Consider the following 144,179-nt stretch of genomic DNA (forward strand, 5'->3'; position numbering starts at 1 on the left):
TGGGAAACAGTATCAGTTAAGTCTTGGAAATTAATATGGAAAGCCAAGTGCTATCCAAAAATCCAGTCTTTTCTCTGGAAGGCCATGAATCAAGCTACTGCTACAGGGGACAATTTCCTAAGGAGACAAATCAAAGTAGATCCTACCTGCAGAAGATGCGGATCGGCTGTGGAATCCATTGATCACTTGCTCTTTGATTGTATTCAGTCCCGGGCGATTTGGTTTGGCTTAGGGTTATCCGGTTTTGTGGATTTGCTAGAGCAAAAATCTCTGATAGAGCTCCTCAATAATTGTGGTAAGTTCCCTTTTCCCAACTTGATGGTGAATGTGGAAACTTTCAGTTTGTTTTCCTTTACCTGTTGGTTTCTTTGGCTGGCAAGAAACGCGTATTATTTTGAGGGTGAAGTGGAAAGTCCAGAATGTATTGTGAACAGAGTAAGGAAGGCTTACCAGGAGTTTTGGAGCGTGACGAATTCAGTGATTGCAACACCGGAGGATGTGAGTAGGGTATGGATTCCTCCTCCGCTGGAATTTGTGAAGATCAACTCTGATTTTTCCTTTTCGGAAGGAGAAATCACTACCGGTATGGGGTTTATACTCAGGGATATCAATGGATCATGCCTCTCTGCTGTTTCGATTCCTTCTGAGACGTCTTCTATTCTATTGGGAGAGGCGATGGCCCTCAGAGAAGCTGTTTGGTGGGCGTTGAACGAAGACCTGGTAAATGTTATCTTCGAATCGGACTCACTTACTCTGGTTCACTACTTTGAGGATCCTTTCCTTCCGGCTCAATTGGATGCTCGTCAGGTGGTTGAGGATATTCGCCGGGTTTTGGTTCGTTTTGTTTCTAGATGGGCTAATACTGTAGCCGATGATCTAGCTAGGAGGGCCCAGTCTGTGGCAAGTAGGACTGTATGGCCTAATTCCATTCCTTGGCTTCTTGAAGCTTGTAATCAGGATGCCTCGGCTTTTTCTTGCCGCTCTTCTAATTGAAAGTTTGATTACCAAAAAAAAAAAAAAAAGTTGGCGTTTGTTGTACTGACCTTGATAGGTGATCTGTTTGCTGTTTTATAAGTACTCTGGAAGCTGCTTTCAAGGGTATAGACTGATAATTAATTTCCTGCTGCAAATTATTACAATGGAGGTGTTGATGACTTTTGTACCTTCAAGTAAATATGTTTCTCCAATATGGAAAGCTAACATTTACTTCTAATAATTTATCAACTCATATACTCTTGATGATGGAGTCATGGACCTTTCGGGCAATTGACTAAATGGCATCAAAATTTCTAATCATATACACTCTTCCAGTTTTATTCTTGTTGTCTACTGAAAAATAATTGAGATTGTACTTTTCTGCCTACATGCTTCAAACTCTAATATAATGCAAGTTATTGTTCCATTGATTGAAAATGAAGGTGTTGTCATTGTTGGCAACTTAAGTAAGAATATTGAGATGTTTGAGTGGTTCATTAGTTGGGGTAAAATCAAGTTGGTCAACCCAAGTATTGGAGCTGGTTCAACCAATGGTTCTTTGATATGGGCTTTTGATATAGTACAACAACACACAATGGGCTTTGATATGGTACAACAACACACAAAAAGGTAGGTTTCTTTTGCAATCATTTTTAGATTTAAAAGAAAGAGGGCTTTTTGTGAGAGAGAAAACTCGTCTTCTACAGAGCCAAAAATTAGAGAGTGTGGGAGAAAGATGAAGATTTGAGAGAAACAAGAAGATGTTGTTGAAACAGTTTTGAATATTTTTCCTCTATATCTTCTATTGCTGAAATTTTGAAAGAAGAAGAAGCCTCTGTTTGGAGGTCTGCGTTTTGAACAAGAAGAAGAAGACGTTGTGCTAGGCATTTTGTTTAATTGGTTCTTCTTTTACTGAACAAGAGAGAAAATGAAAAGAGAAAGAAGATGAAGATGCAGCCAGGTATTCAAAATATCTTCTTCTTTTTTTCTTTCAGAAAACAAGTGGTTTATGGTTGAGTTCTATTTCTGAAAAAAAAAAAAAAGAAAAAGGGAGAAAGAAAGAAGTGAAAGAAAAACAAAGAATGAGAAAAAAAGAAGAAAAATTAAGAGAAGATATTGTTGCTGCCTGATTTTTAAGAAAAAGAAAAGAGGGGAAAATGTTTGTTGTTACTTGCATTCAAGAAAGAAAAATGGTTGTTATTATCCTGTGTCTGGAAAAAATATGCAGCAAGGCTATGTTTGAAACAGAGAACAGAGAACAGAGGTGCAGCAAGTTTGTTTTTTTTTTTTAAAAAAAAGAAAACTGAAAAAGATTGAAAAGAGAAGAAGAATTGGAGACAAAAAAAAAGAAAAGAAAAAGTAAGTCTTGTTACCATGCATTTTACACAAGTTGAGGTAACTTGTATTCACAAGTTCTTGTCTATTATTTTCTAGGCTATGTTTACTGATGAAAAACCTAGATCATGAATGTAATTTGGGGAACTTGAATTATTGTTTTACATTGTAACCTAGCAAATTGGAGCTTGTCTAGGGAGTTGGGGTTGGTGCCCTTGTCTAAATTGCATTTTAGACTAAAGCAGGGATTGGTGTTCTTGGGCTGTTGTAGCAGTCAAAATATCTAGGAGTGTATTGAAGAATATACGAAAACCTAGGTAAGGTATTATTGTGAAATCTAGCCCTATCCTAACCCTGACCCTGACCCGGAAACCTTGTTGTTTATAGGTCCAAAGACCCGAAGTAAAGGAAGAAGCCAACGATGGGCCATCTCAGTGGAAGGCATGGTGTTTGACCCAGAACCCATAGAAGTTGATGATGGTGTTCCATACTTGGATGTTTGTTCAGAACTAGAAAGGAAACTACACCTTGTTGAAGATGAGTCAAGTTGATGGACTTGGAGTATAGTTAGACATGATTCGAAAGCATTTCTCCATACTAGGTAAGTCATATGTTGTGTTGGGAGAAGCTCATTAGGTTTGGACTTGAGTTGGGCTTTTAGTTCCCTGTCTTGGCCTTGCTGACTGGCTTGGTCGACTAGGTGGTTGATTGGGCCAATCGACCAACAGAGCCAAAAATCCGAGAAAATATTCTGTTTAGGGTTTTTAGCTCTTTATTTAAGTGAACTTCGTATTTCTTAGTATTCTCTACCTCCAAAACTCTCAAAGAACGTGGGGAAGACTCTCTCAAAGCCTTTCCTTGGTGAATTCGAAGAACTTTTGCAAGATCTCAAGCCTCTCATCTCCGATTCTTCAATCAAAGGTTAGTGATCTCTTCTGTGTTGTGATTTATTCTTACTACGTCTTAATCTCTGTGATTAGACTCTGAAGATGATGCTGCATTCTCTGTTAGCAACCATCACTTCATTGATCTCCTTCCATTCTCAAGGTTTTATGACATTTACATTGATCTTCGCCATGATCCTTGTAAAACCCTCATAAAACTATGATCACTCTCTAGATTCGATTTCTTAAGCATGATAGATCTGTTTTGCATGATGTTTTCATGTATGATCTTGCTTGTCATCTACTAGAATGAGATCTAATCTTCTTTAGTTTTCCTTTGGATTCATAGTATATTTTCATCGAAAACTAGGATTTTAACAAATTAGAAAGTCATGATTTCAAATTAGTAAGTAGTGTTTTTTATCATTGTTAGTGGCTAATCTATACTACTATAGTGTTAGAATACTGTTCTAGAGGTTTCCTCCTAGTTTCGTAGAGTTTTGGATCTTGTAGATTGAGTTTCGGATCAAAATTCACATTTTTGCTTCGTACTGACTTAGGTGGTCGATTGGTTGATTGAATGGACCAAGCTACCACCCAATTGACCAAGCAAGTTAGTAGCTCTATTTTTCACTCGATTTGATTCGTTTGATCTTCGATCTTTTAGGCCTCCTTCCTAATGTTGTATCTATGATTGTTTAGGGTTTATTTGCTAAGTTTGGAACCTCTCTTTTTGATCTTTGGATATTCATTGAAGCTATTTAAGGTAAGGATAGTTATTTCCATAATTACATAGATTGCGTGAATCTTAGTTTCTATTATTGGATTCTCTTAAATTCACTACCATAAATGTATTTTCTTATTATTCTATTACTGATGTAAGTATGTTGATTACAGTAGCATCATGTTCATGTATTCTTTTGATTATGAATACTTATTCTTATCAGTTACATATGCTATTGGTCATGTTTATGTGAATCTTTCTATATGCTAAGATATCGATTATGTATGTTGTGACTGATTTGAGAATGTGATTGAATATGCATGATTTGGGATTGGGAAGTGTCCTTTCGACATTTCTGTCCTTGGACATCAGTGGGAATAGTATGGCATGTGTTCCAATGGTGCCCTTTGACACTTTCCCGAATTATTGATTTTCATACGTAGGATTGGTCTAGTAGTGTTTGGTTAGGAATACCCCATTATATCAGACCCGATTCGGAAGGGTATTGAGACCGAACGACCCGTGGTAGCAATGGGGATTCATGGGCGCTCAAGACCGGTAACCAATCCGTGAGAGGACATGAATCACATTGTGGTTACTTGTGAGAGGCCATTTATTGGTAGGGTTGCAAATAGTAGACTTGGGCTCATGGGCGCTCAAGACCGGTAACCAATCCGTGAGGGGACATGAGAGCTTCCCGTCTGTTATTTGTGGATGACCAATAGAGTTGATGAGTCCGTAGTCAAGGACTATGTTGACTCTAGTGTAAAGAATACCGAAAAGGATTGCCAAGGGCAAGGAATGGACATATCTGGATCTGAGTTGATATGACTAAGTAGATGACTTGCATTGGACTAGGTTTTACCTTGACATGCGCCAATACTTTGACCAATGGTGATGTGAGTTATAGCCCAGCCATGGATTGTCCCGAGGGATGCCGAACCCACTACCAAACGACATTGTGTGATTGAGACCTTCCCAAAGAAGTATGGTGCTATGACTTAAAGCATGTTTGCCTATAGAGACCAGCATACATAGAGTTAGATTCATACATTCATTGTTTGTTTCATATCACATTGCATCATGTTATGTTCTGCAATCATGTTATTTATGTTGTTGTGGATTAACTTGCCTTGCTGAGTTCTTTTGAACTCACTCCTTTTTGTACAATCTCTTTTGTTAGACTACTCTACAAGTACTGAATACTATAAAGGGCAATATGAGGAAGCGCAAGCTGAAGAAGCGTACTATACGCAAGGTGCTGGCAACTATGAAGATCACGTTGATGATTCCTCGTGTGATCATGTTACGTACCATGATTAGCTCCTCTGTGGAGTGGGAACATCTATGCATGGTTGATGAAGTCTATGTTTATGAAGACGTTCTTTATAAAGTAGCAAACATTTAGTTTAGTTTGATTATCATTTCTTTCCTTTCCTTGAGAATAGTTGTATTTTCCTTTGATTTATGAGCTACATTCCGTTGTAACTGTGGAGTGAGATTCCGCCTCGCTCTACTCTTTTTTTGATTATATCTACATTTGGTATCATTTCCGCACTCTGATTACATTGTCATTTCTTTCCTTATTGGATCTCTTGTTTATATTATTACACATTGATTATAATCTGTTCATGATTACATTATTGCATATGTGGGAGGATGATTTCCTCGATACTTGTTCTTCGGGGCTGTGGATCACACACTCGAGTATGCCAGATAGGGTACCGGCTGGGTGAGTGTGACAATTATGCCGTGGACGTAGGTAGTTTGGCTGAACCATGTAAACTTTGGTGCATTGTGTCTTTGGTTTATCTTTTTTGTTGTACATATTGGAGTGCCTTGATTGCAGAGTGGTGGTACACTGTTTGGTAGACCCAGCCACATTGTGGTGTGTGGTGGACGTGTCCTTGTGCCATTGATAGCTAGGAGATTGTTCTAATCAATCTTGTTTTGAGATTAAAGAAACTTCACATCAAAGCAAATTTTTTGAAGACACTGATTCACCCCCCTCAATGTCAACCTGGGAATAACACAAGTTTATGTGGTGGTAGAGATGTCATAGATGACTGATGTACCATCATGTTCTCAATGCCTAATACTTCCCCTTTATATACAATATTCATCGTCTTGAATTTATCAAACATTAAATTTGCTAACCCAAGTTTCATCTCTTCAGGACCACATGACCCTTCAGGTAAACAAAAGGATTATCAAACAAATGAATACAATGGGCTTTGTGATAAATAAAAGCCTCCAATTGATGATGACAAGCTGCTGGAGAAGAAACGAAGATCAGGTACAAAGCTAATTTATTATTGCAGTAGCATCCGGTAATGTGTTCTATGTTCCCCTCTCCCTTTAATGCCAACCACCCCCCCCCCCCCCCAAAAAAAAAAAAAAAATCCAAAACTTAGGTATTGTAGACTGCAGTTCTCCAAAGTGCCAATTGTGGCCAAAGATTGATGCAATGGTTAAGTTGCGCTATTGCAACCATCAGGTTGTAAGTCCAAAACTTGGAGATAGCCTATCCAAGACGTGGGGACAAAGCTACATACATTTTCCCAACCCAGAACCTGCTGTAGCGGGAGCCTCCTGCATTTGGATGCTCCTTATATCATTTGCAGACGAATAATTTTCTGATGATACCAGCATTTTTCTGTTATTTTTTCAGGGAACAAGTTGATCCAGTAGTTAAGTGCAATGCCCTGGGTGTTAAAAGGAAGTCATGGCTAGAGAATGTAAATCTAGTCAAGCGAACAAGGATGGATCAAACAAATTCAGGTCAAATCTATTGCCACCCAAACTTTACATGGTTCTGCAATTTTGTTTTCTATTGCCAATGATAGCTTTGTTGAATTGATCGGATGAGCTGATGCTTAGGTTTTCCTCACTGATTCACACTGTTTAGGTAATAACGCGTTCTTTTGCGGTATTTTCATGTTCTCAAGAGAGAGAACATAGCCCATCCAGTGTCACCTCAGCTAAACAATTCACTTGCAGCTACATGTTGAAGCGGTCCAGATCGAGAAGATGAGATGGTCACGACCACTCTTTGTAAAAGAGCAAGATGATGCGTTATTCTCCTTCCTTTTTGTTGCTAAGGAAGTGCAAAATTATTGGTCTCATCTACACACTCAACAGAGGCAAGTTTCTGTAAAATCGTTTGGCGGTGTTGAGAGCCTGTTCAGATCTGAAGTAGAAGCAGAATGTGAAATAGCTGTATATCCTTGAACCAGACCATGTATATAGATAGATAACTTGCTGCATCACTTGGTAACAAAAAAATTTAAAAGTAACTAGTCATTTAATGTCCCCAAAACTATTACTTGGTTCCAATTAAGATGCTTACAATAATTTTTTAATTCAAGGTTATGAAAATCCTCTGTCCGACCTTAATGTCACATTTATTGCTTGAAGCAAATTTGTGTCTCTTTCTATAGTCACTCTGGTTCAGGGAGAAGCTTTATTTCTGAGGACCTTCGTTCAGTTGGTTGTCTGTCTTCTTGGCTCTGAAAAGACATCAAACAATCAGTCCAAAGCACATCCATTGATTGGCTACTTTGTGGATGGCTCTCTTGGGAAGTGCTTGAGTAATATGTTTGATTTTCTGATGAAAGCTTTTCAAAGGCCTTAAACCTCAAATCCTCAGTAGTAGTGCTGCTGCGCTTTACAACAGGTGCTTGAACTGCAATTTTGCCTTGAAGCATGCTCACCACAGCAGACATAGCAGGCCTGAGAGAAGGAGATGGATTTGTGCATAAAAGAGCTAGATTTAACATCCTCAGTGCCTCTTCTTTTTGGTAGTCTGACCCAAGGATTGGATCCACGAGTTCTATCAGATTTCCTTGCTCTTGTAAGACATAAGCCTGTGAGATCGAAGAGAAATGTATTCATCAAGATAAAGCTACGTAGACAACCATGCAGGTGCAGCAGCATTCTTCTTCTTTCCATTAAAAAATAAATTTGATCGAGGTTACTTAATTACCCAATCAAGAAGGTAAACAAAATCCTCTCTTGGCCTGTAACTTGTGTTGCTTTTTCCACTGACAATCTCCAGCACTACAACTCCAAAGCTGTAAACGTCTGCTTTGTCCGTCAAGTAACCCCTCATCGCATATTCGGGGGCCATATATCCTCTACAAAATAAGAATTTTTATGATATTAATATTATATTTAATATGAAATTAGAAACTATCTCACTACAATGTTTGCATATCAAATCAATTGTGTGCATTTGGCATCATTGCATTTAGTAGGCGCTTTTAACTCAAAAAGTTGCCCCGGTCTTACATTTTGTTACTTCTTGCATAGTTCTAGATTTTGTTATTTTTTTAAATGAAATAAGACTATTTCAGACCATAGGTTTCTGTATTTGTTTAATTTAATTAAAATAATTTTAATTTCACATTGTCTTGATCTTACATCAAACTAAGTTTTACATTTGTCTAACATTTATTCAGATTAGCTCATCGGGTCATTTGACCATTTACTGTTTCAAATATAACTTTCATATTTTCGCAAATCAATTTTGAAGGATTTGGTTACAGTCATGTTTTATGTCATAGATTCTTTATTATTTAGATTTATTAGCTTGTACTATATTTTCACGTTCGTATTTGCAGAGCACATGTTTAACTTGATTTACTTTTATTTCCTCTATTAATTGAATTTAATTATGCTAGATAAATTGTAAATTTTGCACTAATCCAAGAATGATTAGGTTTTCAGCTTGTTTCCTTTTTTCTTGCTTTCATTTGATATGATATGCAATGTTAAGAAAAATGTTCACCAATTATGACCTGTCTAAATGGATGGACCAAGTACATAAGCCCTTCTATCTCCATGATCTAATCCATCAATTTTGATTATTTATTTAGTTTTTTGTCAGAAAAGCTTAATATGGTATAGGCTTTAAAAAATGAACTTAAACCTCATGAATTCTAGCCGGAAAAAAAGAAAAGAAAAAGAACAAATCCCTCACATGCATAGTTGTCAAGGTGACTACAGATGATCACATTTATATGTGAAATATTAGGACATAAAGCATGCATTTTACACACTTTGAGTGGAGCTATCTTTGGTTTTATGTTGTTTTTGCAGATTTTATGAATTTTTAGGATTTAAGCGAATATTCAGAGTTTTGGGTATGAAACATGCAATTTTTACACGTCTAGAAGTCCGTTCAAATTCACAAGTGCGAAAGTGGGCTTGATTTGGAGCATGATGGGCTAAATATGCGATTATGGGCCAACTCCAGAATATCTTATAAGATTAGATTAGGGTTTATATTTTATTTTTCTTTATTGTAATTGAAAGAATCTATGGGGCTCACAGGTAGTCAAATATTAGGATTTTCTATTTTTCTAGCAGATTTCATTTTTTTAAAATTTTATTTATTTCTCTAATTAGTTTTCTCTCTCTCTTCCCACTTTCTATTCTTTTCATTATTTTATTTTATTATTTTTCCTTAATTAACCTAAAATCACTTTTCTATATATATTTTCCCCCTTCTTTCCTTCATCCACTTTTTCTCCACGTGAAATCAAGTTTTTTTATTTTATTTAATTCTCCACACATTCTCTCTCTCTCTCTCTCTCTCTCTCTCTCTCTCTCTCTCTCTCTCTCTCTCTCTCTCTCTCTCTCCCTTAGAATTTCTAACCAATTTAGCTCTTTTTCTATTTTACTCTCATTATTATTATTATTATTATTATTATTATTTTATTTTTTTTTTATTTTTTATTTCCTTGTTTGTAAATTATTCTCCTTCTTCTATAAATCTTACCTCCCCTCTTAGGTCTAGTGGACACTTTATTTTTTCTTTAGTTTATTTTAGTGTTGCACTTTCTATTCTCTTTAGCTTGCTCTAGGTTTTCTTTAGTTTTTTGATTAATTTGTGGGTTCTAATTCTAGATTGAATGTTTAGGTTTTAATGTTTTGCAAGGACGATTGAAGTTGTGTAATTTATTTTATGCAAGTGTATTTTCTTTATTTTTATCAATGCAAGTTCAAGTTCAAGTTCAAGTTTTAAGTTTGGGGATTCGTTTTCTCTCTGGGTCTAGCAATTGTAGATCTAGATTATTCTAGATCTGGTTGTTAGGGTTGGTTGAGATTCGAATCGTTTGTTCAAGTTTTTTTTGGAGATTCAAAGATGCAAGTAAGTAACATTCTTCAATAATCTTCTCTGCTCCCTCCATTCCCGCTTCTATCTACCTTTCCATATTCTTAATTTAGGATTTAATTTCAGCATTTATTTATTGTTCTCCCTTCCCCTTGGGTTCTTGATCAAAGATGCCTATAGTCGTGCCTCTCTTTGGTTAAGGTTTCCCTTTTGCTTTTATTGCTTTGTATTTACATTCTACACTTTTCTTTTCTTTTTTTCTCTTTAATATCCTTTCCCCCGATCGGTGGACTGTGAGCTACGGCAAAGGGTCCACAGTCAAAGTCATTATAATTATACTCCCCTTCCCTCAATCCAGAGCTGACACTTGGATCACTTCCTTTTTATTGTTATGGTTTGCATTTTTTTCTTCTTCCCTTTTATTTATGCGTTGGTTTTGTTTGCTTTATTTTTCGTCTTAATTCGATTGCATTAGATGTATGGATTAGGATCGTTGGTTTAGTTTAATTAATTAGTTACAAAATTGAATCATTTCACTCTCGCATTACTATTAAGAAATTGAATTCTATGTGGTATATCTCCATGAGATCGACCTGTTAGCTACACGATACTGTGCGCTTGCGGTTATTTTATTTTGCAAACAAGTTTTTGGCGTCGTTGCCAGGGAGATATTTGTCCATCTTATTTTTCTCATTCTTAGGTAAATCGAAGTGTTTTTCTTTTTTAAAAAAATAAATGATATTACTCTTAACTTGAGTAGAAATAAAAATGTATAGTAGTCCCCACTCTACTGTAGAATCCCTAGGATTCGATTGTAGGTGGCTCCGAAAACTATACGGATTCCCTTGCTGTCAAACCTATACAGCGCTCAGCTATACGGCAACCTTACGGCTTTGGAATCATTGTTTCAATCTTTGTAGTGGGGAAATCCATTACTTCCCCTTTTGTTTTTGGTTTATTTTATTTTATTTTCTTCTTTAGTTCCTTTATTAATAATAAAATAAAATAAAATAAAAACTCATCTTTCGTAAGAGCCTTCAATTGCATTAGGAGGTTACTGCATATGTGTCTGGACTCGCGATTCCACCATTCAACTTGTCCAATTATCTACCTTGACCATGGGAGACATATCTCCACCTAAGAGTCTTAGGGATAGATTTTATCCAACTCAATCTGCACAACCCTCCTGTATATGTTTACCTGACTGACGTGAGGGGTAACAATTTTGAACTTAAACCTAATTATCTGTCTATGTTACCCCAATTTTCATGGGTTAGCTGATCAAGATGCATATTTGTTCCTTAGGGAGTTTGAGGAGGTTTGTGTCCTTATGAAGGTACAACAACTCACTGATGATACCGTAAGACTACGGTTTATACCATTTGCCTTAAAGGACCAATCTAAAAAGTGGCTTTATAGCCTACCTTTGGATAGCATTACCACATGGGAATAATTCACTGTCCTATTATTGAAGAAATTCTTTCCTTTTTCTATGATGAATAAAATAAGAAATAACATTCTTCAATTTCGTCAAAAACCCAATGAGTCTTTTGCTAAGGTAATGGAGAGGTTCCAAAGCCTCCTCCAAGAATGCCCTCACCATGGTTTAGAATTATGGCATTTATGCCTAATGCGTCCATAAATTGTTAAGCCTTCGGATCTCCTAACAATGGCCTGCAAAACAAGGTTAGACGTGGCCCTACCGCTGGGGTCAAGAGGCCACCTCTGAAGCTTAAGTCAGTTGCTGAACTGATCACAAAAAGGCTCTAGTTAATTGCAGAGCATAAACTTGAATGATAATAGTAGGGAAACGATTCAGATACCTCTTTCGTGAACCAATCACCTATTTATATAGGATTTATCCTTGATTCTTGATCGTCGGATGAATTCGTGATCTTTGCGGGTTATCGTCCAATTGTAGGGTTTTTCCCTGAATACTCGGTGGGTGATAGCAGTTACCGAACTTCTCACAATTCGCTCACAGTCCTAACGATAGTTGCTTCCTACTAGGAAGCTTCGTCTTCCGCCAGATTCGGGAGGGAGTTCATGGCCGGTAACTTCCAAAGTAGCGCTCTCCTAATTGTTTTTTATTAGGTTAGAATGGCCCCTGATTATGGTCTAACCAGGGCATAAGATGTGAACCCGGTCCAGATACGTTCGGTGCAATTTTCCTCATATCATTTGCCCCGCAGACTGAGCGTTTGAGCAACGCCTTTGGATGCTTGGTCTGGTTTTGGATTCTTCCCGAATATGAGTAAAGACAAAAAATCTTTTCACATTAGGATATTCTCGCATTTAATGCTTCGACATTTACTTCCAAGCAAGGTGTCGTCGAACCGTTCCAACACCTTGCTCCCTGTGTATAGTTGGCCACGTGGCGATCGGGGAGGAGCGGATATTACGCCCTGTCGTTCGAACCGTCATGTCTCAGACTTATTTCATAATTGCAAATATTTTTGAATCGTTGTTGAATATAGACCGTCGAAGATTTTTCATCTGGGTCGTATGTGCATTTTGCATGATCCAAAGCACAATCCTACCCATTGGTCAAATTCAATCTTGTGCGTTCATTTGAATTTTGAATCTATAAAAGGCCTTTCTTGCCTCATTTATTCTTTTCACTTCTCTGCTCTCTTGCGTTAGAAAACACTCTTTCTTTCAAGTTCTTCAACTTGTGCTTTTGCAAGTCTCCGGTTTCGGCCTACACGATTCAAGCTCTGTCTTTCCAGTTTTGTCAAGATCACAAGTAAGTTTACTTTTATTACTTTTGCTACATCTTTCTGCTTTCTCTTTTGCATTTGTATGGTCTATTCTGCTTCTGTTATTCCGTCCATCTCTTTCTGCCAAAAATGGGTAGTGGTAAGACTTCAAAAGAGGGCGATTCTATAGACCGCTTAATAGAGGGTGAAGAATCTGCCGAAAAGGGAACTCCTATGGCTTTTGTCGAATTCTCCGGTGATCAGGACCATAGGGTGATCGAACACTGGTTACAATCTGCCCCGTCTAGCCCTAGAGACCCGCCTGACAATGCCCCTATCATAAAAAGGTCTTCCTTAAAGAAGAGGAAAGATCCTAAGAAAATGACAACAGAGAGTTACCGTCCATCTAAAAGACCTTCCATCAATCCCTCAGATATCATTTCTGAGGTTCGTTCAGCAGACCTCAAAAATATTTATTTCGATTATTCAATTCCGCGCTCTTGCGTTCTTCGTGCCCCGAACTCGAATGAAAGGGTTAACTCCAATCCTCCAGGGGAGTTCTCTCTTTACCTTGATTCTTTCAAGAGTGGGGTTTGACTTCCTTTCTTCTCTCCTGTAATCGCCGAAATTCTCGACCATTGGAATATTTGTCTTGGTATGCTCCTCCCGAACAACTGGAGGCATATAATTGGTTATCTAGGGCTCTACCATGAACTCTAGTTGACCCCTTCTTTAGATGTTTTTTGTCATTTTTATACTCTGAGTAAGTTGAATCCTCCCGGGTGGGTATTCCTTTCCAAGCGCCCGAAGACCAATCTAAATTGGCAAGGGGGAATCCTCACAGAGGGGACCTGCCCTTCTAATAATAAGGGATGGTGGGAAAAGTTTGTTTTCTGTAGGGTTCCCGAATCCAATCTAAAATTCTCGATGAGATAGAGCACCCCAGACTCCTTCACCTAGATCAATCTTTCTTCTTTCCTGCCCGACCGTGAAAAAGAAGCGGTTCGGGCCATCAAAGCCATTTCCTGGCATTCAGAAATCCATGTGTATGCCATGGAGTACAAAGCGATTCTCCGCTACTGGGGCCTGAGCCATGGTGAGCACCCGAAGCTTTAATTTTTCTTCATTGCGTACTATTTTATTAGACCTGAGATAATTATGGTCTTCTATTGATCTTGCAGTGCCTCTTGAGTTCAATCATAACGCCGTTAAGTTGCTGGCCCAGCAGAGTTTTGCCACTGCTGAATAGAGAGTTCCTTGAAAGAGAAAAACCAGGGAGGCTCCCGGGAATGTCCCTTCCCCGAAGGCAACGTCATCGGCGGCTGCTCCAAAGGGGGTAACTCCTTCCCTGAAGGAGCTTATGAGGAGCAGGCAGGACCATGCTACCAAAGGAAAAGAGATGGTGGAGGTTGAAGAGTCCACCCATGATGATACTGCTCTCGTCAAGAGGAGACGGGAGGTGACTGATGATGCTGCTTCTAAGAGAAGCAAAGTTGAGGGGGCCATTTGCGTCCCCAACTGGAAAGTAAATCTTTTTGACCCGATCTTGATGGATATGGACGCTTCCCTTGATTGGGCCTTGAATGCTTGGACGCCAAGCAATGGTAAAGCTTTGAAAGCGGTGCCCGATGATGAGTTGGTGAATTCCAACATTAGGTATATCTCGAACATCAATCTTTTCTTTTGGCCAATTTTGTTATGCGTTATTGACTCATTTTCGAATGCTTATTTGCCGCAGAGTTCTTGTAGAGAATATCCATCGTGAGATGGAAGCAAACTTGAGGATTGGCAGACTGAGCGCTCAAGCAAAACGCAGCGACGATATCGCTGAAAAAAGTCAAGGGGAGGTCTCGAAGCTGAAGGAGGAGACTGCCCGACTGTGCTCTTCTACTAGGGAACTTGTGGTGGCCAGATCTCGAATGGAAGAGATGGATAGAGAACTGGGTCAGCTGAGGAATACTGTCTTGACCTCAAAATCCAAGATCCAGAACTTGATTCGGGAGAAGCATGAGCTAGAGGAAAGACTGAGGGCTACCATTGATCCCGAAGGTCTCACAAATCTGAAGTTGGAGGTTCGAAAAGCCTGCATTCATAAGTATCTAAATAGCCAGCCATTCGGCAATCTGCTCAATCGGCATAATGTGATAGCTTATCGTGATGGCATCAACGATGTCTGGAAGAGTATTCTAGCAGTGGATCCTTCCTACCTGATTGATGAGCACAAAGATCTCATCTATGAAGAGATCTTCAAGCATTTGCGGCAGCCTACTCCAAGTTGTGTTGTTGAAAAAAAGAATCCACCACTTACCGATCCATGCATTGAAGGATACTTGAGCGACGAGCCTCCGATGACTCTCGAGGGGGAAGGTGCGGCTGAGAACAACGCCCAACCGAACGCCTAGACTCAAGCTTCTGAAAGTCGAACTCCCGAAGCTGCTGCAGATCAAACCTCTGATCCTCCTGCGAATTTATGATGTTTTCAAGAATTCTAATGATGTCTCTTTTTTATTTTTTTTGTAAGGGTAGAACCTCCCTTTTTGGGTCTTTGATCTAAATGACAGTCTTCTTCTTCTTGATACTACTTGTTGTACTCGGCTTAGCCGTAGATTTTTAAGATTCTCGTTTGGGTGCGCCTTTCTAAAACTCGTTCGGCTAAAGCTGAAGTCTTTTGAATTCACATTCTTTATTTCTTCATATGGTCCCCTATTCAAAAATTAGAGGCTTTGGCGATCGGGAAACTCGCATCAAGGTAGTCCCGCTCCTTGATGTAACGTTCGTGCATTTTTGCGGTTGATCCCGATCCCTTGATTTTTGGTCCTTCTACTGCCACAATCTTCGTTGAGAAGTGCAACCGTCACTTAGCTTTAATTGCTTCAACTGATGGTTCAATACCCAAGCCAGCCGTCTTCATAACCAGCGCCGAAATTACCACGTGTACGGATGTGACAAGTTTAAACTCTTGTTTCAAAATTTGAAAGGTTGCTCAATCACCGCCGTTCATCTTCGTAGACTTCGAACCGTCACTGATTTGTTGCCGTCGATCCCCTTAGCACGGTCTTTTCGTTCTTCCACTTCACACTTATTTAAACCCTTCTCTATTCCTTCTTCACCCATTTCTTCACTTCAAGCTTTTCTGTTGTACGAAGTTTAAAAGCCACCTTTCTCTGATATTGGAAACCTGAACGCTTTATAGAAGAATTTCGTAAGTTTTCTTGCTTCATCGTCTGGAATCTTGAAGAGATAAATTGTCGAAGAAGTTAGCTTTCATGCTTTTGAATTTCTGTTTTCCTTCCTCTGTCTGTTTTCCTGATTTTTTTAGATAGGGTTTTAGACTACCTTAGCCCTTCTTGAGTTCCTTAGAACTTAGGTATCTTTACGCCTAGTTATCTCCCTCTAATTTTGATTTGGATAACACTGTTATTTTTGTTCTAGTGTCTTCAGAATAGTCTCCTTCTAAAATGCCAGCCTCTTCTACATCAAAGAGGCCCTCACAGTCTTCTGAAGAAATTTACAGACCTTCGTGGAAGTTGAAAAGGTCTGATCACGTGACAGACGATTTTGATAGAGCGTTGGAATGGTGCACTCTTGCCCAAACGCCAGCTCAAAGCAGATCCTTCGATTCTATTCCTGACGATGCGTTTGTGAAGTTGCTTGTGATGTAAGTCTCATAATGCTAAAATCACTTTCTTCTCTCTCTCTCTATATATATATATATATATATATATATATATATATATATATATATATATATATATATATTTCTAACTCTTGAATGACTCTCTTGATGTTGCAGGAGCACTATGGATAATTTCCACAAACAGGCGGAGGCAACCTACCGGATTGGGAGGATGCATTCTGATCTTTCCAAGCTTCGAGCATAATCTGCTGCTAAGAACCGGGAGATTGCGCGGCTTCGGGACAGGCTTTGGGAAGAGGTCAAGGTATGGAACATAAAGATTGTGCATCTTTACCAAGATTTGGATGTTGCTAAGAAGAGTATCCGTGGCTTTGAGCGGAGGATCGTGAGTGTTTTGGGGAATTGAAGTTAAGGTTGATGAGCTACAAAATCAAATAGTTCCTCCCAATCTCAATTGTATCCTTGCCGAAACCTGGAAGGCTTGTATCTGCAAATATTTGGACAGTAAGCCTTTTTTCAAGCTGATGAACATTTTCAACAATCATGCTTATCGGGATGCCGAGAAGGAGGTGTTTCAATCAATTCTAAGGAGGGACCTAAACTTTGACACGGCTCCTCATCAGAAACATTGTTATCCTGATGTCTTCATTAGACTGCAGCTTCCTCCTCCCGATTGGGCTAAAGAAGTCGTAGATTTGCCCGATCCTGATTTGGATATAACGCTCTTTCTTGATGATTCACCTCCTGTGACTCCGATTATAATAGAGCTCTCAGAAGAAGAGGAAGAAGATGACACCCCAAATGTCAATCCTGAAGGCAAAGGCGTCAATCCTTCTTCCACAACGATCCAGGAAGGAGGCCAAGTCTAGGGCTCATCATCCAGCTCGTCCTTCTCTCTTACCTTTAGTTGGTGGGAGCTTACGGAACTCTTCTCAGCAACTGAAGATGAAGTTCTTCTTCTGCCCGAAGGGTTCGGATCCTAGAAAAGCTAGACGAAGGGTATGGAAATGTTAATCCTAGTTATTAGTCAAGCCTGCCTGCCGAAGGGTTCGGATCCTAGAAAAGCTAGACCAAGGGTATGGAAATGTTCATCCCAGTCGTTGGTCAAGCTCTTGTTCCTCCTGAAGAACTGTTCTTTCTTCATAATATTATCTTTGCCTGAACGTAGGATCTTTAACGACATTCGTCTTTGCATCAGAAGCTCCTCATACCGATCGGAGAGACCGCTTATGACATTCGTCTTTGCATCAGAAGTAATATGTAAAATATCCTTAGTATTGTAAAGGTTGGACCCTGCTGGTCCTTTTATAAATGAAAAAGAACTTATAAAGTATCTTTTATTTGTCTTGAAATTGCTTGATCATGATTGTTGTATTTCAATTTCGTCGAGCTTTATTATTGTTCAATGTGATATCAATTAAGGGAGAATTTTTTTAAGTGTTAGGCATCTTTCGGTGGCCTCCCAAAGCCTTTCCTTAGAAAACTTCCTTGAATTATTAGTCGTTGAAAGGACTCATTCAGTATTACCCGATGCCTATTACCTATAAAACAAATTTTACAAGTGTTCGAAAGACCCATTCGGTTTTACCCGATGCCTTAAACCTAGTAAATTCCTTAGAATTTTTGTAGGCTTTTGAAGGACCCATTCGGTGCTACCCGATGCCTTTTACCTACAGAACGAATTTTGTAGGCTTTCTAAGGTTCTGTTCGGTATTGACCGATGCCCTTGACCTTAAAAAATTCCTTAGAATATTTTTTGAGGCTTTTGAAGGACCCCACTTGGTTTTACCCGATGCCTTAGACCTAGTAAAAACCTTAGAATTTTTCTAGGCTTTTGAAGGACCCACTCGGTGCTACCCAAAGCCTTTGACCTAAAAACTCCAGGGAAATTTTTGAGGCTTTTGAAGGACCCACTCGGTTTTACCCGAAGCCTTTTGATTTTAGATATTGTATATCCACAGAATTCCCTATATGTATATGTATTCCCCAATCAAAAGATTTGGTGGCGAAAAAATTGAGAATTGCATAAAATATCCGTAGATCTTCCTACATCAAAATTGATCAGATTAAGAAAAATATTTGTTCAAATGCTTTGCGTTCCACGATCGGTCAAGCTCTCGGTCAGCTGCTAAGTCCTTTAGCTTGTATGCTCCCGAACCCATTTGCTTAACGATCATGTATGGTCCTTCCCATGTTGGATCCAGCTTTCGTTGATGACGTGGGTCTGATGCCAGGGTGTTCCTTAGAACCAAATCACCGGCTCGGAATTGACGATGCTTTACTCGAGCATTGTAGTGAGATGCTATATTCCCGTGATATTGTTGGATTCGGATGATCGCTTTTTCCTGAACCTCGTTTAATAACTCAAGGTTATCTAACAAACCTTGCTCGTTCGCCTTTTCCTCGAATTCTCTTTCTCGAAGAGTTCCTGCCATTATTTCTACTAGAGCTAATGCTTCTGAGCCGTAAGTTAATTTGAATGGCGTCTCTCCAGTGGGTGTTAGGATGGTAGTTCGGCACGCCCAAAGGACATTTGGCAATTCTTCTTGTGAAACCCAGCCCTAACCTAACCCTAACCCTGACCCGGAAACCCGGTTGTTTTTTTGTCCGAAGACCCGGAGTAAAGGAAGAAGCCAACTACGGGCCATCTCAGTAGAAGACATGGTGTTTGACTCTGAACCCATGGATGTTGATGATGGATTTCCATACTTGGAGGTCTGTGCAGATTTAGAAAGGAAGCTGCACCTGTCTGAAGATGAGATTAGTTGAAGGACTTGGAGAATTAATTGACTTGGTTCGAAGGCATTTCTACACACTAGGTATGTCATTTGATATGTGTGCAAAAGCCCTTGAGGTTTAGTACCCATTTGATCCTTCAATTCCCTGTTTGAACCTTACTGACCTGATTGGTTGACTAGGTCAGTAGACCAATCAATCGACCAATGGTGTATTAAATCTGAGAAAATCCAATTTTAGGGTTTTTCACTCTCTATTTAAACCTACTTCTAGTTTCTTAGTTACGGCTGCCTCCTAAACACCTAGAGAATGTGGGAAGACCTTTCCAAAACTCTTTTCGGTGATTTCAAAGATTCCCCTGCAGATCTGAAGCCTCTCATCTCTGATCTGCCAATTCAAGGTTTGTATTTCTTCTGTATTATAGATTATTCTTTCTCCAATCTTGTTCTTGATTGAGATCAGGAAGAAGATGCTGCATTCTTCCAACCATCTATTCCATGATCTCATTCTATTCTTTGAGATCCATGATCATCGTCATGATCTTAACCCTAACCCTGAATATTTTCTTGAAACCCTGACCCTTGTAAGATCTTTTGGAACCCTTGGGTAACCTCCCATGTGAGGGTAACCACAAGAGTTATATTTATGTTAATCTAGAATCTTTTCCAATGATTTTCTTGTTAGCTAATTGCCAAGCAGTTATTCCCTTTCATCTCTTAACCCTAGCCTTTTCATGAGAGCCATAAGATTGAAAACCTAACTTCTTGGTTCAAATAAAGAACCCATATTTTGACATTGACTTGATGATTTGACCTTCCTATATAGTTCTAATACGTTCTAGGAAGTTCCCCTTCAAATTTCGGATCAATTGGAATTCAAACAAAGAAGTTATGACTGATTTAGTTTTTACAATCCCGTATTGACTCGGTTGGTTGACTGATTGGTCGATTGGGTCAGTAGACCAACCAATCGACCAATGAAGGCAATAGCTTCATTTTTCACTCAGTTTGATTTGTTTGCTCTCTGATCTTGTAGGCATCTTTCCTAATGTTATCTATGATTGTTAGGGGTTTATTTGCTAAGTTTGAAGCCTCTCTCTTTGATCTTTGGATTATCTTCGGCGATAATCAAGGTAAGGATAGTTATTTCATAATAACATAGATCGCATACTCTCTGGTTTCTACTTTAAGAAACTCTAAGTTTATTTACTGTTCTTGTATTTTATACTTCTGATGTACTACTGTAAGTACAGTAGCACTCCACTTATGTTTTCTTTTTCATTATTCAAGCTTATATGAATTGCTTATTACTATATTGTTTAATGATTAGACCATGCATTTATGTTCTCTTTTATATGATGAAGTGTTGATTGGATATGACATGACTGATCTGAGAATGTGTTTGATTAGGTATGGTTTGGGATTGAGAGGTGTCCTTTTGACACTTCTGTCCTTGGACATTATCGGAAATAGTATGGGATGTTTCCGGGGTTGCCCATTGACGCTTTCCCAAATCATTGATTATCATACCTAGGACTGTCTAGTAGTGTCTGGCTAAGATGTACCCATTATATCAGACCCGAATCAGAAGGGTATTGAGACCGAATGACCCGTGGCAACAATGGGGATTCACGGGTGCTCAAGACCGGTAACCAACCTGTTAGAGGACGGGAATCACATTGTGGGGGCCATTTATTGGAGGGTTGCATATGGATAGACTTGGGCTCATGGGCGCTCAAGACCGGTAACCAACCCGTGAGAGGACATGAGAGCTTCCCGTTTACCATATGTGGATAACCAATAGGGTTGATGAGTCCGTAATCAGGGACTATTAAGACACTAGTGGAAAGGGTATCTGGAAGGATAGCCAGGGGCGAGGAATGGATGTATCTGGACCTGAGTTGATGTCATCAGTTCTTTGGCCTCGAGAAAGTTGTCCCAATCTTTGATTGATATTTGCCAATTCTCGATCAATATGCAATAGTCGTCCATCATCTAGGCAAATGGTTCCGCGATCCGAATGTCTAGAGGTTGAGGAATGCATGCGAACCCCCTTGGCAATCTTGTTGATCCGGTTCGGATACCTTGTAGCTTGTCATACCGGTCATCTCTCCTGGGTAGTTCTCCGATTCTCAGTCCTTGGGCTCGCCTCTGAGCATTTTGGCCAAAATTTTGGCCTACGGCTGGTTGTCTATCCCTTTCGATGGAAAGCGCTCAAATGAAAGGTATTCGCTCATCCGCTTCTCTCACATGTCTCCTGGCCTCCACTTGATCAGGAGCCTGAGGGGCCACTAACTGTTTGACTAATGTGTGGATCATCTCCTACATCTCTAGAAATTGGACCTACATTTGATCTATTTGTTGCTGAAGAGGACGGATGGTTTTCTTGTTCGTTACCATCAATTCCTCCGTCTCCCCGAACTTCTGGGGGTTGGCTTCCTTCAAGAATATCCGATGGATTATTCCCTCTAGGAGGCTGGATGTTTGCTATTCGTTGAGCCGCCGCAGCCATTGCCGATCTAGTTACCATGACTTCCTGAAGCGTTTCCCACAGACGGTGCCAAATGATGCGTCCAGAAATTGTTAAGCCTTCGGATCTCTTGACAATGGCCTGCAAAACAAGGTTAGACATGGCCCGACCGCTAGGGTCGGGAGGCCACCTCCGAAGCTTAAGTTAGTTGCTGAACTGATCACAAAAAGGCTTTGGTTAATTGTAGAGCATAAACTTGAATGATAATAGTAGGGAACCAATTCAGATACCTCTTGGGTGAACCAATCACCTGTTTATATAGGATTTATCCTTGATTCTTGATCGTCGGATGAATTCGTGATATTTTCGGGTTATCGTCCAATTGTAGGGTTTTTCCCTGAATACTTGGGGATGATAGCAGTTATCGAACTTCTCACGATTCCCTCACTGTCTTGACAATAGTTGCTTCCTACTAGGAAGCTTCGTCTTTCGCCAGATTCGGGAGGGAGTTCATGGCTGGTAACTTCCAAAGCAGCGCTCTCCTGATTGTTTTTGATTAGGTTAGAATGGCCCCTAATTATGGTCTAACCAGGGTGAAAGATGTGAACTCGGTCCAGATATGTTCGGTGCAATTTTCCTCATATCAATGCCAAATAATTTATGAGGGTATCGAGTATCAAACCAAGCAACTTTTGGAATCTATGTGCTCCACAGGATTTACATCGTTCACTGATGATTCCAAAGCTTGGGAATTTCTTTTAGACCTAGCAGATAGAACTAGAGAATCGGATTCAACTCAAGAATCTGAAAGGACTAGTAGGGGATATTTTGTTGATCGCCAAGTTCATAAGGATGCACAAATAGATAGTCTTTTGAAAAAGCTAGAGACTTTGGTAGTAAAAGTTTCACCACCACAACCAAATCAATCACATTTTGTTGACAAATCTATTGCTATATGTGCATGGTGTCAGTCTCCTACACATGTAATTAAGGAATGCCCCAGCTATTTGGGAGGCCAACACGAAAATGTTAGTGCGATGTTTCCAAACCCGTACAGTAACACGTACAATCCTGGGTTGAAGAATCATACTAACTTTTCATGGTCTCAAGGGCAAAACCAAAATAGATTAAGCAATTATTTCACACAAAATCAATTTGGTGCTCCTCAAAACAAAGTGCACAATTTTTTTCATAATCAAAATGTCCAGTTCCCTCAAGCCCCAAATTTAGCTAGGCCTATCAATCCACCTGTTGTGCCTCATATGCCTCTCACTGCACAAAATCAATCAACACTTGGTTTCAACAGAGGTAATAATCCAGAGTTTTCTCGTCTCTCTACCTTAGGAAAGAATATGCAAGTACTTTCTAGCACCTTCATGACTTCTATGCATAATATGGAAAGACAAATTTCCACTCTTGCAAGTGCTTTGTCTGAGCGAGAAAAGGGTAAAATGCCTAGCCAACCTGAGTTAAATCCTAGGATTTAGATTCAACAAAAGACCATCAAATTTACCAAATCAAGTCAACCAAGTTGAATCCTCCCCTTCTTCTTTAGCCTCAATAAATTATTTGTCTACATTGCAAAGTGGGAAAAGGTATTTAACAGGTGAGTCACATATTATTGAAAAGAGCAAGATTAGTGACCACTGTGATGAGGAGAATGTTCAAGTATCTCATAATAAGGGTTTGTCTAAGAAGCCCATAGAAGTTGAGGATGAGCCAATTACTGTAGCGGTACCTAAGTTTGCTGAACCACTAGTTGAAACTATGAGAAAAGAGAAAATTTCAAATGAGAGTCCTTATGTTCCTAAGGCCCCTTATCCCAACCATCTAGTTAATAAGAAGAAGACTGCAACTATGGAGAAAATTTTTGATGTCTTCAAAAAGGTAGAAGTGAATACCCCTCCTTTAGATGCCATATCCCAGATCCCCACCTATGCAAAAGTGTTGAAAGATTTATGCACTCACAAAAGAATCACTAGTGTTCCCAAAAAGGTGTTCTTGATAAGTAACATCAGTTCCATAATTACTCAACCTGTAGCAGCCAAGTATAAGGATCCAGGGAGCCCTACCATAGCTTGTGTCATAGGCAATACACACATTGAACATGCTTTACTTGATCTTGGTGCAAGTGTGAATCTTTTGCCTTATCATGTTTATAAGCAACTAGGATTGGGAGAATTGAAAGGGAGAATTGAAAGGGATGGTTGAAAATGTTTTACTGAAGGTGGGAGAATTTATTTTTCCAGTTGATTTCATTGTGTTAGATACTAAACTTTTTTCAATCAAAGATGAAATCCCAATAATTCTAGGAAGACCGTTTTTGGCTACTAGTAATGCAGTAATCAATTGTCGAAATGGTTTCTTACAGTTGTATTTCGGAAATTGAACTGTGAAGCTTAATATATTCAGGATAGGGAAACAACCACAAATTAAAGAAGGAATCAATATGCTTGAGGAGTCTTTGGATTTTCCTAATGATTTGATTACCGACTTTGAGATTCATTTTGATCATGAATTTCAAGAATGTATGGATATGATAGAAGATGATAGTGAAACTTTCTTTTCTGAAGTCTCGAGTTTTCACATACCTTTGGAGCGTATTAAACCCCCCATCGATCTCCATCTCCATTCCCAAACCCTCAATAATTGAATCCCCTAAGCTAGAATTGAAAGAGTTGCATTCTGCTTTGAAGTATGCTTTCTTGGGACAAGATAATTCTATTCTTGTCATTGTTGTCTCTGATTTAACTTTTGATCAAGCAGAAGAGTTGATTATACTGTTGAATGATAACAGAGAAGCATTGAGTTGATTTATCACTACTATCAAAGTCTTTAGGGATGACTTTTCTATTCATGGTTTTTCTTATTTGGAGTGTCTTCCCCATCATACATTGATATTGAAGATAAGACTAAAGCTTCCCATGATAAGCACATCTTGACTGAAAGGTATACCCCTCATTTGTCTTCCTTGTTTATTTTTTCATACATGCATTGAGGACATTGCATTACTTAAGTGTGTGTGTGTGGGGGGGGGGGGATACCTTCTTTGCAAATTTTAACATTGGCTTTTGGTTAGTGTACATACTCTTTCAATTGCTATGATGTGTGAAATGAGAGTGATTTTGGTACCCATCGTGAACACATAAAAACCCTGTTGAGAGGAATGTAACTTGTATGTATGTTGAGATGATAATTTCCTCAAAAAAATAAGAGGCCCTTAACTTTAGGCGTTGGACCATTATGGGTTTTGTGGCTCCTTGTTTCTTTGGCTAGAAGTTGAGATCAATTTTTTGTATGGCATGACAAAAGTTCAAAAAGAAGTGAAAAGAAAAGAAAAGAAAAAAAAAAAAAAAAAAAAAAAAAAAAAAAAAAAGTGTAGAAAGTAAAAGTTGAATTCCTTGGAACTAGACATGGCACTCCGACTCAAGAATCGAGGTGACTTGATCGAAATTCTTAGAAATGAGATTATTGAAAAGAATTCTCGTATCACTGTCTATGTGGGCATATGCAAGCAAAGCTACAAAGTAACTTGGGTTTCTGGTGCTTGCTCCACCATGTCATTCAAGCCAATCGTAATGGAGTAAAGTAGAGTTCACTACTCAAAAGAAAGAAGGAAGAAAAAAAAAAAAAAAAAAAAAAAAAGAGAGAAATAAATGCAAGTGTCATCAATGCCTTGATAGAAATGTTTGGTCAAAAATACTTCAAAACCTTAGTCCTTGGTCCTCTTACTCTATTAGTGGTTTTGCTTAAAGGAGATGTGTACTTGAAAGATATAAGGTGAGTCTTTGATTGAGATATATGCATAGTCTCAATAATTAATATAGGGTAATAAAGTTCAAGTGTGGGGGATCTTAAATCAATGGTGAGAAAAGTTGTCATAGCTATTGATTTTGTATAAGTACTTACCAATTGTTAGAGTTGGAATTTGCAATGTTTTATTTTGAGCTGAATTGGAATTTTGGATGTATATTCTCTGCAAACATCCATGAGACAAAACTCGTCCTCTAGGGGTAACCTAGTGGTTTAAAAGCTTGTTGCACATGCTAAGTGTAACCGTGATTCCTACGAAAGAGAGTTAGGGTTTATTTTGTTGCATTAATTAGTTTCTTACCTGCATTTGTATTTTTATTTTATTTTTGATTGAGGACAAACTTAGTCTAAGTGTGGGGGAATCTGATGAGCACATTTATGTGTGAAATCTTTGGGCATAAAGCCTGCATTTTACACACTTTGAGTGGAGCTACCTTCAGTTTTATGTTGTTTTTGCAGATTTTATAAATTTTTAGGACTTAAGTGAATATTTGGAGTTTTGGGTATGTAACATGCGATTTTTACACGTCAAGAGCTCCGTTCAAATTCTCAGGTGCGAAAGTGGGTTTGATTTGGAGCATGATGGGCTAAAGATGCGATTATGGGCCAACTCCAGAATATCTTATAAAATTAGATTAGGGTTTTTATTTTATTTTTCTTTATTGTAATTGAAAGAATGTATGGGGCCCACAAGTAGTCAAATATTAGGATTTTCTATTTTTCTAGAAGATCTAATTTTTTTTAGATTTTATTTATTTTTCTAATTAGTTTTCTCTCTCTCTTCCCACTTTCTATTCTTTTCACTATTTTATTTTATTATTTTTCCTTAATTAACCTAATTCACTTTTCTTTCTATATATATATTTCCTCTTTCCTTCTTCCACTTTTCTTTCTTTCTTCCACTTTTTCTCCACGTGAAATCAAGTTTTTTTTTTTTATTTAATTCCCCACACATTCGCTCTCTCTCTCTCTCTCTCTCTCTCTCTCTCTCTCATTTTACTCTTATTATTATTATTATTATTATTATTATTATTATTATTATTATTATTATTATTATTATTATTATTATTATTATTATTATTTTATTTCCTTGTTTGTAAATTATTCTCCTTCTTCTATAAATATTACCTCCCCTCTTAGGTCTAGTGGACACTTTATTTTCTCTTTAGTTTATTTTAGTCTTGCGCTTTCTATCCTCTTTAGCTTGCTCTAGGTTTTCTCTAGTTCTTTGATTAATTTGTGGGTTCTAATTCTAGATTGAATGTTTAGGTTTTAATGTTTTGCAAAGAAGATGAAGTTGTGTAATTTATTTTATGCAAGTGTATTTCCTTTATTTTTATCAATGCAAGTTAAAGTTAAAGTTTCAAGTTTGAGGATTCGTTTTCTCTCTGGGTCTAGAAATTGCAGATCTAGATTATTCAAGATCTGGTTGTTAGGGTTGGTTGAGATTCGAATCGTTTGTTCAAGTTTTTTTTTGGAGATTCAAAGATGCAAGTAACATTCTTCAATTATCTTCTCTACCCCCTCCATTCCCGCTTCTATCTACCCCTCCATATTTTAATTTATGATTTAATTTCAACATTTATTTATTGTTCTCCCTTCCCCTTGGGTCCTTGATTAAAGATGCTACAGTCATGCCTCTCTTTGGTTAAGGTTTCCCTTTTGCTTTTATTGCTTTGTTTATTGCTTTGTTATTTACTTTCTACACTTTTCTTTTCTTTTCTCTCTTTAATATCCTTTCCCTCAATCGGTGGACTGTAAGCTACGGCAAAGGGTCCATGGTCAAAGTCATTATAATTATACTCCCCTTCCCTCGATCCAAAGCTGACACTTGGATCACTTCCCTTTTATTTTTATGGTTTGCATTTTTTTTCAACATTTTATTTATGCGTTGGTTATGTCTGCTTTATTTTTCGTCTTAATTTGATTGCATTAGATGTATGGATTAGGATCGTTAGTTTAGTTTAATTAATTAGTTAACAAAATTGAATCATTCCACTCTCGCATTACTATTAAGAAATTGAATTCTAGGTGGCATATCTCCCTGAGATTGACCCGTTAGTTACACGCTACTGTGCGCTTGCGGTTATTTTATTTTGCAAACAACTACCAAGGTGTTGAAGAGGAAGCTTAGGTGGGCATTAAAAAAAATGATATGTGTTAATGACTAAAATAGTCATTCTACCCTGACCGGTCCGACCAGCGAGTTCAATACAGTTGTCTCGACCATAGTGTTAATGGACGGTCCGACCATCATGTTAAGGGTGCCCGATCAAGGTAAACTTTTATCACCTGTCAACTACCTAGAAGGATAAATCAGGTAAATAACTCTTCCTAGAGTTACTTTCCTAACACAACTCTTCTTAGAGTTATATTCGGAGTCTAACTCTGATATCTAAAGCTATATAAGCACCTCAGGCAGGCTTTATGTAGTAAGTATTCATATTCTGTGTGATCAATTACTTGAATTCTCTATTGAGTAGTTGAGATCATATCATTGGTATTGACTTGCTCGTTAGAGACGTACCTCAACCCCCAAGGACGAGCATGTGTTTTGCAGGAACGTGACTGGGAAGGACGAGCAGGATTTCGTATCAACAATTGGCGCCATCTGTGGGAATCTTGATCAAAAGCCATTGTGCAAATCAGATCAGGAATGCTAAACCAACACTACTATATCTTTGATTGACGAATTCATCTGTGATTCACGGGTATTATTTAATCTCTTCTTATGAGTGATCCAACTGTATGGTATGTTTCTCATTCACCCTCCTCTTTCATTGCTACAAATAAATTTTCTTAGCGTTGAGGTATGCATTGTCGATATGAAAATCACTGAAAATTTGGTTGGTTTCCTTTAATCACACAATTAAGAAATAACATGCGTGGAAAAGACAAATTGCAAAACCAGAAACTGTTTGATCCCATCGTGGTTTTTTGATATTGTAACTGCCATCATTAAAGTTACTTTAGTTTTTATATATTCCAATTTAGGCAAAGTCACGAGCAAGGTCTACCTTATTTCTTTTGGTATCCCAATGTCATGAATACTTCACCGATAATGATGGTCTGACAAAAACAGAAGAAAACAGAGAACCAAATACCTTGAATGTCCTTGGTTCTCTTCTTCTTTGAACTTTAGGAGGAGAGTCCTTATTATATCCTTTTCTCACCATGCCATACTTGTCGAAACAAAAGCAACCATAAACAAATTTCCTTATTTTATTTAATATACTCTTTCAAAATTGATGGACCAATAAAGTAAAAGAAAGGCCTGCACCGTTTGTCAAGCAAAGTGAAGTGGAGTCCATGGAAGGGAATGATCATATGATTTGCCTCATATGTAAAACATCCTACCATTTGGGTTCAACTCCTACCGGCGGCAAATGTAATATCCCTATCCCTATATATAAAAAGTGCCTTTGTACCAAAAAAGCTTCTATGGAGGCTGCCTCACTACTTCTAAAACATCCTTTCTTTTGGGCATGACAAGGAAGCATGTAATTTAATCATAACCCTAGTGGTAGTTTTCTCTAACTTCCCTACTGGAGTTGCTTTTCATTGTGTTCGTCTCTTTTTGAATTTCAAAACAAGAACAGCAGCAGGCAAAGGTGAAGGTCTGGCTATCAGAATCGACCTTCGAACCATGGTTCCTCGTGTCGGCGATATATCATCGACACGGGGCGGTATTTAGACCTGTCGCTGGGGGGCGACACGACACCCCCCATCGACACCGATTTTTCAAAATATTGACGATAAATCGTCAAAATATCGCCATATATCATTAAAAGTTCGATATATCACGATAAATTCTGAAAATATTGAGAGATTTTAAAATTTTCACATTAACTTCTCTCTCTCCTTATTAAAATATCTCTGCTAGGGGTACAAGTTTGGCCCTGGCAGCCCTGACCCGCCCTAAGCCCGAATAGGGCTTGGGCTAAAGATTTTGGCCCTAAGGGCGGGTTAGGGCCAAAGTATTTTGGCCCTGAACTAGGGCCAAGGGCGGGCTTGGGATTACTCTCTGGCCCGCCCAGCCCATTCCGGCCCGTCCCTGATCTTGGCCCTGATTCTAGCCCTAATTTTGGCCCTGATTCTGCCCTCGATTCTGGCCCTGATTCTGACCTTGATCTTGGCCATGATTCTGGCCCTGATTTTGGCCCTGATCTTGGCTTTGATATTGGCCCTAATCTTGGCCTTGATTTAGGCCGATGATTTTGGTCCTGATTTGAGTCTGGACCCTCCACCCATATGGAGATGAATTAATTATAATCCACATGGGTGAATATTTGACACGTGTCAAATTTTAAAAACATGATCATGTTTTGAAAAAAATTAATAAAAATAAATTATATATTCATTACCAATGTAGTAAGCATCCGCCTGATTTTGGCCCGATCTTGACTCTAATTTTGGCTCTAGTCTTAATGTTAATTTGACCCTGATCATGTATTAGATTTTTACCCTAATCTTCACAATAACATTGATATAATAACTATAAGTCTCGACTTTGACCTTCGGTCATTTTGATCATATTAGACTATGAGTTCACTTTTTATATTATTTTTAAGATAATTTTTATTTTTCGAACTAAGCCATTTTTAGTTTAAAAAAATCATTGATTTTTTTTTTTGGGACTAAGGCGAGATAATACATTATAAATAATAAAAGCTAGTATATAGAGAATTAATATCTAACAAATCTAGACCCCAACTTCTCATCATGAATATTGACATCTTTCTTTTGCCTCCAATGTGATATTTCAGAAGAAGGGGGAACAAGATATTAAGGATAGATAGCTATATTTGTAACTAAAATATAATTTTCTTTAACTACGAAAAGAATTTGAATACTAAATTATTGTTGATTTACTTGTGAACAAAGTTTTGAATATGAATTTTTTTTTTTACGATTTTTTTTAAATGTTTTTTTTGAATAAGGATATCAATGGGAGGGGTTTTCAATTTCCATCACCAAAGTAATAGGAGAGGTTTTCAATTTCCATCGTCAAAGCAATGAGAGACTTTCAGAGATCAATATAGAATTATGGAGTATGAATTTATTTATGTTTAAAGCAACATTATCAACTTATTGATTATTTTATCATTTTGTATGAGCTTGAATCATCTTATATTTCTATGAATTTTATTTTTAGTTTACTTATGATACTTTTATTTTTATTATATTATATATTTTTTATGAATTTACATTTGATATTTTAAGTCCAAGGATAGGACCAATTAAGGCTTGGGCCAAGATAGGGTCAATCAAGGCCAGGAACAAGGCTAATCAGGGTTAGGGTCAATTAGGACTAGGGACAGGGCCAATCAAGGCTAGGGATAGGGCCAACCAGGGCTAATCAGGGTTAGGGCCAATTAGGGCCAGGGACAGGGACAATCAGGGCTAATCAGGGCCAATTAGGGCTAGGGATAGGGCCAATCAGGTCTAATCAGGGTCAAGGCCAATCAGGGCCAGGGTCAGGGCCAATTAGGGCCAACCAGGGCCAACCCATCCCGACCTAGGCCAATTAGGGCGGGAATGGGCTTGGCTTGGCCCTGTAGGGCTTAGGGCCAAGGACAATAATTCTTGGCCCTAAACTAGGGTTAGGGCGGGAATGGGCTCGAATTAGAACATATAGGGCTGGGCTTGGGATTGCAAAAGCCCGGCCTAGCCCGGCCCAGTTGCAGCCCTAATCTCTGCCACCCTGGAATCTGGGATCTCTTTTTATTTCCTTTCTTTCATTTAAAATTCCTTTATGGCTTTCTCGCATGAACTAGTCTCTCTCATTTAACTATTTTAGTATTTCTTTCCTTTCTCTTTCTCTGCGGAACGCAAGCTGCCGGAAACCATGGCAGACGGACCTCTCATCCCTGCGATCTCTGATGACTAGTCTCTCTCGGTCTCTCCCACTACAGATCTCTCTTTGGACACTCTCATGAGTCACGACTCTCTCCCGCTCTCTTTTCTCTGATCTCTCATCTCTCTCGGTTTCTCCCACAGTCCCACTGCACTACAGATCTCTCTCTACAGCGCTGATGCAGATCAATTATACTTCTGGATCCGACTGAGCCTCCTCTCGTATCCGGGACGATGAGTCCTGCAAGAAAGGTTAGATGCGGGCCGGCTGGTGTGCCGGGCAGCCGCCTCCGATGGCTAAGTCAGATAATGAGCAGAGCAAGGACTCGTGCAAAAGCTACACAAGATTATGCTCCAAGTGTATTGGTCGCTTACCGGAGGGGTTGATCCGTGCCTTTATAGTATGAATGTTACCTTTTATGTATTTGGTAAGTCGGCCAGACAAGGGCTGATGTTTCTCCTCAGATCGTGCTCCCTTGTTGTTAGTCCCATTCAATCAGCTATTGAGTTGACCTTCTATAACAAAGACGATTGCCATATCTGTGGCGTACGTTACGCTTTTGGTTATAGATGATCGGCATCCTTCCCGATTAACCGTCATGTGGAGCCCCATTCGGCCCGGACCCGATCACGTTTCGTCCTGTTAGAACCGGGTGTAACCCGACTAATATGACGATGCGTATTATTCGGGTTATACCCGTTTGGTGCCCATCTTTCCGTATCATAAGCCCCCTATCCCGATCGTTGCTTGTGGGGTTCGGGATAGTTAGGTGGTTGGAATGAGTTGTGCCTCGGGAGATTCCACGAGCTCCCTTTCCTCGGGATATTCCAAGAATACCCTTTAATGGGCGCATTAAATGCTTGCGCACTAAAGTGATCAGCCGTTTTTTGTAACGGCTGTCCTCAGGACTTCGCCCAACCTGGGATTGACACGTCAGGTGGCTAGGCGTAGGCTCATAATGAGAGCCTCGGGGGAGGCGAACCGTCTTCACTTTGTAACCGTTGATCATTAAGAGTCGTAACCGTCTGATCAAGAGGTATAACGCCTCTTCTGGCAATATAAATAGGAACCTTCCTCTTCGTTTTCTTCCTACTGCTTTCTTTGCTCTCGGCTAAGCAACGCTCCCGACTGACTTCTGAAGTTCCTCAAGCCTTTCTTGCTTTTAATCAGTAAGTTTTCTTTTCTTATGGCCCCGAGGAGATATAAGGCCCCGAAGAAGCCGAAAGTAAGTTTGAGAGGGTTTAGGCACCAAAATAAGGTCCCCGTTCCCATCTATCGTGATAGGCGTCGTCGGGCCGAAGGTTATACGAGTGAGGGTGATAGTGATCAAACCAAGAGGTATAATCTGACCGGGGATCGCCTAAAAGAACTCCATGAGCAATCCTCTGATGAGGAGAAATCCAAATCTAACAGCTGCTCCATCCTAGATGACGATCTTCGGGTCTATAATGAGATCCAGGAGATGTTCCGCAAGGACAAAGAGAAACAAGCGATGCAAGCCCTGACTACGCCCCTTGTACCCGACGAAGTAGAAGGGGAGGTAGAGGCCGGGGTAGAGGCCGAGGAAGAGGCCGAAGTTGAGGCTGAAGTAGAAGCCATTCCTAGTTCAAATTCAAACCCAGCCCCTGCATCTGATTCTGCTACTCCTTCTGCCCAGAGTGCCCTAAGACCTGAGTCTACGGCCACTTCCCGAGATCCCCCTGCTGTGTCTTCCCAAGCTTTCCTTCGGACGGATATCCCGTCTACTTCCCGGGTATCTAGATCGAAAGCTCCCCCTCGACCGCCCTTTCAACTTCCTAGCGGTTTTCGGGGGGCCATTCCCCGTAAACCCGATTGTAAGAAACTCGACTCCGCAGCCTTAGAAATGCTTCGAGCCGAACCCTTAACTCCCTGGCACATTAATTTCGTCCAGAACTCCTCGGGACCTGAATTCTATCTCTGCTCCCTGTTTCCCGAGGATCTGGATAGATTTTTGGGTAGTTTTGGTATTCCTGAGGGATATCAGGTTATTATCCCGACTGATAGCCAAAGAGTGAACAGTCCTCCCGAGGGATTCTATCCCTTGTATTATGATGCCTTTATCGGGGGGTTGCGTCTCCCGTTGCATGATCTTTTCATAGATGTGCTTGACCATTATAAGCTCAGCCCTTCTAATTTGAGCCCGAACAGTTGGAGGATTATGATCGGGTTCGTCGGTTTTTGTAAGTCAATAGGGGTGTTCCCGACTTTCGGCTTATTCCACCATTATTACTCCCTTCATCCTCACAGCCAACGCGGTTGGTTTTTCCTATCCAAGAGAATTTCCCTTCCAAGGGAACTTTATCTTAAAGGATTCCCTCCCGTCTACCACCAAGAAATGGCGGGAATTTTACCTCTTCTTTAAACCACCTTCTCCCGAGCCCTTCCGTACTCAATTCCAAGAAGTCCCCAAGGGGAAGATTGACCGACTGAATATTCCTGTCGCCCTTCATCCCGAGGAGGAAAACTATATTGACATAATAAACTCGGTGGACGATGACGAGCTCGCAGGCTGGGTACTCCATGAGTCAGTCGTCTTCACATGGGTTTTTCCCGAGTAAGTCTCTTTTATTGTTTCGTGCATCTATGTTGTGCTGACCTGATCGTGTTCTTTGTTTTTCAGTGAGCCAAAATATCTCCGAGGATGATCTTCTGGCAATGGCGCTCGGGAACATGGACGAGGCAAGGAGACGGAAACCTGTGCCTTCCAGCAAACCTCCTTCGGGAGTACTCAAAAAAGCCTTAGCACCAGTTCCTGCGGTTGCAAAGACGATTCCCCCCTCCAACCGATCATCTCTCGAGAAGAATCTGAAGAAGAAGGCTCCTTCCTCGGGAGCTGAGAAGCGTAAAGCGGGAGGCCTGCCTCGTCTCCAAAAAAGGGTTCGTATCGATGAACCCACTCGGGAGGTCGCCCCCTCTTCTTCAGCCGGTGATTTCAGTTTTAACACTGTTTTCAGTGATTCCGAATACGCCGAACAGTGGCTGAATGAAGTCACGAATGATGCTGATACAACGTATCTGCGCAATCTCCCGAATAGGGAATTTTTTAATGAAGGATTCAGGTACCTATCTTTTCCTCCCTTTGTCTCCCGAATCATTACTATCATTCTTCTTATCCGGGAATCTTTCTTCAGATATGTTGCTGGTGCCGTCCACATTTTTTCTGAGTCTCTTCGTAGGGCTCGGGACCAGGCTAACCAGTTAGCGCTGGCCGAACAGCTCCACGGGGAGTCGAACGTTCGGGCCCGCACTGCTATCTCGGAAAAAGAAGAGGCGGAGAAGAAACTGAAAGACGCCGAAGATAAAGCGGCCAAGCTGAAGAAGGAAAGGGATGTCCTTTCCAAGAGCAAAAGCAAGTACAAAGGGAAGGTCAGTGACCTGGAAGAGAAAGTCGGGAAGGTGTCTGAGGATTTGAGGGCGTCTGAAGCCCTCTTATTGGCGGAGAAGAATGAGAATGCCCAGCTGAGAGACAAGTTGAAGGAGCTGGAGTCCTCGGGTCCTGGAGCCTCAAGACGAGGTGTGCTGGAGGAATACTTCACGACTCCAGAGTTCAAGAGTCTCACTTTGGCTGTTGCTACTCCTGCCTTTAAGAGAGGTATGCGAGTTGCCTTTAAGAAGGCTCTGGAGCAGACAGATCTTCCCCGCCCCCGAGAGCTGGAGAAGCTGCTGGATCCTCGGATATATGATGAGCTCAAACGCCCTCGTCCCGAAGGTCTTCCCGAGCTTGAGGATTTCCCTTTTCCCGATGCTGTGGACTATATTGATCCTCTTCCCCAACCCTCTCCTGAAGACGAAGTAAGAGAAGAAGGTGAAGATGAAGAAACAATAGCTCGGGAAGAAGATAATGAGCTGCCAGAAGAGCATGATCGGGGCGAGGAAGAGATCCAAGGTTCCCCTGCCAATACTGTAGGCATGCTGGAGTCCTTAGAGGGCGCGACTGAACCAGCTGCTGGAGAAGACCTTCCCGGGAGCCCTTCTATGAAAATTGATTAAGGCTTGATGCTGAATATTGTAATCTTTTATGAATGAATCAAGTTTTTTCTTCATTTTTGTTGCACATAAGCTACCGAACAATTTCCCCCTGTGGATTATCGAGATAAGCCCGAGTGATTTGTATTTTTTAAGAAAAGATAAGTTCCTTTAAAAAGGAGTAATTAAACAAACGGGAGTTAACCCGAGTGAATGGTATCTTTAAGAAAAGATGCAATTTCCCTCAAAAAAGGAATTATCAATCAAACGGGAGTTAACCCGAGTGAATGGTATCTTTAAGAAAAGATGCAATTTCCCTCAAAAAAGGAATTATTAATCAAACGGGAGTTAACCCGAGTGAATGGTATCTTTAAGAAAGGATGTAGTTTCCCTAAAAAAAGGAATTATTAAACAAACGGGAGTTAACCCGAGTGAATGGTATCTTTAAGAAAAGATGCAAGTTCCTTTAAAAAGGAGTAATTAATCAAACGGGAATGAGCCCGAGTGAATGGTATCTTTAAGAAAAGATGCAAGTCCTTTAAAAAAAGGAATTATTGATCAAACGAGAATGAACCCGAGTGAATGGTATCTTTAAGAAAAGATGCAAGTTCCTTTAAAAAGGAGTAAATAATCAAACGGGAGTGAACCCGAATTTATTGTATCTTCCTTAGAAAGATTTGATCTGGTAAAGTGGTTATTGGTAGAACTTCCTCAAATTTGTGGAATGCCATGAACGATCAATCGGTTTTCCGTCTTCTATTCTCTTCAGTCGATATGATCCCGACCTTGTTTCTTTTTCTACCAGGTAAGGTCCTTCCCATGTTGGAGCTAGCTTTCCTTGATTTCTTGGGTCTGAAGCCCCTGTACGTCTTAAAACCAGATCTCCCGATCTATATCTTCGGTTCATAACCCGAGAGTTGTAGTGTTGTGCCGCTCTCCTTTGATACAATAGATTCTTCAGTTGTGCTTTTGTCCGGGATTCCGCAAAAGATCTAAATTCTCCCTGAGCCCTTGATCATTTTGTTGTTCATTAAACGTATCATAACGCAATGATCCAGCCAATACTTCCACGGGAGCTAGGGCTTCAGTCCCATAAGCTAAACAAAAAGGGGTTTCGCCAGTTGGGGTTCGCACCGTAGTTCGGTATGACCAGAGGACACTGGGAGTTCCTCGACCCACATTGCCCGATTATCTTCCAACCTTTTTTGATCCCATCGGGAGTGTCCCGTTGGTGACCTCAACTTGCCCATTGCTCGGGGGTAGGCAACGGCGAATCGATGTTCTATATGGTACCTCATACAAAAGGATTTGAACCCGCACCTTCAAATTGTTTGCCATTGTCCGTCACTAGTATCCGGGGTATCCCGAACCTATATATTATCTTCTCTTGAAAAAACTTTTCCATCTGTTTCTCCGTGATGGAAGATAATGGCTCACTCACCCACTTTGTAAAGTAATCTATTGCAACCACCATGTACTCCCGATTCTTAGGAGCTTTGGTAGTTTCCCGACAAGGTCCATTCCCCACATCGCAAATGACGTCGGGTTGGAGACGGATATCATGGGGACCGCTGTAACTTTGGGACATTAGCGTGTTTCGCATCGTTGCACTTGGACATATTCAATCGCGTCCTTTTGTCTTTAGGCCGATATTCCCGACCTTAATACTTTTTGTGCAACGCCTTCCGCCCATATGTCACCACATATGCCTTCGTGTTTCAGCTAGGCGTAACTGCTCGGATGGCCCAACACATCTCAAGAGAGGATTCGTGAAGGACCTCCTATGGTGTTCCCGACCTGGTGAATTGTTCACTCTTTTGCTTCCTTTGGATCGTCGAGAATGTCATCCCGAATATCGCAATCGAGGTGTGGTCCTCGGTTCCTTGCTGATCTCAAAGGTCTCTACTTCTTGGATACTCGGGCTATTTAATTCTTCAATGTAAACCGCCGAGTCCAAGTTTTTGTAACTTGCCATTGAATGGAGAGTTCATCTCATTTTCATTCTCCTTTCTTGGTATCCGTCGGTATGTTACCCGCTCAAAAAGGTTTGAAACTTCCAACCTTGACCAAATATTTAGCCATTCTTTCATCCTTTGCTTCATACTCCCCCCTGATTTGGTTGACAACCAATTGAGAATCACTTCTTACTTCCAGTTCCCAACCCGAGGGCTCCCACTCGCAGCTCCTATGACACCTCATACTCTTCATTGTTTGAGGTGGGAATTTGAATCTTATTGCATAGCGATAGTGAAGTTCTCGGACTACGAGGGTCAAGCCTGCTCCGATCCCAAACCTTCGAACCATCAACATGTAGAATCCACAACTCGGATACTCCATCCTCCTTTTTTTTTGGTATGTGTTTCGACAACAAAGTCGCCAAACCGGCTTTTATGGTTCCTCGCCTAAACTCAATCTGGTACTCGCTAAGTTCCACAACCACCCGACCATCCTCCCTCTCATCAGGTCTTTGGAGTTTTTCTTTAATGGGAAGTTAGTCGGACTATTATCTGCGCGTAGGCCTTAGTTTTCGTGATACGAACAACCCTTATCATGTCGTACCGTTTTCAGCATCTATAAGCACATGGCTCACATAGTAGATTGGATTCTGAACGGTATCACCCCGAACCAAAACCCGACCTCCGTTGCGAGTTGCCATGATCTGAGCCTCCCGACTAGTGTTGTCCGAGATTTCACAAGATATCAAGCTCGTTGGCATTCCTGTCCAAGTCTGTTCAGCTCGTAGTCTTCAAGGCTTTGAAGAACGTGTTACACTTTTCCCCGGCTTTGGATATGAACCGATTCAAACGCCACCCTCGTTAAACCTGTTTCTTTTATGGTAACTTGTGGTGTCATTTCGATCTTTGAATCTTTTCTGGATTAGCCTCGATTCCTTTTGGGAAACCATGAACCCAAGAAATTTCGAGAAACCAACCTTTGGTTCAGCTTCTTGTCCCGAGAACATCAAATGTCTCTTCCAAGTCAGCCAAATGTCCCGAACAAGCTTTTACAAGCATGTCGTCTACATATACCTCCATGTTCCGCCGATTTGCCTTTGAAAAATCCTATTGCGCTCTCGATAGTTGCGATTTTTTAACAACGGCATTATTCGGTAGTAATAACTCTCCCGATCAGTCATAAAGGAAGTGTGTTTCTCGTCCTCCCGACTCATCAAGATCCGGTTATATCCCGAGTATGCGTCCATGAAACTAAGGACTTCGTGACCAGCAGTGGCATCGATCGAAGATTAATCCTCGGGGAGAGGGTAGCAATCCTTAGGGCGAGGCTTTGTTCGGGTCGGTGTAGTCGGTACACATTCTCCATTTCCCGTTTGCTTTCTTAACCATAACTACATTGGCAAGCCGGTCGGGCATTCGATTGGTTCTATGAAACCCGACCTCTCCAATTTTTCAACTCGACCCCGATTGCCTCATGCTTTTCAATCGCAAAATTTCTTCGTCTTTGGATGACCGGGGTTGCATCCTTCTGTATCCAGAGTTTGTGCTCTGCTACCCGTCTGTCTATCCCGGGCATATCATTTGCTGACCATGCGAAGATATCCGCATTATCACACAAGAACCGGGTAAGTTCCTTCTTGAAATCGTCTGGCTGCTCTGAGCCAATAAACGTTCCTCGGTCAGGAAAGGATTGACTAAGTTGGATCCTTTCCAGCTTTTCCACGGGTTCCGCCCGTTGCATGCTTTCTTCATCATGATCATCCCGAACCTCGACGTTCATGGCCGTTCCCGAGCTTTCTGGCTTACGTTTTTCCTTCAAGTAGTTTGTATAACATTGTCGGGAAGCCGATTGATCTGAGCAACATTCCCCGACTCCTGATTCGGTTGGGAACTTTAACTTCATATGCCTGGGAGACACCACTGCTTCAAGTGCGTTCAATGTTGGTCGTCCCAGAATGACGTTATATGCCGACAGCTCCCTGACCACCATGAAGTTCACCCGAACCAAAGTATCTCGGGGTGACTTTCCAACTTTGAGATCCAGATGGATCGTTCCTTCTGCCACTGTAGATGATCCTGCGAAACCGTATAGTGGCGTTGATGATGGTGTTAACAGATCATCAGCCAACTTCAATCTTCTGAAGGCATCATATGAGATGAGGTCGACAAAGGATCCTGTGTCTACCAGAACTCGGTGAACCTCCCGGTTTGCTATTTTGACTTTGATGATAATCGCGTCATCATGTGGTGACGTGACACCATCTAAGTCCGCGTCCGTAAAAGTTATGGGCTCGGGACATACCGGATTTTGCCTTTTCTTAGGCAAATGAACAGCCCCCACGAACCGAGCCTTTTGCTTTGCCTTTCTGATTGACTCCACAGTTGGTCCCCCCATAATGACGTACACCGGTGTTTCTTCCCGATCAACCTTCTCCTTTCCCTTGTTCGCCTTTTTGACAAGCTCCTTTGGACTTGGGGATCGGCCTCTTTTCTTTGGCGCAGGTGAATATACTCGGCTCTTACCCGACTGCCTTACATATTGACCCAACTTTCCCTGTTGAATCAATTTCTCTATTTCAAACTTCAGATTCCGACAAGCATCCGTATGGTGACCGTAATCTTGGTGGAACCGGCAATATTTTGTCATATCCCGGTCCTCTGGAGGTGCACGTATCTTCCCGGGCCATTTCAACTCCTTTTTATCCCGAATATTCATCAATTTCGACGGCCGAGTTTAAAGGAGTATAGTTTACTTGTTCACGCTTCCGTTTACTTTTTGGCCTCTGATGTTTGTCACTCGGGGATGGTTTTTCCACGTCCCGATCTGATCTTCTGTCCCGATCAGCCTTAACTCGGGCATCTATTACTTCATAAACACCGGCTTGCTTTTAACACCTGCGTACAAGATTCCGTCGTTCTTGGCTTGTCCGTCGGAAGACTTCCAGAGCCTTTGGTGAGTAATGCCACTCCAAAGCGCCTCGATGCTACTTGATCATCGAGCTCCTCGATCTCGATGGCAACTCGTCGAATCTTTTCGGATAATCCCGAATAGACTCATTTCGGCCTTGCCGTATGCCAAAGAGCTGTCGACGTCTTTTTACTCCCGATCGCGCTTTGGAATCGGCTATGAATTTCTGGGCCAACTCCCGGAAATTATTTATTGACGCCGGTCGCAGCGCTAAACCATTTAATAGCCGGGCCCTTGAGTGCGCCGGAAAAGTTCCAAAGTAATTCATCCTCCCGACCTAGCACATCATCACCGATTTAAAGTAGCCGATATGCTCCTTTGGGTTTGTTTTCCTTCAAAAGGGGTGAAGGTTGGCATGATGAAATTTCTAGGGAGAGGCATGTTCATGATTTCATCCGAGAAAGGCTCCCGATCTACTACGTCAAGATCCTCGCATGATCCCGATCTTCCAGCTTCGTTCGACCTCGGCCACTCGCCTCGCAGCCGGTTTTCCCTTGTTCCATCCTCATCGGATTCGACACGTTCCCCCTTGATCAGGGGTTGTGCCCTTCCTTGGGATGGTGCCCAAGAGGTCGAAATTCTCGACCTTGAAGGTGGGGGTTGGCTTTCCCCCTCACCCTCCTTACCCATGATCTCCTCGACCTTTCCGACGGTCCCAAGGGGCAGATCCCGCTTAGACGGCACGAATGCGCCAAAGCCTGACCTGCCCATTAGGGTGGTTTGGCGCTTGCTACGATCGGTTGTGTTTCCCTTGTCCCAGATCGTCCGGGTCGCCTTGGATGTCGGCCCTCGTCCGTCCCGAGGCTTATTAGCCTCCGGCCGGGACGCCGGCCTTGTTCGACCCCAATTTGATGCACCAAACCACGTAATCCCCTTGCATTCGAGCATACCTTTGCGTATCTCGTCCTATCTCCATAATGGCCCGTCCCGGGGACCTCGCTGTTCCTTCTTCATTCGGATCTCCCGGACCATGTTGTTTGTACATGTTGTCCTCATGAACCGCGTTAATCATTTCTTCGGAATGACCCGATCATCCCCGGACTTCTTGTCACGCCGTAGTTCGCGCCCATGACTTTGAAGCTTTGTCGCCCCGCGCGCCAACGATGCTCAATTATACTCTAGATCCGCCGAGCCTCCTCTCGTATCCGGCGATGAGCCCGCAGAAAGGTTAGATGCGGGCCGGCTGGTGGCCGCGCCGCCTCCGATGGCTAAGTCGATAATGAGCGGCAAGGACTCGTGCAAAAGCTACACAAGATTATGCCCAAGTGTATTGGTCGCACCGGAGGGGTTGATCCGTGCCTTTATAGTATGAATGTTACCTTTATGTATTTGGTAAGTCGGCCGACAAGGGCTGATGTTTCTCCTCGATCGTGCCCCTTGTTGTTAGTCCCATTCAATCAGCTATTGAGTTGACCTTCTATAACAAAGCGATTGCCATATCGTGGCCTTCGCTTTTGGTTATAGATGATCGGCACCTTCCCGATTAACCGCATGTGGGCCCCATTCGCCCGGACCCGATCACGTTCGTCTGTTAGAACCGGGTGTAACCCGACTAATATGACGATGCGTATTATTCGGGTTATACCCGTTTGGTGCCCATCTTTCCGTATCAAGCGCTTTTGGACTCTCCCCCACTGTAGATCTCATCATCGATTTTGTTTGATTTTTTCTCAAAAAATTGATCGAAATATCGCCTATATCGCCGATGTCGCCTGTGTCGCGGAGCACCGACACGGCGACACCCGGCGACATTTCGGACCATGCTTGGAACTGCCTACTCTTGTGTTAGTGTTTGGCAACATTATCTTGTTGAGATCATCGTTAATGATCGAGGTAACAAAATTACACCGTCCTATGTTGCCTTCACCGATTCAGACCGCTTAAATCAGAGATGCAGCCAAGAACTAGTGGTGATGAATGCAATTAACACCGACTTTGATGCGAAGCATATGACTGGTCGGAGGTTCTCAAATTCATCGATCCAAAGTGACATTAACCTATGGCCCTTCGAGGTTATCGTTGGGCCTGGTGACAGGCCGAAATTGGAATATCTTGCAGGAAACCCTTGGCAATTCATCATGGAATAGAAATCTGCGTTATTGAAATTGGAAACCCTAGGAGTTGGATTTCTTGACGAGCTCAAGCTGTAGATATCAGCTCGGGTGAGATTCAACGGCCTTGGTGTTAATGCCACTGACCGCCTCGATGCATTCAATTTCCTGACAGAGACATGAAGGTTTCCATTGTCGCCGATCTCCGCCTCTGTTTCCAAGAAATCACGGCCATCTAAAGACATGATCAACCTTGAAAGATATGATTGATGCGGCTGTCTCAGGAAACTGTTCCATTATGAGCATCTTCGCACCACGGTACTTGAAGAGAAAAAGCAGAAGAGTGTACCAAATGATACACTCCAGCACCACCGCCTTAACCATTAAAGTGCCTGAATATTCATCGTACATGGCGATGAGGAGAGGAATTCCCATGATCAAAGTGTTTGGGAGAGTAGAGAGTGAGAAGATTGTAATCATCCACTTGAGGCTACCTGTTCTGGTGAAGAACGCCGTCGTAACAGTCACCGCCTACTTCAATGATTCTTAGCATCAGGCCACCAAAGATGCCAGATTTATCGCAGGATCTCGTTATTGCTTCAACCAATCTTGGTGGATTCTTCACAGTGGCTTCTTTTAATATTTGCACCGTTGAATCCAACCCATCTTGGGTCAAGAGACAAGATGTGCCAGCTTCCCCTTTAAGTCCATCTCTAGCGCCAAAGTTACTTTATTCTTAACGTTCAGGCTAAGCCGATTCTGAACAAGCTTAGAATATTGCATTATTGAATCCAAGCCTAATCCACATGGACAACTGACCCCACAACTGGATGCCTTCGCGTGTATGCCATCTACAAAATGGATCGTCTCAATGGTGTTCATGTGCTGCTCCTCACGGCTCAACCCAAATCTAGGTCAACTTCACGTTACATCGTTGCGATGTTTTCCTTCCAGCACAGGCCATGGCAAATGAGTCATTCTCAGCCTGATCAGTTGAGCAGGGGAGGTTCTCGGTAATTGCAAGAGAAGGGAAGCTTATATGAAGGAGTGATATTTGTGTCGTTCAAGATGGTGGTGTTTAGATTGGCCGAGGTTCTTGTTCAGAACCCATAGGCCATTCGATCCCATCTTGGCAGCCCTTCAATTTTCTTAACATTCAAACGAAATCCAAGTAGATATCATATTAGATTTGATCGACCATATCAAATGTCCGATTGATCAGTACCATGGACTGCCTGCTTCCAATGGCCAGCATATCCTACATTAGTGTGCACTTAGAGAAGGCTGCTCTTGCCATCCAGATATATTATATGCTTGAACTATTATCCAACCCGAACTCTTTGTAGAGGGAAGATTCAAATGGACTTTATTTTTCTTAGCACTTTTTTCTCATCTACAACGAAACCTTGATTACGGCCGGCGATGCTACAATACCTAGAAGGTGCGAACCACCGGGATAGATGTCGCAACTACCATCGCAGAGCAAGTTATCACAAGATAAGATCAATTCTATGATCTCCATCACTATTTTCTCAGATCTATATATCATTGTTTGCTCTTTTCTAGAAGTTAGTGACTTTTCAGGAGTGCCATACGGCGGAACAACCTATCCTTCTTAAGAAAGCTCCAATCACATGAGCATCGTCACTTTAACTTGCCACAATACTTCTGGTAATAGCCACCACAGAAAAGCTCTTCTTATTGCAACAAGTATATGAGAACCACTTCAACATGCCAACCTGATTGATATCAAGGAGCTGTCGCCATAAGTGTCACCACCCCTATACTCATAGAGGAGCAACTTCTTATTCACAACAGATCGGCAACAGTTCTCTCTAGATAGTTCCTTTATTCAACAGTGTTATTCCCAGATTGACACTGAGAGGGGGGTGAATCAGTGTCTTCAGAAATTCACTTCAATGTGAAGCTTCTTTAATCTCGAAACAAGATTAATTAGAACATTCTCGTAGCTATCAACTGCACAAGGACACGTCCACCACACACCACTATGTGGCTGGGTCTACAAGACAGTGTACCACCACTCTGCAATCAAGGCACTCCAATATGTGCAACAAAGAAAAATAAACAAAAAACGCAATGCACCAGAGTTTACGTGGTTCGGCCAAATTGCCTACATCCACGGAGTAATACCCTACCTAGGGTTTCGTATATTACACAATACACTCCTAGATATTTTGATTGCTACAACAGTCCAGGAACACCAATCCCTGTTATAGTCTAAAATGCAATTCAGACAAGGGCACCAACCCCAACCCCCTAGACAAGCTCCAACTTGCTAGGTCACAATGTAAACCAATAATTCAAGTTCCCCAAATTACATTCATGATCTAGGTTCTTCATCATTAAACATAACCTAGAAAATAATAGACAATAACTTGTGAATACGGGTTACCTCAACTTGTGTAAGATGCATGGTAACAATACTTGTTTCTCTTTTTCTTCAACTCTTTTTTTTTTTTTTTTTTTCAATCTTTTTCAGTTTTCTCTCTTTAAAGAAACCATACAACCATGTTCCCTTCTTTTCTTCTGCTGCTTCTTCTTCCTTCTCTTTCACTTTCTTTCTTGTTCAGCAAACAAAAGACTTCCTTCAACAGCAACTTCTTATTGTTCAAAAACGCTGTGTTATGAAAAAGTACAACGCAAGTGTACGAGAGGAGTTCAAGAAGATGAAGAAAAACTTATTCCCAAGCTTCAGATCTCCAAAGCCAACCAATGTCTTCTGGTTCGACCTCCACGCTCTTCCCAAGCTCCTCAAAACTTCCTTTTTCTTCTGCTGGAGTTTGCTCTCCTTTTATAGATTAATTAAACTTAGAGTTTGAATCAAACGCAGAGTTCCTATCTGACTTAAACAAGGAGTGTTTTGACGTACAAATCGGACTAACTTAGAGATCTCCAATGAATAATCCCACCGTTGGATTTGAAGATCAAGAAGTCGTGAAGCTCTCCTCCAAAAATCGGCTCAATCTGACACTGGATGACCATCCGATGAAGAGGTTGATCAAAACTGGACAGAGACCCTCAAAAACTGGATTCTTGAGTTTTCTTTATTTGAATTGGATTCTTTCTCTCGAAACCTTTTTATGTGTTGCTGTACCATATCAAAGCCCACTTAAGTTGCCAACAATGACAACACCTTCATTTTAGGCCAATGGAACAACAGTCTCCCCCTTTGGGATTTTTGGCAACTCAACCTCCTTTTCTCTTTTCTCTTCCCCTTTGACAACAAGTACAAAGGGTGCTTTGTGCTCCCCCTACCATAGAGCTCCCCCTTCATAGACTCTTCCATAGGAGTGCCCACCGCACCTTCCTATCCTATGGAGAGATGATGTTCTATGTATTTTCTCACTTACTCCCCCTTGGAGCCACAACCCCAAGCTTTACTCTTAATCTCTCAAAACTATGTTTGGACAGTGGTTTTGTGAAGATATCAGCCATTTGATTTTCTGTGGGAACAAACTCCAAGCTCACTTCACCTTTTATCACTTTTTCTTTCAAAAATTGATATCTTATATCAATATGCTTGGTCCTAGAATGTTGCACTGGATTCTTGGAGATATTGATAGCACTCATGTTATCACACTTGATAGCTATAGCTTTATCACATTTGATGCCAAAATCAGAAATTTGTCTCTTCATCCAAATCACTTGAGTACAGCTGGTTGCAGCTGCTATATATTCAGCTTCTGCTGTAGACAAAGATATAGAATCTTGCTTCTTACTATGCCAAGCAACCAAACTTCTCCCCAAGTAGAATGCACCTCCACTAGTGCTCTTTCTGTCATCAATGCTTCCGGCCCAATCTGCATCTGAGAAGGCTGCAAGTGTGAAGTCTTTAGACTTAGGATACCATAACCCATATTCCATAGACCCTTTTAAGTACCTGAAAATCCTTTTCACTGCTTGTTGATGAGTCTCCTTTGGGTTTGCTTGAAACCTTGACACAAGACACACTGCTTGTAAAATGTCTGATCTTGATGCTGTTAGATATAAGAGACTCCCAATCATAGAACTATAGTGAGTTCGATCAACTGAGGGGGACTCATCACTTGAGCTCAACTTGCATCCAACCACCATAGGAGTTCCCACTGGTTTGCAATCTTCCATCATGAATTTCTTTAACATTTCCTTAACATACTTTATTTGAGATATGAATATGCCACTTGCCATTTGATTTACTTGTAAACCCAAGAAGTAGGATAACTCTCTAAGCATGGACATTTCAAATTCTGTACTCATCTTCCTTGCAAAACCTTGACAGACTTCATCACAGTGACCTCCAAAGATGATGTCATCCACATACACAACAACTACCAATTTACTACAATCTTCAGCCATGACATAGAGGTTGTTGTCCACGGTTCCTTTCCTTAAACCTAATTGTAGCAAGTAACTGTCAAGTCGTGAATACCAAGCTCTTGGAGCTTGTTTCAAACCATATAATGCTTTCTTGAGCTTGCATACCATATTTGGATCATCACCTATTTCAAATCCATCCGGCTGCTCAATGAGACTTGTTCTTCTAAATCACCGTTTAGAAAGGCTAATTTAACATTCATTTGATAAACTTTAAACTCCTTAAAGGCTGCCAAAGCTAGGAACATTCTAATGGATTCCAACCTTGTCACTGGAGCAAAAGTTTCATCAAAATCTATCCCTTCTACTTGAGCATATCCCTTACACACCAATCTAGCCTTGTTTCTGACAACTTGCCCTTCTTCATTCATTTTATTTCTAAATACCCACTTGGTGCCAATAACATTTTTATCAGTTGGTCTAGGAACTAGTTCCCAAGTGTTGTTCTTTCAATTTGGTCAAGCTCTTCATTCATTGCTTTCACCTAATTTTCATCTTTACAAGCTTCATGGACTGACTTGGGCTCTTCTTGAGATATCAGTGAGAAAGTAGTCTTCTTTTTCTTTAGCTTTTTTGTTTGTATTCCTTCATCTAATGTACCAATGATTTGATCAGGAGGATGCACTTTGTTCCATTTGTTATCCTTGGGTCTTCCATCTCTTTCTGGTTCAACATCAGACTCATGTTCATCGAACTCTACTCCATGTGGAGTCTCATTTTCAAACTCTTCATTATCTTCAACATTGTCCAAGGTCGAGTCCTCAGTTGCAACAAATTTGGGCTGAGGTAGATTTTCATCTATCTTCACATCTGAGCTTTCTACAACTTTTCGAAGTCTTTTGTTGAAGCACCTGTATGCCATGCTCTTAGAAGAATACCCAAAAAGATACTTTCATCAGCCCTGTCATCAAACTTTCCCAAATTTTCTTCCTTTCTCTTGATGAAACATTTGGACCCAAAAACTCTAAAATGCTTCACAGTTGGCTTCCTGCTGTACCACATTTCATATGGAGTTTTTGATTTATTTGGTCCCACCATGCACTTGTTTAAGATGTAGACTGAACTGTAGACTCCTTCTCTCCAAAACATTTTTGATATATTACTTTCAGAGATAATTGTTCTTGCCATCTCTTGAACAGTTCGATTCTTTCTTTCCACTACTCCATTTTGTTGTAGAGTCCTAGCAGCTGAATGTTGGATTTTTATGCCATGCTCACTACAAAATTCTGAAAATTTTCTCCATGTATATTCCTTACCTTGATCTGATCTTAGGCATTTTATAGTCTTCCCTGTTTCATTTTCAACTAGCTTCTTGAAAGCTATAAAGCTGTCCAATGCCTGTGTCTTCTCTTTTAGAAAGGATACCCAAGTCATTCTTGTGCATTCATCAATGAAAAGCATGAAGTACATTTCTCCTCCAAAAGCTTCTGTTCTCATAGGACCACATAAGTCAGTGTGAATTAAATCAAGGGAGCTGCATATGTGATACTCCTTGGGCTTGTAAGTGGCTCTAGTTTGCTTCCCTTTTTGACATGGACCACATACATGATTTGAAGGCCTTTTAATCTTTGGAAGATCTCTCACAACTTCCCTCTTACTGAGCTTAGCAAGATTCTTGAAATTTATATGCCCCAATCTCCTATGCCATAACAAGCTTTCATCCTCTTGACTCACCATGCACCTGTTTGATAAGACATATAAGTTTTCGGTTGTTCTGGTTCCTAAAGCCACTGCTTTGCCATTTTTTGGCTTCTTGATTTCACAACCTTCTTTAGTGAAAAGAACTTCATATCCATCATCACAGATTTGGCTCACACTAAGAAGATTGTGTTTGAGCCCACTCACATATAGAACATTATTGGATTTTAACTTTCCTTCATCTAGCTTAATTGAGCCTCTACCTTCAACTTGGCCCCATCATTGTTGCCAAATCTCACTGAACCACCTTTCACTACATCAAGGCTTGAGAACCTATTCTTGTCACTGTCATATGTGTGGAACACCCACTATCAAGAATCCAAGGTGCCTCACTACTATGAGCCTTGAAAGCTATTTGAACTACCAAGGAATTTATCAATTTTCCTTTTTGTCCTTTCTCAACCCAAACTGCTTTATCTAATACATCAATAGGTTCCCTCGGTTTTCTTTGAATTGTTTGTGCATGTCTTTGAGCTAGCTTTTTGGGAAGGTTTATCTCCTTCTGTGAAGGAAGAGCAGTCCAACAATACCTTGCAATATGTCCCAACTTGAAACACCTGAAGCATTCTATTTTAACCTTATCCAATGGAGCAAATATGTTTATGTTGTTGAATGCCACAACCTTGTTTTGTCTTCTACAGTTTGCCACTTTATGTCCAAAGTTGTTGCATCCATAACAATACCCATTAAAGCCTTGACCATTAAATGTTTTATGATAAGCTCCAATATAGCCTTCTTTACTCATCTTTGGCTTGGTCTTCCCAATATATGGATTCTTTTGGTGCTCCTCATCAAGACTCATTGGATTTGTTGTATTTCTATTTCCATTGGTCTTATTTACATTTGAACATTCCCCCTTTGAGTATCCAAGACCAGTTTTAATATGAGGTGACCTCTGAACATTCAAGATCTCATCTAGTACCTTATCTCTTCCCCAAGTAGAAGTAAAATGAGTAGTCCCTGTCACTTGATTTTCAACTATCTTGTCCTTAATGTTCAATGTAACTGGAGTGGATGATGTAGTAGCTTCTAAATAACTCCTCTTTTGTTCTCCTTCAAGTTCTGATCTTAACCTTCCAACTTCTTTCTCAAGTTCTTCACACTCTTTACACTTGAGAGCGAGGCAAGATGATGAGTCATTTATAACATGCTCCAATTCACTAATTGTGACAGTCAACTCCTTAATTGTTATCTCAGAATTTTCAAGTTGATTCTTCATTTCTCTATTTTTCTTCCTTTCCTTTTTGAGATCAAGCAAGGCAGAGTACAACTCACCAACATAATCGATTTCACCTTCAGTGTCTTCATTATTATCAGACTTTTCTTTAGTTTGAGGTGATTCATCATCTTCAATAGCCATAAATAAAACCTCATCAGTTGAGTCATTGTCTTCATCTGATTCTTCTTCAGAGTAGCATTCATTCTTAGTCAAAAGACTTCTCCTTTTGAAATGGCTTTTCTTTTTCTTTGGTAAGAATTTTTTTCCCCTTCCTATCATTTCTCTCTTCCTCTTCATCTTCCTCTTCATCTATGTTTCCTCTCTTAGGACATTTAGAGGCAAAGTGTCCTATTCCACCACAACTGATGCACTTAAAAGGTGCTTTTCCCTTGTGTTTACCTGTTCCTTTCTTAAACTTTCTAGCTAAGTAAGCTATAAGTTCATCATCAAAGTCTTCAGATTCTTTTTCTTCTTTGACCCTTAGCTTCTTCATTGCTTTGAATGTTGCTTCCTTCTCTGTGAACTTGCCCTTTTCAGTTCTCATCTCATAGGTTTTAAGTGTTCCATATAATTCATCAAGAGTGATTGTATCCAAGTCTTTGGCTTCTTCAATGGCCGAGACTTTGGAGTCATATTTGGGAAGCACAGATCGGAGAATCTTCTAACATATCACAGAATTTTCAATTTTTTCTCCAACTCCTCTGATGGAGTTTACAACCTCATTTACTTTGACCATGTAGCTGTCTATGTCTTCTTCTTCAGTCATCTTAAGACTTTCAAATTGTGCTTTGAAGATTTGCAGTTTGGCTTTCTTAACTTTGATGTCCCCTTCATAGATTCTTATCAACCTGTCCCAGACTTCTTTAGCTGTATCACAGTCCATTACTTTAGTCATGACTTCTTCATTCAGCCCAGACATGATAGCATTTAATGCCCTGAGATTGTGTGCATAAGCCCTTTTTGCCTCATTGTCTATAACCGAGGTTTTTGGTTCCTCATAGCCATTAATTTCAGACTGCCATACATCATACCCTAGAGATTCAATGTATATCTGCATTATTCTTTTCCAAAAACATATCCTGTACCATAAAAAATAGGAACTTTCCCAAAGTCTTTGGAGTTGCCTTCACTTGTGGCCATTCTTACAAACTCTCTGATCAAATCCCGAAGTGGTTACACTTCTCTTCACGGGAACCTTGCTATGATACCAATTGTTATTCCCAAATTGACACTGAGAGGGGGGGTGAATCAGTGTCTTCAAAAATTCACTTCAATGTGAAGCTTCTTTAATCTCGAAACAAGATTAATTAGAACATTCTCGTAGCTATCAACTGCACAAGGACACGTCCACCACACACCACTATGTGGCTGGGCCTACCAGACAGTGTACCACCACTCTGCAATCATGGCACTCCAATATGTGCAACAAAGAAAAATAAACAAAAAACGCAATGCACCAGAGTTTACGTGGTTCGGCCAAATTGCCTACATCCACGGAGTAATACCCTACCTAGGGTTTCGTATATTACACAATACACTCCTAGATATTTTGACTGCTACAACAGTCCAGGAACACCAATCCCTGCTATAGTCTAAAATGCAATTCAGAAAAGGGCACCAACCCCAACCCCCTAGACAAGCTCCAACTTGCTAGGTCACAATGTAAACCAATAATTCAAGTTCCCCAAATTACATTCATGATCTAGGTTCTTCATCATTAAACATAACCTAGAAAATAATAGACAATAACTTGTGAATACTGGTTACCTCAACTTGTGTAAGATGCATGGTAACAATACTTGTTTCTCTTTTTCTTCAACTCTTTTTTTTTTTTTCTTTTTTCAATCTTATTCAGTTTTCTCTCTTTAAAAAAACCATACAACCATGTTCCCTTCTTTTCTTCTGCTGCTTCTTCTTCCTTCTCTTTCACTTTCTTTCTTGTTCAACAAACAAAAGACTTCCTTCAACAGCAACTTCTTATTGTTCAAAAACGCAGTGTTATGAAAAAGTACAACGCAAGTGTACGAGAGGAGTTCAAGAAGATGAAGAAAAACTTATTCCCAAGCTTCAGATCTCCAAAGCCAACCAATGTCTTCTGGTTCGACCTCCATGCTCTTCCCAAGCTCCTCAAAACGTCCTTTTTCTTCTGCTGGAGTTTGCTCTCCTTTTATAGATTAATTAAACTCAGAGTTTGAATCAAACTCAGAGTTCCTATCTGACTTAAACAAGGAGTGGTTTGGACGACACATCGGACTAACTTAGAGATCTCCAATGAACAATCCCACCGTTGGATTTGAAGATCAAGAAGTCGTGAAGCTCTCCTCCAAAATTCGGCTCAATCGGACATTGAATGACCATCCGATGAAGAGGTTGATCAAAACTGGACAGAGACCCTCAAAAACGGGATTCTTGAGTTTTCTTTATTTGAATTGGATTCTTTCTCTCGGAACCTTTTTATGTGTTGCTGTAACATATCAAAGCCCACTTAAGTTGCCAACAATGACAACACCTTCATTTTAGGCCAATGGAACAACAAACAGCATATATTTTTGCACAATTAGCGATGTTGAAGAAAAACATCTGAAGATTATCTAATGTCAAGATCGGCTTCTCTTATATATCGCCTACAAAATTTGCAGCGATGTTGAAGAGCAAAAAACGTGGTCCATCAAACTTCACCAAATAGGGGTATTCGTCTGATTAACTTCATCGTAGCTCACCTGATCCATCGCTCTTCAAAGTTTAGCAGAGAGAAAATCCATTCAAACGCTTTAGCTATGGGGCTTTGCTTCAAGAAGAAATGATTCATAATTTGAAGAGGCTTCATTCCCTTTTGTTGCGTATCGATATCGCTTGCGGAGATTCGTCTATTGCTCAAATCATCAGCCTATGTCTTTTTGGGCTTCCTTGACTCACAAACTCACACCTAGAGCATGATAATGATATATTAAAGTGGCAACAACAGTTGTGGGGCCTCCCCACTCCCAAATAAAATATGGCCTCTATTTTTCTCTACGGATTTCCCTGAAGATCTATTTATCTATATGATCGTTACTATTCTTCTAATGGTCCATGATTGGGATTATTCGCCATATACAACCTAGAGTTGAATGTGGAATATCAAGCAATATTACTCTTAAGTCAGCTAGCACTGGAATTCAGCAGCAACAATATATTTAGCTTCAACAACAAAAGCCTTATATACAATATTTTCAAAGTCTTTGAGTTTGTGGATAGCAAAATATCATCAAAATTACAAGTATGGAAGCTCGAGATATAATCGATCATACATGATCGAGAGAAAGGAGTTCTACATAAAGGCAAGAGTTCTTAGCTGGATGAAGCATAACAGCTCAAAAAAAATAATAATAATATACTTGACCTATCATGCTCGAGAGAGTAAAGAGAGATAAACATCTCACATCTCAACCTCCTCGTACACAGAACATAAAGGCTTGAAAAGTGACAAGTAGCCATGCTCGACGAAAGATGTCTAGATATACAAGTCTAAAAGACTTATACTAGAAACCTATGAGTCGACCACAATCATTCTACTCTACCAACATTGAAAGGACGCTGCTCGATCAGATCAATAACACTACTCAACCAGCATTGGGAAGAAAAAGACCTAAGTTCCTTAGGCATCAAAAGGTGTAAGACCTAAGGGCTTCCAGAAAAGTTGTAAGACCTAAGGAATTCCAGAAAAGGTGTAAGACCTAAGGGCTTCCAGAAAAGGTGAAAGACCTAAGGGCTTCCAAAAGAGGTGAAAGGCTTACGATTTACTCTTAGGCAGAAAAGACCTAAGTCTCTTAGGCGAATCAGACCTAAGACTCTTAGGGAGAAAAGACCTAAGTCTCTTAGGCGAATAAGACCTAAGACTCTTAGGCAAAAAGACCTAAGTCTCTTAGGCGGATAAGACCTAAGACTCTTAGGCGAATAAGACCTAAGATTCTTAGGCAAAAAGACCTAGGCACAAAGACCTAATGTATTTAGGCAGAAAGTCCCAAGATTTATTCTTTGGCAGAAAGTCCCAAGAATTATTCTCAGGCGGAAAGGACCTGAGATTCTTGCGAAGACCCTAGAATCCTAAGGCAGAAAAGACCTAAGATACTACTTAGGCATAAAAGACCTAAAACTACTTAGGCATAAAAGACCTAAAATTCCTTAGGTAGAAAAGACCTAAAATTCCTTAGGCACGAAAACTTCAAAGATTTTTCATCATACTCCAAGTTATCATGCCAGGGAGGTAGTGGGTTATGACCGAGCAATGGTTGACGAACAATTACTTGGACTCATGACCGAGCAAACCCTACTGAACAACATGGCTTGAATGATGAACAGAAGAAATAACGAACACTGAAAATTACTTCACATGTTCAGTATCAACAAAGACGAAGGTCGGATTCTTCACAAAGCCAACCAAACCAGCAATCAAGAATTGTGCAGTGCCGACCATATACTCCATTATTTGAGATCTCTATCCCAATCAAATTTACTTGTGATAAACAGGCACAAGATATGAACGAACAAAGATATTTATTTACTTCAATTCACATCATGTTCGGGGAAAAATCAAACACAAAGATCTATTTACTTCAACTAACGTCATGTTCAGGGAATAACCGAACACAAGGTGTAAGACCTAAGGGCTTCCAGAAAAGGTGTAAGACCTAAGGGCTTCCAAAAAAGGTGTAAGACCTAAGATACTTTAGGCTTCCAAAAAAAGGTGTAAGACCTAAGATACTTTAGGCTTCCGGAAATAAAAAAGGTATAAGACCTAAATTTAGGCTTCCGACAACATAGTGTGCAAATACATCTATGACGAGCACCATAGTGTGCAAATACGTCACGAGCACTGTAGTGTCAAAATAAAGCACGAACATCGTAGTGTGTAAATACGACAACTTATCATGCTCAGAGGAAGTAGTCGAACATATATCTACATATACCGGGCAGGTAACCATGGCAATTGGCAAAATCTTCAATCAAAGAAGAGGACGATCAATGATAATTCAATAGCCAAAGAGACAATGAAGAAGACTAAAGGATTTATGAAAGGATTAGCATAATGCTTGGCCAATACAGGGTCAACCAAACAACTTCAAATGAAAGCTCAAGAGCTCGACAAGGTTGGTCATTCTTCTCGACCACAACCAGTTCGACCAGACCAATGGTTCGAGCACTATGAAAATTCAGATGCATTTCAACTAGAACACTGGCTTAAACGGAGACGATACAAAAGATCTTATCCCCACTTGCTTGCAGCATTGGTCGAGCAAAATCACCAAACCAAATCAAAGCTTGATTAAGGAAAACCTAGTCCCTTGGTCCAAACATGGAACACCGTTACCAAGTGACTTATGGTTGACCTCAAATAGACCGACCAGGGTCAAGAAGACAAAGCAAAGGAGTCTCCGATAAAGTTGCAAAAAATGTGAAAACCATGATCAAGGTTAATCAAGGGAGTTTACAACAAAATAAAGTATAAGAGGACCGAGGGCAAGATCAGCCAACAAAAGTGGTTGATCCAGCACAAGCATTAATGCAAATATTCCGCTCGCTGAACAACTCTTTGCCTCGCTATTTAGCATATAACTTCTCAGCCACAGAAACATTATAACTTCTCGAACAAGTATAGAACACTTTTCAACCATAGAAAAGTGTGGAGAAAAAAGATAAGAACAGAGGACTTACTGATCTAGGTATGGGAAAGCGAAGCAGGAACCGCAAGATAAGAGACAAGAAAGAGCTTCTTTGTAGCAGTAGCAACTTCTGTTTTCTCAAGAAACACAGAAATGAAAAAGCACAGAAGAAGAAATAAAGGAGGTACTTGTTCGGACCGATCAAGGACACCCTGCACAGGAGTAATGTAATCCCTTGGGTTGAACACACTGTCCTCGACTCCAATGGATTGAGGGGCTTCTATTAATGTCTAAAATAGTCATTCTACCCTGACCGGTCCGACTAGCGGGTTCAATACAGCTGTCTCGACCACAGTGTTAATGGACGGTCCGACCATCATGTTAAAGGTGCCCAATCAAGATAAACTTTTATCACCTGTCTACTACTTAGAAGGATAAATCAGGTAAATAACTCTTCCTAGAGTTACTTTCCTAACACAACTCTTCTTAGAGTTATATTCGGAGTCTAACTCTGATATCTAAAGCTATATAAGCACCTCAGGCAAGCTTTATGTAGTAAGTATTCATATTTTGTGTGATCACTTACTTGAATTCTCTATTGAGTAGTTGAGATCATATAATTGGTACTGACTTGCTCGTCGGAGACATACCTCGACCCCCAAGGTCGAGCATGTGTTTTGCAGGAACATGACAGGGAAGGACGAGCAAGATTTCGTATCAACAATATGTAACAACAATGATATTTCATAGTGATTCTTATATGCAACACATAAATCATACCAATACAATCTGATAAAACTATGCTAGAAACAACCTAATAAATCAATATATAATAGACGAAGTCTAGAACATATGTATTTATCTAAAAACAAAGCAAAACAATCAACATAAACTAGTGAAAGAAAAATGTATTTTATCATCTTGACATAAGAAAATGCCTGAATGGATATACAATTCTTAAGGTATGACATAAGTCACTTGAAAACTGTATTCACATGTAGAAAAGAAGAATAAGAAAGAAAGAAACTACTCACATAGTTCCAGCTATTCGAGTGCTAATATGGGTATTCTCGTCTTCATCAAGTTTAGCCAAACCAAAGTCCGAAATCTTAGCATTAAGATCCTTATCAAGTAACACATTAGTTGCTTTTATGTCTCTATGGACAATTTTCAGCCTTGATTCTTCATGAAGATAAGATAGACCTTGTGCTATCCCCAAGCAAATCTTGAGCCTTGTCGGCCAATTTAGGTACATTCTTTGATCTTCAAAACCTAAATGCATATCACAACATATCATAATTTAGCCATAAATTCTTGTGCAAACCTATCATAGACAATGTCAGTGACTATCATTCATTTACTAAAAGAGTAGACATTCTTTCCACGATGATAGCTAGTATAGGATTTACCAAATAGTGCACGGGCTAGGCTATTATTCTCCATATATTCATAAATCAATAGCAGCTGGTTTCCTTCAATACAACATCCATAAAGCTTCACAAGATTGGGGTGTTGTAAAGCAGAGATCATGCCTATTTCATTTACAAATTCACGGTTCCCCTGCTTGGACTTGGAAGAAAGTTGTTTGACAGCAATTACCTTACCATCTGATAGTATACCCTAAGACAACATAAGTAAAATTTGAATCACTATTTCACCAAAATAGACAAGGTAAAACTTGAAATAAAACTGCTTTCTTTTCTTTTCTATTCCCCAACCTTAATTAAACTTTTCATTTCTATTCTACCTTTTCGTCTTTCCTATTGAAAACTAAAGCAAATTAACAACATCAGTGTTGCAGCACGCTGCTACCAGATTAATTTAGAGGCTCAACCCACAAAATAACATATAGATTGATGGTGACAAGTAAGAAGGGTTAGTCAAAGATTTGAACACTGACATACCTTATATACAGGCCCAAACCCACCTTCACCTATCTTATTTGAAGCATCAAAATTCCCAGTTGCAGCCACAATATGTCTCAAACTGAAGTGACCTGTTTGTAGCTCTATGGCTTTAAGTTCAACATAATTAGTAATATTCCTTACACAGATGAAACTATAATGATACATAATATATCCAGTTAATGATATGTGTCATCTGACATCTATAAACATTTTGCTTAGATATTGTTTTCTAAAATACAGAGCATGCATGCATGTAGGTGAGAACATGTGATACCAATATGAAGATATGATATGCATATAGAAGGTCTGATACAATATTAGAGCATAGACCAAGAACCAATCAATAATAAAGACTTGAAGACAAGAGAGCAATAAAAGAAGAAGAAAAAGGAAGTGAAGATAGACTTGGGAGTTATTGTGGTTAGACTGTCATTAATTTATAAATAGAGGAGGTGGCCCAATTCGGCTTGGCCTGGTTGGGAAGAGATTCTCTTTTACTTTACGCTAGGTGAGATTGAGAACTCGATTGCTTACAAGCCAAGGGAGGGTGGACTGTAAGTAGGAACCTACTAAATGTACAAAACACTAATTAGCAATTACATGATGAAAAAGAAACTAAAGAAAAGACAAAAACGGTTATCACATAAAAAATTCTTAATTGTGACAACAACTAACATATTACTGCCAAGACAATACACACTTAATGACCTAACATTCTCCCTCAAGCTGGAGCATATAGATCATCCATGCCCTGCTTGGATCAATCTTTCTAGAATGTAAGACTAGATAAAAGGCTTGATAAACATATGGCCTACTTGTTAGACAAAGGAAATGAATGGAGTCACATTTATTTCTACATAACTACATCCACGCAATATTACAATGGATTTCAATGTGTTTAGTCATTTCGTGAACACTGGGTTGAAAGCAACCACTTTATTATCACAGCAAAATAGTGGATATTTATATGAGCCCTTAAAAATATGATAACCATCTTAACTATTGATGTTTGTGGCTTGATGTTGTTCTCTCAACCAATAACCCTTGTTTTAACCTAAAACTGTTCCAAAATAAATTACTTTTATTTTGTTAGTTGACTAATACTAAAGCCCCTTACATTTTGTATTTTATTCCTTTCCCATTGGCTCCATGACCTCTTCCCTATCTATATCTATCATATTACTTTTTCTAACCCTAAATAATAACCAAGATTTCTAATTAAAATGTAGTTTTATATCAATTATAAATAAAGCATATTCTAGGAATGATGTTAGAATAATGCATTGCATTATAAACACATGGATGATCCATTTGTCCAACCTTTGTTATCAAGATCCTTCCCTCCTAAGCAACCTTTCACCCAAAGAGTTAGTAAAATCAATGTTATGAGGACACATGAAGCAACGACGATACTGATGATTACTCCAACTGAAAGTCCAGAGTCAAAATCTGCACAATTGAGCAAGTTGCAGTATCATAATGAGAAGTGCGAAGAATGGGGAAAATAGAAAGTGGACAAGTGTCGTACTTGGCGTCACTGAAATAGCTGATATTAAGGGTCCATATACTCCTAGATTGGGAATTGTAGTAGTCCCTTTTCCAGACCAAAAGAGGTGGATCTCCATAGTACTTCCACTGACAATAACATTGTTAAATTCCTTAATGACGCTCATACCAGACCCATTAGCTTCTTGTGCAATATTAAAATCCTTCAAACGTATTTCTCCCTGCAAAAAAAGCAAAAGAATGTTGGAGATATTGAGTAAAAAGGAAAAAACAAAAAATGATTATCAATGTTCTTCATGAATTAACTGGAAAGTTAATTGCAACATACATTCAAGAAACATGTTAAGCGAAAAAAAGTAATGGAATAAGAGCATAGTTTCTTGAGAGAACTAAGTGACAAGATAATAAAAAAAAATACCGACGATGGCAATTGTCAATCACTCACTTGGATTGATACATCAAATATACGCTTGCCAAGGCTAGTGAATGTCTGGTCTTCTGTAAAGGTTATTTCAGCAAAGTGGAGACGCACTGTATAACTACCACTTTGTAAGCAGTGGCCATAATATCTTAGTGAGATCGGAGCAATTCGAGCTGTCGTATATATGGATGGATCAGTCATGTTCAGCACTGATGAGTTTGTGGTCAAGTACTGAGCACCATCTATATCCCAAAAGATTCCTGTAATGCTAGAAGCCCATCTATTAGTGTGATAGATGTATGATGTTGAAGCATCCAATTTAGGTGTTAAATCCTGTTCATATGCCTCCCCATCAAAATTTGTTGATGGACCTCCGCAATTGATAAATAATGAATGATCTGTGTAGGTAGCTAGAATCAGAGGGATGTATTCATATATGATTATTTCCTATCAATCATTTGTAAACCCCTTATAAAGGTTCTAATGTTTTGTCATCTAAAAATGTAAGCAGGTTGTACAATTACACTTAGGTTTTCCATAGCAAGGGAGGTCCTTCTTCAAGCACCAGTCAACTCTGCAAAAGGTTCTCTAGATGAATTTAGTTTCTTCACAAGATTTAGTAATCAATAAAAATCACATTCGAGCAAAAAAAAAAAAAAAACTTACGAATTGTTTTCTGAAAATGAATAACTGGCAATTGTTTTCCTGTGTATAGACCAATTTCATTAGGGAAAGAAGAAAGTCATTTGTTGTATATTAAAGTGGAAGAAGATAATATAGGGTACGGAATATACAATGTAGTTTGTTGTTCACAGCTGGTTTGCGGATCGTATCCAGTAAAATTGTTGTAGGATAAATCACTGATAGATAAAGTAGCATCATGTTATGGTACTATAGTTCTTGGTTAAAAAAGAAAAAAGAAAAAAGAAAAGAAAAAGAACATGTCGAAATACATGAGATAGTTTCTCAAGAGAAAAAAAATCATCAAAAAGGCAAGTCAATTGAAGTTAAAAGATCCTATTAACCATGCTGAAACTTTTGAAGAGGAGAATTACTCACGCTTTTATGTAGTCACTTGTAAACAACCACTGTGGAACTTCTCCAGTCAACAAATTGTTAGTTAAAAACCTATGTCCATAAACAATATAGCACCTATTGTGAGAATAAATAAAATTTTCATTGATATATTAAGAGAAATCATTGATAAGAAAGGTTGAATTATCGGGTTTATTCAATAGACCTATGACTATGCAAGCAAGAAAGTTTAATGAAGTGCTAATCATAGATAACAAGAAATAATGGGACATATTTATTTGATTAATTTTACCAATGGAAAGTCTGTAATCAGAAGTGGATAAAAAAAATAACGACATATGAAAAGAAAATATAGAAATTTATTCTACATACAAGAGCTGCAGATCCGTTGAATTTTGAAAATCTGGAATGTGACCAGTCAACTTGTTGAAGCTTAGGTCTCTACAAATGATTGAAAAAACAAATCCCTTCAGAACATAACTAGAAAAGATTGTTTATATAGTGTAATTTAATGATGGACTTGTGATACGTTCTAATCAATACAACGTTAAATTTAGCAATTAAAGCCCATGAAGACATTCAGTAAATTATCCAAAGACAAAATGAATATCAGCCTTTAGAAACATGCACCTAGACAAAGAGTTGATTTGCTCTTGTCATATATTAGAACAATAGAATTCAAATTAACACCTAGACAAAGAGTTTTTCTATAATAAACTATTTATGCTTGTCATACATTAGAACAATATAAGATACAACTGAAGTTAACCAGAAGTCTGATGGGGTGGTTTATTTTGTTAGAAAGTTGTATCTCTCCCTAATAGGCATAAGTATGTCTCGTGGAAAAGACATGGTGTTTGAGCATAAGTTTAGACAAACTTCTTTCTGGTCTCTTCCCGTATAAATAGGAGATTAAGCCCATTTTAACAGTGTTTTAAGAAAATCCCATCTTTGTTTTTCTATTGGGTTTATCCCTCTTCATTGCTTGTGTCTAATTGACTACAACCTTAAGTATTCTTGGACGTATAGTACATGAACATGCAAGATCTCACTTTCTTCAATTTAGCAAGACAAGATTATGTACTTAGCACCTATAGTCTCGAGTCTCCGCTCTTGATTTCTAACTTTGATGATTGGATTATCATTTGAACTTTATGATTTATGTTTGGTGAACAAGACTTTGCAATTTGAACTATAAACATGTGAGGTGTGTTAAATATGTTTGGATTTTGAACTTTTAGCATCAATATATGATGTGTACAATAGGTTTTAAGGTTTCACTTCAGCATAGTGGTTTTCAAGTTGGGGTTTGAAGTGTAGTTCACATTTAATTTTTGTAATCTCATAAATTTAAGGTCACCAGTGTGTTTAGAAAGGTTGAAACATGCTGACATCAAGTCCCAAATGACCCCCTAATAACCCTTGAGTTGAAGCCTCAAGCTGGGAAAAAAATTCCACCAACTCAATGAGATCTTGAGGAGATCTCAAGCCAACACACGCCTTTGGGTTGCCTAGATCTCAAGACAACTCTAGGTTTTAAGTTACCGAGATGAGCCTCGAGATCGAGATATTGCACCATGCTTGGGCGACCTAGTTAGGGAGTACAACACTATTAGAGAGCCTCACATTTTAGGGTTGTTTTACCTTGGTGATTGATTCGCTAGTATACCAATTGCACCAATATGGGGCCTCTAGAACCTTGAGGAGAGTGACAATTTGGCACTACTCTATCCATATGCAGAACCCAAATCTGCAATATTGTAGACTTTGAATCAAGTGAAGTTGTCATACTCCTTTAATTGGTGGATCTTGCTAAAGAATATTAGATAGGTTTTATTTAATTTTCATGTAACATATTACCACAATACTTACAGGTTGTAGTTTGCTTAAGTTTGTGTGATTCTGAATTCTGATAACATTAATTATGAGAATTCAATAAAGGTAAAACCAGAAGGAAATATCAAATCATGACCTCTTAACAAACCACCACCTTTAATTTGTCATCATGGTACATTATTTATTCAATCAATTTTAAATGAGAATTGTAAACAGAATGTACAAACACTGATTTTTGATGGATTATCACTTAGTAGATCCATGGAGGAGAACATAATTAGCTTAGTCAAAAGGGAAGAAGTTGAAGTTTCGAATTAATGAAACTCACAGAATCGTCAAATTTGGCATCTGTTTTCCAATGTATTCTGGGATTGAACCCATAAGAAAACAATTTCTTAGTATCCTACATCACCAAAGAAAGCAAGTCCTCATTATCACACAGAACCATTAAACAAACTGGCATAAGCCAATGCCATGTCATTAACTAGATCAGTATTTCAACTGCAAATAAATTTCTTCAACTGAAGCAGGAAAACTCACAATTCCTCTATATTTGTCAAATTCTGCAAGTCAGGGAAAGGAAAAGTAATATTTGTCCCAAGAAGATCAGACACCCACCTGATATTCAAAAATAATGCAACAAATTAACCAAATCTTTGTTGATCCTTCAATATTCAGGTTGATTAAGTATAACAACTTTAGAAGTTGGATCTGTAAGCAGGTATACTTACAAATAACTTAGGCTTTTCATGAAGGAGATGCTAGCAGGAACAGGGCCCTCCATGGAAGTGCCCTGCATATTACTGCCATAGACAGTAGTTTGTTTGCAAAAACCCAAAAAGACGAAGGCAACATATATAAGATATTCAATTCTTATATAATAATAGCAAGATTAATCCTCGTCAGATTTGTTCAAAATTTATCAAATGAAGAAAACAGACGAAAGGTTGCTAGAAATCTGGTACATACAGTTCAACAAGTCTAGTCCAATTTCCAATAAAATTAGGGATCTTCCCAGAGATGCCAGTCCCTTGTATCCAACTGCAAATTAATAGCAAGTTAATTCGATCGATCAGGCATTCATTATTTCAAAAGTTTATAAAACTGTTCAAGCAACTACCTCCAACTTACAAATATTCCAAGCTTTTAAGGTTGCCATATGTTTCCGGTATAATTCCTGTGAGATTGTTTGCAGAAACGTAGCTGCAAGAGTAAGAAATCTGTATACAATGAGTTCATTTGAAATGGTAACAGTACTGGTCATATTTGGAAAGTAGCGAGAAAAAGGTACAACAAATAGTAAAACAAACATTACCCCCTACCATTTTCTTCACCACCATTCCATTCTGCCAAATCCTGGTGTCTTCTGCCTCTGCCCTCTGCAATGTTGGGATCATCCTACCTTCCTTTTCCTTGATGCCCGTTTTTTGCCATTGGCCTTCCTTCTCCCTCATTTGGGCTCATTTGCCACATTTGGCTCCTGCCTTTGTTTGCGCCGTTTTGTTTTGTTTTTGCTTTTGTAGATTCCCCAATCGGTGGGACTATGCATTTCTAGGGCTTGCTTGTCTGATGGACCCCTTGAATTGCTCTGTCAATCCTCCGTCTTTTGGCCTCGCATTGGTGGCTCCTTTGCCACATAAGGCTCTTGTAGATTCCCCAAACATGCATATTGTTGTTACTTGGGATTTTTTGTTTTTGTTGTTTTTTTCCTTGTTATTTTTCTGTTCAATCCCATTGTCTACTTATTGTATTTTGAGTAAATCTTGCTATATTATGTTGCAATTTTCCAGGAGGGAGACGTCTCAAAATCAAAGCTTGTGTAGTGTTCATTTTTCTTGTTCTTCAATTACTCTTCTGCAGTTCCCTCCTATTCCAATGGCTCAAATCATCAGTCTCATGGTCACCATTCGGCCTAGAGATGGCTCCATCTCCAGCGCCTGCTTTGGAGAAGGGTGTACTATTGCACTGCTGCTTTCAACTGCTACTCTCTTCTCATCTCTCACCTTGTCTTTATTCGCTCTCTTGAAACATTATTTTTTATTTATTTTGGTAGATGGAATAAAAGAAAGACATCTTACCAAAAGAAAAAAAAAAAAGGATTAAAGAAAGAAAGATGTGATTTTTAATTAGTATGATAAGAATTGTTATTTTTCTTTTAAAAAGATATTTGAAAGAAATTCAGAAGGTCACAGGGGTATTTTTGTCATACGGTTTATTAAATTAATGATTTCCTATAATCAACTAAGTGAGCCAGATACAAAGTTTTTTTCTTATTTTCTTGGGTTTAAGAGTGACATGAGCCAAACCTCAAGGGGTCCAGATGAAAAATACCCTTAATTTTTTGATTGATGGAAACAATGGAATGAACATGCAGAAGCTAGAGAAGAGAAAGCTCACAAGTTCTTCAACTGAGACAAATTACCAAGCTCTGGAGGAAGTGTTCCTTCTAGTTGGTTAGAATCCAAGTCCCTGGGGGTGACCATTTAAATTAGAAAAAGAAAAAATCAGTTTGGCCTACCAAGGAGTTTAATTGATTAGGCTATGTATCGATACTCACAGTTCCTCCAACGAAGCGATGTTTCCAATCTCCTTAGGAATTGATCCACTGATGCGGTTTCCCCAAAGAATGCTGCAATTAATTAATGTGCCCAAGCATCGGTCAGGTTAGATTTCCTAATTCTATTCCAAATCCTTATCCTAACTAAACCATTTTTAGAAACTTGAAGAAGCCAAATTAAGGGGGGAAAAAAAAGGAGTTAGAAAGTATAATTACATGATGACGAGTGGGATTTGAGTCCAACGAAGAGGAATTGATCCACTCAGATAGTTCAAGGACATGTCGCTGAACAAATGGAATCCACCATATGTCATATGTGTGATCAATGATCTCAAAAGCTCAATTAAGTACTGAAGAGAAGAGAGATGACTTACATTTCTTGCAAATAGGGAAGATCTGCAAACTCTTCAGGCAAAACACCAGTGAGGTTCAACCTCCATAATTGGCTGAAATTCAAACAAATCAAAGAGTTAGAGGAAATTATATATATATACAAATATTTTAAAAGCAAATTAAGATGAATGAAACATTTGAAGTCAATAAGAAGTGTTACATATTCGTGACATGACAAACAGTGGTGGAGCAATTACAAGTGACATTGCTCTTGATTAATGTGCCCGCAGGCGTAAACCCAAAGCTCACATTTAAACCTACACCACCACTGCACGAACTTGAGCTGACATTCCAATAACGATTCTCCAATTTTGCTGCTATCCTTTTGAGTGCTTGTACTGTTAACATCAAAGGGAAAAAAACTTACCCTTTTTTTTCCATAAAAAATAAACTAATATTTATACATAAAAACAAAGAATTCAAAAATGAAATATCACCTATCTGCACCAACAAAGGTTGGCTCTGTTGGTATTGATCAGTACATTTTATTGAAGGGTCTTTCTAGTATCAATTTTTAATCTCTATTTTGTCTTTTTAAAAAAAAAATTGAGTAAAAGAATCTATTTTCAGTCAAATGAAAAATGGTTTTGTAAATATCTAGAATAAATTATGGAATGAAAAATAAGTGATAAAAATATTAATGCAAAGAGTAAATTACATTTACATCTTCTATGTTTGCAAACAATTACATTTACATTCCCTAAAATTCATTCAATAATATTTATGTCCCTTATGTTTTTGAGTTATATAACAATGGTAGCTCGATCTCCGCCAAAATAATAAGGTTTAGAGATGAATTAGTATGTACTATATTTTTAAAATTCTCATATCACCGTTCTTAATTTCAAACTCTTCAAAATAAATGGGGAAAAAAATCGACCGAAGCTCTTGCAAAGAGTTCATCCTTCTCTCGTCGGCTAGGATCTGTCTTGAACTTGTAAACAGAGACACCTGAACTGGACTCTTTCAGTTGTCATCTGAACTATTCATCACTGAACTCTGGCTTTCAGGAATAATAATAATAATAATAATAATAATAATAATAATAATAATAATAATAATAATAATAATAATAATAATAATAATAATAATAATAAATTATGGATGTACTGATTGGAATTATTAATTGTTAGTTTCACCTTCCTCCACATTAGTGGCTATGAAGCGTTCTGGATAGAAGAAAAGTAGTAAGTGAAACAAATTTGAATTTGAATTTTTTGATTGTTTTAGTTAGGGGATCACAGCATCTGCACACGTTAATGGTTATATGGTTTGGTGCATATTAGGGATATATCTGGAAAATCAACCAACATCCTAGCCACCACTTCATCTTAAGCATATGCGGCTAGGATTGCTTCCAAGAGTTCCACTTTGTTAGAAGTTCCACAGCTGATCAAACTTCCAAGAGTTCTACTGCTATTAAAAGTCCCACAGTTGATCAAACACTAGTTATTACATACAAGAAGAACTCTACAATTGGTACTCACAAAGACACTAGCCAACCCAAAGGAGAGTTTGATACTAATTGGTATAAAATCTTAATCAATATTTTATGTAAACTAAAACACTAGAGTCCTAGCACCACAGCCACAATAGAGAAGGACTCCAAGAACACTATAAAGAAGGACTTTGTTTCTATATAAAGCTATGTACTAATTCATTGTAAATTAATGTGATTATTATTTTCTACTTTATTTCTTTCTCTCTCTCTCTCTCTCTCTCTCTCTCTCTCTCTCTCTCTCTCTCTCTCTCTCACTTCTTCTCTCTTTCGCTCTTCAACTATTATTATTTTCAACATGCTATTCCAAGGTACAACCAATGCCCCCCCCCTCTGTGCATGTTTCCGAACTCTTTGGAGGCCTTTATACAAACAACACTTGGTATCCTAACTCTAGGACTACACATCATATCACCAATGACCTAGACAATCTTTAACCTTCAACCTTATTGGTTCAGATCAGGTTCTGGTAGGTAATGGTATAGGCTTGGCAATCACTCACACTGGTACTTCTTCTCTTCCTACACAACTCTCTCCTATTTATCTTAGTAACATTCTTCATGCTCCCTCCATTCAAAAGAACCTTTCATCCATTTCCAAGTTTACTCGTGACAATAATGTTATCTTTGAGTTTTATCCTAACATGTTTTATATGAAGGATCGAGCAATAGGGACTTGTCTTCTCCAAGGAATCGATAGAAATGGACTTTACCAAATGCCCTTTGGCAACTTTTCTCCACAAGCTTTCATTGGTGAACGTGCTTCTGTCACCCAGTGGCACTCCAGACTTGGCCATCCTACCTTTAAATTAGTCCATCATCTTGTTTATCAATTTAGATTACTTGTTACTTCTGAGAAAATTCAGCTTTTATGTGATGCTTGTCAACAAGGAAAGAGTGATAAAATCCCCTTCTCCTCTTCTACTTCAGTCTCTAAAGCCCCTTTGGATTTGATTTATTCGGATGTATGGGGACCCTCTCCTATTGCTTCTATTGATGGTTTTCGGTACTATGTTATTTTTGTTGATGCCTTTAACAAGTACACTTGGTTGTATCCTATGCATTTGAAGTCTGAGGTCGTTGGGATTTTTCAACAGTTTAAATTACTTGTTGAAAATTTATTTTCCAGTTGAATTAAACGCTTTCAGAGTGATTGGGGTGGCAAATATCGCCCTGTGTCTACCTTTCTCACTTCTTGTGGGATTGATCATCGCCTCCCTTGTCCTCACACTCATGAGCACAATGGGGTTGTCGAGCGCCATCATCGCCATATTTTTTAAACTGGCCTTACCTTGTTAGCTTATTCTACTTGCCCTAGAAACTTTTGGAATTATGCCTTTGAAACTGCATTATTTCTTATAAATAGGACTCCTACCCCTATTTTGGTCAATGTTTCACCCCACTACAAACTCTTCACAGTCCATCAAGACTATGCCACCTTAAGAGTTTTTGGTTGTGCATGTTACCCTTACCTTCGTCCTTATAACAAACACAAGCTAGAGTTTCGCTTTAGCATGCATGTTTTTCTTGGTTACAGTCCTTGTCACCGTGGGTATCGTTGCTTCAATCCTAAATCAAATAAACTCCTAATTTCCCGCCATGTTGTTTTTGATGAAAAACAGTTTCCCTTTCACCATCCATCACCTATGCGATTACCCATCACTCTCAACCACCTTTACCTTCTCTTCTTGGCCTTCCTCCTATGTTTCCTTCCCCTACTCCCTCTCCTCCTCCTCTGGTCCCCCCAATCCCACCCACAACCTTGGCCGAATCACCTCCCCTAGAAGACCATGCCTCCCCTCCCCATCTCCCACCCAACTCTTCCATTGGGCACCACCCCTCCACCTCATCCTTATCCACTTCTCGTTCTTTGGAGTGAAATATGGAGGGAAGTAGAGCAAGCGATGCGAAGTCTTGTTATTGATCTCCCTTATGATCCTCACCATCCATCTCCTTCCCCTTCTTCTCCAACCACTTCTCTTACACTCATCCCATGCTAACTCCCTCCAAAGCCCACCATCCACCTAAAGCCATACTTAAATCGATCTTTGATGACACCCAACTTGAACCTACCTCTTTCAATACTACTAACAAATACCCTCACTGGTGAACGACTATGGATGATGAATTTAATGCCCTAATAAAGAATGGCACTTGGTCTCTTATCCCTCCTCCTCCCCAGGACAAATGTTATAGGTTGCAAAAGGGTGTTTCAAACTAAAAGGCAGGCTGATGGTTCTATTGAAAGATACAAAGCCCGCTTAGTGGCAAAAGGGTTCAATCAACAAGAGGGTCTTGACTACAACTTTTAGCCCTGTTGTCAAACCCACTACTATCCTCCTGGTTCTATCTCTATTTGTTTCCCACTCTTGGACTATTCGCCAGCTTGACATCCAAAATGCCTTTCTCCATGGCTTCTAAATGAAACAGCCACCAGGGTTTGTTGACCCTATTCATCATGATTATGTTTGTCGCCTTCACAGATCTCTCTATTATCTCAAACAGGCAACTCGTGCTTGGTTTGATCATCTTAGTTCATTCCTATTGGAATTTTGTTTTGTTGGATCTAAAAAACTGAAACTTCTCTTTCATTTATCATGGTATTTCAGGAACACTTTTTATCTTAATTTATGTGGATGACATCATTTTTACTGGCAGTTCTGAAATATTACTATCTAAATTTATGACTACTATCACCTCTTTCTTTGCTGTCAAAGATCTTGGTCCCCTCCATTACTTTCTTGGAATGTTTGTTTCCTTATTCCCTGATGGTCTTCAACTTTGTCAACAACAATATATTACTGACCTTCTTCACATGGCTAACATGAGTGATTGCAAGCATGTTACCAATCCTTTTTCTCCCACTACCCAATTGAGAAAATTTTCAGGGGAGCTAATGGCTGATCTTACATTATATAGAAGTATTGTGGGGACCCTATAGTATGCTACTATGACTCGTCCTTACATACAATTAGCGGTCAACAAAGTCTGTCAGCTTATGCAAAGTCCAACTCTTGATCATTGGTCTGTTGTCAAAAGGATTTTGCGATACTTAAATGGTACACTCTCACATGGAATAGTCATCAACAAATCCTCTAATATGACTTTAATCGCCTTTTCCATTGTTGATTGGGCTGGATGCCTTGATGATCGTAAGTCTACCAATGGTTATGGTGTCTTCCTAGGGCCCAACATTGTCTCTTGGAGTTCTCAAAAAAATCCATTATTGCTCACTCCAGTACATCGTCTGAATATCAAGCTCTTGCTAATGCCACGGCTGAGCTCACTTGGCTACAATCTCTACTTCACGAGCTTCATATATTCCTAAGTGTTGCTCCTGTATCTGGTGTGATAATATTGGTGCTACCTATCTCACTGCAAATCCTATCTTTCATGCTCGTACCAAACATGTAGAGATTGACTTCCACTTTGTTCGTGATAAGGTTGCCAAAGGAGATCTTCATGTTCGTTTCCTATCTGCTAAGGATCAACTAGCTGATATCTTCACCAAGCCACTATCTACTCCACATTTCAGCACCTTACTAGCCAACCTCAAGATCGCTTCACATCCCTTGAGTTTGAGGGGGCATATTAGGGATATATCTGGAATATCAACCAACATCCTAGCTGCCACTTCATCTCAAGCATATGCGGCTAGGATTGCTTCCAAGAGTTCCAATGCTGTTAGAAGTTCCACAACTAATCAAACTTTCAAGAGTTTTACTGCTATTAGAAGTCCCACAGTTGATCATACACTAGTTATTACATACAAGAAGAACTCTACAAATGGTACTCACAAAGACACTAGCCAATCCAAAGGAGAGTTTGATACTGATTGGTATAAAATCCTAATCAATATTCTATGTAAACTAAAACACTAAAGTCCTAACACCACAACCACAAGACTCCTAGAACTATACAGAGAAGGACTCCAAGAATACTATGAAGAAGGACTCTGTTTCTATATAAAGCTATGTACTAATTCATTGTAAATTAATGTGATTATTATTTTTAGTCCTCTCTCATACGCACACTCAGTCTCTCTCTCTCTCTCTCTCTCTCTCTCTCTCTCTCTCTCTCTCTCTCTCTCTTGCTCTCTTGAACTATTATTATTTTCAACAGTGTAGATTGAAATGGCAACCAATTGTTTCTCCAACCACGTACTCCCTATGTTCGAAGCAAGATATGGAAAATAAAAATTAGAAAAGGGCGATTGACTTTATCTCTGATGGTGGTAGGAATACTAGATTTTGTCACACTTCTGTTCTCCTTAAATCCCAAAAAGGGCGATTGTTGAAATCCAGAATTCTACACGCCAGATTATCTCTACTCCTCTTGTTGCTGTTGAATTCGTAATTTCTATAAAACTCTCTTATGCTCTTCTTGTCCTCTGGATGCTTCTTTTATAGATTTGCTTTTTGAACCATGTATCACTGTGACCTGATTAAAATATCTTCTTGCTAAGCCTTCTATTGATGAAATTCGAAATTTGGTCTTCTCCTTCGGTCCACATAAGGCTCCGGACCTGATGGTTTCATGGCTGCTGTCTTTCATAAATTATGGGGTGTGTTTGAACATGATGTTTCTAATTTGGTTTGGGATTTATTTGACACTCTCAATCTTCCTCCTCTAGTTAATCACACTCTGATTGTCCTTGTCCCTAAAGTTGAAGAGCCCAAATTTGTTGGAGATTTTCACTCTATTAGCTTATGTACTGGGTCTTACAAGGAGATTTTTTATTTTCTCGAAAAGCAAAAACTGGAAAATTGGATTTTGTTGCCATTAGGATTGATCTTTCTAAAGCCTATGTTAGGGTTGAATGGAAACTCTTACTCCAAGTGCTTAATCTCCTTGGCTTTCCTCCAAAATGGTGTGATCTCATCCGCAATCTCATCTCCTTGGTGATCTTCTCTATTAAATTAAATGGTTCACCTTTTAATTGTTTCTCTTCTTCTCATGGTCTTGGACAAGGCTGCCCGTTGAGTCCCTACCTTTTTCTTCCAGTGATGGAAGTTTTTGTGTAGACTTTTGGGAGTCTATAGGGATTTGAATGCCTTCCATGGTATTTCGGTAGCGAGGGGGGCACCGGAAATTACCCACCTCTTTTTGCCGATGATGCTTTTATTTTCTGTTGTGCCACCCTAAAAGACCTATCCACCATTCATGCTGTCTTAGATTTATTTTCTAGTCTTTTGGGACTGGAAATCAATTTCGACAAAAGCAACCTTATTTTCAGCTCCAATGTTTCAGTGGATTCTAGGAAAACTTTATGCAACATTATAGGTATCGATTCCTCTACCTCTGAGTGCAAATATCTGGGCACCTCTTTGTTCCACTCTCGATCCGCATCAAAATATTTTAGATTCCTTGAGAATAAAAAAAGTTTCAAAGCTCAAAGCTTGGAAAGCCATCTCTCTTAGCTTTGCTGGACGTAGGGTTCCTTGCCTCTTCTGTGCTCTCCTCCATCCCAACCTTCTATGTCTCTCCTTTTCCTATTCCAAAAACTATTTGCAGAACTTTGGATCAGGTTTGTGCTCAATTCAGGAATGGTGCCCTTACCAAGGCCTCGAAGCATTCTCGGATCTCCTGGGATCATATGTGTAATCCTTCATCTCATGGTGGTTTGGGCTTTCGTAAAGCTGAGGATCACAATAAAGTTTTGCTATTGAAGTTATCTTGGCGTCTTTTAACCAATCCATCTGCACTTTGGGCGAGAATACTTAAATCTAAATATTTTCCCCATTCTTCTATCTTTGATCCTAAGGTCAAGAAAAAAATATTGGTCTCGCATCTGGCTGGGAGTAAAAAATTCTCCTCAAGCTCTTCGAGACTGGGTTGTTTGTAATGTTGGAATTAATAGTTCATCTTCTTTTGCCTTTGATCCCTGGCTTACAACTTGTTGGTGGGGAAGATCAGATTTCTTGATCAACCCTCTTTAGTTCCGGTCCTCCTTAGCTTCCTAATGACAAAACAAGAGTTAGAGTGGGCCACCTCTGGGGACGGGAAGCCACCTCCAATGATTAAGTCAGTCTCAAGAAAGAAGTTGAGAATCAATGCTAGCGGAATAAATGCTAAGGGTTTGCGGAAGAATGTTTTTCATGAAGTTATCAAGGAGAGTAATGGCTAGAGAAGCTCCGGTTATACCTGGGAATGCTGCCTCTATTTAATACGAACTTGTAACCTTTTTCCGCCTGTAATGGCCGACTGACCCTTTACGTTATGGTTCAACGGTGGACATGGCTTCTGTGGACCTGGTGACGTCATCCTTTGACGGTTGTAGACCCTAGGGCTGCTGTGAACACCTTTTGTAATCAATGAGTCAACTCAAGTGTTGGCTGGATGTGACGTTGTTCTTTGGTTGAGGAGACAAAAAGTGGTGTCGCAGTCCTTGTGGCAGTTGTAGAACGAATGTTGGGCATCCAAGCTGTCCCTTATCACTGCACGGCCCTCGAGACATTTATTGCTGAAATTAATGCTATGAGGCACCGCAAACGAGGAGATATCAAGGATCCCCAAAGGCCGCTGGCTTTGCTGAAAAGACACTGGGTGTCTGGACTTGCCAGCAAGTCGCTCCAGTCTACTCTTTAGTCAGCCGAGAAGCCCCTTTGTCCTGGCTTGCGTGCAACATTTATCTGAACCGTCAACCCGTCGGGTTAGGTTGATTGAACCATTCCGGTTTGGTGGTTCCTTTCGGGTCACCCACAACACAACCATACCAAATAAAATTCTGCCCGCTTCTTTCACTTCTAATTTTCACACTTCTGTTGAAGGAGATTTTCTACAAAATGATACCTCGGCTCTACCCTCAAATATCACAGATGTGTTACCAATCCACTTTGTTTCTGCTATTCCAATTTCTGCACGGGGGATTCTTGGTCTTTTCTACCTTCCAAGAATGGTTCATTCAACACTAAAACTGCCTTCTTGTCTCTTGATCATTATGGTTCTTCTTCATCTTTTATCCAAATAATGGTGGAGATTCTTGTGGCGGTTAAAGATCTTACCTCGTTGTAAAGTTTTCTTCTGGAGGCTCATTCATGATGGTTTCTACCTAAATAAGGATGTTCATAAATGGTCTAACTGCTCTCCACTGTATTCCTTTTGTAAATCTGAACCTGAGTCTCTTATGCACCTCTTTTTCTTTTGTCCTTCGACTGCCTATGTATGGAAAAGAGGAATTCTGGGTGTCACTTTTCACACTAATTATGCACCTAATCCTTTGGATTTCTATATGTACTGGTTTACTTTGTTGCAACATGATGAGTATTTACAATCTTGGTTCTTCTCTATTATTACTTATGGGAGTTTTGTAACAAGATTGTTTTTAACTCTAACTCTATACTCCCAATGGACGTTATTGAAACAGTTAGATTTTGGGTTCAATGTCTGAATTTATATAGGGAAGAACCTCCTACTCCTCCATTAGACAACTCACAAAGTGAATCTCTTCCAACTCTCAACTGGCCAAAGGATAACAGCACTACTCTTTGGATTGCAGGTACTGTACTTCGACAGTTAAAGGAAGGGAGATGGGCACTCTGCGTAGTGGTTAATGGTTCTTCTTTTTTGTTAAAAACTGGAAGATTGCGCGGCATAACGGATCTTCATACAGTCGTGGATGGGTTTTTGGTAGCTGTTAATGCTGGCGTTTTTGCAATGTTTCCATCTATAAGTCTAATGACTAGTTGTTCTCGTTTACCTACTGTTCTAGCTAAACCCTGTAAACCTTGGCCTTCTGACCTTCTACTAGAGCTCAAAAGTCTGGTGTCACAAGGTTTGAACCTCGTATCCTCTGTAGATATCACCTCTGAATGTATGAAGTTGCTTCTATGTTATGCTATGTATCATATATGACAGCTTATCTCCTTATGTAAATCAAAAAATAATAATAATAATAATAATAATAATAATCAAATTAAATGGAAGAAAAATAAAAACTGATAATCTCAAAAATTAAATAACTACTGATTTGGCATTCATGCAAGAAATTTACGTGAGATTTGATAACTTCTGCTGAAATCATGTGAAACACAAAGAGAAAAGGTTATTGATGTTTCAGTGAACATCTTCACATGATAAATGGAAATCTTGACCATTAAAAAAAATTCTAAAAGGAAACAATTCAATTCTCAGGAAAAAATATTTCACTTGGATCGATCTGGGGGAGAGAAGAGAGAGAGAGTACTTGTAGCTAGTAAGGATCAGTTATTGCGTTATATATTGTAGATACACACCTTCTTCATCCGGTAAGGTTTGAGCTTCAGATGTCAACATATCAAAGCAATTCAACAAAAAAACAACGATGAGAAGAGCCCATAAAACCCTGTTGTTTGCAAGTGCATGATGAATTCCAGATCTCATCGCCATTAACTGCTAGCTCCTCGTCAACTATCTTCTTCTATCCCTACAAATGAGTTGTTTATGCATCGCACACTACTAAGAAAAGAAAATTTAAAGTGATGGCTTTGCTCATTGGGATTTAAATTGTCATTATCGATGATGAGTTATCTCATTTTCACCTTTTAATACTGAAAATGAAACTCCACAGGAACCTCCTTGATGGTTGGCTGATGGTTTTGCTTGACTTTCTAGATCAAGAAATGAGAATTTCTCAGTCGTTCAAAAATGGAGACAATCATCGCAACTATTTAATTGAAGTTGGTTTTATAAGGGTAAAAGTTGCATGTCTTGTGTAAATTTTTGTCTAATTTAAAATTCCTAGCTGTTGAATTTCATGGAAGAATGAATGATCATAATGAATCAACGAAACAGTCAATGGATGGCCATCTAAAGAGTTTTCTTTCTTTGGTTGATTGGCACCACCACTTGCTTTATATTTGTTTTGAAGCTTGTATCATTCGGATTTGATATGGTCCTATTTCTTGCAATAATTACAGGTCAAATTTTTATTCTTTGATTTTGACCTAGAATTCTTCTTGTCGTTGTCTGAATTTCTCTCAGTAGTTCTACCCTAACTGTCAAACCAATACCCTTAGATTTGGTTGATGTCAATTCATCATCGATTTTCTATTTACTCAAAAGATTCATTTTGACATCTGCAACTGAGATTGTCTCTTTGCCACAAATCATGGTGTCTCTAAAGTGTTTGTATGACAGAGGTAGTGAACATAACAATAATAATGTTAAATCTTCATCCTCAATTTTATCATCTGTCTTTTGCAAATCAATAATGATAGAGTTAAAAGTAACAATATGAGATTTGAGAGAAGTACATTCACCCATGCGCAAAGTATATAATTGTTGCTTTAAACTCAACTTGTTAGTGTGGGGTTTTGTGAGGTACAAGTTTTCCACCGCTGACCACAATTATGCCATGTCTTCTTCGAGAGAACTCCATTCAATAGGCATAATTGAATTGCAGTGAGGGTTCGATCATCCATATCATTCTCTTTCTTTCTTCCACTTTTTCTCCACGTGAAATCAAGTTTTTTAATTTTATTTAATTCTCCACACATCCTCTCTCTCTCTCTCTCTCTCTCTCTCTCTCTCTCTCTCTCTCCCCCTCTCTCTCTCTCTCTCTCTCTCTCTCTCTCTCTCTCTCTCTCTCTATTTCTAACAAATTTTGCTCTTTCTTTATTTGTTTTTCTTTTCTTTTTTTTTTTTTGTACTCTTATTATTATTATGTATTATTATTTTATTTCCTTATTTGTAAATTATTCTCCTTCTCCTATAAATATTACCTTGCCTCTTAGGTCTACTCTTACACTTAATTTTCTTTTTAGTTTATTTTAGTCTTGCACTTTCTATTCTCTTTAGCTTGCTCTAGGTTTTCTCTAGTTCTTTGATTAATTTGTGGGTTCTAATTCTAGATTGAATGTTTAGGTTTTAATGTTTTGCAAGGAAGATTGAAGTTATGTAATTTATTTGATGCAAGTGTATTTCCTTTATTTTTATCAATGCAATTTCAAGTTCAAGTTCAAGTTCAAGTTTGAGGATTCACTTTCTCTCTGGGTCTAGCAATTGCAGATCTAGATTATTCTAGATTTGGTTGTTAGAGTTGGTTGAGATTCGAATTGTTTGTTCAAGATTTTTTTTGGAGATTCAAAGATGCATGTAAGTAACATTCTTCAATAATCTTCTCTCCCCCCTCTATTCCCGCCTCTATTTACCCCTCCATATTCTTAATTTAGGATTTAATTTCAGCATTTATTTATTGTTCTCCCTTCCCCCCGGGTCCTTGATCAAAGATGCCTACAATCGTGCCTCTCTTTGGTTAAGGTTTCCCTTTTGCTTTTATTGATTTGTTTATTGTTTTGTTATTTATTTTATGTTATTTCCTTTCTGCACTTTTCTTTTCTTTTTTCTCTTTAATATCCATTCCCCTGATCGGTGGACTGTAAGCTACGGCAAAGGGTCCACGGTCAAAGTCATTATAATTATACTCCCCTTCCCTCGATCCAGAGCTGACACTCGGATCACTTCCCTTTTATTTTTATTGTTGCATTTTTTTTCCTTGCCTTTTATTTATGCGTTGGTTATGTTTGCTTTATTTTTCGTCTTAATTCGATTGCATTAGATGTATGGATTAGGATCGTTGGTTTAGTTTAATTAATTAGTTAACAAAATTTAATCATTCCACTCTCGCATTACCATTAAGAAATTGAATTCTAAGTGGCATATCTCCCTAAGATCAACTTGTTAGCTACATGATGTTGTGCGCTTGCGGTTATTTTATTTTGCAAACAACAATTTTGGGTTAATTAAGGAAAATAAAATAAAATAGTGAAAATAATAGAAAGTGGGAAGAGAGAGAAAAAACTAATTAGAGAAATAAATAAAATCTAAAAAAAATAGAAAATCCTAGTCTTTGACTATTTGTGGGCCCCATACATTCATTCAATTACAATGAAGAAAAATAAAATAAGAACCCTAATCTAATTTTACAAGATATTCTGGAGTTGGCCCATAATTGCATCTCTAGCCCATCATGCTCCAAATCAGGCCCACTTTCGCATTTGAGAATTTGAACGGATCTCTTAACATATAAAAATTGCATGTTTCATACCCAAAACTCTGAATATTCGCTTAAGTCCTAAAAATTCATAAAATCTACAAAAACAATATAATACCCAAGGTAGCTCCACCCAAAGTATGTAAAATGCATGCTTTATGCCCTAAGATTTCACTCATAAAAGTGCTCATCAGGCTTGATCATCCATACCATTTCGATTTTCTTCAGACTTAGCCTCAAGTGTCTTCGTCTTCCCAAATATGGTCTTCTTCACTCCTTGTTGAGTAAGAACCACCAACATCCAAACTTGCCATAAACTGAAACTGATGCTTCCGTTGAGTTTTCAATATCGTATTTTGTTAATGTAGAAGTCATGGATGTATAGATTGAAAACAACCAAGCACTTTGATACCAGTTTGTTAGAACAAATACCACGGAATAGCGAATCGAAAAATAAATAAAAACAAGAACACATGGTTCACACAGAATGTGGTATACTACATCCACGGGTGAAGAAGAAGAATTTTTTCACTATGTACAAGAAGAACATAAGGGGATCTCACAACCAGTAGTCAAGAATGACGTTACAAAAACACTCACCCAAAACCCTATTTGAAAATCCCAAATCTCTCAATAATGTGGCAGGCAAACATAAGATACATATATATATATATATATATATATTCTAATCAAGTAAATAAGTTGAACCATCAGGTCAAGTCATACCGGATCGTAGGGGCTCCGCCCCGCACCCCCTCCATAGACCGAGATCAGTGTGGGGCTCTAGGCTTGGGCCTAGCCCTCCGCTTCCACCACAGATCTCCATAAATAGGTTACTTGGGTCGCCCACAAAAATATGTCGTTGTGAATATTAGGTACAAAAATTCGGGTCAAAACATAACAGAGTAGTTTAATTTTGATATCTCTAAAATGTTATTAAAGTGAGGACAAAAGAAAGTAGAGGTCGAAGAGAAAAAGAAAAGTAAGTTTTTCTATTTTAATTTTTTGTAATTTTATCATTTTATCCCTAGTTAAGTAATAATATTACACGTCTAATATTTACCCATGATGCGTCCAAAATCTGCTCAGCCCTTAGATCACTTAAGAATGACCTGCAAAACAATCGTCAGATGTGGCCCGACCGTGGGGGTCGGGAGTCCACCTCCAAAGGCTAAGTTAGTTGATGAACTGATCATAGAGGCACTGCTTGAGTACAAAGTAGAAGTATGAATACAAATATTGGGAATATGATTCAGTTACCTTTCTTGTACGTAGGTCATGTCTTATATAGTGTTTACCTTCTAATCTCCTTTGTTGGATTTATAAAACCTTCTTCGGGTGACCGTCCGATCTCAACGATTAGATCCATTGGTGATAGATCCGTTCGTTGGTGGGTTAAAACTTCCTTTGTTAACACGATTGTAGGGCGGAAGTTATCCGAGTAAGCACGATCGTTTGTTCTCATAAGTGTCGTTAACCGTCCCCTTGACGATTCGTCCACTCCTAAGATTACGGATTCCGGCATGCTTGTTGATTGAGTCAGGTTTCTTCCTCAGCAAGTTATTTTTAAACCCAGCCCGCTCAGATGCGAGTCGGTCTGTTTCTCCCCGACTGGGGTCAAAAGTTAAATCAAGGGCGGGCCCGGTTCGACAACGGTTTTTCCCGTATCAACCCACATAAACAAAAAATTTTGATATTGTGTGGTGATAAACTACATACAACGATCTAGAAATTTACATAAATTGATCTTCTTCTTTTTTTCGTGAAGAATCAGGATTATAAATAAAATCAAATGTCTATTTACATTTATTGGTCAAATCTTTATAAATTTAAATGATACCAAAAGACCTATCGTGATGGTTGGATATCATAAATAAGTAGACCCCACTGACATCCTTTTCTGTTAAAGAGTTAAGAGTTGTGGGCCTCTATTGATTTGAAAGTTCTAAAACAACTTTAATGAGGTGGGATCATGCTTGGGAGCAGCGCTACTCCCCGAAGCGAATGGTTCAGATCCAATTTGGGGTCCATAGTAAATTTGGACCGTTGGATAAACATTTCATTCAACTGACTAGATTTGTACAAGACCCCAAATTAAATCTGAGCAATTGACTGTTGGGAGCAGTGCTGCAAATTTGCAAATTTGCAAATTTGGGGTTCTTCCACTGTCTAGCTATGGGAGCATGTTCCTAGTGCAGGTCTTAGTTCCTCCAAAAAAAAAAAAAAAAAAGAAGCTCTTAGTAGTATTATCTCATAATAACAGTTTATCAATCCAAACACTGGCGTGAGACTCAAGTTCATAAATCAACGTTTGAGGTTGAAATAGGATAGATTGAGATGGTATTTTGTGAATATGTAATTATCTTGAAAATAACTTGATTATTACAGAAAACAACTTGATTATTACAGAAAATGATCATGGAATGGGTAACCATCTTAACAGTTGCTATTTGTTAGCATGTCTAGCCCTTAAAGTCATGCACAGACTTTACAAGTAAAGATCACAACCAGTAGTTAATGCGTAGACTTTTCAAGTAAAAAACACCGCAAAGAAATGGCAATGTCTATTAGTCATGGTATTTTTTTTAAGGGTAGTTGTCCCTTCAATCGTCATTTTCATTGGAAAAATAAATACCCAATGACTTTTGGACCGACCCTAAGATATAACACCATGAAAACATGATACGGATGGAGTTGACTTGACTTAACTCGCACTGCATACCAAAAGAAAAAAAAGGAACTTTACTTGGAAGGTCTAGCAAGGGCCGTGGGAACCACGGCAACGAAGGAAATAAAGATATTTAAGTTAAAATTAACCCAACATGAACCTCTCTGTTTTTTTATATATCATAAAAGCAACTTCATAACAAAGCCATAAAAGAGTTACAAACAGTATATTTAGATAATTCATTCCTACTAGTAGAAGTACTGGGTTCATGAAGGTTTGGTTAACAATATTAATAGAACATTCCAGCAGGGTGGGGGATTTAAATTTGCAAAAAGTAGTGGCTGTTGAAGCAGATATTTTTAATAGAGCTGGAAGCAAATTGAGGGGCCATGCTATGCCTTCAGGTTTAGGTAGAAACCGGATTGCATCGCTTTCTACCGGATTGCATCGCTGCAATGCCACTACACCAAATTTCGTCCAGTTGAGAACCCTATGCAATTGGGTGGTTGAGCCCTTCTTGAATTGCATCTAGCACTACTTCTAACTCACATCCATATTCTGTAAGTCCTACTTTAAGTAACAACGATCTTTGGCTACTAATAATACCCACACTCCATGCATTCCTGTTTAGAAATCTGCTAAATACCCCTACGCCAAAAAAATATGTGAGTTGGAGTTTACATCATAGTGCACTAATGGCATAAGCACTTATTTTTATGATGGCCATTGATAGCATATGTATGTAGGTCATTGTACGAGGCCACAGTTGGACTAATTTGGAGATCTAAAACCCATTTGGAAACATTGGCCAATAATTTGTATGGATTGGGTTTTTGTTTACTAAAGGTCACCACATTTCTTTCTTTCCACAGGAAAAAGAACAAATAAAAAAAAAATTAAAAAAAAAAACCGTGGGTGTCATTCCTGTTGAGATGGTTTCCCCCACCAAAAAAGAGAGACATAAGTCCAATATTGATTGTTGGGATAGATGTTCAATCCGCAATCCTAGAACTCCAGCATCACATATCCTCTTGGTCCATTCATATGAGATGATTACATGCCAAAGAGTCTCTGGCTTATTTCCACATAATTGACATTCAATATGCAATTCCGTCCATTCGGCAAGCGTGGATTTAATAGGAAGTCTTGCATGCAAAAGACGTCAAAAGAAGAATTAAAACTTGGGATATAGTGGTAAGTTCCAGAGGAATTTTCACCATGGATTCAAACTATTAACAGGGGAGGGTATCCTATTTTTCATCAAAGTACGCCCCCCAACTTGGCAGAGAACACACTCTTAGAAGAAATAGTTGAGATCCACTTATCTGAAGAAGAATTGAGAGATATAGAGGAGAGAAGAGTATTTAGCATATTTAAGTTTGAAAGGTACTCCCCATTTAGTGTGTAAAATGAGATATTTCATGAATTGTACATTCTTCTCTCCACACAATGTTGTCCAGATGTTCGGAAACAATGATTTTGGCCCTTGGCAACCAAGGGTCAAATGAGAAGGAGGTCCCACCCCATTCCCTATTTGTCGAGACACCATCCCTTGTAAATTGGGAATGATATTGCATATACTCCGCCAAGGCCAAGACCCCCCATTTCTTTTTGATCTTCGGATTAAAAAGACTAGTCTTGGGAAAGTATTTTGCTTTAATAGCCGAAGCCCAAAGAGATTGGGGTTCCGTCAGGAGATTCCAACCTTATTTAAGCAGAAGGGCACAATTGATATCATCCATTTTTTTAAGCCCAAACCTCCCAGGTATTTCAGCTGACAACATTTTTCCCATGAGATAAAGGTTAGTTGTTTTGTTTTCGCTGGATTTTCAAGCCAAAACCTTTGGCAAAGAGAGTCAATTTGATGATAGAGTTTGGGGCTTGTAAGGCGCACTCCGAGATTTATATCTGGATTTCAAATCTCAGATCAAATCATGGAGTCTATTTATAATAGATGTTTGGTTGTGGAGAAATGGCTCTCCTACTATTTGTCGATTTTGGGTGCTTTTTGAAATCTCGGTTTCCCCCCCTCTACTTCGTTTGTGGTGTCCAGATTTCATGATAGAGTTTTCCCCGGTTAATCCAGTGAACCAGTGAAATCTGGATTCATGTAACCAAACAGGCCCTAAAATAAAATAACCGCAAGCGCACCAGTATCACGTAGCTAACGGGTCGATCTCAGGAATATATGCCACCTAGAATTCAACTTCTTAATAGTAATGCAAGAGTGGAATGATTCAATATTTGTTAACTAATTACTTAAACTAAACCAACGATCCTAATCCATACATCTAATGCAATCGAATTGAAACGAAAAAAAATAAAGCAAACATAACTAATGCATAAATAAAAGACAGGAGAGAAAAAAATGCGAACAATAAAAATAAAAAGGAAATGCAGATGCAACACTACCCGTCACAAGAAGCAGAGGCACGATTGTAGGCTTTGCTCCGGTTATGTGGTCTGAGATAATGAATGAATAGACAGAAAGTAAATAACAAAGCAATAAAAGGAAAAGGAAGCCTTAACCAAAGAGAGGCACAACTGTAGGCATCTCTAATCAAGGATCCAGGGGAAGGGAGAACAATAAATAATGCTGAAAGTAAATCATAAATTAAGAATATGGAGGGGTAGATAGAAGCGGGAATGGAGGGGGGAGAGAAGACTATTGAAGAATCTTACTTACTTGCATCTTCCAAACAAAACTTGAATAAACGATTCGAATCTCAACCAACCCTAACAACCAGATCTAGAATAAACTAGATCTGCAATTGCTAGACCTAGAGAGAAAGCGAATCCTCTTGAAACTTGAACTTGAAATTGCATTGATAAAACTAAAGGAATTACACTTGCATAAAAAGAAAAATTACACAACTTCAATCTTCCTAAACATTCAATCTAAAGACTAGAACCCACAAATTAATCAAAGAACTAGAGAAAACTAAAGCAAACTAAAGAGAATAGAAAGTGCAAGACTAAAGTAAAACTAAGAGAAAGTAAAGTGTTTACTAGACCTAAGAGGGAGATAATATTTATAGAAGAAGGAGAATAATTTACAAACAAAGAAATAAAATAATAATACCTAATAATAATACTAATAATAATAACAAAAGTGTAAAATAGAAAAAGAAAACAAATAAAGAAAGAACAAAATTCGTTAGAAAAAAGAGAGAGAGAGAGAGAGAGAGAGAGAGAGAGAATGTGGGGAGAAATAAAATAAAATAAATAGAAATAGAAATACGTTAAGAGGGAAAGTGGAGAAAAAGAATAAATTAAAAAAAAATAAAACTTAAGGTTGAGTTACACGTAGATAAGGTGGAGAAGAAAGAGAAAGAGTGGAAGAAGGAAAGAAGGAAAGAAGGAAAGAAGGAAGAAAAAAATATATACTTTTAGAAAAACGATTTTGGGTTAATTAAGGAAAAAGAATAAAATAAAATAATGAAAATAATAGAAAGTGGGAAGAGAGAGAAAAAACTAATTAGAGAAATAAATAAAATCTAACAAAATAAAATCTTCTAAAAAAATAGAAAATCCTAGTCTTTGACTACTTGTGGGTCCCATACAATTCTCAATTACAATAAAGAAAAAAAAAATCCTAATCTAATTTTACAAGATATTATGGAGTTGGCCCATAATTGTATCTCTAGCCCATCATGCTCCAAATTAGGGCCACTTTCGCACTTCAGAATTTGAACAGACCTCTTGACGTGTAAAATTCGCATGTTTAATACCCAAAACTCCAGATATTCGCTCAAGTCCTAAAAATTCATAAAATCTGCAAAAACAACATAAAACCCAAGGTAGCTCCACTCAAAGTGTGTAAAATGCATGTTTTATGCCCTAAGATTTCACACATAAATGTGCTCATCAGATTCCCCCACACTTAAACTAAGCTTGTCCTCAAGCAAAAAGAAAAATACAAATGAAGGAAAAAAAACTAATGCAACAAAATAAACCCTAACTCATTTTCGTAAGAATCACGGTTACACTTAGCATGTGCAACAAGCCTTTAAACCACTAGGTTACCCCTAGAGGACGAGTTTTGTCTCGTGGATGTTTGCAGAGAATATACATCCAAAATTCCAATTCAGCTCAAAATAAAACATTGCAAATTTCAACTCTAACAATTGGTAAGTACTTATACAGAATCAACAGCTATGACAACTTTCCTCACCATTGATTTAAGATCCCCCACACTTGAATTTTATTACCCCATATTGATTCTTGAGACTAAGCATATATCTCAATCAAAGACTCACCTTATATCTTTCAAGTACACCTCTCCTTTAAGCAAAACCACTAATAGAGTAAGAGGACCAAGGACTAAGGTTTTGAAGTATTTTTGACCAAACATTTCTACGAAGGCATTTATGACACTTGCATTTATTTCTCTTTCTTCTTCTTTTTTTTTTTTTTTCTTCTTTCTTTTGAGTAGTGAACTCTACTTTACTCCACTACGGTTGGCTTGAATAACATGGTGGAGCAAACACCAGAAACCCAAGTTACTTTGTAGCTTTGCTTTGCATATGCCCACATAGACAGTGATACGAGAGTTCTTTTCAATAATATCATTCCTAAGAGTTTCGATCAAGTCACCTCGATTCCTGAGTCGGAGTGCCTTGTCTAGTTCCAAGAAATTCAACTTTTACTTTTTACTCTTTTTTTTTTCTTCTTTTCTTTTCACTTCTTTTTGAACTTTTGTCATGCCATACAAAAGATTGATCTCAACCTCTAGCCAAAGAAACAAGGACCCACAAAACCCATAGATGGTCCAACGCCTCAAGTTAAGGGCCTCTTATTTTTCTAAGGAAATTCTCATCTCAACATACATACAAGTTACCTTCCTCTCAACAGGGTTTTTATGTGTTCACAATGGGTACCAAAATTACTCTCATTTCACACATCATAGCAATTGAAATAGTATGTACACTAACCAAAAGCCAAAGTTAAAATTCACAAAGAAGCCAAAGGTATTCCCCCCACACTTAAGTAATGCAATGTCCTCAATGCATGCATGAAAAGATAAACAAGGACAAGGCAAAAGAGGGGTATACCTTTCAATCATGATGTTCTTATCATTGGAAGCTTTAGCCTTATCTTCAATATCAATGTATGATGGGGAAGACACTCCAAATAAGAAAAACCATGAATAGAAAAGTCATTCCTAAAGACTTTAAGAAAAACCTTCACAATGTCAGACAAAATACGCATATGGTGTGGTTTTCTAAAATGTTTGGCATCCTGCAGAAGATGAATATGAGATTGTACAATGGAAGAGCTTACACCTTTGATATTAGTCATAGACCAACCCAATGCTTCTCTATTATCATTAAACAGTGTGATAAACTCTTCTGGCTTTGTCGAAGTTAAATCAGAGACAATAATGACAGGAAGAGAATTATCTTGTCCTAAGAAAGCAAACTGCAAATTAGAAAGCAACTCATTCAAATCTAGCTTGGGAGGTTCAATTATTGAGGGTTTTGGAATGGAGATGGATAGGGGTTTAATAGGCTCCAAAGGTATGTGAAAATTTGAAACTTCAGAAAAGAAGGTTTCACTATCATCTTCCAACATATCCATACATTCTTGAAATTCCTGATCAAAATCAATCTCAAAATTGGTAATCAAATCATTAGGAAAATCCAAAGACTCCTCAAGCATATTGATTTCTTCCTCAATTTGTGGTTGTTTCCCAATCCTGAACATATTAAACTCCACAGTTCGATTGCCGAAAGACAACCGTAAGAGGCCATTGTGACAATTGATTAAAGCATTACTAGTAGCCAAAAACGGTCTTCCTAAAATTATTGGGATTTCATCTTTGATTGAAAAAGGTTTAGTATCTAACACAATGAAATCAACTGGAAAAATAAATTCTCCTACCTTCAATAAAACATCTTCAACCATCCCTTTAGGAATCTTAATTGACCTATCCGCCAACTGAAGAGTAATTTTAGTTGCTTTCAATTCTCCTAATCCTAGTTGCTTATAAACATGGTAAGGCAAAACATTCACACTTGCACCAAGATCAAGTAAAGCATGTTCAATGTGTGTATTGCCTATGACACAAGCTATGGTAGGGCTCCCTGGATCCTTATACTTGGCTGCTACAGGTTGAGTAATTATGGAACTAATGTTACCTGCCAAGAACACCTTTTTGGGAACGCTAGTGATTCTTTTATGAGTGCATAGATCTTTCAACACTTTCGCATAGGCGGGGATCTAGGATATGGCATCTAAAAGAGGGATGTTCACTTCTACCTTTTTGAAGACATCAAAAATTTTCTCCATAGTTGCAGTCTTCTTCTTATTAACTAGACGGCTGGGATAAGGGGCCTTAGGAACATAAGGACTCTCATTTGAAATTTGCTCTTTTCTCATAGTTTCAACTAATGGTTCACCAAATTTAGGTACCGCTACAGTAATTGGCTCATCCTCAACTTCTATGGGTTTCTCAGACAAACCCTCATTAGGAGATACTTGAACATTCTCCTCATCACAATGGTCACTAATCTTGCTTTCTTCATTAATATGTGACTCACCTGTTAAATACCCTTTTCCACTTCGCAATGCCGACACAGAATTTATTGAAGCTAAAGAAGAAGGGGAGGATTCAACTTGGTTGACTTGATTTGGTAAATGTGATGGTCTTTGTTGAATCTGAATCCTAGGATTTAACTCAGGTTGGCTAGGCATTTTACCCTTTTCTCGCTCAGACAAAGCACTTGCAAGAGTGGAAATTTGTCTTTCCATATTATGCATAGAAGTCATGAAGGTGCTGGAAAGTACTTCCATATTTTTGTCTAAGGTAGAGAGACGAGAAAACTCCGGATTATTACTTCTATTGAAACCAAGTGTTGATTGATTTTGTGCAGTGAGAGGCATATAAGGCACAACAGGTGGATTGACAGACCTATCTAGATTGGCATTTTGAAAATTTGGGGCTTGAGGGAACTTGACATTTTGATTATGAAAAAATTGTGCACTTTGTTTTTAAGGAGCACCAAATTGATTTTTTGTGGAATAATTGCTAATCCATTTTGGTTTTGCCCTTGAGACCATGAAAAGTGAGGATGACTCTTCCACCCAGGATTGTATGTGTTATTGTACGGGTTTGGGAACATCGCACTGACATTTTCATGTTGGCCTCCAGAATAGCTAGGGCATTCCTCAATTATATGTGTAGGAGACTGACACCATGCACATATAGCAACAGATTTGTCAACAAAAAGTGATTGATTTGGTTGTGGTGGTGCAGCTTTTACTACCAAAGTCTCTAGCTTTTTCAAAAGACTATCTATTTGTGCATCCTTATGAACTTGGCTATCAACAAAATATCCTCTACTAGTCCTTTCAGATTCTTGAGTTGACTCCCATTCTCTAGTTCTATCTGCTAGGTCTAAAAGAAATTCCCAAGCTTTGGAATCATTAGTGAACGATGTAAATCCTGTGGGGCACATAGATTCCAAAAGTTGCTTAGTTTGATAATCAATACCCTCATAAATTATTTGGCATAAATGCCACAATTCTAAACCATGGTGAGGGCATTCTTGGAGGAGGCTTTGGAACATCTCCATTACCTTAGCAAAAGACTCATAGGGTTTTTGACGAAATTGAAGAATGTCATTTCTTATCTTATTCGTCTTGGAGAAAGGAAAGAATTGCTTCAAGAATAGGACAGTGAATTGTTCCCATGTGGTAATGCTATCCAAAGGTAGGCTATAAAGCCGCTTTTTTGCTTGGTCCTTTAATGCAAAGGTAATAAACCGTAGTCTTACGGCATCATCAGTGAGTTGTTGTATTTGCATAAGAACACAAACCTCCTCAAACTCCCTAAGAAATAAATATGCATCTTGATCAGGCAACCCATGAAATTGGGGTAACATACACAGATAATTAGGTTTAAGTTCAAAGTTGTTACCCCTTACGTCAGGTAAACGTATACAGGAGGGTTGTGTAGACCGAGTTGGGTAAAATCTATCCCTAAGACTCTTCTTAGGTGGAGGTATGTCGCCAATGGTCAAGGTAGATACTCGAACAAGTCGATTGGTGGAATCACGAGTCCAGACACGCATGCACTAACCTCCCCGGCAACGGCGCCAAAAACTTGTTTGCAAAATAAAATAACCGCAAGCGCACAGTATCGTGTATCTAACGGGTCGATCTTAGGGAGATATGCCACCTAGAATTCAACTTCTTAATAGTAATGCGAGAGTGGAATGATTCAATTTTTGTTAACTAATTACTTAAACTAAACCAACGATCCTAATCCATACATCTAATGCAATCGAATTGAAATGAAAAAAAATAAAGCAAACATAACTAATGCATAAATAAAAGACAGGAGAGAAAAAAATGCGAACAATAAAAATAAAAAGGAAATGCAGATGCAACACCACCCGTCACCAGAAGCAGAGGCACGACTGTAGGCATCTCTGATCAAGGATCCAGGGGAAGGGAGAACAATAAATAATTCTGAAAGTAAATCCTAAATTAAGAATATGGAGGGGTAGATAGAAGCGGGAATGGAGGGGGGAGAGAAGACTATTGAAGAATCTTACTTACTTGCATCTTCCAAACAAAACTTGAATAAACGATTCGAATCTCAACCAACCCTAACAACCAGATCTAGAATAAACTAGATCTGCAATTGCTAGACCTAGAGAGAAAGCGAATCCTCTTGAAACTTGAACTTGAAATTGCATTGATAAAACTAAAGGAATTACACTTGCATAAAAAGAAAAATTACGCAACTTCAATCTTCCTAAACATTCAATCTAAAGACTAGAACCCACAAATTAATCAAAGAACTAGAGAAAACTAAAGCAAACTAAAGAGAATAGAAAGTGCAAGACTAAAGTAAAACTAAAGAGAAAGTAAAGTGTGTACTAGACCTAAGAGGGAGATAATATTTATAGAAGAAGGAGAATAATTTACAAACAAAGAAATAAAATAATAATACCTAATAATAATACTAATAATAATAACAAAAGAGTAAAATAGAAAAAGAAAACAACTAAAGAAAGAGCAAAATTCGTTAGAAATAGAGAGAGAGAGAGAGAGAGAGAGAGAGAGAGAGAGAGAGAGAGAGAGAGAGAGAGAAAATGTGGGGAGAAATAAAATAAAATAAATAGAAATAGAAATACGTTAAGAGGGAAAATGGAGAAAAAGAATAAATTAAAAAAAATAAAACTTAAGGTTGAGTTACACGTAGATAAGGTGGAGAAGAAAGAGAAAGAGTGGAAGAAGGAAAGAAGGAAAGAAGGAAGAAAAAAATATAAACTTTTAGAAAAACGATTTTGGGTTAATTAAGGAAAAAGAATAAAATAAAATAATGAAAATAATAGAAAGTGGGAAGAGAGAGAAAAAACTAATTAGAGAAATAAATAAAATCTAACAAAATAAAATCTTCTAAAAAAATAGAAAATCCTAGTCTTTGACTACCGATGGGCCCCATACAATTCTCAATTACAATAAAGAAAAAAAAAATCCTAATCTAATTTTACAAGATATTCTGGAGTTGGCCCATAATTGTATCTCTAGCCCATCATGCTCCAAATTAGGGCCACTTTCGCACTTCAGAATTTGAACGGACCTCTTGACGTGTAAAATTCGCATGTTTAATACCCAAAACTCCAGATATTCGCTCAAGTCCTAAAAATTCATAAAATCTGCAAAAACAACATAAAACCCAAGGTAGCTCCACTCAAAGTGTGTAAAATGCATGTTTTATGCCCTAAGATTTCACACATAAATGTGCTCATCAGAAACCATTGCATATTTTCACATCCCGCCCAAATACACCCAGCCTATACCCTATCTGGGTTACCTGGGGAGTGATCCACAACCCAAAAGATCAAGTTTAGGAACGATCATATCCATTTAGCACAATAACATAATCAAAAGCAAGAACAAATCATTGTATTCTAATAAGTTAATAATAAAAGTCAAGAAATGATCATAGAAGGATCACTAAAGAATATCAGAGTGCGGAATAACAAGATACCAAATCAAATGACAACTGTAGAGCATAGCGGAAATATACCCCACAACATATGCGGAAGGTAGGTCGAAATCTAAAGCAAGCTCTAAGCCAATACAAGTAAAATAAAAGTCTAGAAGAAACAAGAGAATCTAATCCACATCTTCAGTCGGTTCTTCTTCTTCTTCAGTCTTCATCCTCTTCACTTTAGGGTCATGCTCTTGAAGCTTCAGATCAGCATCTAGCGCACAATCCCATCGGCGAATAAGACGATACCGGCTGCCATCAATGGGAGTCGTCAGTGCAGCCCAAATCCGAGTGTTGGCTGCCTCGCTGTTCATTACCTTGTCCAAGGACATCCGAAGTTGTACCATGTATGGAAAGGTTCTCCATTCTGGTGCACGGGTTCTCTTTCGTACCTACAATGTCATTTAAAAACAAGTCCCCCGAAGGGTAAGCTCAAAAGAACTTAGCAAGTAAACCAAACACAATAATCATCTTCACATGTATTCACAAGCAAACATATATGCAATGATATGAAACAATATATGCAAATATGCTTCTAACTCTATGTATGTATGCTGGTCTCTATTGGTAGACATGCTTTAAGTCATAGCACCATACTTATTTGGAAAGGTCTCAATCACACATCATCGTTTGGTAATGGGTCGGTACACCTTACGGACAACCTTGGCTGGGGTTTAAGTCACCGCTCTCTCACATAACCGTTTGGTCTAAGTATTGGCGCATGTCAGGGTAAAGCCTAGCCCAATGCAAGTCTTCTACTTAGTCATATCAACTCAGATCCAGATACTTCCATTCCTCGCCCCTGGCGATCCTCTCCGGTATCCTTCACACTAGAGTCAGCGTATCCTATGGCTACAACCAACTCGGACTACGGACTCATCAACCCTATAGGTCATCCACATATATTAAATGGGAAGCTCTCATGTCTTCTCACGGGTTGGTTACCGGTCTTGAACGCCCATGAGCCCAAGTCTATCCATATGCAACCTTACCCATAAATGGCCCCCACAATGTGATTCATGTCCCCTCACGGGTTGGTTACCGGTCTTGAGCGCCCATGAATCCCCATTGCTACCACGGGTCGTTCGGTCTCAATACCCTTCCAAATCAGGTCTGATATAACAGGGAATATCCTAGCCAAACACTGCTAGACAAGTCTTAGGTATGACAACCAATAATCTGGGAAAGTGTCAAAGGGCAACATTGGAAATATCCCATACTATCCGCAATGATGTCCAAGGATAGAAATGTCAAAAGGACATTCCCCAATCCCAAATCATACCTAAACAATCACAATCATAATTCAGTCATGTCATCCACGACAGATATCTCATCAAATAGAAGAGTATAATAAGACAAGATTAAATGAATAAGAAACATACATGAATAAGTATTCATTCATGATCAAGTACATAAAGTAAATAAGGAAATAAGATCCTACTGTACTTATAGCATTCATATCATAATGGAAACTAACATAACAGTAGCTAAATCATGCATTCATGTCATAATACAATAAGACATGTAAATAGGCATATTGTGAGTTGGAATACTCACCTCGTAATCCGAACTTATAGTCTTCAAATAAGAGATCAGAGAACAGATCCAAAATCACCTAAACAAGCTTGACAAAACATGTATAGGTCATAAGAAGTGATTCCAAAAGATTGGAGTCGAAACGGATCAAAAACAGAGTTGTCTTTGTCATCCGCTTGGGTTGATTGGGTCGGGTTGAGTGCTCCAGTCGACCCAGGCAATCTGCCCAAGAGCAAATCCGAAAATAAAAAGAGAATCTTGATCCGAAACCTATGCTACACAAACCAGGATGCGACTAAACTTGGAGAGATTGTCTAACACAGTAGTCTAAGACTAAAAAGCATATTTTAGACATCAAACCACCATTAAAACCATTACTTACTAATTTAGAATCATAGTTTCTATTTTGGAAAACAAGACTTTCTAATTTGGAAAACAACATGGTTTTCATTGAAAACAAGCTATGAATGAAAGAGATGAACTAGAGATGATGAGACCTCATTCTAGTATATGAACACAGTAAATCAAGAGTAAGAATGATCATAGAGATGCATCTAATATGCTAGAAGAAATCGAAATAAGAACATGATCATAGTTTAAGAAGAAATCATGAAAATCATGTAGAAAATGAATATGAAATCATAGCATATAGAATGAGAAGAGATTGTAGAAGATATGATTGCAGAGATTTAATATCTTCCTCATAATCTCAGATCAGAGAAGAGAATGATCCTAGTAAGAATGAATCAATAGCATATTAGATTGAATACTAACCTTTGATTGAAGAACAAGAGAGAGAAAGCTTGAGAGTTGAATGTAGATCTTCTTCCACACCAATGGAGGCTTGGAGATGAGTTCCCTTCGTTCTCTAGGTGTTTTGGAGGCTAGGGATACTAAAAACACGTAGTTATGAGGTATATATAGCAATAAGGACCTAAATAAAAGATTCTGCTCGAATTCTGTTTGCTTGGGTCGAGTGGGTGGGTAGCATGGCCCAGTCGACCCAGCTGAAAGCATAGCCTAAAACAGGGATTTGAGGGCCTTTCTCTTATCGGAATCAAACGAAACTTTCTACACAACAACTATAACTTACCTAGCATAGGAAAATGGCTTTAAATCATATCTAACCATGCTCTAAGGTCATCAACCAATCTTCTCTTCATCAAGGTGCATTCTCTTTTCTAAATCAACCAAACTCTTCAAGTAGGGAATTACATCATCAATTTTCTATGGGTTTTTGAATCTACACTAAGGGAGAGGTCCGACTTGACTTCCTAGGACCTTCTAAACATATCAACACCATACTCAAGATCCAACTTCAAGGTCAAACATCAAACAATTTCTTCTTCATCCAAAACAAATAGGGTGTCTAATTTAGGTTTTGGGATGAATTTCACACATATGGTACAAAGAGAGGGGTTGCATAACTGATTTGATCAAAATCAGACCTCCTAGCAAATGAGAGAGAAGAAGCTTTCCAAGAGGCAAAGCAATGAGAAATCTTTTGCAAAATGAAACTTAGGTTTTTGGATTTGGCCTTGCCATAAATCAAATTTGTTCCTAGGTAGACCCGCAACTTTTTTTCATTTTCGAAATTCCCAAAATCGGCAGGATTTGGGATTTTTGGTCATTTGGCACATTATGACTAAGGCTCCACTTTTTCCAAAATTTACTGTTTGTCCAGTGAGGCCAGAAAAAAGATCAAGAACAACTTTGATATAGAGGACATCATGCACGTTAGCCCTACAGAAGAGAAAAGCATCATCGGCGAAGAATAGGTGGGAAATCTCCGAAGCTTGATTGGCAATTTTATCCCTTTGAATAAATTAAACCTTCAATATTCATTGAACAATTTGGAGAGATTCTCCATTATAAGGAGAAAAAGGTAGGGACTCAAGGGGCACCCTTGATGAAGGTCGCGCCTTCCATTGAAGCATCCATAGGGGCAGCCATTGAATTTAATCGAAAACAAGGTAGAGCTAGTCAATTTGTGTACCAAGTTGCTCAAGGCCTAATGCAACCTAGGAAAGAAAAGAGATTAGAAAGAACCTACCACTCTACCCTCTCATAGGCTTTATACATATCAAGCTTAAGATCCACGAAACCACACTTGCCTCTAGTGCAGTTCTTAAAGTGAAAAATTTCATGAGCCAATAAAATGTTCTCCGTTATCTGTCCTTTTGGGACGAAGTCCCCTTCTAGAGGGGAAATGAAAGTAGAGAGCTTTAGTCTTAGAGCTAGGGTTTTGGCCAAGATTTTGTATGTGACATTGTAGAGGCTGATAGGTCAAAAATTGATCATCACATTTGGGTTGTCTTTCTTCAGAGATTTCAGTCATGGTGCTCTTACTAGGTACACTTTAAGTTTCTCCCGCAATTTAATCAAGGTAGATCAATCCAAAACGAAGACTTCAAATAGATAAAACTTCCAATATTTTTATATAGCACGTGCAAATGCACATAGATATTTGTTGCTATTTTTTGCTCATTAATAGAAATACCAAAATTAGCGTATTTTGATTTAATATATTTATATCTATATTTAAAAGGGTGCATTTGTGGATTGGGCAAAGAAGATTTGGAAATTGAAATTATTTCCTAGGTTGCAGATTTTTTGTTGGCGGGTTTTCCATGGAAAATCCCTGTTGATGCAATTGTTATGTCCAAAGGAATCTCTTTGGTTTCACAATGTGGTATGTGTCTAGAGGCTTCTAAGGATATTCCTGTTAGAACCAGAAGACCAAAGGCACAGTATAGACAGACCAATAACAGAATCAAGGAGAAACGAATATATAAAGTATACAAAATAATATACCTTATGTTAAAACCACTTACCGGAATGAAGTAGGAAAAACGAAAACAGAACCAGCACGAGCTCGAACAGGGTGAGTTGAGGCGTACGTATCGTACTTTTCCTTAAGGTATTTGAACGCCCCCTTTTATGCAGACTGGGTTTGACCTTGACGTTCTCACCTCCAAGATACAACAACTCCTCAGATCTTAAGGCTTGCACTCCAACAGAGTCTACTTGTTAAGGAGATACAAAGGTAGTTAACAGCGACAGAATGAAGAAAACAAAACGGAATTTTCTAACTCTAGAATACGAATTTCTTTTTCCCAAAATCCGAGTAAGTCCTTTGTTCAGAGCTTCACCTCTATTTATAGGCTCGTATGGACACCTTCAGAGAGCTACATATGTATGTAAGGTCACCTTCAGAGAGTTGTGACAGTATGATCAGTCAATTCTCTACAGCAAAACCCAAAACCAAGTTTTCTGGATCCACGACCCACGACCCACGTCCCCAAGTCCCAAGTCCCATCATAGACACTTAATATTATTTATATAATATTATAATGCCCCATGGCTTGGTTAGACTAGGATCTACGGACCACAACCGCAACCACACCAGACTCGGTCCAGCTCAGTGCATGCGCGTGATCCACACTTAGCTCTCTACCGCATACACCCCTCTTAGGAGCTATATATGTATATATAAATCATATAATCGTTAGCTCCAACGGATGTGGGACTAGACACATATGGTAAATTAAATTACCTAATATATATGTCGAATTGCCAAAACCCTTTGATTGGAATCTATACATCCAGAAGAGTCCTATAGAGTAAGAATTAAACAAGAGTCCTAAAACAAAACTAGGGAGATAGAGTTTTAATGTTTTGAAACTTATCAAAATAGTATATTATATTATTTTATTTTAAAACAAAAATCCGACAATTCCTCATATTTTTATTCTTTGCTCTTTTGCTCGTAGCTGTTGGGAGTCTTTGTGTACTTCGTTCGGTTTCAGTTAGAAGCTTTCGTCTTCTCTTCAAGATAGCTAAAAGTGGTGGAGTCTGTAGGGTAAGTCATTGCCTTTGGGTAATATGTGGTTTCATGACTGCTTCTTGCTATTATATTATCTATGGTTTGCTCGTAACAAATATCGATATGAGGAGGTGCATCTGTCTAAAGATTGGGTTTTGCGTTTGATCTCTTTTGATCTCAGTTGTCATGATTATGTTCTTGATAGTAGAAAGGTCCCTCCAATGGTGGTTGCTCAATCACGAGCGATGGGTCTAAAAATTTCTATTAAAAGCTCTTCTCCTCCTCAAGAAATTTTATGGGTTTCTCCTTCTGTAGGGTGGGTGAAGTTAAATGTCAATGGTTGTTTGTTGGGCAATCCTAGTACGGCTGATGCAAGTGGTTTGTTTAGAGATGAGTCATCAACTATTCTGTTAAATCCTCAACACCTATTTAGGTATCAAAAATAATTTTAAGGCTGAAATGGAGGCCCGGATGTAGGGTATAGAGTGGGGAGTAATGTTAGATATTCAACATTTATGGATAGAATGTGATTCAGTGGCAGTTGTGGTTTTAATTCAGCAAAGGAAGATTCCATGATTTTTCTTGCAGCGCTCAAAAGGTATTGATTTTTTTCTTGCCAATCGTTATTGGAAAATTTTGCATTGTTATAAGGAAAACAATCAGGCAGCTGATTTCTTGGCAAATCGAGTTGCAAGACGGGGTTCTTCAGATGTTAATATACCCTGAACAACATTGATAAGGAGTAAACTTGATTTAGAGGCTTTTGGTCGTTCTCGTTTCAGATTTTGATTTGCCATCTATGATTATGTGAGTTGGAACCAATGAGGTTAGGTGTACTTGGGGGCAACTAATGTTGCAGGTTTGAGGGATGGTTCTTTGATTGTATGTTTGTAATTTTTCTTTTCGATTTTTAATACAAATGATCCTTTCAGCGAAAATATATATATATATTACTGGCGAGGGAGTCTTTAGGAAAAATAGAATCAATGTATTATATATGCATTAAAATATTTATTATTTTATTAATAAACTTATGTCGATTCTCTAATAACTTATATTTTGTAATGTAATATTTCACCTTTTGGAACTCAGGATTAATTATAATTAATAATAAATTGTAAATGATTAAGGTTTTCCTTTTTTTGGTAGTGCCTTTTTTTCTTTAATTGCTATTTCTTGGGGGATGAAACATACTAACTCCCTGTGCAATCTTTGGGGTTAATTCCTAGCTCCATCTTTCTAGTTTCCCCTCCAAGAGGAGATTTAGCAATTGGAAAGCTCCAGCGTTAATAGATATCTTGAGAAGTACCTCTGGGGAATAATTTCACCACACTTGATTCTTTATTGTGTTCCTCATCCATTGTAGGCCATGGCAAATGACAGACGAGCTGTAGGCGCTTCGTCTTCTATCTCTCCTCAGTACTTCCTCTTAATCTACTCTTATTCCCCTCTCAAAAGTAAAGTTTCTCCTCTTAAGCCTCGAAAGAAATGATTTTTTTTTTATTAAAAAGACTAAATTATTCTTTGTTTTTATCTCTTTAATTCATTTGTTTCTATTTATTATCAATTTTTTCTTCATTTTCTCTTTTTATCTATTAGAATCTATTTTATGAGATCTTTTATTCTTTATTATCAATTGTGTTTAATAAATTCTTATAAAATATGGTGGAAAAGAAAAATAACTAAATTTAATCACATTTAATAGTTTCCTATAAAAATAATAAATAAATAAATTGTATGTTTTATGAAGCTAAAGTAATTAAGAATATATTAAAATTAAAAAAGTACATCCAAGTATAGATTCCTACAAAGAAATAGAAAAAGGAAGTAAGAAAAATAAAAAATTAATTAAAAGTCAATATAATTGATTGAAGAATAAAAAAAGTGTAATTTGCCATTTTAAATATAGGGAGACAGTGACATAAAAGTTCATTTTTTTTGAGGGAATAAGAGTAAACAGAGAATAATAAGTAAAATAAAGAAGAGAGATATTTTCCCTTTATTTAATTTTACAACAAGAGTGGTTGATTTTGTGTTAAATCGATAATGATTTTCGGTCCAACTCGGGTTCAATGTTAGTTCTTTCATCTAAGTGGAACAATTACCGTTTGAATGGTTGAGATCCACCCCCCCCCCCCCCCCCCCCCCCCCCCCCTCTTTAACCAAATAAAAAAAAAAACCCCCACCCCCCCCCCCCCCCCCTCCCCTTTGTTTTTTTTTTTTCCTTCTCTTCCCCCCTCCTTTTTTGTGGGGGGTGCCCTTTTTATAAATACATCATTTATCATATATTTTAAAAAAGAAAACCGTGATATAAATAGTGAGATCACGATGATGCGGATCACTTATGCTTCTGGATCCGGCTGAGTCACCTCTCGTATCCGGGACGATGAGTCCTGCAAAAAAGGTTAGATGCGGGCCGGCTTGTGTGCCGGGCAACCGCCTCCGATGATGAAGTCAGACAACAAAGAGCGAGAGGTCTTGTGCCAAAAGTACACAAGAATAGACTCAGTGTGTATTGGGATGCTTACCGGAGGGGTAGATCCGTGCATTTATAGTGTGGGTGTTACCTTTTATGTATTTGGTAAGTTGACCCGACAGGAGCCGTTACCCATCCGGAGATCTCGCCTTTCTGTTATTAGTCCCCACCTCAGTCGGTAGCGGAGTTGACTGTCCTTACTAGGAGAGTACCTTATTTGGGATGTGCGTCCCGTTCATCTCAGTCGGTAACATCCCGACTACATATAAAGCCTCACTCGGGTTATACCCGTTTTAATCATAGAGATTCCATATCATAAGCCCCCTATCCCGATCATTGTGTGCAAAGTTCGGGATAGTAACGAGGTTCCATCTGACGTCTGAACTGATGATTATTTGGGAAATTCCCCGGCCCCTGAACGGAGTATCGTCTGCTCTTGCTGTTTGTGCAAAGTTCGGGATAGTAATGAGGTTCCATCCGGTCTGGACAGATGATTATTCGGGAATTTACCCGATCCTTGAATGGAGTATCGTCTGCTCTTGCTGTTACTCCACGTTAGTCGGGAAGTATTAAAAACATTAACTCAAGATGCATTAAATGCTCGTCATGAAGTGATCGGCCGTTTTTTCCTTTTTTGTAACGGCTCCTCGAGTTCCTCACCCAGTCTGCAGATGACACGTCAAATGCTACGAGTAGGCTCATCATGAGCGTTTTTGGGGAGTCGAACCGTCTTCCTTTCGTAACCGTTGATCATCAATGGGTTTAACTGTTCCATCAAAAGGTGTAACGCCTCATTCGGTTTGTATAAATAGGGGTTCTCCTCTTCATTTCCTTTTACAACGCTTGCTCTGCTCTCGACCAAGAACTGATCCCGCCCATCTCTCAACGTCTCTTAAGTTCCCGTCTTCAATCAGTAAGTTTTCTTCCTCATTCCTCATGGCACCGAGAAAATATAAGGCCCCGAAGAGACCAAAAGTCAGTTTGAGGGGTTTTAGGCATCAGCCTAAGGTTCCCATTCCCGTCTACCGGGAGAAACGTCGTCGAGCCGAGGGATACACTAGTGAAGGTGATAGTGACCAAACCCGGAAATTCAACCTTACCGGGGATCGTCTCAAGGATCTTCACGAACAAACCTCAGAGGAGCGATCTGGTACCTCTAGCAGTTCTACCGAAGACGATGACCCTAGGGTTGCTTGGGAGATTCATGAGATGTTTCGTAAGGACAGAGAAAAACGCGAAGCTCAAACCCAGACCATTCCAACGGTTCAGAGCAAAGTAGAACCCGAGATAGAGGCCATTCCCAGTGTTGAGTCCCGAGAAGGTCTTGACCGGGATTCAAACTTGAATCCAGCCATTGTTTCTGAGTTTGCTACCGCTTCCGTTGAAAGCGTTTTGAGACCCGAGTCCACTGCCACATCCCGGGATCCTCCGGCTTCAACTTCACAAGCTTTTCCACATACAGACATTCCATCTACCTCCCGGTCATCAAGATCGAAAGCTCCTCCTCGTCCACCTTTTCAACGCCCAAGCGGCTTTCGGGGGCCCATTCCTCGTAAGCCCGATCGCAAAAAATGGACTCTGCCGCTCTAGCGTTGGTCGAGTCTGAGCCTCTAAGTCCTTGGCATGTCGATTTTGTCCAAAACACCTCGGGACCAGAGTTTTATCTCTGTTCCCTTTTTCCTGAAGATTTAGAAAGGTTTAAACTTAGCTTTGGTGTACCCGAGGGATACCAAATCATTCTCCCGACGGATAGTCAGAGAGTGAACAGTCCTCCGAAGGGATTTTATCCCTTGTACTACGATGCCTTCATCGGGGGGCTGCGTCTTCCTCTGCACGATCTTTTAGTTGATGTGCTTGACCACCACGGGCTTAGCCCGTCTAATTTGAGCCCGAACAGTTGGCGGATCATGATCGGGTTCGTCGGCTTCTGTAAGGCCCTAGGAGTCTTCCCGACTTTAGACCTATTCCATCATTACTACTTCCTTCATCCTCATAGCCAACGTGGTTGGTTTTTTCTATCCAAAAGAATTTCCCCTTCTTAAGGGAATTTTATTTTGAAAGACTCCCTCCCGTCTACCACCAAGAAGTGGCGGGAGTTTTATCTTTTCTTCAAGCCACCTTCTCCCGAGCCCTTCCGTACTCAATTCCAAGAAGTTCCCAAGGGGAAGATCGATCGCCTAAATATTCCTGTCGGCCTATATCCCGACGAGGAGAGATATGTTGACATAATCAACATGGTTGACGATGATGAGCTCGCAGTCCATGGGTATTCCATGGAGTATGAGCCAGTTCTTCGGCTATGGGGTTTCTCCCCGAGTAAGTCTCTATTTTATTGTTTTACTGTCATCCATGTTGTGCTGACCTGATACATCTTTTTTGTTTTCCAGTGAGCCAAAACATTTCTGAGGATGACCTTCTGGCGATGGCGCTCGGGAATATGGACGAGGCAAGAAGGCGGAAACCTGTGCCTTCTAGCAAACTATCTGCTTCGGGAGTGCTGAAAAAAGCCCCAGCGCAAGTTCCCGCGGCTGCATAGACAGTTCCACCCTCTAGCCGACCATCTCCTGAGGTAATAACGATCGGGACTGATAAAAGTCCGAAGAAGAAAGCTCCTGCCTCGGGAGCTGAGAAACGTAAAGCGGACGGCCTTCCTCACCTTCCAAAAAGGGTTCGTATTGACGAACCTGCCCGGGAGATCACCCCCTCCTCTTCAGCCGGTGATCTCGGTCTTAACACCATTTTCGGTGATTCCGGGTACGCCGAACAGTGGCTGAATGAGGCCACAAATGATGCTGATCAAATGTATCTGCGTAATCTCCCGAATAGGGAGTTTTTCAATGAAGGATTCAGGTACCTTTCTTAATTCATCTGTCTTTTTCTCCCGCCTCCTTATTTTCATTCTTCTTATCCGGGAAGCATTTCTTCTTCAGATACGTTGCTGGTGCTGTGCACATATTTTCCGAGTCTCTCCGTAGGGCTCGGGACCAAGCTAAGCAGTTAGCGCTGGCCGAACAGCTCCACGGGGAGTCGAACGTTCGGGCCAGTACTGCTATAACCGAAAAGGAAGAGGTGGAGAAGAAGCTGAAAGAGGTCGAAGAGAAAGCGGCCAAGATGAAGAAGGAAAGGGATGTCCTTTCCAAAAGCAAAAGTAAATATAAAGGGAAGGTCAATGACCTGGAAGAGAGAGTCGAGAAGGTTACTGAAGATTTGAGGGCGTCTGAGGCCCTCTTGGTGGCGGAGAAGAATGAAAATGCCCAACTGAGAGACAAGTTAAAGGAGTTGGAGTCCTCGGGACCTGAAGCCTCTAGACGGGGTGTGTTGGAGGAATACTTCATGACTCGAGAATTTAAAAGTCTCACTTTGGCTATTGCTACTCTCACCTTCAAGAGAGGTATGCGCGTTGCCTTTAAAAAGGCTCTGGAGCAGACGGATCTTCCTCATCCCCTAGAGTTGGAGAAGCTCTTGGACCCTCTGGTTTACGATGAGCTCAATCGCCCTCGTCCCGAAGGTCTCCCCGAGCTTGAAGTCTTCCCTTTTCCCGATGCTATGGATTATATTGATCCTCTTCCCCAACCTTCTCCCAAGGACGAAGTAGGAGGGGAGGGTGAAGATGAAGAAACAACAGCTCGAGAAGAGGTTAGTGAGCTACAAGATGAACAAGATCGGGGAGAGGAAGAGGTCCAAGGTTCCCCTGCTGATACCGCAGGTATGCTGGAGTCCCTTGAAGGCGCGATTGAACCGGCTACTGGAGAGGATCTTCCCGGGAGTCCTTCTGTGAAGATTGACTAAGGCTCGTTGAGACTTAGAGATATTGTAATCCTCTTTGATTTTCCTTTTTGTCCCGACCTTAAATATTGTAATCCTTTTGTGAATGAATCAAGTTTTCCTCTATTTTTTGTTGCACATAAGTGACCAAACAGCTTCCCTCTGCGGATTAATGAGATAGACCCGAGTGACTTGTGTCTCTTAAGAGATGTAAATTCCTTAATCAATCAATCGGATGTGAACCGAATGACTTGTATCTTTTTAAGAAAAGATGTAAGTTCCTTTAAAAAGGAGTAATCAATCGGTCGTGACCCGAATGTCTTGTATCTTTTTAAGAAAAGATGTTTCTTAAAAAAAAAAAAAAAGGAGTAATCAATCAATCGGGTGTGACCCGAATGACTTGTATCTTTTTAAGAAAAGATGTAAGTTCCTTCAAAAAAGGAGTAATCAATCAATCGGATGTGACCCGAATGTCTTGTATCTTTTTAAGAAAAGATGTAAGTTCCTTTAAAAAGGAGTAATCAATCAATCGGGTGTGACCCGAATGACTTGTATCTTTTTAAGAAAAGATGTAAGTTCCTTCAAAAAAGGAGTAATCAATCAATCGGGTGTGACCCGAATGACTTGTATCTTTTTAAGAAAAGATGTAAGTTCCTTTAAAAAGGAGTAATCAATCAATCGGATGTGACCCAAATGACTTGTATCTTCTTAAGAAAAGATGTAAGTTCCTTTAAAAAGGAGTAATCAATCAATCGGGTGTGACCCAAATATTTTGTATCTTTTTAAGAAAAGATGTAAGTTCCTTTAAAAAGGAGTAATCAATCGGTCGTGACCCGAATGACTTGTATCTTTTTAAGAAAAGATGTAAGTTCCTTCAAAAAAGGAAAATGTCAACGGGATGGACCCGATTTTATTGTATCTTTTAAAAAGATATGGCCTTGTAATAGACGTAGGCATAAATGGGACAGACCCGATGCCTATAATATTTATTGGTAGAACTTTCTTAAAGTGGTGGAATTCCATGAACGATTGATTGTTTCTCCATTCTCCACATCTTTCAGTCGGTATGATCCCGGTCTCGTTTCTTTTTCTACCAGGTAAGGTCCTTCCCATGTTGGAGTTAACTTTCCTTGATTCCTCGGATCTGAAGCCCCAGTACTTCTCAAAACCAGATCTCCCGATCGGTACCTTCGGCTTTTGACCCGAGAGTTGTAGTGTTGTGCTACTCTCTTTTGATAGAACAGATTCTTCTGTTGTGCTTTTGTTCAGACTTCTTGCAAAAGATCTAGGTTCTCCCTCAGACCCTGGTCATTCTGGCCTTCATTAAATACATCATATCGCAATGACCCGGCCAACACTTCTACGGGGGCTAAGGCTTCAGTACCATAGGCTAAACAAAAAGGAGTTTCGCCAGTCGGGGTTCGCACCGTAGTTCTGTATGACCAGAGTACACTCGGGAGTTCCTCGACCCACATTGCCCGGTTATCTTCCAACCTTTTCTTGATCCCATCAAGAAGTGTCCTGTTGGTGACTTCCACTTGCCCATTGCTCTGAGGATAGGCCACCGAGGCGAATCGATGTTCTATATGGTATCTCATACAGAAGGATTTGAACCATGTGCCTTCAAATTGTTTGCCATTGTCTGTTACCAAGATCCGGGGTATCCCGAATCTATATATTATCTTTTCTTCAAAAAACTTTTCCATCTGTTTCTCTGTGATGGAAGATAACGGTTCAGCCTCGACCCATTTTGTGAAGTAATCTATTGCAACCACCATATACTCCCGATTCTTGGGAGCTTTTGGTAGTTTCCCGACTAGGTCCATTCCCCACATCGCAAATGGTGTCGGGTTTGAGACGGATATCATGGGGACTGCTGGTAACTTCGGGACATTAGTGTGTTTCTGGCATCGTTCACATTTGCGGACATACTCAATCGCGTCCTTTTGTACTGTAGGCCAGAATATACCCGACCTTAATACCTTTTGTGCCAACGCCTTCCCGCCCATATGTGCACCACATATCCCTTCATGGATCTCAGCTAGGGCATAACTTGCCCGGGATGGCCCAACACATCTCAAGAGAGGATTCGTGAACGACCTCCTATATAGTTGGTCCCCGACCATGGTGAATTGAGCGGCCTGATTCCGGACTCTTTTTGCTTCCTTTGGATCAATCGGGAGAAGGTCGTCCCGAATATACGTAATCAGAGGTGTAGTCCAGTCTGGTTCCTTATTGATCTCAAAGGTTTCTACCTCCTGGATGCTCGGGCTGCTTAGTTCTTCAATGTAAACCGCCGAGTCCAGGTTTTTGTAGTTTGCCATTGACAATCGGGAGAGTTCGTCCGCATTTTCATTTTCTTTTCTGGGTATTTGTCGGTATGTTACCCGTTCAAAGAAAGCTTGAAACTGTCCAACCTTGACTAAATACTTAGCCATTCTTTCATCCTTTGCTTCATATTCCCCTTTGATTTGATTGACAATCAGTTGAGAATCACTTCTTACTTCTAACTCCCGAACTCTGAGGGCTCGGGCCACTCGTAAGCCTGCTATGACAGCTTCGTATTCTGCTTCATTATTTGAGGCTGAGAATTTAAACCTTATAGCATAGCTAATGGTGAAGTTCTTGGGACTACAGAGGGTCAAGCCTGCTCCCGATCCTGAAACATTGCTCGAACCATCAACGTGCAAAATCCATAAGTCGGATACTCCAGCCGTTGACATTTGGTCATTCCTCTACGGCAGAGTGCTTTCGACAACAAAGTCGGCCAGTACCTGAGCTTTTATGGCCGTCCTCGGTCTCAACTCGATCTGGTACTCGCTAAGCTCTACCGACCACCCGACCATCCTTCCCGCCACATCAGGCCTTTGAAGTATTTTCTTTAGTGGAAAATTAGTCGGGACGATTATCGGATGTGATTGGAAGTAGGGCCTTAGTTTCCGTGATGCCACCAGGAGCGCCAACGCCTGTTTATCTATGTCCGGGTACCGTGTCTCAGCATCTATAAGCACATGGCTCACATAATAGATCCGGTTCTGAATGGTGTCTCCCCGAACCAACACTGCACTGATCGCCATTGGCGAAATTGCCAGATAAACCGTAAGAATTTCCCCGGCTAGGGTCGGGCCAAAAACAGGTGTTGTCCCAAGATAAGTTATAAGGTGATCAAAGGCCTGTTGGCATTCCGATGTCCAAGTGATTGTTCCCGAGCTTGATGTAGTTTTCAAGGCTTTGAAGAACGTGTTGCACTTTTCTCCAGCTCGGGATATGAACCGGTTTAAAGCGGCTACCCTCCCGGTTAAACACTGGATTTCTTTTATTGTAACGGGCGGTGTCATCTCGATCAGTGCTTGGATCTTTTCTGGATTAGCCTCGATTCCTCTTTGAGAAACCATGAACCCGAGGAACTTTCCCGAGGAAACCCCAAAAGCGCATTTTTCAGGGTTCAGGCGCATTCGGTACGTTCTGAGTACATCAAATGTCTCTTCCAAGTCAGCCAAATGCCTTGCCCGAACCAAACTTTTTACGAGCATGTCGTCTACGTAAACCTCCATGTTTCGCCCGATCTGCCTTTGGAAAATTCTATTGACAGCTCTCTAGTAAGTTGCCCCTGCATTTTTCAAACCGAACGGCATTACTCGGTAATAATAACTCTCCCGATCTGTCATAAAGGAAGTGTGTTTCTCATCCTCCCGACTCATCAAGATCTGGTTATATCCTGAGTACGCATCCATGAAACTAAGGACTTCGTGGCCAGCAGTGGCATCGATCAGAAGATCAATCCTCGGGAGGGGGTAACAATCCTTAGGGCAGGCTTTGTTCAAGTCAGTGTAGTCGGTACACATTCTCCATTTCCCGTTCGCTTTCTTAACCATAACTACATTGGCCAGCCAGGTTGGGCATTCGATTGGTTCTATGAAACCCGACCTTTCTAATTTTTCCACCTCGACCCTGATTGCTTCATGCTTTTCAATCGCAAAATTTCTTCGTCTTTGGATGACCGGGGTTGCATCCTTCTGTATCCAGAGTTTGTGCTCTGCTACCCGCCTGTCTATCCCGGGCATATCATTTGCTGACCATGCGAAGATATCCGTATTATCACACAAGAACCGAGTAAGCTCTTTCTTGAAATCTTCTGGTTGCTCCGAGCCAATAAACGTTCCTCGGTCGGGGAGAGATTGACTGAGCTGGATCCTTTCCAACTTTTCTACGGGCTCCGTCCGTTGCATGCTTTCCTCATCACGATCGTCCCGAACTTCGATGTTCATGGTTGTTCCCGAACTTTCTGGCTTACGTTTTTCCTTCAAGTAATTTGTATAACATTGGCGGGAAGCCGATTGATCTGAGCAACATTCCCCGACTCTTGATTCGGTCGGGAACTTTAACTTCAAATGTCTGGGAGACACGACTGCTTCAAGTGCATTCAGTGTCGGTCGTCCCAGAATAACATTGTATGCCGACAGCTCCCTTACCACCATGAAGTTTACCAGAACCAAGGTATCTCGAGGTGACTTCCCGACTTTGAGATCCAGATGGATCGTTCCTTCCGCCACTGTGGAGGATCCTGCGAAACCATACAGTGGTGTTGACGACGGTGTCAACAGATCATCAGCCAACTTCAATCTTTTGAAGGCATCATACGAGATGAGATCAACAGAGGACCTTGTGTCCACCAAAACTCGGTGAACTTCCCGATTTGCAATTTTAACTTTGATGATAATCGCGTCATCATGTGGCGATATAACACCATCTAAGTCTGCGTCCGTAAAAGTTATTGGTTCGGGACATGCCGGATTCTGCCTTTTCTTAGGAAAATGAACAGCCCCTACGAACCGAGCCTTTAACTTTGCTTTTCTGATCAATTCGACAGTTGGTCCCCCCATAATCACGTACACAGGCGTTTCTTCCCGATCCGCCTTTTCCTTTCCCTTGTCCGCTTTTTTGACAAGCTCCTTTGGACTTGGGGATCGACCTCTCTTTTTTGGCGCGGGTGAGTGCGCTCGGCTCTTTCCCGACTGCTTTACATACTGACCCAGCTTTCCTTGCTGAATCAATTTCTCTATTTCGAACTTCAGATTCCGACAGCCATCCGTATGATGGCCGTAATCCTGGTGGAATCGACAATATTTTGTCATATCCCGATCCTCTGGAGGTGCACGTATCTTTCTGGGCCACTTCAACGAATTTTTATCCCGAATATTCATCAGGATTTCTGATGGCTTTGTGTTTAGAGGAGTATAGCTCATTCTCTCTTGGTCACGCTTCCATCTACTTTTTGATCTCTGATTCTTGTCACTCGGGGAAGGTTTGTCCATGTCCCGATCTGTCCTTCTGTCCCGATCTGCTTTGACTCGGGCGTTTATTACTTCATAGACACTGGCTTGCTTCTGACACCTGCGTAACAGCATCCCGTACGTTCTTGGCTTGTCCGTTAATAGGACTTCCAGAAGTCTTTGGTGTGTGATACCACTCCAAAGCGCACTGTACGCAACTTGATCATCAAGCTCCTCGATCTCGATGGCAACCTCGTCGAATCTTTTCAGATAATCCCGAATAGACTCATTCCGTCCTTGTCGTATGCCAAAGAGACTATCGGATGTCTTTTTACTCGCGATCGCACTACGGAATCGGGCTATGAATTTCTGGGCCAACTCCCTGAAATTATTTATTGATGCTAGTCGTAGACTGCTGAACCATTTAATGGCTGGGCCCTTGAGTGACGCTGGAAACGTTCTGCAGAGCAATTCATCCTCCCGACCTAGTACGATCATCACCGATTTGAAGTAACTGATATGCTCCTTTGGATTTGTTTTCCCTTCGAAAGGGGTGATGGTTGGCATGATAAAATTTCTAGGAAGAGGCATGTTCATGATCTCGTCCGAGAACGGCTCCCGGTCTACCACATCAAGATCTTCGTCACGATCCCGATCTTCCAACTTTCGTTCGACCTCTGCTACTCGCCTTCGCAACCGGTTCTGCCTTGTACCGTCCTCATCAGATTCGATACGTTCCTCCCTCGAACGAGGGGTTGTAGCCTCCTTCCTTTGGGATGGTGCCCGAGATGTCGAAATTCTCGACTTTGAAGGTCGGGGTTGGCTTTCCCCCTCTTCTTCCTTATCCACGATCTCCTCGACCTCCTCCCGACGACTCCTAAGGGGCAAGGATCCTGTTTTAGGTGGCAACGAGATGCGCTCTAAAGCACTGATCCTTGTCCCATTGGGCGTAGTGTGGCGTTTGCTACGATCGGGATGTGTTTCCCTTTGTTCCCGAGTATTTTTTACCCTTGGGATACGCCTTGGATGTCGGGCTCCTCGTACTGTCCTAAAGGCTCTCATTAGCCTACCCGACTGGGTATTACGCCTTGGTCCTTGTTCGACCCCGATTTGATGCACCAAACCGCGTAATACCCCCTGCATTTCCAGCATGCCTTTTCGTATCTCGTCCATATCTGCCATAATGGCCTGGTCCCGAGGACCTCGCGATGTTCCTTCTTCATTGGGATCTTCCAGAACCAGGTTGTCCGGAAGTCCCTCTTGTTCTTCGTGGATTGATGGATCAATCATTTCTTCGGGAATTACTCGATCATCCCCGGTACTTTCTTGTCGGGAACGTCCGTTAGCTCGTCGCACCATGGCTTCCAAGCTTTGTCGTTCCCACAGACGGCGCCAAACTGATGCGGATCACTTATGCTTCTGGATCCGGCTGAGTCACCTCTCGTATCCGGGACGATGAGTCCTGCAAAAAAGGTTAGATGCGGGCCGGCTTGTGTGCCGAGCAACCGCCTCCGATGATGAAGTCAGACAACGAAGAGCGAGAGGTCTTGTGCCAAAAGTACACAAGAATAGACTCAGTGTGTATTGGGATGCTTACCGGAGGAGTAGATCCGTGCATTTATAGTGTGGGTGTTACCTTTTATGTATTTGGTAAGTTGACCCGACAGGAGCCGTTACCCATCCGGAGATCTCGCCTTTCTGTTATTAGTCCCCACCTCAGTCGGTAGCGGAGTTGACTGTCCTTACTAGGAGAGTACCTTATTTGGGATGTGCGTCCATTTCATCTCAGTCGGTAACGTCTCGACTACATATAAAGCCTCACTCGGGTTATACCCGTTTTAATCATAGAGATTCCATATCACACGAGTTTATGTATATAATACTGCCAGATAATACATCATATGAAAATCTCATAATATTATAGACAATAATATGGGTCTATGATCTATTATCCCCTAATACCTTCCCTTCAAGTCAAGGGACCTTCCAGGAGCTTGAGTTTGGAACAAAGAAGGCGAAAGTGTGTAGACGAGAGATTGTTGGTGAGTATATCAGCCAACTAAATCATGTGGAGATAAAACGAACTAGAAGATCCTTGTTGGCAACTTTATTCCGAACAAAATGAAAATCCACCTCAATGTGCTTTGTGTTGGCATGAAAAATAGGATTGGTAGAGAGATAGGTAGCAACAATATTATCAGACCACAGAACCGGTGGTGATGTTTGAGGAATACCTAACTTCTCAAGTAGAGACTATATCCAAGTCAACTCAGTGGTTGCAAGGGCCAAAGCATGATATTCACTCTCTGTATTAGACCGAGCAACAATAGTTTGCTTGCGAGACTGCCAGGAAACCAAATTAGAGCTAAGAAAAATTAGATAGCCACCATGGGATTTTCTATCATCAGTGCACCCTGCCTAGTCAGCATTAGAGTAGGCCTCTAAAGAAGAAGGGGATGATGGAGTAATGTGTAGTCCAAAAAGTAGAGTGCCCTTGAGAAATTGTAAGAGTCGCTTAAGAGCAATCCAATGATCCTCAGTTGGTGATGCAAGAAGTTGACATAGCTTGTTGACCGAAAAGGATAAGTCCGGGCATGTCAAAGTAACATACTGAAGTCCCCCAACAAGACTTCAATATAAGGACAGGTCATCCAAGAGCTTGCCATGTTCAGAAGATAAATGACATGTGCGCACAATAGGAGTAGAGATAGGCTTATCGTCAAGTAATCCAGCCCTATCAAGAAGAGAAGTGATGTACTTTTGTTGAGACGAGAATTCTGGTGTCCGTAGGAATCAGCCCACCCCCAAAAAAATAACGTGTTAAACCCAATTCTTTAAGGGCAAATTCTGAAGATAAGGTATCTAGCAAAGCATTAATAGCTTGAGCACAAGGTCCAGCGATAAATGTCAGCAACGTACTCTAAGACATAAAGTGTAGCAGAAGGGTGACGACGAATAAATAGTGAAGAATCAGTTTGGACCCAATAAAACCCAAGTGATGAAGAAAAGTAATTAAGTGCTAAAACCACGCTTTGGGTGCTTGCTTAAGCTCATAAAGAGACTTTTGAAACTTGCAAACATGAGATGGAAAATGGGTATCCACATAACCTGGAGGTTGGTACATGTAAAAATCCTCAATCAAGGTACCAATGAGAAAGGCATTGTTCATATCTAGTTAGTGAATAGTCCATTTAGTGGAGACAACCACAACAAGAATAATCCTGATGGTAGTGGGCTTAACCACAGGACTAAAAGTTTCATCATAGTCCAAACTATACTCTTGGGTATACCTCTTTGCCACTAAACATGCCTTGTGAAGCTCTATAGTACCACCGGATTTCGTTTGATGTGAAATAATCATTTACAACCTATAACCAGTCAATCCAACGGAGGCAAAGCAAGAACCGAGGTTTGATTGGCAAGTAAGGCATTGAACTTGACATCTATAGCTTGAAGCCAAATACTTGACTTAATAGCTTGTGTGTAAAGGTTCAGTTTCTAAAGGTTCAACTGCAGTAAGAGCAAGAGGAGTAGGATATCGAGAAGCATAAAAGCTCTTCGGGATCTTGGCAACACGGGTCCCATTCTAACTTCAAGTGACCATGGGATGCAAACGAGTAGCAGTGAGCTCACATTTAGTTGGACATAAGTCGGACTTAAGAAAGTCAATAGAAGCAGACTGTACGTCTAACATTAGGCTGTGGAGCAATACAAGGCTCAACCAAACTACACATAGTAGAATTACCCAAATCCAATTGAGTAGGTGGTCTATTGGACCCATTAGTACCAGAAGATGAAGAATTAAAATGTATAAGATGTCCAGGAACAATCCCATTATTATTTACAACACTTTGAATCAAAAAATCAGACCCATTATTGTTATCACCACTCAAACCATGAAGCCCATTAGTAGTAGATGGCCCAACAGCTTCAAATGGAGGTCCTTGCAACAATCCAACCCATTAATAGTGCTTATGTCAACATAAAGCTGCTTTTTAGGAAACGATGCATCCAAGTGATTAGAGACAGTAGCTTCAGCAGCACTAGAAAAATATTGTAGATGTGGCTCGGTTATATCAAAGTGTCCATTCACCATAGTCAAAGTGTCAGGTGCAGCAGCAAAGGGCCCATTACAAGCATCACCATGCAGCCCATTAACATATTTTTCCTTAGAAACATATGAAGAACCAAACACAGAAGAGACACTAATAGGACATGTAACATGTAGTGGAAAAGTGCAAGGAGAAGAAGATGATGAAACAGTAATAGGATTAGAAGATTTGAAAGGATAAATGGTTTCATCAAAGATCACATGACAGGATATAATAATCTTGCTAGTACTCAAGTGTAAGCACCTATACCCATGATGTCTAGGGCTATACCCAACAAATACACAAGCAGAAGATCAATATTCCATTTTGTGTTTGTTAAAAAGGTCTCAAGAAAGGATAACAACAACCAAAGGAATTGAGAAACTAGTAATCAAGAAAATCTTGCCAAAAGCTTGTGAAAAGGAAAATCATAAAACAAAACAGCCATAGGAAGACGATTAAAAATGAAAACAGCAGTAGAGTAAGCCTCTACCCAGAATTTTAAAGGCATACTAGAGTGTGCAAGTAAAAGAGACCCATCTCCACAACATGTCTATGCTTACGCTCAACCCGACCATTCTATTCAGAGGTATAGGGACAGGATAAATGGTGGACAATACCACAAGCTGAAGAAAAGTGGAGAAACCCTGAAATTCCCCACCCCAATCAGACTGAAATGCCTTAAGACAACATGAAAATTGTTTCTCAGCAAAAACCTCAAACAATTGAAAAACTTGGAGAGCATCTAACTTATGGGAAATAGTATAGGGCCATGTAAAACGTGTGAAATCATCTATAAAGGAGACATAAAAACGATGACCTTCAATAGAACGAACAGGGGAAGGTCCCCATAGGTCTAAGTGAACTAATTGCAAAGGTGCAATGGTGTTGGTTTGACAATGATTGAAAGGGAGCTTATGGGACTTTCCAAGTTGACAAGAAAAACAAATGGAAGAAGATTTTTTTACCAACAAAAGTTAAACTAAACTGCTGAATTAACCTGGCCACAGTAGAAGAGCTAGTATGACCCATGCAAAGATGCCAAAGATCAAGGGATGCACGAATAACAGGGCCATTATAGAGGAGTTCATATCCACCGGAAGGTTATAAACACCTTGAATAATAGGGCCTTTGAGTAGGACACGGCCCATGCATCGATCCTTTTAGCAAAACCATAAACACAAAATTCAAAGAATAACATCATTATTAGAGGTGAACTTATGCACAAAGAGAAAGTTACAAGCAACAGAGGACACATGTAGTATATTAGTAAAGCTTGAAACAAGAATCATTAGCAGAGAAAGAAGAACATGTATCATTGATGTTCAAACTAGATCCATTCCCAATTCTGACAGTTTTATTGCCAAGATCATCCATCGGTGAGCTAATAACATTGAAATCAGATATGACGTGCATGAAGCACCAGAATCTGGCAACCAATTCACAACTCTGCGACTTGGTATAGCAGCATTTGCTTGAGGAAAAGCTGATCCAGAACTCTAACCCTACATAGGTCGAGCTGAATTATGCATAGAACCAAAGGTATATTGGGAAAGATTATAACATAAATGAGCTTGGTGTCCAAGATGATCACACAATTGACATTAGGTAGAAGAATGCCCTCCCATTCGACCACTAGATGAAGAATTATGACTAAAAGAACATCCACCAAAAGTTCGACCAGAAGATCTAGATGCAGAGCCATTTCTTGACTGTCTATAAGAGGAATTAGTAGGAGAAATAGTAGTGGAAGCCACCTGAGCTGTGATATTCGTAGGATCTTGGAAAACATTGTTCAATCTCATCTCTTCACAATACAACAGACCATGCAATTCAGCAATCTTGATCGAAGAATCCTTAGTTGTAACTGATGTAACAAAAGCTTGAAATTCTGATCCCAAACCCCCCCAAAATTAACAAGACAAGATCTGAGTCAGAAACCGGTTGGGAAGCAAGGGCAAGAGCATTGGATAATTTCTTGATCTCGAGAAGGTATTTTGCCTTAGAATTGGATCCTTTCTTTATACTATGAAGTTGCATATGCAATTGCATTACCCTCTTCTGAGATGAAGAGGCATATATAGAGGATAACGCTGCCCAAACTTGACCGAAACGTTTGTGTCCAACAACTCGCGAGTGAACAACATCCATGAGACTTGATAAAATCCAACTCAAAAGAGTTTGTTCTTGATGATTCCAAGTAAGATAAGTTAGATTTGCCACTGGAGAAGCATAATCTGGATTCGTAAATGGTGCTGGTTGAGGATTTGATCTATCTATGAAAACCATAAAACCAAAACTTTGAACCATAGGAAGAAATTGCGACTGCCAAAGTAGAGAGTTATCAACAGCTAATTTCACAGGAAGATAATGATGAATATGCGAAGAAGCCATGGGAGGAGGAGCCGGAAAATTGGGAGAAGAAGGCTCAAAAGTTACAGAGTCAAAAGCCATTGAGTTGTGTGTGAAGAACACAAGAACCAAGAAAGGGCATAGAAAACAAGAACAATAACAGAGAACAAGAAAAGTAAGAAAGTGGAAAAATGAAAAGGGTGAAAGATCTAACCGTGGGTTCATGGGATTTTTATCAACTCTCGTTCTGACATGTTACAATTTGCTCCTTTCCACCATTGGACTGATGACACATGTATTATTCCAATCCTAAGGTAGAAATGCAATACCAAACTACCCACCTTTTATCAAGGTTCCTTCTCCCTTCTATCTTCTGACTCCCAATCTTGAACCTATTGTCCTACTCATTTCTTCATCTTCGACTCCGGCACCCAACTATAATTATCTTCTCTCTCCTCTTCACCCTCTTGCTCCATCTTTTTTCCTTGCATCTTCTTCCTTATAATTCTTTCTCACCTTTACCATTTCTCTACAATTTCTCCATTTAAAGTCTTATTGATTTTGCTTCTGGTGAAGATTGAACCCCATTTTCACGCTCAGCAGAATTTTTAGAGCCAAGAGTTTCTTGCACAGAAAAATGGCTGCTAGTATCTCCACGGCTATGGATTTCCATTCCCCATGACACACTCATCCGATTCAACAATACCCTTTTTTTTTGCCTACACACTAAAAATTTAACATTTTGTGCGTCTCCTCCACCACCTCCAATCTACTAATGAAAATGTTGCGGATGCAGAATGTCCTTCTCTATGTGACAAATTGAAGCCCCTTTCCTCAATCTTCTCTCTGAATTCAAGGAAAATAAATAATCCAACTCTATTCCAAGCCCAATTCCACCTAGGCAAATCCCTCTTGGCCTAAACCATCTATTCCTGCAAACCTTCCCCTACACTTCCTTTCTTTCATCCCCTGCAACTTCTGCAACGAAAGGAAAAGTAGGTTTCTCGTCTTTGTTCAAGCAGTTTATGATCTTTTGTTTCGTATATGTGAGTTCCATTGAACTAATAGGACCGAAGGATTTCTCTTACCACCCTCACTGTCAACTCTTCCTTCCTTCAAGGTGGGTTCTAGGGATTACAAAAGCTGGTGAGATTCGGTGACCTATATGAAGCTACTAAGATTGGTGGTTTGGACCTTTGGCTTTAGGAAAAATTTATGAAACTCACTGCACTCAATTTTACCCCATTAATCCAAATTTCCGATTGGTTTGCGAAAGGGTATCACAAGTATTTAGGACAATGATGAGTTGCTTGTTTGGCTTATGCAAAACGTAGCCAAATCTAAGATTTCTAAGATTTTCACAATGAAAGCTTCAATCAATCAGAAAAATATTGAGATTTCAATAGCGTTCCTCCTATATAGTTTGACTGAGGTCGAAATTCCTGAAATTAACAAATTTTTGCTTCATTGAGATCTAACCATGATTTAGGCAACTCATTCTTTAATCATTGCCGGAGGAAAGCGAACCAATGTAGTTGAGTTGCAGGTCAAGCAAGAAGATGAAACCACAGTTAGGAGTTGGGCTTGGTTAGTCTTTTTAGGTTCATCATTGGATTAGAATGATACACATGTCAATAATCCAAGGGTGAACAACAACTAATTAGAGGATGTCAGAACAGGAAGTGATAAAAATCCGGGTTCATGATACCATGTTACGAAAGTGAATCTGTGATCTAACTAATGAGATCATGAGTTTATATATATAATATTGCCAGATAATGCATCATATGAAAATCTCATAATATTACAAACAATAATATTGGTCTATGATCTACTACCCCTAATATCATATGCATGAATTGTAATGGAATATAGACCACTGTGATGGGCGAATCACAATTTTATGTACATACCCACCATTGATCTGATGGGAGAGAATATTGTAGCATCTTGCGTCATTTATTTGTGTGGGAATTTACAGTGCGTTTGGTTTTCGAATTCCATCCATGGTTGCATTGATTTTGATTTGTTCTGTGATTATCTTCAGCTTATTTGCACAAGATCCTTGGTTTATTTTGTTCATTTGGGAGATTTGTTCATGAGGTAAGTGTGTCTTCCATTGACCAATGTTTGGATAATCTAACTTCTCTTGTGGAAAAATTGGTTGTAGGAAATATCTAACTAGTGAAGGCTTGTGGTCTTTGTTTCAAAACAAATCATTTCACAGATGCATGCCCAACACTTCAAGATGAGACTCATGAACTGCCAATGTTGTTAGAGGATTCCCAAGGCCCCCACAAAGAAAATATGATCCATACTCAAACACATACAATCAAGGATGGAAGAATCACCTAAAACTGAGTTATGGGCCTAGAGCTAACAATTTCCAACAACAATATCAACCTAGGCAGTCCGATCAATAGTATCAACAAGCTCCTAAGAAAGGTAAGTCTCTTGAACAATTAGTTGAATCCCTTGGTTTTAGTTTTCATCAATTCCAATAGGATACAAAAGCAAGTATTCGATAATCAAATCCAGTTAACTTGCATCTTCAGTAAATAAGCTTGAGAATCAAGGAAAATTGCCCTTACAAATAATTATCAATCCAAAGCAAAATGTGAGTGCAATGACATTGAGAAGTGGCAAAGGCCCATTACTCATCAATCAAATTTAAGGAGGAGAAAGAAAAAAGAAGTAACATATCCTGTACAACATGTAAGCCCGAAGGTAACAGCCCCTCCTTTTCCAACAAGATTTTCTCAATAAAAAAAACTTGAAGAGGAAAAAGAAATTCTTGAGACATTTTGCAAAGTTGAGGTAAATATTCCTTTAATTGATGCTATCAAACAAAAATTCCTCGCTATGCAAAATTTCTTAAGGAATTATGTACTAATAAAAGAAAGTTGCAAGACAATGATAAAATAAGTGTGAGGGAGAATGTCTTAGCTGTATTACAAAAGAAATTACTTTGAAAGTATTAGGATCCAGGTATGTTTGTCATTCCTTGTAAGATAGGTAATATGAAAACTGAAAAAGCCATGTGTGATTTGGGTGCTTCTATTAACGTTATGCTTTTATCAATTTATAAATATTTGAATGTTGAACTTTTGAAATACTGGCGTAATAATTCAATTGGCTGATAAATCAAATGTTTATCCTAAAGGGGTGTTAGAAGATATTTTAGCTGAAGTAAATGGATTAATTTTTCCTGCAGATTTGTATGTACTTTATATGGAGGAAGACTACTCTTCTAACTCAAGTTTGATTTTACTGGGAGACCATTCTTGAAAACAACTAGAATTAAAATCGATGTGCATGATGGTACATTAACAATGGCGATTGATAGCGAAATCATTAAGTTTAATATCTATGCTTCCATGAAATATCCTAATGATGTATATGTTGTTTATGCTTTTGATGCCATCGATACTCTAACTTAAAAAAAGGTTAATTTTTGTGATGAAGATAAGTTGAAAATTGCACTTAGTAATGGTTTAACTCTTGAAGAAGTGCAGATTGTAAAAGAAGAGTTTGCAAAGAAGATGAATTGCAAAACACTGTTTGTGAATTAGAGTCACATAGACTTATGAGAGTTGATGTTCCTTTTGCTAATCTTCCTATTTTTGACACAAAACTTTTACCCTCTATTGTGCAGACTCCCAAGTCGGAACTCAAAACATTGCCAGATTATTTAAAATATGCATTATTGGGTGATAATAAAAGTCTCCCTGTAATAATCTCAAGTAAGCTCAATGCATTAGAAGAAGAGAGATTGCTTAGAGTTCTTCAAGAACATAAAGAGGCTATGGGATGGACCATAGCAGACATAAAAGGTTTAAGTCCCTCAACATTTATGCACAAAATCCAGCTTGAAGAAAATTGTAAACCTTTTAGGCAAGCTCAGTGCCGTTTGAATTCACCTATGATGGAGGTAGTGAAAAAGGAAATTCTAGAACTCCTTGATGCAGGTATGATTTATCTCATCTCAAATAGCAAATGGGTAAGTTCAGTTTAGGTAGTTCCAAAGAAAACTGGTATCACTGTGATTCAAAATGAAAATGGTGAGTTGGTGCCCACCCGAATCCGAAACGGATGGAGAGTTTGTATAGGTTATCGTAAATTGAATGCATCGACTAGAAATGATCATTTTCCTCTCCCATTTATTGATCAAATACTTGAATGTTTAGCGGGTAAATCTCATTATTGTTGTTTGGATGGCTTTTCAGGTTTTCATCAAGTTCCGGTTGCACCATGGGATTAAGAGAAAACCACCTTCACATATCCTTTTGGTACTTTTGGTTACAGACGGATGCCATTTAGACTTTGTAATACGCCTGCTACATTCCAGCGATGTATGATTAGTATTTTTTTTGATTATGTTGAGAACATCATAAAAGTGTTTATGGATGGTTTTACAGTCTATGGAGATTCTTTGATATATGCCTAACTAACCTAACAAAAGTGCTGCAAAGATGTGTAGAAGCTAATCTTGTTTTGAATTATGAAAAATGTTAATATATGATAGATCAAGGACTTATCTTAGACATATCGTTTTTGCAAAAGGTATCGAAGTTGATAAGTCAAAATTTGATATTATAAAATCATTGCCTTACCATGTAATTGTACGGGAGATTCATTTTTTTTTGGGGGGGGGGGGGGCATGCATGATTTTATCGCCGCTTTATCAAGAACTTCTCCAAAATCACACAACCTTTGTGTAGACTATTGGAAAATGATGTAGCATTTGACTTCGATAAAGCATGCAAGGAAGCGTTTGATACTTTAAAAGATAAGTTGACTTCAGCCCCCATCATCAGATCACCAGATTAGAACCACCCTTTTGAAATCATTTGTGATGCAAGTAACTATGCAATAGGATTTGTTATTGGACAAAAAATTGAAAGAGATTCTCATGTCATTTATATGCTTCAAGAACTATTGACAATGCACAATGCAATTATTCAACAACAGAATAAGAACTTTTAGCTATTGTATTTGTTTTAGAAAATTCCGTCCCTATTTATTGGATACTAAAATTGTTATTTCCTCTGATCATATAGCTCTAAAATATTTTCTTTTGAGGAAAGAAGCGAAACCGAGGCTGATCCATTAGATACTCTTGTTATAAGAATTTGACTTGGAAATATGTGACTCTAAAAATTTAGTTGCCGACCACTTGAGTAGATTGATTTCAAGGGAAGACTCATCTCCACTACAAGACACCTTCCCAGATAAGCATCTCTTTTTCCTTAATGAGGTTCCTTGGTATGTAGATATAGTTAACTATTTAGTTACTAAAACTCTACCCAAGGATTTATCTAGAGCTTAGAAAAGAAAAAAAAAAGTAATGCCAAATATTATGTGTGGGACAATCCCTACCTTTGGAAGCATTGTTCAAATATAATTATTCGCATATGTGTCCATCACCTAGAAATATCATCCATCTTACTATTCTATCATTCATATGCTTGTGGTGGACATTTTGGTCCAAAATCAATAGTTCAAAAAGTTTTAGAATGTGGGTTATATTGGCCAACTTTGTTTCATGATGCATATAGGTTTTGTAAATCATATGAGCATTATCAAAAAACTGGGAACTTAGGACATAGAGACCAATAACCCCTTATTCAATTAAATTCTTTGAAATCACATGCTAATGAAAGACTTTTTGAATTTCTAATTTAGAGGAAAAGATACCAAAGATTCATATACACAAACCATTTTTGTGACCTTTTGAGCCTAAGAGCACATATCGTTGGTTTTGCTCTAATTTTCTTGGCTGTGTGATAATCTTTTATGGTTGAATACTTCTAGAACTTGTTTAGTTTAGCATGCTGAAATCACATAATTTGAATAAATGCATACAAATGACAAGGGCACCTAGGATTCACCATTTTTTTAGCTTTCTTTTGATAGCCTATCCTTGATTATTGCCTCTAAGAGCCCACTTTGAGCCTTGACCTTATCTTTTGATAATGCACCACTACATAAACATCATTAATCTATTTTTCTTCTTTTCACTCTATTGAACCAAATCGAAGGATGGTTGAGTTACTGATATGAAATATCAATTAATGGTGAGAAAGAAGAGCAAGTACTGCCAAACTTAATGCACCTGCTACTTAAAATCACCGGGGGGAAAAAATAAAGGGCATTTGGAGAAAAGAAGAGAGAGAAAAAAACATTTGGAGAAGAGAAGAAAAAAAATTGAAAAGAATTAGTTGCTTGGGAAATATTATTATTGTGCTAAATACTTCATTTTTCCAGTGCATTTTGTTTTGCCTTTTTGCTTTATTGTTTCCATAAGATTTTGAGAACCTAATAGAAATTGATTATGACATATTATTGTGATTCAACTCATTCCTTTGGTTTCATTTTGCCCTAGTTTCCTTGTTTTTTCATACCTACCTAAAGTCTCATACAACCTAGTTTCCTTTGGATGTGTGTGTTGGATTCAATAATTAGTGGTGGAGGCGTGATTTCTTTGCAAGCATATGGTAAATTATCCTTCAGTGATTGTTACCCTTAAACACTTGAGTGTATAGAGTGAATCCAAATGAGAGGGTATTAGATCTTGATGCATCTTGAATCTAATGATTTATTGAAACTAGTTGTTCATTCATGTTGATTGATGAAGTTTAGTTGAAATTGTTGAGTCTTAGTGAAAATTCAATATATTTTTTTAAATCATAAAAGAGAAGAATTCTTAAAATAATGCTTGAGGGCAAGAAATGGTTTAAGTGTGGGGGAATTTGATAGGTCGCTTAATTGTATTAATATTATATCAAATCCTTAGTATTTTAATGAGACTAATTGGTTGTTTTATTTGGATTTTTATTACATGGACATATTAGAGCGTTTGGATATCAAGTCCGGAAAAAGAGTGGTTTAAAACCACAGTGCCACATTTTTAAATCAAATCAAAGAACCAGGCCCAAATAAAATGGAGGATTTGATTATGTCCAAAGCTGAAGATTTGATTTGTCCAAATCTAAAAGATTTTAATGTCTTAATTCAACAAACAAAGATTTCATTCACTCTTGCGATCAGGCATCTAAGGAAGAAGCTAAATTGGAAAGTGACTAAATTAGAAACCACTACATTGGCAAGAAGGATAATGGAAACAATCAAAAAGGCAAGGAGGAAGAATGGAAACCATCAAATAAGAAAGGAGAAAGAAAGGAATCTAATGAATTGAGAAGAATTGCATTGCTAAAGAGAACAATGAAAATGACAAAATTGGAAATGATGTAGAATTGGCAGGAAACCTCTATAAGAAGGAAGGCATTTTCGAAGATTTATCATCACACACTACACAAGAGGAAGCCACAGTTATGAGGAAGAAACGACATGATGTTTTCTATTTTCATTTATTTATTCTTCTTTCCTATGTCTAGTTAATTCTATCTTTCGATCAAGATTAATAGAAGCTTGATTTTCGACAATTGTGAGACTCCGGGTAATTAGTTTTCTTTAATTCTCAGGTATTTATACATTTTCCATATTTATTATGTTATTGGATTAATCCTTAGACAATAGGCCTATTGTTTGATGACTAATTCAATACTTAGTCAATCAGAATAATTACTTATTATTATAATATAAGTGACAAATAACATCCTCGAATAGGTAATCAATGCCCTAAAGAGTTTGCTATGAGAATGTGTCTTAGTTTAAATAAACAAGGCTTTTCTAGGTTTATTGATTAGGGATTGAGTCTTTAATATTTGATGCGATTAATAGACATGACTCAAAGGACATATCCGAAGGTTATGTTTATTAATTAGGAAATAACTCAAAGGACGGATCCAAAGGTTATCGAAAAAGTAGGGAAAGATTGATTGTTAGAGGGCTGATCCTCAATGACCATAACCAATCTACCTAAAATTAAAGTTTTTGTTTTTAAGTCAATGATCAACTGAGAGAATCAATACTGAAATTAAATCTTGATTGAAAGTTTTTATTATTCTGATTTTCTTGTTAACTACTGCATCCATTTATTTGTTTTATTCATTATTTAGTTTCACGATTCAAACCCCCCCCCCCCCAGTTTTATCAATGAATAAATCTTCACCAATCTCTGCGGATTCAACCCTACTTACTGCTATTACAAATTAAGTTGAGAGAGGATTATCTTTAGTGGATTTGACCCCCATCACTTTTTTTTGTTCATTTGGGTGATTTGTTCCAATTACCCAAATCCTCGAATTGGGTATTGTTTTCTACTATTGGAATCAGAGCATTGATTTTTTGCATCTATCTTGGAGACAATGAGTGTTCATATATTTAGGTTGGAGCCAAAGATAGAAAGATAAATTTTGAGTTATGGAAAATGAAAGATCGAAGATCTGCTAATTTAAAATGATTGTCACAAAGCATTGTTGGGAAAATATATGAAACCAAAGAATGAAAAATGATGATTGGGAAGAGACGGATCTCAAGGCAATGTCTACAATTTAGTTGAGCTTGTCCAATGAAGTTTTGTGTAATATTGCACATGAAAAAATGGTGGTAGATTTGTGGTCAAAGTGGAAAGCATATACCAAACAAAGTCTCTCACAAATAGAATTTTCTTGAAAAAAAATTATTTTCTTTAAGAACGAAGGATGGTTCAAATATTTCTAATCATTTGAGTGAGTTCAACAACATACTTTGTCAATTAGAAAGTGTTGAAGAAAAAATGAAGGATGAAGACAAGGCGGTGATTTTGCTTTGCACTTTACTAGAATTGTATGATCATTTGGCAACAACCCTAAGTTGTAGTAAAGGGAGATTCTCTTGACTTTATTTTTGGATTTGTAGTACATTACTTGCCAAAAAACATCAAAAAAAAGGCTTATTTAGGAAGTTCTATAGAGATGGGATTCAAAGCTGATATGACAAGGGGTAGAAGCTAGTAACATTATAATTCTTCCAAGGGTTCTTTAAGAAGCAAGTCAAGACATCATTCAAAATCCAAGGGGCACGATGGCAAGTATAGTTGTTGTTTTATACAGAGAGTGGACATCTTGAAAAGAATTGTCCCAAAAGAAAGAAAAATAGTTCTAACTCGAAAAATGAAAAAGGTAAGGAGATTGTTGAAGATAATTCTAAGTAGGCAAATCAAGTTGTAGTTACCACATCTAGTGTTATCAAAGATGAAGTGTTGGTGGGTTGTAATTCAAAATTTCACCAAAAGTGGGTTCTTGATACCGGTGCTACACATCATATGTGCCCACACAAATCTTGGTTTAGCACATATGAGTCATATGAAGGAGGATTGGTAAAGATGGAGAATAACTCAACCAGTAGAACATTGGGCACTGGATCAGTACACTTGAAGATGTTTGATTGTATTGTTTACATACTTGAAAATGTTAGACATGTTCCGGATATGACAAAAGATTTGATTTCTTTACCTGCTTTGGAGAATGAATGTTGTAAATTTTTCAGAGGATATGGATATGGAGTCCTCAAAGTTTCAAGAGGTGCTTTTGTTGTCATGAAGGGAATTCGAGTTGGTCTCTCGTAGAAGTTGTTGGGTTGTTCCATGATTGATGATACTGCAAATTTGGCGGTTAACAAATGAGATGTTCCTCTTAAGTTGTAGCATAGAAGACTTGGGCACATGAGTGAGAAAATTACGAAAATTTTGAAGAAATGAAACGTATCCCAAATCTTTATTTTTCGAAGAGGGAATTTGCGAACATTGTGTCTATGGGAAGCATCATGGAAAATCTTTCAAAGTAGATATGCACACAAGTAAAAGAATTGTTGATTACATTCACTTGATGTTTAGGGTCCATCACCGGATGTTTCTTATGGTGGTGCTCAATACTTTATTACTTTCACTGATGATTTTCCAAGGAAAATATCAATGACTGCTCTCAAGTAAAAAAATGATATGTTAATGGCATTCAAGAATTTCAAGATTGAGGTAGAAAAAACAACCGGTAGGATTTAAAGATGAATAATAGAATGAAATATGCAAAGAATGAATTTGATAGTTTTTGCAAAGATGTAGGAATTGCATGGCATCATACGGTTGTGTGTACTCCAAAACAACATAGAGTGGCAGAGCGCAAAAATAGAACATTGATGGAAATAGTTCGGGCTATGTTTAGCAATACAAACTTGGAGAAAGAATTGTGGCCCAAATGGTGTTGACGGCATGCTACCTTGTGAATAGGTCTCCTTCAATGACTTTGAATGGAAATACTTCAAATGAGGTATGGCATGGAACCCCTTGTGATTATTCGAATTTGATTTTTTTTGGATTCAATGCATATGCTTTAATTCAAAGTTGTCAAAGGAACAAGCTTGATCATAAATCTAATAAGTGCATTTTTGTAGGATATGACAAGAATGTGAAGGGGTATTATGGGATCCAAATACCCATAAAATCATCATAAATCATGATGTGCATTTTGATGAATCATGTATGTTAATCAAGGTGGTGGAAAAGAAAGTTGATAATGAAAAATAAATTATTGAAGATACCTAGGAATTTCACATGCAACCTACAAGATCTTCAAATGAAGGTGCACTTGATGAAGATTTATAGATTTTGATAATCAAGGTGTACAAGGATAAATTCAAAAAGAAACACTGGTTGATGTTGAAGAAAAAATTACGGTACCTTTGGGAGGAAGGCCTACAAGATAAACTCACTTGCTGAAAAAGTTCAAAGATAATATTGATCCAAATACTCTTAGAGCTTTGGTGGCATTAAATGAAGAGCCAAATCATTCATTGACGCCATCAATGGGGATGATATGAAGCATTGGAAGGATGCAATGAAAAATAGTTTCAAGCACTTCAAAAGAACAAAACTTGGGATTTGATAGAATTATCAAAGGGAAGAAAAGCCATTGATTGTAAATGGGTATATAAACTCAAAAGGGGATAGATGGTAAGGTGGAGAGGTATATGGTAAGATTTATTGCCCAAGGCTTTGTACAAAAAGAATGTATAAATATCTTTGAAGTGTTTTCCCCGATTGTGAAGTTACTAACTATTAGATTGATGTTTGGACTTTTTGCTATACATGACATGGAGCTTGAACAAATGGATGTGAAAATAATATTTTTACATGGTGATCTTCTTGAAGAAGTGTACATGAGGCAACCGGAAGAAGGATTTGTTGAGAAAGGCAAAGGAAGCTCGTGTGCAAATTGAAGAAGTCCTTATATGGACTTAAACAAGCTTTAAAACAATGGTATAAAACTTTTGACTCATTCATTTTAAGTCTTAGTTACAAAAGAAGTGAATATGACCACTATTTATACATTAAGTTCTTTGATGATAGTTCATATGTGATTTTAGTTTTATATGTGGATTATATGCTATTGGAGTTGAAGGATAAAGCTAAAATTGAAAAGCTTAAAGAGCATTTGAGCAAGAAGTTTGAAACGAAGGATCTTGGTCAAGCCAAACAAATTCTTGGAATTGAGATTCAAAAAGATAAAAGGAATGAAACTTTTATCACTATCACAAAAATCATTTGTGAAGAAAATTCTTGAGAAGTTTAGCAAATGTAAGGAAAAAGCGATTTCAACTCTATTGGGATAACATTTCAAATTATCTTCTAATGATAACCCAAAGACAAAAGATGAAAAGAGTAAGAGTGTCATGATGTCAAGATGTCCTTATGCAAGTCTAGTTGGGAGCTCAATGTTCCTAACGGTGTGCACTAAATTGGATATTGCTTATGCAGTTGGTGCGTTGAGTAGATTTATGGCAAATCCCAGAAAGAGGCATTGGGGAGCAGCAAAATAGATGCTTTGGTATTTGAGCGGCACAAGTGAGTACTCCACCTTTAACAAAGGTGGAGAGAAAATTCAAGGCTATGTAGAAGCTAGTTATTGTGATAACCGTGATAAGGGATGATGTACAACGGGGGTATGTTTTCAAGTATACCAATGGTCCAATAAGTTGGATGTGAAATCTAGCCCAAACCTAGCCAGGACACCCTATCTGTTTTGGGTGAAGAAAGGTTTGTTTAATGTTTGACCTTGAAGTTGGACCTTGATAACAGTGTTGCTATCCTTGAAAGTCTTAGAAAGTCATGTCAGACATTTCCGTTAGGGTTGATCCAATGTCCCGAAATGAAGGAAGTGGTCTCTGTGGGCCTTCTCAGTGGAAGACATGGTATTTGACCCAAAACCCATGGAGTTTGATGATGGTGCTCCATACTTGGAAGCATTGTCAGTGTTTGTTAAGAAACTGCACCTTGATGATTAAGAGCTTAGTTGATGGACCTAAGACCCATTTGGATATGGTTTGAAGGTGCCCCTATGTGCTAGGAAGGTTGTTTGTTGAGTTGGGAGAAGCCCATGTGAATTTGATGAAGTTTGGGCCTTGATATCCCTGATTTTGGCCTTGCTGACATGCTTGGTCGATTGGGTGGTAGACTAGGCCAGTCGACCAACCAATCAACTAACACGGTGTCAGAATCCGAGAAAATCTTCTGTTTAGGGTTTTTGGTGCTCTATTTAAATAGACTTCGTGTCCCTTAGCCCCTTTTGTTTCTAAAACCTATTGTGAATATGGGAAGCCTCTCTCAAAGCCTCTCCTTGGTGATTTTGAAGAAATCTTGCAAGATCTAAAAGTTCCTCCTCTCTTGTTCATCTTTAAAGTTGGTATTCTACCTCTTTCTTCTCTTCTCTCTATTGTTCTAGTTCTTTGTTATGATTGTGGAGAAGGTGTTACATTACCGTAACTACCTATTCTCTGATCTCCTTGAGTCTTAGAATGAACCCCCAATCACTCTATGCATTCCTTGAAGCCATATGGTGAATCTCCTTGATTTTCCTTGTTTCTAAATTGGTTTTGATAGCATGATTCTTTCTTACTATAGTTTTTCCTTTCTAATCAGTATTAGACATTCTTATTCTTAGTTTTCATTGTTGATCTACTGTATTCAATGTCTTTGAATGAATCTCCATTCATTCCATTGATGCTATGATCTTCATGCTTGAATTCTTAGCCATGATTATATGATATCTTCATGATCAATCCTTTAATCTTATTTCTCAATCATATTAGGTCTGAATTCATGTTAGTATTCATCTCTAATCTATTGCTAATGATCCTCTTGAGTGAATCATTAATCCTCCCTTGCAGCCATGGTTGTTTTCATTGAATACCATGTTTTTTTTTATCAAAATAGAAAGTCATGTTTTCAAAATAGAAAGTCATGTTTCCAAATTAGAAAATCCTTGATTTTGATCATGAATGGTGTCTAATCCAAGCTATATAGTCTTAGTATGTTTATGTGGAGTTCCCCTTTGAATTTCGGATCAATCGGACTTCAAATGAAGAAGTTATGACCGATTTAGTGTTTGCTGTCGCGTACTGTTTCAGGTGGTCGATTGCTTGGTCGATTGGACCAAGCTACCACCCAATCGACCAAGGCAGTCAGTAACTCCAATTTTGCTCTGTTTCAACTCCTATCTCTTGGATTTACTTCTTATGACCTATACATGTTTTGTCAAGCTTGTTTAGGTGATTTTGGATCTGTTCTCTGATCTCTTACTTAAAGATTATAAGTTCGGATTACGAGGTGAGAGTTCCAATTCACAATATGCCTATTTACATGTCTTATTGTAATATGACATGAATGATTGACCTAGCTACTGATGGTTTATTTTCTTTACATTACTATACTTCTGTAACTACAATAGTGTATTCATATTGTTATTTACATATTGATATTGATGATCTAGTATTGTGAGTATGATTTGGACTATGATATGAATATGAATGTTAATGTGATTTGTATGGGATCATGATGTGATGTGAATGCCTAGGTTGTGGTTGCGGAATGGGGAATGCCCTATTGGCGTTTCTGTCTTTGGACACCAGTGGAAGTGGTATGGGACGCTTTCCTATGGTGCCCCTTGACTCGTTCCCTAACTACTGTTTGACATACCTAGGATTGGTCTAGCAGTGTTTGGCTAGGAAATCTTGTTATATCAGACCCGATTTGGAAGGGTATTGAGATCGAACGACCTACGGCAACAATGGGGATTCATGGGCGCTCAAGACCGGTAACCAACCCGTGAGGGGACATGAATCATATTGTGGGGGTCACTTATTGCTAGGGTTGCAAATAGTAGACTTGGGCTCATGGGCGTTCAAGACCGGTAATCAATCCGTGAGAGGACATGAGAGCTTCCCGTCTATTATTTGTGGATGACCAATAGAGTTGATGAGTCCGTAGTCCTGGACTATGCTAACTCTAGTGGAAAAGATACCGGAAAGGATCGCCCGGGGTGAGGAATGGACTTATCTGGACCTGAGTTGATATAACTAAGTAGAAGACTTGCATTTGGCTAGGTCTTACCCTGACATGCGCCAATACTTAGACCAATGGTGATGTGAGAGAGCAGTGACCTAAACCCCAGCAATGGAATGTCTCAAGGGATGCCGAATCCACTACCAACCGATGATGTGTGATTTGAGACCTTCCCAAAGAAGTATGGTGCTATAACTTAAAGCATGTCTGCCAATAGAGACCAACATACATATATAGAGTTAGAAGCATACTTGCATATATTGTTTCATATCATTGCATATATGTTTGTTTGTGAATGCATGTGAAGATGCTTATTATGTTTGGATTACTTGTTAAGTTCTTTTGAGCTTACCCTTCGGGAGACTTGTTTTTAGATGACACTGTAGCACCGAAAGAGAACTTGTGCCCCAGCACGGAGGACCTTTCCATATATGGTACAGCTCCGGATGTCCTTGGACAAGGTAATGAATAGCGAGGCAGCCAACATACAGATTTGGACTGCATTGATGGCTCCTATTGATGGCAGCCGCCATCGTCTTTTTTGTCGATGGGATCGTGCACTAGATGCTGATCTGAAGCTTCAAGAGCATAACCCAAAAGTGAAGAAGATGAAGACTGAAGAAGAAGAAGAGCCGACTAAAGATGTTGATTAGACTTATCTTGTTCTTCTAGACTTTTATTTCACTTGTATTAGCTTAGAACTTTACTTAGATTTCAATCTACCTTCCGTATATGTTGGGGAGTATATTTCCGCTATACTCTACAGTTGTCTTTTGATTTGGTATCATGTTATTCCGCACTCTGATATTCTTTAGTGATCCTTCTGAGATCCTTTCTTGACATTTGTTAGTAAATTACTTTAATACAATGATTTATTCTTGCTTTTGATTATGTTATTGTGCTAAATGGATATGATCATTCCTAAACTTGACCTTTTGGGCTGTGGATCACTCCCTCGGGTAATCCAGATAGGGTATGGACTGGGTGGATTTTGCGGGATGTGACATTGGATGTCTAAGCTTTAAGCGACAGTGGGTTTATCAGCTACCAAGTGAAATACATGGCAAGCAACGAAAGTTTGTAAGGAAGCGGTATGGCTTCAAGTATTGATGAGTGAGATTGGCATTGAGTCAAAAGATCTGCATTTGTTTTGTGATAATATGAATGCAATTTACTTGACCATGAATCCCTACATTACAAGATGACAAAGCATATATTGGTACAATATTATTATATTCAAGAAGTCATTGAAGACGGGAGGATCCAATTGTTAAAGTAGGAACCAATGAGAATGTGGTTGATATGCTTACCAAGGTTATCCAAAGAAAGAAGTTAAGTTGGAGTCTATCTTCCCTTGGTTTCAAGAAACATGATTTGACAAGTCAGTGATTGTCAAGATGAAGATTGTTGGACTTGTGACAAAAATCACTTTATCTTTTGGGTTCAAATTTGAACTTTGTGGGTATAACTTAGTGATAAACATGGGTTAGGTGTTTGATATCATCAAAAGGGCTTTGGGAGAGGTAAATAGGGTAAGAAAAGAGAGTTTTTAGTGAGTTTCAAGAGGGGTTTTGAGCAAAAACGGGATTGAGCTTTTGAGTCTTCTTGTTCTTGTGGCTTACAAGAAAAGGGTTTTCTCCTCCCTTGTTGCTCCATTGAAGCTCAAGCTTGGATTGATGGGTTTTCTTCAAGAGCTTGAAAATGAAAGGTATTTCAAAGAGGTTTGATAGGTGGAATAACCGGTTAAAAGTAATATTGTATTATTCTCAAATCTTATACTATTTTGAAAACTAAAATAGTGGATTCCCTCTCTGTGGATGTAGCTGATTTTAAACATTTCAAATTAGTGAACCACGTACATTTGTGTGTTGGTTTCCTTTATTTTTCATTCTTGTGGTAGTTTGTTATTATTTGTTTTGTGATTTGTCTTCAACTTATTTACACAAGATCCTTGTTTTATTTTGTTCATTTGGATGATTCATTCAATTATCCGGATCTTGGAATTGAGCCTAGTCTTCTAGAATCTTATCATCTTTTCTAGAGTTCTCGTATTTGCTTTTGAATCCCCCTACCCCCAAAAAAAATAATAATAATACAAATAATTTGCTTGGCAGGTTCAGTGCACATTTGCCTTTCTCTTATCAAGAAAGCAATCGAAAAGTCCCTTTTTTTACCTAACCATATCTATATGACTTGACAGATATTCCTTATCATCTTGAGAGATATTAAAAGAGGATAAGGTATTTTCTTGTGTTCAAAATGCAGATCATGTATGTTTATGGAGTGATTTCGGACTGGGACTAGGTTAAGGCGGGGCCATGCCCCCCGCACCTAGGGGTGTAAATGGATAACCGAAATCCGCTTCCGAATTCGCATCCGCATCCGTTTAGAGGTATCCGAATCCGTCCGATTACTAATAGGATGCGGATATGGTATACCCCTTTCTATCCGGTTATTATCCGTCCGATAAAATTATCCGATTAAGTTACTTATTTGGATTTGTTTTTATTATTTTATATATTTTTTACTTGAAATATGTGAGTATTTTTCTAGATTTTTTATTAAAATAACTACTAAAGTTGTTAAATTCTTAAATTTGAAACCTAACACTTACAAATAAAGTGGTAAAGATGTTACTAGGTAGACGAAAACTTGTATTCAATCTATATTCATTGTCATTTAGAATAATTTATTCAAGAAAATAACTATCCGATTATCATCCGAATCCGGCTGAATAAGTCCGAAATCCGATAGGATATTATCCGAATCCGTCCGAATATAATAGGATGCGGATATGGTATTACCACTATCCGATCCGAATCCGATCCGTTTACACCCCTACCCGCACCCCCCCCTCCCAACTAGTCCTTTTGGTTTCCAACTACTTATTAAGAGAATAAATGATAAAAATAACAGACTGTCTTCGTAAACTCGTGGTTATGCTTACTCACTTGAGTGGAGCAGTTCCTTGATTATTTTATCGAAATTAGTAAGAGAAGATTCTCCTCGTTTGGTAGCTTCCTCTGCTTTGTCCTTCCACTCCAAGGCTCTCTTCCTCATCATTTTCCCCTTCTATCCTTCTATCAATTCCTTAACAAGAGTTTCAATCTCATCTCGTTTTACATCGTTGTTGATCTCCGAACCTATGCCCCAACTAGTGCAAGCATATCTGCAATTCGTTTGCTGCTCTGCAAAGAATGGCCAGCATGTCATTGGCACTCCACCACATATGCTTTCAAGCACAGAATTCCATCCACAGTGTGTAAGAAACCCACCTATGGAGGAGTGCAGCAGCACTTTTTCTTGTGGACACCAGCTCACTACTAAACCTCTACCTTTGGTGCTCTGTATGAACCCTTCTGGCAAATTTGCAGATTCACTACCCATGACAACATCAGGTCTAATGACCCACAAGAAGGGATACTTGCTGTTTGCCAATCCCCATGCAAACTCTCTCAGGTGTTGATCACTCATAACGGTGACACTCCCAAAATTCACATAAACAACTGATTTGGGTTCTTTTTCGTCCAACCATTCAAGGCATTCGAAGTCTTCTATCCAAAGGTTTGATGAGATTGACTTTGATTCGTTCTCAGGCATTTGCTGGACAAGCAAACCTATTGGGTCAAGAGCATACGTGCGAGGGAATTTGCATGCAATTGCTCCCAAAACCTCATGTTCAAAATCATCGAATGTGTTCATTATGATCGCAGATGCCTCGAGACAGTTTTGTGTTTCCTGAGCTATGAAGTCGAACAAAATGTCATTGGGATCAGTTGTTCTAACAAAGCTTGGAAGATCTTTGAGCCTTATATCTTTCATTCCTGGTATCCAATCAATGGGTGTGTCAAGATAGCTGATATGGAGAAAATATGATCGAACCGGGTTCATACCTGGTTCGACCCTCGACCCCGGTCAAGACAAAGGGAATCGACTCGCTCCCGAGCGAACCTTATCCAGAAGATAGCTTGCTGAGGAAGAAAACTTATTCAGCCACAAGCACGCCCTAATCCAATTGATGGATTAGGTTAATTACCCTAATGATGGCACACTCAAATTGACGGCTGCGGCTAATCATTATCGAAGGGATAATCATCGCATAACCTAGAGGTTATCTCAGGAGTCCTCTACTAGTCCAAACTAGTAGAAGTCTATCGCTCAACGGATTTAACTGTTAAGATCCAACGACTACCCGAAGAAGGCTCAAGTGCATCCGACGAAGGAGAATCGAAGGTACACTCTATATAAACCTCACCGCCATACGAGGTGAGGGACCCAGATTCAGATACACACTGGTAGACGTAAACTATCAGAGGCTTACGATCTAGATCACCTTTCCCAGTTCTTTATTCCTTAGCTCTGTGCTTCTAGTAGAGTCGTTTGTGATTAAGTTCATCAACTGACTTAGCCTTCGGAGGTGGACTCCCGACCCCCGCGGTCGGGCCACATCTGACGCTTTCGTTTTGCAGGTCATCACGAGGAGACCTAAGGGCTGAGCAGATTTTGGGCGCATCATTTGGCGCCGTCTGTGGGAACGACTTGTAAAGCCATGGTGACTAGCAGCCGCAGCAACCGCTGCACAGCGCAATTCCGGTATTCAGATCCCTGGAGTGAATAATCCAGATGTTCCCCAGGGAAGCCAAAATCCTATCGAAGTTGATGGTGGTCAGGGAGGACATAATCCTCCTGATACATTCCAAGATCAATTGAATCAGGTAAAGATTCAACTCTTGGAGGTGAGCCAAGCACTCCGCATGTTCACCAGACGAGTGGTATTACCACAAGAGCCTGACCATCGCGATCCAGGGAGGCGCGCGTTACCACGTGATCAACCGCGTGATCAAAGATTGGCTGAAGACCGGAATATCGGTCAGAACTTTTATGAAGGCGATCGAGGACCTAGACGAGTTGACGATCAACATAGGCGGGACGATCGGTTCGACAGACCACAGGAAAGTACAACCGATTCAAATACAAGGTTGGACACAGGGGTGAGAACTCACTCACCAACTGTCAGAAGAACCGGTCGTGATGATCGAGCAGTTCGCGACGAGCGGAATGTTCGGGAAGGACGGGTTGTTCGTGATGATCGAATAGCACGTGATGATCGTGTTAATCGAGGTCGTGATCATATCGCTGAAGATCACCCGACCCAGATTGGTCAGGAATTGGCCAACATCAATCAGAAGTTAGGACAGTTGGCTAAAGGAAGGATGACTGAGGATATTTACTCAGTCATTCGGAAGACCCCCTTTGCTGAGCCAATTGCGGGATATCAGTTTCCCCATAACTTCCGTTTGCCTACCTTTTCTACATTCGATGCTTCCGGAGATCCAACGGCCCACATTGGCTATTATCAGCAGACCATGGCAGTATCAGGTAATTCTGATGAAATTTTATGCAGGGTTTTTGGTTCATCTTTCACCGGAGCAGCACAAAAGTGGTTTTCGAACCTCCCCTCTGAAAGGATCCTAAACTTTGATGAATTGGCGCGCAAATTCATAGGGCGATTCCAGAGTGGAATACAGGTCAAGAAAACGGAAGAAACCTTGTTCACTGTCAGACAAGGAAAGAGCGAATCAATCAGAGAGTTTCTGAAAAGATTCAACAAAGTAATGATGGAAATAGAAAACTTGGATGAGCAAGTAGCCAAAACTGCTCTATTCACTGGACTCACTAACCGGAAACTCCTGGAGTTATTACTACAGGATATGCCTGCAACTTATGCTGAGTTGGTACAGAGATGCCAGAAGCAGGCCGAAGTCATGGAGATACTAGATGCGCGCCAAGGAGATAACAAAGTCTCCAATAAGGAACAGAAGGCTCCTGAGTAGAAGCAGAAGCCAAAGAAAAATGTCCGTGATCGGGTTGGAAAATCTCAGACTTGGCGCCATAGGTCTCCTGGTAAAAGTGAATATACTCCATTGAATGTTCCTCGGGCTGATATTCTAAATATCATCAAAAGGAAAAATATTTTGAAGTGGCCACCTAAAATTCTTTTGAAACCTGGGGAGCAGCAGGATCGAGAAAAGTATTGCCGATTCCACAAGGACTTTGGTCATTATACAAATGACTGCCGTCATCTAAAAGCGGATATTGAGAGATTAATATCTCAGGGACACTTGTCCAATTTTGTTAGCAGAAGAAGGGAGGAGCCACGTGAGCCACGCGCGGCTGCCCCTAAAAGGGATCGTTCGGTTAGTTCAGAACGATCAAGGGAGGCTCCGAAGTCTAAGAAGGGCAAGGAGGTGATTGAAGCTACTCGGTCATCGATCCTTACCATTTTCGGAGGACCAGAGCCCGAATCACTCCGAAGTTTGAAGACAAAATCCAAATTTGTCGAAACCGGAGAGACGTAGAAGCAAAAGAAGCTGAATGGTGAAGATTCTGTCACCTTTGGCGAGGAGGATGAAAGAGGCGTTTGTTTACCTCATGATGATGCCATAGTCATCAAGGTAGAGATTGCACGTCGGGAAGTGCATAGAGTTTTGGTTGATACAGGGTCTGCAGCTGACCTAATTTCTTATGAAGTGTATCAAAAATTGAAGGTGGATAAGGACTTAATGGAGCCTTCATCCACGCATCTCTATGGTTTTGCAGGGTCGTCTACGGTGGCGGAAGGATCTGTCCAGTTGGACTTATCTATTGGAAGTTTTCCTAAGGAAACAACCGTCCGAATCAATTTTTTGGTGGTTCGGGAACTGCCAGCTTATAATGTTATCCTCGGGCGACCATCTTTATCCAAGATAGGTGCTATTGTTTTAACAAAACACCTGAAGATAAAATTCCTGACTGATATGGGAATTGGTCAAGTTTCCTCTGACCAGAGGATCTCTCGGCAATGTTAAGTTGCCTATTTAAAAGACAAGGAGAGTCCGAGGAAGATGACTGCCCTACCTATAGAAGTTCGAGACGATCGAGAAGAAGCAGAAATGCAAAGGCCCGAACCAGTGGAGAAGCTGGAGCAAATCCAACTGTGTACCGAAGATAAAAAGAAGATTACTTATATCGGGTCTGAACAGATGGAGGAATTCAAAGATGAGTTGAAGTTATTTCTTCAACGAGAATAATGACATATTTGCATGGTCTCACGTGAAGACATGCCAGGAATCGATCGGGCTGTCGCAGAACATAAACTCTGGATAGATCCGAAGGTGAAACCAGTGATACAGAAAAGGAGAAATTTCTCCATTGAAAAGTATGAAGCCATTCGGGGCGAAGTTGAAAAACTGAAGAATTCTGGTTTCATAGAACCAATTGAATGCCCAACTTGGTTAGCAAACGTGGTAATGGTAAAAAAGGCGAATAGGAAGTGGAGGATGTGTACAGACTACACAGATCTCAACAAGGCTTGCCCTAAAGATTGCTATCCGTTGCCTCGGATTGACCTCTTGATAGATGCGACTGCAGGATATGAAACTCTAAGTTTCATGGATGCCTACTCAGGGTATAATCAGGTCCTTATGAATAAGGAAGATGAGAAGTTTACGGCTTTCATGACTGATCGTGAAAGCTACTATTATAAAGTCATGCCATTTGGCCTGAAGAATGCAGGAGCAACGTATCAGAGGGCCGTCAACAAGATTTTTAAAGATCTGATAGGAAAGAATGTTGAAGCTTATGTTGATGACATGCTTGTGAAGAGCTTTACAAAAGCCAATCATATTGCAGATTTGACTGAGGTATTCTCAGTACTGCGAAAATATCAAATGAAGCTGAATCCGGAAAAGTGCGCCTTTGGAGTTTCCTCAGGCAAATTTTTGGGCTTCATGGCGTCACAGAGAGGTATTGAGGCTAATCCTGCCAAAATACAGGCTCTGGTTGATATGGAGGCTCCCAAAACTGTTCGTGATGTGCAGTGTTTAACAGGGAGAGTTTCCGCTTTGAATCGATTCATCTCCAAGTCTGGAGAAAAGTGTTTGCCATTCTTCAAGGAACTCAAAGATTTGAGGGGCAGCAAGGAAGCAAAATGGACTGAAGAATGCCAGAAAGCTTTTGAGGAATTAAAAGAAGCACTCGGGCAACCGCCGATCTTGTCCCGACCAGAGAAGGGGGAACTATTACAGCTATATCTAGCGACGTCCCTTTCAGCGGTCAGTGCAGTACTTGTTCGTGAGAAAGATAAAAAACAGTGGCCGATCTACTATGTGAGCCACGTATTGCTAGATGCAGAGACACGATATTCACAGATTGAGAAGCAGGCTCTGGCTCTCATGATGGCCGCCAGGAAGCTAAGGCCATACTTTCAGGCTCATCCAATTGAGGTATTTACAACTTTTCCTCTCAATAAAGTTCTTAATAAACCTGATTTATCTGGAAGGATGGTGTCCTAGTCGGTTGAACACAGCGAGTTCCAAGTGAGTTTTAAGCCCAGAACGGCAATCAAGGCTCAAGCGCTAGCCGATTTTGTAGTAGAAACTGCTGCACCAGTGGAGTCCACCATTGAGGATCCCATTATACCAACCACTTGGGAGGTATATGTGGATGGTTCGAGTAATAAAGATGGGGCAGGAGCTGGAATTCTATTGAAAAGTCCAACAGGCTTTATTATTCGATATGCTTTGAGATTTGCATTTGAAGCAAGTAATAACGAAGCAGAATATGAGGCTCTGATAGCTGGACTTCGGTTGTCAAAAGCATTGTCTATTGCAGATGTTACTATTTATAGTGACTCTCACTTATAGTCAACCAAGTCCAGGGGGAGTATGGTATTAAAGAACCACGCTTGCAGAAATATCAAAAGATAGTGCAGGCATTTCAAAACCAGTTTCAGAATTTGAAGATATCTCAGATTCCGAGGACTGAAAATTCAGTGGCGGATGAGCTATCCCGACTAGCCAATGCCAAAGAAAAGAATCTAGACCCTTCGGTCTACATTGAAGAGATAACATTTCCAAGTTATCATGAGAAAGAAATTTCTTATATTGAAGCAGAGCGTTGCTGGATGGATCCGATAATTGAGTATCTGAGAGATGACAAATTACCTGAGGATCCGAAAGAGGCAAGGTTGATCAAGATACGATCGGCCAGATTTGTCATTCAAAATGGGAGACTATACAAAAGATCTTATTCTGGACCCCTTATGAGATGTATAGGCCCCGAAGGAGCAAAGTCAGCTTTGGCTGAGGTTCATGAAGGAATTTGTGGGGCTCACATGGGTGGATGAGCCCTGGCCCACAAAATTCTAAGACTTGGGTTATATTGGCCTAAGATCCAAGAGGCTACTATGGAGTATGTTTGTCGATGTGGCAACTGTCAAATTCCTTCTACGGTATCGAAGCGCCCGGCGGAAACCATGACTTCAATCCTAGATCCCATTCCCTTTGCGATGTGGGGAATTGATATCATGGGCAAATTCACCAAAGCGTCAGGCGGACGGGAATATCTGATAGTAGCAATTGATTACTTCACAAAATGGGTTGAAGCCAATGCACTGGCAACAATTACTGAGAAAAAAGTGGAGAAATTTGTGCTTGAGTCAATCATATATCGCTTTGGGATACGAAAGATTATCGTCACTGACCATGGTACTCAGTTCGACTGTCCGCAATTTGAGCAATTTTGTGGAACATATATGATCGAGCATCGTATGTCCTCAGTGGCATACCCCCAGAGCAATGGACAAAGTAGAGGTTACTAACCGAACGGTACTTGAAGGAATAAAGAGAAGACTCGAAACTGACAAGGCTTCTTGGGTCGAAGAACTTCATAACGTACTGTGGGCCTATAGAACTACGGTTCGAACACCCACAGGAGAAACTCCATTCAGGTTAGCATATGGGTCCGAAGCATTGACACCTGTGGAGATAATGGCGGGGACATTATGGGATTGAGAGTTCGAGGAAAAAGCAAACGAGCAGGGACTGCTTGATAGTCTTGATCTGTTGGACGAAGTTCGGGCAAAGGCAATAGCACGAACTCAACATTATCAAAGAAGAATAGCGTCTCATTATAATACTCGAGTGAATAATCGTCGGTATTTAGCCGGAGATTTAGTGTTGAGAAACACCTTAGCTTCCGACCCGCGTCACCAAAGAAAATTGGACCCTTCCTGGGAAGGACCTTATATGGTTGTAAAACCAGTTGGTTCAGGAGCTTACAAACTGAAGAACATCAACACCCAAAAAGAGTTGGATCGTTCGTGGAATGCCAGGCATCTCAAAAAATTTTATCCTTGATGATGATTTCAATTTTGTTTGTGATGTAAACATTTTCAACTCAATCAATGCAATTTTTGGCTTTCAACAAATTATCTTTTGATTGGGGGGCATCATACACCACATTCAAGAACAAGATCCAACTATAAGGCATCGGATGAAAATCCGTGTGGGTCCTTCAACACTTATGGAATTTTTTCGGAATCTCTTAAGTCGAGACATCGGATGAAAATCCGAGTGAGTTCCTTCTGCAAGTCGTCGGTTTGAAACCCGAGTAAGTTCCTTCAAGACTTATTGAATTTTCGAATTATCCTTAAGTAAAGGCATCGGTTTAAAACCCAAGTGAGTTCCTTCTCAGACTTATTGTATTAATCCGGAAATCCTTAAGTAAAGGCATCGGTTTAAAACCCGAGTGAGTTCCTTCTCAGACTTATTGTATTTCTCCGAAAATCCATAAGTAAAGGCATCGGTTTAAAACCTGAGTGAGTTCCTTCTCAGGCTTATTGTATTTCTCCGGAAATCTTTAAGTAAAGGCATTGTTCTAAACAACTAAGACCTAGTACAACAACGATTCAAGTGGCTAGCAAAGTTCAAGATGAAGTTAATTTCTTATTTCTTCAAAAGACCAGAAGAGGCCGGTCTCAACATCAAACATAAGATTACAAGAGCTGGATACAATCTTCGGTCCAAAAAGAAAGTCATCATCAATGATCATTAAGAAGTCATACAAGATCGGCACAACTTTGCTAGAACAAACACATGAGTCAATCATTGGTATGGATTCAAGGAGAAGAAGAGGAGAAATGAGGATTACGAAAAACATTTCAGTATGTATAAAATCCTCCGCAATTTCATACTCTGTCTATCTTGTCCAGGAGAAGTATGGTCTTCGACCAAACTTGCATTCAAGGCGAGCTCGTCATAATTGAATCCTTCCAAGGGAGAGTAAACAGGAGAATCTTCTAGATAATGCATAATATCTGGATCAGAAGGCGGAGGATCAATCTTATTTTTGGTCCAGGTCGGAGGAGGAAGGCCCAGGTTGGTAAATACTTCAAGATGGCAAACAGCACTGTAGGGAGTAGTATCAAAATGAGGATCCTTCCTTAGTATTGATTCCCATACTTCGTTCTCACCATCCCGGTACGCCTGCAAGTTATAAGCATTCAGCATATCAACAAATGGCTTATTGTGTAAATACTTGAAGACGCAGGCTCTGCGAACATCAGTTGGAAGGGATTCGGGCAAAGGAACGACAGCTTGCCTTTGGGGTAATGTTTCAGATCCTTTGGCTCCTGACTTTCCAACTGATCGCTCCAGGTGCCGAATTTTCTCCCTGGCATCATCCAAGTCTGACCGAAGACGATCGATCACCGAATTCTTTTCTCCTGCAAACTCCCAAGCTAGTTTCCTAAGGCGAGCAATCTCAACATCTTTAGCTTCAGAGATTCCCCGAAGCCTGGAAACTTCGTTGCTCAACCTATTGAGCCTAGAGGCTGCTTCCACTTGGTTGTGGAAGTTACCAGTAAGACTCCTACAAAACAACTTCTGAGTTAAAAAGGAGCAGAAGAGTAATATTCAGAATCAAAAGATAATGAAGAAAGACTTACATCACCAATGACTTCATAAAGACTTCATCCTGAAGTTTGGAAAGAAGCTGCGCTCTCGTGAAGTCATTTGAGCAGCAGTGCACCATTCCAACGCTCTGTCAAACTCGTTTAACACTAATTCGGGCGAAGGATGAGAAGGATGAGCTACACCAAGAGAAGGATGAGCTGCATCACTTGTCACCCGACGGCGCTTCCTGGTGGCAAAATCCTCCAACTCCAAAGGAGAGAAGGAGGATGCCAAACAAGCACCGGAATTGGAAATAGCAAGCAGCACTGCGGGACCACACCTTCATCAGATGCCAACATAGTTGCCTCAGATGCCCGAAGAGTCTCCTTCGGGGGTGCACGAATGGTCTCTGCAGCAGGGGCGTCAGCAGCGCCATCAACAACGGAGTGATCAAGATCTTCCTGGGAAAAACGAGCGATCACTTCAAGCAGAAGAGGCGTAGGAGCGGCATCAATAGAAACTGTGGGAATCTGACTTGAAGATTCACCAACAGCAGTCGCCTTACGCTTGGAGGATTCACTAGCTGAAACCACCTCATTGGCCCCAACCACCGCCGACGGAACAATTTTCTTACTAGACTTCGCTCTGATAAAGTTCGGGTTGATTCTGGGAGCCACTGTATACACAGAAAAAGCCGTATCAGTACAGATATCCAACAACGAAAGAAAAGAGGGAAAACCCTAGTTCTCTATCAACTATCAAAAACCCGATTAACTAAACCCCAAGTATTACTACTGTGAAGTTTACTTAGGGGGGGAGGGGGAAAGAGATGAGTAATCAAAAACTCACTTGTTCAGAAGTTGATAGAGTTATTGTTGGAGTACGAGGAATACGAAGGCAAGCAGGAGGACGGAATGTCGCTTTAGCAAATCTAACTTGCAGATAGCAGGATAAATGGAGAGTACCCACGAAGGCTTTAAATAGCCTCAGGTATTAAGACGACGTTGAGAGCTAAAGACAACCAATGGCCCAGATCAAAATGATGCTTTCGTTTTGCAGGTCATCATGAGGAGATCTAAGGGCTGAGCAGATTTTGGTCGCATCAATAGCCATTGCTAATGTAGTTCTCATCTGGTGGATCCATTAAAGAAGTTTCTTAGTGCTATGACTAAATACATTGAATGACAACAGGAAAACACAAGATATGACTAACTACACATAATGAAAAAACCACATGATCCCAGAACAATTACGAATTAAAATTTTCTGCTGCTGGATTTCTCCTACTGGGTTGCAACATCTCTGCCGCTCCAAATCTCAGTCACCTACTTAATTAGAATCCGATAGGGTATCCTTATAGAACGTTATTTGTGAATCTAAAGGGGAAGGGTGATTTTCCAATTGTGAGCCGTTTAATGGAAACAAGTAAACAGAGAGATTTGACATGGTTTACAAAACAAGGTGATGTGCATGCACTTATGTATGATGTTTAAGATGATCCACGGTAAAATTGATGAGAAATATTTGTATCGAATTGAATCTCAATAATTTGTTAAGGTTAAAGGTTAGGGTTTAAGTACAAGGTTTGTTCTAAGCATTCACTTTAAGTGTCTAGTTTGAAATGTATATTACGCTAGTATTTATAGATATTATCCAAAAAAAAAAAAAACTGTATTTATAAAGAACGCTAAGTTATACACTTAATAAACTCTCTCATGAGGCCTACTAACCATTAAATTGTAGTCAATCCAACGGCTTATATTTATTTATTATTATTTTTTTTTTTTTTTTTTTTTTTGCCCAAACACATAAAAGGAAATGCATTCAAAGAAACAAGTCTGGAGAAATCCTCCCAGCAAGAACATAGTACAAAGGATCAAGTCCTTTAGGTGGAACTCCAATACCTCAACGGAGTTTTCTAAATTATTGTTGTACGTGCCTTTAAATTCTTATACCTATTCCGATAATCAAACAGTGATGGTAGGGAGTTTGGGAGGTGTGACTCGACTCAGTTTTTCTCTTTTTTCCTTTGGAAGAAATTTATTATTTCCTCTATCCATCAACAAAGTAAAGGCTAAAATGAATCCAATCGACCAAGAAAACGTTTCAAAAAAATAAATCGACAAACATAATCTCCTTGTGAGCCAAAGACAATACTTTTATGGGAAAGATAATAAGAATTGACAACAAGAAAATAGAGGATTTAAATAGGTTAAAAAGAAGGTTGGTACCTTTGAGTGGTACAATTCCTCTGTTGACGAGCTCTTGGTATTGCAAATAGCCCATAAAGCCACAGGCTGAGGCAGTCCAAAATTGAACTTCAGGGATGCCTAATTCCCTGGCTGTTTTTATGGCAAAACTCATGAGTCCGTCCGAAATAATGCAAGAGACATGAGGTATGTTGGAGGAGGAATTGAGTTTTGCCAGTAGATCACGGAGGGGAGCCAAGCAGTTCTTCCGAAGTGAAGAACATAGGCTTACCAGATCCTGGGTAGCATCATGATCGGATTGTGACAACCCGTCGGGAATTGTTTCAAACTGGAAATCAGTAAAGCTCTTGACAGCATCCGGACCTTTGGATCGCAATAAGCGTTTGTAATTGAAGTCAGTATGCACAAAGGTGAAATGGAAACCTCTTGAGTGGAGAAGCTTGGCTAATTGCATCATAGGGTTGATATGGCCTTGTGCTGGAAATGGAATGCACACCACATGAGGCGTCTGGCCTACAGAAGAACCCATTTTTGCTTATTCACTGTGCCTTAAGACAGTTCACTAATTTATAGAAGAACTCACTGCCCTCACTGGCCGGCCTGTGGTTCACTAAGAAGCCACAAAGCCAAATATGGCATGCGTTGCGGTGTGACGGTGTCAAAACCCTTGAATATTTTGAATTGAAGTGTTTTATTGTACATTTCTGTCCGATAGTAGGTTAATTCCCTTACGTAAACATCTTCAAGCTTTGTTGATATTACCCAGAAGAGCTTACTGTTGAAGCTAGAAACTACTCAAACTGGACTCAAAATATATACGTGTTGCCTACACAAGTTTACAAGAATCATCTGAACCACACGTATCTTCTTTCATAGCAGTTCACAAAATTTCCTTCCACATAAAGATATATGTTGGACTAAAAACTAAAAAGGGAAACGCTGGTGGGTGTCTTTTGTTGACTTATTTGGCATTTCGTGCCTTTTTTTATGAACACTAACGAATTCCATTTGGATTCTTGGAATGTGTGTTCAAGCATTTAGATGGACAATACTATCATATGTCACGTAGATATCTTCGGTTAATGAAGTAGCGTCTGTATCTTCAATCTTGCTTATTAAATTTGGGGTTTTTTTATAAGTTTTATTTATCAAAAATAGCTACAATTGAGTTTACATTTACAAAATTAACTAAAATAATGATTTTTTTTATCTCTGTGAACATTTTTATCCCTAAAATTGATTATATGAATATAAGGATGAAAATATCAAAAGGTATGAAAAATTAGTGACTTTTTAGTTTTGGACAAAGTAGTAAATTTTCCTCTTTAGTTTGGTTAATTTTAGGGGTTAAAATTGTCCAAATGGATGAAAAGGCATTATTTTGGTTAATTTTGTAAATAAACTCAATTTTAGCTAATTTTGTTAAGTGATACATTGATCGGTTTACTTTTGTAAAACCTAAAATCACGTAATTTTCCCTTTCTTTTTCACATTGATCTTAGTGATAGCAATAAGTGTGGTGATCAGTACCAATAAAAATCATCATGAATAACGGAAAAATGTCCTTCATTTTCACTTTGGTACTAGGACTCTTGTTGTTTACATTCTATACCTTTTATCATCTATGTATCTTGGATCATAAAAATTAGTATAAAAATTGTGGAATGGGTTAATATTGTTATAAATAATATTCATTGTGGATATCAATCACCCCCCCCAATAGATAATACTTCAAATTGAAGATCGCAACCACCTCGGCATACAATCTTGGTGATTCACATTCCCATCTTAATTGAAGATCACAATCATCTCAACACTTAATGTTGGCAGTCAATATTTCAATTCTATGCACCTTCTATCTTTGGCGGCAATCTATCCTTTCATATCAAGAACATCTTATTGTGTATAAGAATCATACATTTTATTTCTTTGTAGACTCTGATATTTCCATATCAGAGAAGATATTAGTTCCATTATAAATATGTAATGAATAACTCAATAGATTAGTTGAATTCATCTTGTCTTTCTTCTTTGTATTTGTTGGTAATACTCCAAAATAGTTCAATTCAATTAATTGATGGGGGAAAGATTCCTTACTTGGATTCGCTTTCCCTTTTGTGAAGTATTCGCAGTGAAAGTAAATCTAAATCAATGTTCTTGTTCCACCACCAAATCTCTACCAGGATGATTCCACAATCACAAGGGAAGTATTTCCACAACCCAAATGCTGTGTGGAAAAAAAGATGGAATAAAGATCTAAGGCAAAGGAAGGAAACCTTCACTAGGTTTCTCCTTCATGCGTTTCTTGGAGAGAGGGAGAGAGAGATGGGAGCCGCTTCCTTTTCTTGGAAAACTTACGTAATGTAAACACAATCACTTATGCGGTGGTTACCAAAATATATAACCCTATTTTGTAACCGCCCTAATAGTGAGTTTCCAAATTTGCCCTTGGGCATTTAATTTATTAATTATATTAATAAATTCCAACAACTCCCACTTGCACAAGGGCAAGTGTTAATCTTTCAATGTGTCCTGCATACGGATGTATATCCCGGATATACATATTCAATCTCTCTGCTATGTATCCCAGATACATAGACCTCTTGTGTCCCAGACACAGATGTATATCCCAGATATACATATTCAATATCTCTGCTATGTATCCTAGATACATAGACCTCTTGTGTCCCAGACACACATGTATATCCCAAATATA

General features: G+C 39.2%; 1 protein-coding gene and 1 pseudogene across 1 annotated transcript; both read right to left on the reverse strand.

The window, feature by feature from the left end:
- Positions 1 to 7,162: 7,162 nt before the first annotated feature.
- LOC149023079 (putative LRR receptor-like serine/threonine-protein kinase At1g53440) lies at positions 7,163 to 74,702 on the reverse strand. The gene is made up of 24 exons (XM_089150927.1): positions 74,528 to 74,702; positions 64,957 to 65,134; positions 64,778 to 64,849; positions 64,620 to 64,688; positions 64,404 to 64,475; positions 64,244 to 64,315; positions 62,978 to 63,049; positions 62,816 to 62,887; positions 62,578 to 62,649; positions 62,387 to 62,464; positions 62,175 to 62,249; positions 60,383 to 60,451; positions 60,035 to 60,103; positions 59,770 to 59,835; positions 59,642 to 59,680; positions 59,500 to 59,549; positions 59,000 to 59,373; positions 58,577 to 58,775; positions 58,369 to 58,497; positions 57,046 to 57,155; positions 56,551 to 56,761; positions 56,176 to 56,413; positions 7,904 to 8,054; positions 7,163 to 7,784 (listed from the first exon to the last, which is right to left on the reverse strand). The coding sequence occupies exons 1-24, from the start codon at positions 74,658 to 74,660 to the stop codon at positions 7,359 to 7,361; spliced, it is 3,096 nt and encodes a 1,031-aa protein (XP_089007053.1). The 5' UTR covers positions 74,661 to 74,702; the 3' UTR covers positions 7,163 to 7,358.
- Positions 74,703 to 130,482: 55,780 nt separating this feature from the next.
- On the reverse strand, positions 130,483 to 141,992 carry LOC149023080 (7-deoxyloganetin glucosyltransferase-like; annotated as a pseudogene).
- Between the last annotated feature and the right edge of the window lie 2,187 nt (positions 141,993 to 144,179).

Source organism: Hakea prostrata, chromosome 3, assembly GCF_041222555.1.
Source record: "Hakea prostrata isolate BN-2017 chromosome 3, UWA_Hpros_2, whole genome shotgun sequence".
NCBI classification, from domain to species: Eukaryota; Viridiplantae; Streptophyta; class Magnoliopsida; order Proteales; family Proteaceae; genus Hakea; species Hakea prostrata.

Bases quoted from the DNA above. Each gene is read 5' to 3' on its own strand.
- LOC149023079 (XM_089150927.1), bottom strand. From the start codon at position 74,660: ATGGCGATGAGATCTGGAATTCATCATGCACTTGCAAACAACAGGGTT. The intron at 62,250-62,386 runs GTGAGTTTTCCT...TTGGTGATGTAG, and splicing joins TTGACAAATATAGAGGAATT to GATACTAAGAAATTGTTTTC. The intron at 58,776-58,999 runs GTGAGTGATTGA...CTTTTTTTGCAG, and splicing joins TATTTGATGTATCAATCCAA to GGAGAAATACGTTTGAAGGA.